Source organism: Ambystoma mexicanum, chromosome 4q (assembly GCF_040938575.1).
Source record: "Ambystoma mexicanum isolate Mex_15411 chromosome 4q, UKY_AmexF1_1, whole genome shotgun sequence".
NCBI lineage: Eukaryota > Metazoa > Chordata > Amphibia > Caudata > Ambystomatidae > Ambystoma > Ambystoma mexicanum.
In genome coordinates, this window is record NC_090928.1 from 1,214,976,464 (window position 1) to 1,215,120,642 (window position 144,179).

A 144,179-nucleotide genomic window follows, 5' to 3' on the forward strand; every position below is an offset into this window, starting at 1 on the left:
TCTGGGATCCAACTACAATGTACTCAAAGCATCGAATGCAATTCTGCATCTAATGTTGCAACCACTAGCTCTGCATCCTTTGTTCTGGGATGCAACTACAATGTATTCAAAGCATAGAATGCAATTCCGCATCTAATGATGCAACCTCTAGCTCTGCATCCTTTGTTCTGTATCCAACTACAATGTATTCAAAGCATCAAATGCAATTCCGCATCTAATGATGCAACCACTAGCTCTGCATCCTTTGTTCTGGATCCAACTACAATGTATTCAAAGTATCGAATGCAATTCTGCATCTAATGATGCAACCACTAGCTCTGCATCCTTTGTTCTGGATCCAACTACAATGTATTCAAAGCATTGAATGCAATTCCGCATCTAATGATGCCACCGCTATCCTTTGTTCTGGGATCCAACTACAATGTATTCAAAGCATCGAATGCAATTCCGCATCTAATGTTGCAACCACAAGCTCTGCATCCTTTGTTCTGGGATGCAACTACAATGTATTCAAAGCATTGAATGCAATTCCGCATCTAATGATGCAACCACTAGCTCCGCATCCTTTGTTCTGGATCCAACCACAATGTATTCAAAGCATCAAATGCAATTCCGCATCTAATGATGCAACCACTAGCTCCGCATCCTTTGTTCTGGATCCAACTACAATGTATTCAAAGCATCAAATGCAATTCCGCATCTAATGATGCAACCACTAGCTCTGCATCCTTTGTTCTGGATCCAACTACAATGTATTCAAAGTATCGAATACAATTCCGCATCTAATGATGCAACCACTAGCTCTGCATCCTTTGTTCTGGATCCAACTACAATGTATTCAAAGCATTGAATGCAATTCCGCATCTAATGATGCCACCGCTATCCTTTCTTCTGGGATCCAACTACAATGTATTCAAAGTATCGAATGCAATTCAGCATCTAATGATGCAACCACTAGCTCTGCATCCTTTGTTCTGGATCCAACTACAATGTATTCAAAGCATTGAATGCAATTCCGCATCTAATGATGCAACCACTAGCTCTGCATCCTTTGTTCTGGATCCAACTACAATGTATTCAAAGCATTGAATGCAATTCCGCATCTAATGATGCAACCACTATCCTTTGTTCTGGATCCAACTACAATGTATTCAAAGCATTGAATGCAATTCTGCATCTAATGATGCAACCACTAGCTCTGCATCCTTTGTTCTGGATCCAACTACAATGTATTCAAAGCATTGAATGCAATTCCGCATCTAATGATGCCACCGCTATCCTTTGTTCTGGGATCCAACTACAATGTACTCAAAGCATCTAATGCAATTCCGCATCTAATGTTGCAACCACTAGCTCTGCATCCTTTGTTCTGGATCCAACTACAATGTATTCAAAGCATCGAATGCAATTCCGCATCTAATGATGCAACCACTAGCTCTGCATCCTTTGTTCTGGATCCAACTACAATGTATTCAAAGTATCGAATGCAATTCTGCATCTAATAATGCAACCACTAGCTCTGCATCCTTTGTTCTGGATCCAACTACAATGTATTCAAAGCATTGAATGCAATTCCGCATCTAATGATGCCACCGCTATCCTTTGTTCTGGGATCCAACTACAATGTATTCAAAGCATCGAATGCAATTCCGCATCTAATGTTGCAACCACTAGCTCTGCATCCTTTGTTCTGGGATGCAACTACAATGTATTCAAAGCATTGAATGCAATTCCGCATCTAATGATGCAACCACTAGCTCCGCATCCTTTGTTCTGGATCCAACTACAATGTATTCAAAGCATCGAATGCAATTCCGCATCTAATGATGCAACCACTAGCTCTGCATCCTTTGTTCTGGATCCAACTACAATGTATTCAAAGCATTGAATGCAATTCCGCATCTAATTATGCCACCGCTATCCTTTGTTCTGGATCCAACTACAATGTATTCAAAGCATTGAATGCAATTCCGCATCTAATGATGCAACCACTAGCTCTGCATCATTTGTTCTGGATCCAACTACAATGTATTCAAAGCATTGAATGCAATTCCGCATTTAATGATGCCACCGCTATTCTTTGTTCTGGGATCCAACTACAATGTACTCAAAGCATTGAATGCAATTACGCATCTAATGATGCAACCACTAGCTCTGCATCCTTTGTTCTGGATCCAACTACAATGTATTCAAAGTATCGAATGCAATTCCGCATCTAATGATGCAACCACTAGCTCTGCATCCTTTGTTCTGGATCCAACTACAATGTATTCAAAGCATTGAATGCAATTCCGCATCTAATGATGCCACCGCTATCCTTTGTTCTGGGATCCAACTACAATGTACTCAAAGCATCGAATGCAATTCCGCATCTAATGTTGCAACCACTAGCTCTGCATCCTTTGTTCTGGATCCAACTACAATGTATTCAAAGCATCGAATGCAATTCCGCATCTAATGATGCAACCACTAGCTCTGCATCCTTTGTTCTGGATCCAACTACAATGTATTCAAAGTATCGAATGCAATTCTGCATCTAATGATGCAACCACTAGCTCTGCATCCTTTGTTCTGGATCCAACTACAATGTATTCAAAGCATTGAATGCAATTCCGCATCTAATGATGCCACCGCTATCCTTTGTTCTGGGATCCAACTACAATGTATTCAAAGCATCGAATGCAATTCTGCATCTAATGTTGCAACCACTAGCTCTGCATCCTGTGTTCTGGGATGCAACTACAATGTATTCAAAGCATTGAATGCAATTCCGCATCTAATGATGCAACCACTAGCTCCGCATCCTTTGTTCTGGATCCAACTACAATGTATTCAAAGCATCAAATGCAATTCCGCATCTAATGATGCAACCACTAGCTCTGCATCCTTTGTTCTGGATCCAACTACAATGTATTCAAAGTATCAAATGCAATTCCGCATCTAATGATGCAACCACTAGCTCTGCATCCTTTGTTCTGGATCCAACTACAATGTATTCAAAGCATTGAATGCAATTCCGCATCTAATGATGCCACCGCTATCCTTTGTTCTGGGATCCAACTACAATGTATTCAAAGCATCGAATGCAATTCCGCATCTAATGATGCAACCACTAGCTCTGCATCCTTTGTTCTGGATCCAACTACAATGTATTCAAAGCATTGAATGCAATTCCGCATCTAATGATGCAACCACTAGCTCTGCATCCTTTGTTCTGGATCCAACTACAATGTATTCAAAGCATTGAATGCAATTCCGCATCTAATGATGCCACCGCTATTCTTTGTTCTGGGATCCAACTACAATGTACTCAAAGCATTGAATGCAATTCTGCATCTATTGATGCAACCACTAGCTCTGCATCCTTTGTTCTGGATCCAACTACAATGTATTCAAAGTATCGAATGCAATTCCGCATCTAATGATGCAACCACTAGCTCTGCATCCTTTTTTCTGGATCCAACTACAATGTATTCAAAGCATTGAATGCAATTCCGCATCTAATGATGCCACCGCTATCCTTTGTTCTGGGATCCAGCTACAATGTATTCAAAGCATCGAATGCAATTCCGCATCTAATGATGCAACCACTAGCTCCGCATCCTTTGTTTTGGATCCAACTACAATGTATTCAAAGCATCAAATGCAATTCCGCATCTAATGATGCAACCACTAGCTCTGCATCCTTTGTTCTGGATCCAACTACAATGTATTCAAAGTATCGAATGCAATTCCGCATCTAATGATGCAACCACTAGCTCTGCATCCTTTGTTCTGGATCCAACTACAATGTATTCAAAGCATTGAATGCAATTCCACATCTAATGATGCCACCGCTATCCTTTGTTCTGGGATCCAACTATAATGTATTCAAAGCATCGAATGCAATTCCGCATCTAATGATGCAACCACTAGCTCTGCATCCTTTGTTCTGGATCCAACTACAATGTATTCAAAGCATTGAATGCAATTCCGCATCTAATGATGCAACCACTAGCTCTGCATCCTTTGTTCTGGATCCAACTACAATGTATTCAAAGTATCGAATGCAATTCCGCATCTAATGATGCAACCACTAGCTCTGCATCCTTTATGGATCCAACTACAATGTATTCAAAGCATTGAATGCAATTCCGCATCTAATGATGCCACCGCTATCCTTTGTTCTCGGATCCAACTACAATGTATTCAAAGCATCGAATGGAATTCCGCATCTAATGATGCAACCACTAGCTCTGCATCCTTTGTTCTGGATCCAACTACAATGTATTCAAAGCATTGAATGCAAATCCGCATCTAATGATGCAACCACTAGCTCTGCATCCTTTGTTCTGGATCCAACTACAATGTATTCAAAGCATCAAATGCAATTCCGCATCTAATGATGCAACCACTAGCTCTGCATCCTGTTTTTTCCGGGATCCCACTACCAGGTGAAAAAAGCATCTTTTGTTAAGATGAGTTCACCTTCCATGTATGACCAGTACCTCTAGAACAGCTTAGCAACAACTTTGTAATCCCATGCTGCAAATATCGCACAGAATTGTTTGGGGTCAGCATTCATGCTGTGGCAACATTACTGGAATAAAGGCCAGATTAGGAAGAGTTTGAACCACTTATATAGTGGAACCTGTTGAGTGATGACAACTGTAATGTACCTTTCAATGCAAAAGCCAAAGAAAGATGCGTGTCAAGTGAGACCGCCCACTTGTATCCAATCATCTGATTTCAGAGAATGATTGTGCATTTGTCTTGTAATCTATTTGTCAGATGCAAAGGTGGCCGATCGTACACCGTACAATCATTGTCAATGTTTCCAGTGAATTGCACAAGCCAATTTAATTTATTGGAAAGCTAACTAGTGCCCTGCAAGGGAACAGAATACTGAATAATTACCAGGAACCAATACTAGGCAGTCCCCTGGAATATTCTTTACTACCAAAGTTGCACGGTGTTCACAACTTGTGCTCACATGATTCAGATGGCACACAGGGGTGGACAAAAGGAGCTGCCGGATGCGGTGTGATATCCTTGTGGTAAAGTATCTTCAAGGGAACTGCCTAACAGCCAGTGCCCACTCCGACCACCAGACAATAGATCAAGGCAGGAGTTATCTCACTGGTTGACCAAGCGGGCACCGAATCAAGCAACTCCAATAGTTGAAGAATGCAACTAAAGAATCAACCCTGAAGAAGAGCATTGTTTCGAAACACGTTTTGGCTGAGCTTATATTCATGACAGCTGTTCATTTATTTCAAGTTGTAAATTTAGTTCTATTGGGTACATTTGTTCAGTGACACCACATTCATGCCTGAAGCAATATCATTTACTAAGTCTACTACAGGTTTAATACCACCAACGAACTTCCAATGTATTTTTCATTTGCGAAGCACTTCAGTTCACCATTTGAAGGAAGACACAGTAGTTTGCACAATCCTCAGAAAAGATCTGATACCAAAGGATCCTACAAGAAACTAGAAGAAATGCATGTACATGGCCAGTTTCCCTGGGGACCAACTCTTTCGAGTTGATAGACCCCTGGCCTGTGCTGCTGACATTCCAATCTACAACTGAATTCAGAGCTGAACCAGAGATTGTCCAGCCATTCCAAGCATCCATGTGATCCAACCACCAACAGAGCTGTGTCCCTCCCCCAGGCCAGTGGAACTACTGCAGCATAAAACTGGGGCCACCACTGGTGCCAGATGTTCAATATCTCGAGAGCCCTGTACTGAAGGGAACCAATAAAGGGTATGCAGTAATAAAATCGTGGCAAAAATGCAGTGGTTTGACCTAGTAAAGGTGTACCCCGTTATACCATTCAAGGGGAGCAGGGGTTGCGGTGGTATCTCCCGCTCCCCTTAAATGGTATAATGGGTCTAGGGGACTGCAGGGGTGTCCTTTTCATGGATTGCGGCAGCAAAACCACAGCATTTCTGCCGCAATTGTTTGTGTTTAATAGCAATTTTTGCCGCGATTTTAACACATGGAACCCAATAAAGATAGCCAGAATAGGATAAGACAACAGTCCAGAACGGTCAGTGCTTAGAAACCTCTGGGTATTAAGCGCATTATAAATAACCTATCATATCATATCTTCACCAATTCACACTGAGAAATCAATCGCTCTAGACCACAGAGCAGATCTCCAACTTGATAGATCACTCTAATGAGGTCAGAAGATCCAGTGACATTGGTACAGTATCTAGTGAAACCCTGCTCTTGCTGCCGGATTGACACTTTCATTCTCCACCGTCGGGGATCCCTGCAATACCAAATTCATGTTGTTCAAAATGATTCGAATTCTCTCTCCCTGATCTCTCAGTGCTGTGACCACTGGACAAAGAGGGATGCTGAGGCACCACAGAGTGGACGCGAGACCAAACAAAATGCATTTGAACTCCCAGGCAAGACCTCCTCAATAAAACGGTATTAAAGGATAGTTCCGGGACTTTTTTTTTATTGTTCCTACGGTTCGGCCATGTGTTTTTAAGCATAAATCGGTAGATCGTAGAAAACTTTCCTATGGACCTTACCCGACTTTTCGTCCATTAACGCACTCGAAATCAGCCGCCATTTTGTGATAATCCTATCATTTCCCCCCATCGACCTGGCTCACCTGCGTTTGCGGCACTAAATCATATCCCCCGCCCCTGAGCCTGACATCAGCAGACGCATACCGCCCATTTCCCAACGCCAAAGCACGTTTCGTGTCAACAATCGCTGCGCCTCAGCTAATGAAGTGTCGCCATGGAAATGGCAGGACGCCTCTTTCCTCAATAAGTATAAACACACGGTTTCACAACACACAGCAGCAGATTTTCAATTCCATTACTCTCTCTGTGTTACTTTGAGTATTCTGTGACTCGTTTCTGTGCTCTGGTCAGCTACCTTCGCCGCTTCTAGGCCTTGTGAACACCTGTACCATCTCTGTAAATTATTTTACTTTCTTTACCACACAATGGCTACAATAATGCCGTATATGTACGAGCCCGAGTACACCGAGGAGGAACTACTGGAAAGGCAAGCATGCGAAAACGATGGGGATTCGGACGGCAGTTGGGAGGACCAGTCAACGGATGAAGAGCCTGGACCATGTCGCATGGACGGCGTCTCCAACTGGTGCACGTGCAATCGGTGCGAGCTAATGCCAACTGAGGAGGAGAACTGCTGCTGCCGTGAAAATTCCGGGTGCTTGGCCTACATTTCGGAAGGCGAGCCAAGTTCGCAATGCATCACCCAGCTGCCAGAGTTCAGGGAAGCCTGCCTCTCACGGACCGTGTTGAGGATGATGATGGTGCTTATGCACGAACTTCGGGGCACTGTTCGTCCGCTTAATCTGAGTAACGAGTAAGTATACTCTGGTTGTGATGTCAGTGATGCCACTACTATTTCATGGTCGTCGCCCACATATAAAATTACATCTACATATCATTCGAACGCATGTAAATTGGTTCCATATTGTGCATTTTCTAGATAGAATTTTTTTCAAAGCAGAATGACATTTTTTACCTTCATCGACATTGATAAGAAAGTTTTGTCATTTTAATACCATTTGCATCTTTCTTTTTCACCGGTGGTACAGGCTGGTGGCCTATCGTTGCTTCACTTGGTGGCTTCACGGGAGGCTCGGACACCGCGTTCGGAGAGTAATACCTGCCTTTGCGGTACTTGCCATTAGACAACATTTCCCCAGCGACAGTGGACAATACCGCGGATTTTCCCTGGATATGCTGCAACCGGAACTTTACAATGTGTAATGTTTATTATTTATGTTCAATTGAAATTAAGATCTAAAATAAAACCCAACATATATTTTAACAATGGTTGTTTTGATTTTTTAAATGAATCTAGTGTGGTCTCCATTGAATAGTCTTCCTGTGCCTTGTCTTGTCACACCACATGTCTCCGGCCAGCATCCTCCCTCACGCTGGCCGCCCACCTTCAATCCACATAACCGTTGAACCCATATGCAGCAGACATACATATGTTATTTTGCGGGTTGGCATCAAGCCTCCCGGCCTTGCCTCCTCCCCCAAAAATACTTACCACACCACTTTGTTCAAGCGTTGGCAATAAAAGGCCGTTGGATTTTATTGATACAAAACATGGTTATAGGTAAATAATCAATATGGTTGATCATAATAAATCATCCTTTTGGGCACCGGGTACAGAGATGACCCCCTCTGGCCCGTGCCGCCTTGCCACCACAGGCCAGCCTGCTGCTGACTAACTGCCTAGGCATCCAGGGTCTCCAGGGTGAACTGCACCCATATATTCTCCTGGGAGGGTGAGGTATTTATAAACTCACCCCCCTGCCTTCCATGTACTAGATCCTGCAGCCTGCCTCTTACATGCAGTTAGATGGCCTCTCCTTGGTGAGGCCCTGCGGCAAACGAGTCTTGTCTGCACAACCACTGCCCCAATCCACCCCCCGCCCTATCAAAGGCAGTTCGCACCGGGGTACTTGCGCTGGCAAGTGGAGCTGTCAGGGAGCGATAAAGGCCAAGAGGTGCCAAAGACCATGTACACTTCAAAGTGGTCTATAGAGCATGGGTTGTTGTTCCCATGTCTACCTCCAGACCCCGTGTCTCCTGCCAAGCATCCCCCCTCACGCTGGACGCCCCCCTGCAAACCGCATAATGCCACGACATATTCACGTCATTCATTCACAAACACACCCCTGTTTCGAATTCTTTATAACCCATTTCATATTTCTAATGAGAACTTCTTTGCGCTTTGCTAGTCAACCCGTGAAGGTGCTGGTTATCTGCTCTTCGTCTCTGTGAACTTCCGTGACCACTTCGAGCAAACTCGTCAGTTTGCAACCTGTGAACTGCTCCCTGTTCTACTACAAGAAACTACTCTGATCCCTGCATCTAACTGTTTGTTCGTCAAGGTAAGGCCATGTACCATAATCATTTTGCATCCAATTTTTTAATTTATATCTATTTGCTAGTAGTCATCAAATTACATCCATGTTTTCTTTTCGTTCAAGACAGTACATGCAAGGAACTAGTCACATGTTCTGAGTTTAGTCAAATTATTTTTCTATTTTTTTAAAGTTATTCAAATACTTATCCGCATGTGAATAACGTGTATAGTTCCAAGAACCAAAACGAACCTTGCATTGAACCTTTTATGTGTCATTTAATTTTTTAACACATTGGTATTCATAGAGAATTGTTGATCTTTACTTTTCAGAACTTTCCACAATGCCTGCCTGTTCCATTGGCGGTTGCCCTTCGAAGACCCATAATAAATCTGAAGGTACTATAATGCATGTTTTCCCTAAGACAATAGATCAGATAAGAGAATGGGTCCGATATTGCGGATATCCACCGTCTGAGCTTGAAAGTAGAGTCCTAGAAGTCTTTGTGGACAAGAGGGGTGATCGATACCGCATCTGCAGCAGGCACTTTAGCTCAGACATGTACTCCACATCATTGCTAATAAAGAAGAACACACCGTGAGCGAAGCGAAAATTGCTCTCAACCGCTATTCCCACTCTATTCGTCCACATCCCTCCACTGGTGAGTCAAGTTTACGGATTTAGCTCTCGGCCTTGCGGTAGTGTGTAGCATTAGCTAACAATAATTTCCCCATTTATGTATCCACTCAATATGAAGGCGGAAGATTCTCCATCCGTGTCGTTATTGCAGTCATCAGCCACTTCAAGCGCCTATCGGGTAATCTTACTTAGCTATTCTGCCACTGACTTGTTTTAGGCATGTAAATCAATAGTTTTAATTTATCGTGTAATTATTTTACCTAATGGTACACCCTAGTACTCGTCCTCTAGTCTTTGTTTTCAGTTATAATTATTGTTATCCAAAATAATGCAAGTACTGTCTTTCAGGGAGATCCTGAGGAGTCCAACGCATTGACGACAACCGTTGATGTCACTCAGATGCTCGAGGTACGTTTCCGGACAGTTCCATCGATGGAGATCATCAGATCTTGCATTCTTGTAGCGTGATTGTTACACACAATGTTTCTTTCGTTTTTAGCCATTGATATGTCCTTCTGTCGTCGCCCTCCTATGTGTCTTCTTTTTTCAATATTGTGTTCATTACTAATGAAAGTCCTATGTTTCAGGGAGTCGATGGAGCATTAGTCCAAGAAGAAGGGGGAGCATGCAGTTACGGGTCGGCGCAATGTTCTACAAGAACATCACCCCTAGTAGTTGATGCAGATCTCTGGGTGGTGACACTTCCAACGATCGAGCAAATCGAATCATATTTAGATATCCATTACTTATTTTAGACAACTGATCATTTGTGCAGGTCTATTTAGATGAGCCGTTGACGCCTGCACAAAGTTTATGGTATTTTTAACAAAATAGAAAACCATACTAATGCAATTACTGTGTTTCAGGGAGTTGCTGAAGCGTCATCTTCAATAATATCATCAATGGAAGTCTATGCGGAGCCCGAGGTATGGATCTTGACAGTTCCATCTAACTAGATCAACAATGCGTGAATAATTGTCGTTTGAATGTTCTACACAATGCGTTCATTCGTGTTTTGCTATTGAGATGTACGTGGGTATTGGTCCCCAAGTACATTTTGTGTTTTCAATATTATTATACATACTAATGAAAGTTCTATGTTTCAGGGAGTCGATGGAGCGTCAGTGCGTGATGGATGTGCTTATCATGAAAATATAGTCGTTGCAGCGCAAGAGGAAGTGGAGACATGCACACACGAGTCGGAGCAACAGCGTCCTGATGTTGAAGTTCGAGGCAAGAAAGTTTCAAAGAAAAGAAAGCAAAAGAAGGTTAGTGTCCTGGTCACTATATTATGTTGTTTTTCACTGTTAATAGTTCAATACTGTAAGTTGTGTTTAAACTGAACATCCCTTTTCCAATCTGTCCTCTAGTTGCGAGTGGGTGTACGAACTAGATCTACACAGACAGTAAAGCGAACGAGAGATGTTGCTTGTCAAACCTTTTGGCAGGGACTTGAGACTGGAGATGCATCGTGCCAATGGGAAGAATATGAAGTGATTGACAACGGAGCTATACCACCACCAGCCATTGATAGTGAATGTCCTCCTGGTAGTTCGGATGCAGTCGGAGATCAATTCACAGAATCCACACCCGCAAAAACTAAGACCGCGAGAAAGTTGAAGAAATTGTTTTATTCACCCATCGCCGGAGAAGGAACGGATGTTGCAATGGAAGAGAATGAAGTGGACGACAATGAAACACCATCAATATCACTGAACATAGCAGAAGACGATATCAGAGATTCTACCTTTCATGTGAGTGACATGTCCTCAACGTTACAGGCCGAACCAGCTGGGATGCAGAGTGACAGTATAAGGAAAGAGGCCAAATTCATTGTATTCGATAGTTGTTTGATTGATATTATTATTCGGATGAAATGTGGGCATTCGGTTGGTGGGGAAGTATGTGGGGAGCCATTGATTAATGTGACTCGTGCAATTCGAGGCACTTACCTTAAAATACATGCCACCTGTACAAAATATCATCCTTTCTCATGGTCTGCACAACCCATGCTGGGGCAACTGCCAGCAGGCAATCTACTTTGTGCAGCGGCCGCACTTTTTAGTGGTTCAAGTTTAAAAAAGTTAGAGTATTTCTTTCAGTTTGTGGGAATCCATTTCATTGCGAAAACTCAGTTCTACAAATACCAAATCGATTATCTATTTCCAGCCATTAGCGAAGCTTGGAGAATGGAAAAAATGTCTATTGATAGTACTTTCGCGGGCAAACGGTTCTGGCTAGCCGGTGATGGACAGTGCGACAGCCCAGGATTTTCAGCCAAGTACTGCACCTACCACTTTCAGGACATGGAAAGTAAGAAAATTGTGAGTTCGGTGGTCGTGCAGGTGTCACAAAGTACATCCTCAGTGGCCATGGAGAAAGTTGGCTTTGTAGCATCATTGCAAGAACTACAATCGCGGGGAATGGTGATCGACCTGATAGCCACGGACAGACAAGTTTCAATTGCCAAGACAATGAGAGAAGAGTACAAAAATATAAATCACCAATTTGACGTATGGCATCTTGCAAAAACAATCAATAAAAAAATGTCGGCTGCAGGTAAAAAAAAAGATATGCAAGGTATTTCACAGTGGTCCAAGTCAATCAGCAACCATCTTTGGTGGAGCTCAAAAACATGTGGAGGGTCGTTGGAAATTCTACTGGAAAAATGGCGGTCAGTAATGCTACACTGTAGCAACGTTCACCGCTGGACCACAAACCAACATTTCCACAATTGTGAACATGGCCATTTGTCCACAGAGGAGGCACGGAAGAAGAAGTGGTTGATTCCTTCATCACCCACTCACAAAGCCATTGAAAAGATTCTATTTGATAAAACTATAACAAGAGATTTGAGGGGACTCACGGAATTCTGCCACACAGGAGATTTGGAGGTGTTCCACAATATGTGCCTAAAGTACAGGCCAAAACGATTGCATTTTGGCATGGAGGGCATGATAAATCGGACTCTTCTAGCGGTCTTGGCACATAACCATAATGTTGGCCGTCAACAAAGTAGGACGACCGGAACTTTAGGGACGCTTCGCTACAATAAGGCCTTCACTAAAAGAAGTAAACAATGGGTGATCAAACCAGTGTTTCAGGATATGCAATATGAGTTTATTGAGAGACTTATTGTTGATGTCCTAGATAGGCACATACATGGAGTTGTGAACGAACCTGTGCAGGGGACAACTGCATTGCCACCCAACATTGCCTCTGTTCCATGTCCACCTAAAGCAGAGCTCATTGAGAAATACACATCACGGTTTAAATGATTGTAATTTGATTGTCTGTTCTCTCGAGTCTCCTCATGTTGCAGGCCCATTGAATATGTGTATCTATGTAATGTGTAAATAAAAGTGATTGCTCAGTGTACATGCAATGTGTCTCTCCACCGTTGCCCCTCCCTTCACCGTGCAGTTGTGCGAACCACCCGGGTGTCACCTGTGACTTTGCTCTGGAGTCTCCTCATGTCGCAGGCCCATTGAATATGTGTAGCTATGTATTGTGTAAATAAAAGTGATTGCTCAATGTACATGCAATGTGTCTATCCAACCTTGTTCATTTGCGCATTAAATTAAACCAAACAGTAATATAAATCATTTTTCAAAAAATATAGAATGTCTCCGTATTTATGGTTCTCTGGGGCTGCAAATGCACGCAGACAAAATGCAACGATGGAGTGTAAATTTCAAGTCCAGTGCGATGGCCTTACACTGAATGTAGCTAACTAGGAATGTGTGCTCGTTCAAAGTGAAGGTCAGCTGCTTTGATTTTTTGCTCGGGTGCCGGAATGGCCCACGACTCAGTATAAGGTTCTATTGTTATTTGACCTTGACAGCCCGGGACCATCCCGAAAGACTTCTTTTTGGGGGTGTGGTGCAATAACGTAAACGATAATGAATATAATTTCAGAAACGAAAGCCATTTAATGTTCGTTCATTAGAAGAAATAACGTCGGCATAGAAGGAGTGGTATTTCGGGGCTGCCCTACGCACAGACACAATGGAAAATGCAAATATAATGTAAGTAACTCTTTAGATGAGTTTATACCGCAATTTAATTACTATACAGTAGCTTTAAAGACGGGTTAAGTTGTACTTGTTCGTTCTATGTGGCATATTGTTTTGTACCGCGCACTATCTTGAGGAGAACCATCTCCTTTTACGGAAGCACCTCAAAACCTTCCTCTTTGCTTCTGCTTTCTCTCTCCTTCTCCCCTGCTACAACTGGTCCACTGTCTGCGACCTCGGTCCTGGGCCCTTCCACTCTCCACCTGCACTGCCTCCCTGTCAACCCCTGCACTGGGGGACTGTCTCAGTATCCTACAGCCCCCCCTTCCCAGCACTTGTACTGCACTCGCCACCAGCTGGCCCTATGTATTTATTATTTTATGCTACTTACCTTGTACTCCACTTCCCCCCTCCCCTTCCCCTTGCACTTTTACCTTCCCCCTACCCCTGCACTTGCGCGATCTGAATGACACCTGGCCTAGTAGGATCGTTGTCTGTCTTCTCCTTGTTCCCCCCGCCTCCATGCCTCTCCACGCCTTGAAACACTTGTGTATAGGCGCGTTGCAAATGCCATATTATATCATATCAGTGACGAAGTGGTCCACTGGCGCTCAGGCGGCTCTGAAAAAGGCGGAGGAGAGGGGGTGGGTTACTGGAAATGACGTATAATACCCAGTTGCACTGTCCTAGCTATGAAATAATTTCCCGACCTAATATATAAAATGAATAATTTTAATAAAGATCTGATGGTGAGACTAATTTCATTTTTTATGTTTTTAAAACAGGTACATCCTTCATTATTGTATGTGTCACGAGTACCAGACACCGGCGGATGGCTTTTACAACCGCTAGTTGCTTCTCCGCGTGAACAACGTTACCACCCTGACCATTTTATGGGACGATCGCCAAGTACAAGTATGCCCTAACGCAGTACTAATGGCTAGATGCAACATACAGACCGTTGTGGTGGCCTAGTGCCTCGTTGTTGGAACAGCCATGCGATTATCAGTGCGACCGAAGAGCTTATTTTATCGTAAACCAACACCCTGTGTACTGCACACGAACATCGCTTGCCTCAAGACGAACTATTTTGGATCGAGAGCAAAGAAAAATGCAAATCGCTGAATATTCTCTAAACATTTGATGTCAAATAAATGTACTTTACCAAATTTACAATCTTGCGGTTTGATTTAAAAGTACAGTTTCATATTCCGAATTGTGGCGCGCTGTGTTGTGAGCTGATCTGTGTTGGTTTCCGGGTTCTGTGTGGAGTCGCGTAGAAGATGCCTGGGCGCGTTTGCCTACGCAGCACAGTCACGTCACGGATAGAGGCGGGGAATATGAATGTTTTGATAAAGTCTGTTTCAGGGGCGGGGGATTTGATTTATTGCCGCAAAAGCAGGTGAGCCAGGTCGATGGGGGGAAATGATAGGATTATCACAAAATGGCGGCTGATTTCGAGTGCGTTAATGGACAAAAAGTCGGGTAAGGTCCATAGGAAAGTTTTCTACGATCTACCGATTTATGCTTAAAAACACATGGCCAAACCATAGGAACAATAAAAAAAAAGTCCCGGAACTATCCTTTAACTGCCTATGAGGAGGTTCAACACACACCTTGAAATAGGTCAGTTAAATTGTATCTTGCCAACCAGTCTTCAGCCAGCAGTACATTGCGGAGGAGGTGGTTGCCCTTCATCTCTGTAGATGAATTGATGAACTGCTACACATTTTTCTGCCCCTGCATCAGCAAGCAATTGCTTTGGATCCCATTTGAACAGTTCCACAGATTTTATATTGGAGTGACTCTCCACTTTTTTGTCAATCAGTTCTATGAAGTTACTGTGAAACCTGCACTGAGGATGGTGGTTTTGGCTGGATGGCTATCTTGAAAATGTTTAAGGAGAACTCCTGAGAGATCTAAAAAAAACAGGTATCCTTGGATACCACTTATCAATTGTCTACAAACTGCACACCCTCCCTTGTATTGACGAGTCGCTATCCTCCGTTCACAACAGAGAGTTGTGTGCGGATGATAGCACATAGGCAATGTGCTGGTCTTGGAAGCAAGACCACGCTGCGCAACAGAGGTTCAAATCCCAGATCCGCTCTTAGAAACCAAACTCTGGTATTAAGCGTGTTATAAAAAAAATACAATAAAATAAATCAATTGGCAGCAGTACAAGAGGTAATGATACGTTCTCTCGCAGTGGACCTCCAACGATGATCAATATCCCTCACAACCTCTGGAGGGAAAGACTGCTTCTGCCTACCTATTGCCCAAATACCAGAAACCCCCAAATCCAACTTATAACTTTTCACTATGATGGAAACAGATGGTTGAGTGCCCACTACCTTACCTGGACCGTACAAAAACTTTGGAGGAAATATCATCTTGACTGAGCTATTTTGGGGGGGGTGGTGAAGGTTACAAAGAATCTGCCCACCTCTTTAATGAAGGGAACCCTGAAAAGAAGGCCTTTTGCAAGGGAACAGCCCTTTGGGGATTCCAATGTTTCCAATTTCATGTCAGTTTACAAATGGAGATTTCAACAACTTTTGACATGTATCCTGCAGTTATCTATAACCTTCCCTCTCCTACCTGCTCCGTCTTTGCATACTCTGCCCTCTCCCAGTGCTTCCCATTGGTTTCCTTCTGTCTGCTCCGAAGAGGGCCTTTCTGCATATGCCACAGTTTATAGCACTGCACAATTTATCGCGTAGGCCTCTAACGCCTAGACCAATTCATGGACAATTGGAATTTGGTGTTAGTTCCAGGTTAACCGAGGCTCTATCTGAAGGAGGTTGAAAAAGAACTAAGCTGGAAGTTGCGTATCTTATTAATCAAGCGCAACCCACACCGGAGGGTACCCGAAATAAGATCTTTAAAAAAAGAAGGAAATTATGCAAGATACAAGCAAAGATGCCTCGAAAAGGACACCCTCCTAACCTAACAGATAAACAGAGGCACTTTGTAGTGCACGTTTATGACCGCTCTAATGACACCCCGATATTAGGATTAGATCAAAACTCAAATAAAGGAGAACAGAGCATTGCTGCTTAATAAACAATGCACAATTAGCTCAATTATCCAAATGAAATTCTCCTGTGCCGCGTTCCCTGATGGATTGTGTGCAGATGTCATGAGAGCAAACCCTTAGGTGAGGCCCTGCTACTTTATCAGGTTCCCTTAAAGTGTGGAATAACTTTGATGCTCCCGAGTCATGAGGTGGTAGCATCCAAGCCCCCTTTTCAAAAAGCGGTATCGATTAGACCAGGGTTGTCCAACTCCAGGCTTCAAGGACCAGAATCCGGATGGGTTTTCAGGATATCCCTCTTAAATATTCATGGTGAAAAATTTGCATAAATTTACATTCATTGTATACAAATTTGGCTCATGAATATTGATGAGGGGTATCCTGAAAACCTCGCATGGATCCAGCCCTCGAAGTCTGGAGTTGGGCAACCCTGGATTATACCCAGCAAATTGTAGATCAGTAGCTCTTTTTGATGTTGGGGGGAGGCGTTCTACCAGACCTTGCTTCAAGGGTTAAAGACAGGCCTTGTAAAAGCTTGCTCCCCCCTAGACCACTCCATAGAGCTAGATAATTTAGAAAAGCCGGGAGTCAAATGCAAAAATAATTCTATTGCTTGCCTTATTAGTTGATTTTCTTAACATGTTCGACAGCATCGATCAAGCCGAGCTATGGGTGATATTGGACATGCGGGATGTACGAAGTATCTATGGCTTATCATTGCCCTACATATGTTAATTTGGACACTGGTTGCATTGGTCAAGAAGATGAATGCATCGCAAAAATCTCTACCAGTAAGGAACTAAAACAGGGATATTGGATATTGGACATACGGGACGTATGAAGTATCTATGGCTTATCATTGCCCTACATATGTTAATTTGGACACTGGTTGCATTGGTCAAGAAGATGAACGCATCGCAAAAATCTCTGCCAGTAAGGAACTAAAACAGGGATACGTTTTAGCACACCTTTTATTCAACCAGTGCCTACTAGACCTGGCATCACTAAGCAACATGGCTAGATGCTCGGCCAAGTACTTGCGGCACACACTTCACACACTTCCTATGCTGATGGTTTTGTCATATTAAACTGGAACCCATCGGTTTGCATTGATCCCTCGAAAGCCAGTGTTCAGTCAGCAAATAGAGTGATCTAATGAATACAAATAAAATAAAGCAATGGTCGTCTCTCTTAAAGTAAAATAAAATGAACAAGCATGTGTTATTGATAGTTGCAGACTCGAACACAGGCAATTGTTCACATATTAGATGGACTGTTGGTGGTAGGAAATGCACCACACTTGGATGGATTGTTGGGGTAGGAAACACACCACACTTACATGGATTGTTGTGGGTTAGAAAATGCACCAGAGTTAGGTGGATTGTTGGGGGTGGGAAATGCAGCACACTTAGATGGAGTTTTGGGGTAGGAAATGCACCACAATTAGATGGATTGTTGGTGGTAGGAAGCACACCACACTTACATGGATTGTTGTGGGGTAGGGAATGCACCAGGGTTAGATGGATTGTTGGGGGCGGGAAATGCACCAGAGTTAGATGGATTGTTGGTGGTAGGAAATGCACCACAATTAGATGGATTTTTGGTGGTAGGAAGCACACCACACTTACATGGATTGTTGGAGGGAGACAATAGACCAGACTTAAAAGAACTGTTGGGGTTAGGAAATGCACCACCCTTAGATAGATTGTTGGGGATAAGAAACAAACCACACTTACATGGATTGTAGGGGGCAGGAAATGCACCACAATTAGATGGAGTGTTGGGGTAGGAAATGCACCACACTTACATGGATTGTTGGGAGGTAGAAAATGTACCAGATTTAGATGGATTGTTGGGGGCAGGAAATGCACCACATTTAGATGGAAGGTTGGAAACACTAATGTGTCACACTTAGATGGATAGTTGGGGGTAGGAAATGCACCACAATTAGATGGATTGTTGGGGTAGGAAATGCACCACACTTACATGGATTGCTGGGAACACTAATGGGTCACACTTAGATGGAAGGTTGGGATGACTGATGTGTCACAGTTAGATGGAAGGTTGGGAACACTAATGTGTCACACTTAGATGGATAGTTGGGGTAGGATATGCACCACACTTAGATGGAAGGCTGGGAACACTAATGTGTCACACTTAGATGGATAGTTGGGGGTAGGAAATGCACCACAATTAGATGGATTGTTGGGGTAGGAAATGCACCACACTTACATGGATTGCTGGGAACACTAATGGGTCACACTTAGATGGAAGGTTGGGATCACTGATGTGTCACAGTTAGATGGAAGGTTGGGAACACTAATGTGTCACACTTAGATGGATAGTTGGGGTAGGATATGCACCACACTTAGATGGAAGGCTGGGAACACTGATGTATCACACTTAGATTAATTGTTGGGGGTAGGAAATGCACCGAAATTAGATGGATTGTTGGGATAGGAAATGAACTACACTTACATGGATTGCTGGGAACACTAATGTGTCACACTTAGATGAAAGGCTGGGAACACTAATGGGTCGCACTTAGATGGATTGCTGGGAAAACTAATGTGTTACACTTGGATGGATTGCTGGGAACAGTAATGGGTCACACTTAGATGGAGGGCCAGGAACACTAATGGGTCACACTTAGATGGAAGGCTGGGATCACTAATGGGTCACGCTTAGATGGAAGGCTAGGAACACTAATGTGTCACACTTAGATGGAAGGCTGGAAACACTAATGGGTCACACTAAGATGGATGGTTGGGGTAGGATATGCACCACACTTTAATGGAAGGCTGGGAACACTAATGTGTCACACTTGGATGGATTGCTGGGAACACTAATGGATCACACTTAGATGGACTGCTGGGAACACTAATGTGTTAGACTTGGATGGATTGCTGGGAACAGTAATGTGTTACACTTGGATGGATTGCTGGGAACAGTAATGGGTCACACTTAGATGGAAGGCTGGGAACACTGATGGGTCACACTTAGATGGAAAGCTGGGAACACTAATGGGTCACACTTTGATGGATTGCTCGACCACTAATGGGTCACACTTAGATGAAAGGCTGGGAACAGTAATGGGTCACACTTAGATGGAAGTCTGGTAAACACTAATAGGTCACACTAAGATGGAAGGCTGGGAACACTAATGGGTCACACTTAGATGGATTGCTGGACCACTAATGGGCCACACTTAGATGGAAGGCTGGGAACACTAATGTGTCATACATAGATGGATTGCTGGGAACACTGATGTGTTACACTTGGATGGATTGCTGGGAACAGTAATGGGTCACACTTAGATGGAAGGCCAGGAACACTAATGGGTCACACTTAGATGGATTGCTGGGAAAACGAATGTGTTACACTTGGATGGATTGCTGGGAACAGTAATGGGTCACACTTAGATGGAAGGCCAGGAACACTAATGGGTCACACTTAGATGGAAGGCTGGGATCACTAATGGGTCACACTTAGATGGAAGGCTAGGAACACTAATGTGTCACACTTAGACGGAAGGCTGGGAACACTAATAGGTCACACTAAGATGGATGGTTGGGGTAGGATATGCACCACACTTTAATGGAAGGGTGGGAACACTAATGTGTCACACTTGGATGGATTGCTGGGAACACTAATGGGTCACACTTGGATGGATTGCTGGGAACAGTAATGGGTCACACTTAGATGGAAGGCTGGAAACACTAATGGGTCACACTTAGATGGAAATCTGGGAACACTAATGGGTCACACTTTGATGGATTGCTCGACGACTAATGGGTCACACTTAGATGGAAGGCTGGGAACAGCAATGGGTCACACTTAGATGGAAGGCTGGGAACACTAATGGGTCACACTTTGATGGATTGCTGGACCATTAATGGGTCACACTTAGATGGAAGTCTGGGAACACTAATGGGTCATACTTAGATGGATTGCTGGGAAAACGGATGTGTTACACTTGGATGGATTGCTGGGAACGGTAATGGGTCACACCTAGATGGAAGGCTGGGGACACTAATGGGTCACACATAGATGGAAGGCTGGGAACACTAATGGGTCACACTTAGATGGAAGGCTGGGAACACTAATGGGTGACACTTCTGATGGATTGCTGGGAACACTAATGGGTCACACATAGATGGGAGGCTGGGAACACTAATGGGTCACACTTAGGTGGAAGGCTGGGAACACTAATGGGTCACACTTTGATGGATTGCTGGGAACACTAATGGGTCAAACTTTGATGGATTGCTGGGAACACTAATGGGTCACACTTAGGTGGAAGGCTGGGAACACTAATGTATCACACTTAGATCGAAGGCTGTGGACACTAATGAGTCACACTTTGATGGATTGCTGGGAACACTAATGGGTCACACTTTGATGGATTGCTGGGAACACTAATGGGTCACACTTAGGTGGAAGGCTGGGAACACTAATGGGTCACACTTAGATGGAAGGCTGTGGACTCTAATGAGTCACACTTAGATGGAAGGCTGGAATCCCATTTAGATGGATTCCAGTAGAGACTGAATAGGCAACATCACCTAAGCCAGGAGTCTGAAAACCAGGGGCTCTCCCAATGCATTGGACGGCAACTCCAATGATCCCTCCCCATTGACTATGCTGGCCAGGAAAAATGAGAGTGGTAATCCAGCACATCTGGAGAGCCAAAGGTACAGACCTCTGACATAAGTTTAGCAAGGGGCAACAGTAAAGGAGGGTTCATAGTACTTCGATCAGAGCCGAGGTATCCTTTTTCCATAGATTAACGCAGCGGAACATTAAACCTCTCTAATGATTGGCTGGTTGTGAAATACAGAGCACCCAAACCTAATTTAATTGAGAAATATTAGAGGGTATTCTATGTAAATTATTCCTAGCCCTTCCAAAGAGCTTCCCAGCTCGGAAGGTGGTGTGTTTCTGATTTGCTACGCTTACAAGCTAACGGAAACAGGTACCTGAATGCTACAACCGCTAATGCTGGAGACCTTGTTGTTCCCACCCATTGGCAGAGAATTGACACCCTAATTGTGGAACCTAAAAAAACTTGCTAAAAACCACCAAGACTCTTTGGAGTAGCAATTCTAACATAACACATTTAGACTCCCCATATACTTCAGTCATATTGGGTGCCTTGGGATGGGGGTCAGCCCCACAGCGCTACTTGTGCCTGACCCCAGTATTATCGTATATTGGAGCGGAAAATGAAATTTCCAAAAGATTGACGACCTTATCAATTGTGCGGCTAGGTCCACGAGTATACAATTCATGTACTGTTCGTATGCTACACTCTATTGTATATTGTAGAGTATTGTATTGGAGAAGGCACCCTCCAATCAGGTGCCGAGGAACGCGGTCTGAATCCGATGATGCCCAGCCAATCAGGTGCCAAGGAACGCGGTCTGAATCCGGTGATCCACGCCACTGTTCTACCCTTTGTGTGTCACCTTCTTCTCCACCCTGCAATGCCACAGTGCTGTGGCGGCTTCCCTTACCACCCACTACCTCCGCAATCTTCCCTGCTTCCTTCAACATCCCCCTCCACTCGCCTTCTCAGGTGGCCTCCACTCGCCTTCTCAGGTGGCCTCCACTCACCGCTTCCTCAGCGTCTGCTGCGGCAGGTGATATTACTGTAAAAGATCTTAGAGGACAGGAATTATGCCCTTCAGTCAGAGAACAACGTGTTACACATGCATGAAATGCCTTTCATCTTGTCTTGGTGGGAAATCAAACAAGATGTGCTCTAAAATGGTTACTTACCTCCATAATGTTAAGTCCCTTGCTTCAAAAATAGAGAGTTTCCGGAAAAAGTGAAACAATGAAGTAAGTTTAGTACCAACTAAATGCCTTTGTCAAAGCCAACAATCTCCTAGACTCCACACAATCAGGTTTCAGAGGCCAACACGGAACTGAAACCACCCTAACCTCAATCTGGGATGACCTTAAAATCACGGCAGACTCTGCGGGGTGCGCCGCATTAATCCTTCTTGACCAAACCGCCGCCTTCGACACAATCAATCACTCAATCCTCCTTGACTGCCTCCAATCCCTAGGAATTCGTGGAGCCGCTCTCAAATGGATAGCTTTGTTCCTCAAAGATAGGTACCAAACAACGCTACTCCCCACCTATTCCTCCCAAGCCCGACCAGTCGACACGGGAGTTCCACAAGGAGCATGCCTATCTGCCCTCCTGTTCAATCTCTACTTGGTCACCCTCCCACCAATGATTCGTTCACACAACATCCTTGTTACAACTACGCTGATGACACTCAACTAATTCTAAAACTCCTGAACTAAAAAACCAACTGCCAAACCTGACCTCGCTTCCTGCCTACTCGACATAGAGCTCTGGATGACCAGAAACCACCTCTTGCTAAACCCCTCCAAAACCGAAATTATAGTATGTGGCAACTTCTTCCACACCCACTACCCTGGCCATCTGCCATGGGCAACTCAACGACTCTGTCTAATTCAGTAAAAAAACCTTCGATGCACCCTTGACTCTGACCTAACACTCTTCCGCCAAGTCAACAACGTCTCACATACCTCTCCTTTCCCAACAGACTCTCCGCGGTCCAATCAATTGTTATAGCAAGACTGGACTACGCTAACCCCATCTGCCCTGGAGTCCATGCTTACCAACTGAATAAACTACAAAGAGCACAAAACACCACAGCCTAACTGCTACTAGCGCTCGGCCCGAGAGACCACATCTCCCCAGCCCTTAAAACTCTGCACTGGCTTCCGGTGGCCCGAAGGGTGACCTTCAAAACCTTATGCATTTCTCACCGAGCACCGCATAAAACCGGACCTCAATATCTTCAAGACAAGCTAAAACCCTATCACCCTCCACGTACTCTAAGATCAAGCGCAGCCGGCCTCCTAGTCATACCAAAAACAAACTCAGTTAGGTTAGGCGGATCATCATTCTCAGCCTTGGCCCCCAAGCTGTGGAACGCACTCCCACCCCACATCCGCCTAACTGAAGATCTAATGTCTTTCTGCAAATTACTGAAAACTTGGCTCTTCCCCTAAAACCAACCCCGTACTCAAACTAACTCAAACTGAATAACAGCATCTTAATGACACCAACTCAACAAACTACTACATCTTGAATAACAATAAAGACAAATAACAATACAACATCAAGATCCAAGTGAGAAATAGACAACTAATAATCGCTAATGTAAACTAAAAGACCAAACAGAATAGAATAAGTAAAGTAGATCAAAGCAGTGAAGTGGATAAAAAGAATAAATTGTACGCAAAACAGTAATGCGGTTTAAATTAATGAAATGGATGTAATGATTGCAATGGACAAAATGAACAAAATGGACAAAATGAATAAAGAGAAGAGGATGGAAAGATGAATACAGGAGACTGATGAGTACACAGAAAGATGGCATGGAATGTATGAGTGCATGGCATAAATGGAAAGTACAGAATAGACGATTCAAATACATGAGACGGGTGTAGTGCATGAAACAGATAGAGAGTGCGGAACGGATCCAGTGCGTATGGCAAGTGACATGACCTGAACCGATAATGCATGATGAATGAACGAAGTGAGTGGAGAAGATGAAATCGGTGGAATGGATGAAGCGTGTCGAACGGATGAGTGCGCTGAGCGGATGAATGCGTGGAGCAGATGAGTGTGTAGATTGGATAAGTGTGTAGAGCGGATGAGTGTGTAGAACGGAAGAGTTTGTAAAGCGGATGGGTGTGTAGAGCGGATGGGTATGTAGAGCGGATGAGTGTGTAGAGCGGACGAATGCGTAGAGCATAGAGTGGAAGGGTGCTTAGAGTGGATGAATGCATAGAACGGACGAGTGTGTAGAGCGGACGAGTGTGTAGAGCGGATGAGCGTGTGGAGCGGATGAGTGCCTAAGAGCGGAGGAGTGTGTGGAGCACAGGAGTGCATAGAGCAGATGAATGTGTAGAGCGGATGAGTGTATAGAGCGGATGACTGTATAGAGTGGATGAGTGTATAGAGCAGATGAGCGTATAGAGCGGATGAGTGTATAGAGCGGATAAGTGTGTAAGAGCGAAGGATTGTGTAGAGAAGATGAGTGCATATAGCAGATGAGTGCGTGGAAGGACAAATGCATAGAGCGGATGGGTGCGTGGAGCGGATGGGTGTGTGGAGTTGATGAGTGCGTGGAGCGGAGGGGTGTGTGGAGCGGATGGGTGCTTATAGCAGATGGGTGCGTAGAGCGGAGGTGTGAGTAGAGTGGATGAGTGCGTTGAGAGGATGAATGCGTTTAGCAGACAGGTGTGTGTAGAGCGGATGAGTGCGCAGAGCGAAAGGGTGCTTAGAGTGGACGAGTGTGTAGAGCGGACGAGTAGATAGAGCGGACGAGTTTGTAGGACGGACGAGTGTGTAGAGCGGATGAGTGTGTAGAGCGTACGAATGTATAGAGCAGACAAGTGTGTAGAGCGGACGAGTGTATAGAGCGGATGAGTGCCCAGAGCGGATGGGTACGCAGAGGGGAAGAGTGCGCAGAGCGGATTAGTGCACAGAGCGGAAGAGTGCACAGATCGGGAGAGTGCGCAGAGCAGAAGAGTGCCTAAAGCGAACGAGTGCCTAGAGCGGATGAGTGCCTAGAGTGGACAAGAGCATAGAGCGGATGAGCGCTTAGAGCGGATGAGCAAGTAGAGCGGATGAGCGCGTAGAGCGGATGAGTGCATAGAGTGGATGAGTGCATAGAGCGGATGAGTGCGTAGTACGGATGAGTGCGTAGTACGGATGAGTGCGTAGAGCGGATGAGTGCGTAGAGCAAATGAGTGTGTTGAGCGGATCAGTGTAGAGCAGATGAGTGCGGATGTGGATGGAACGGGTGACGTATGTGGATGAAACGGGTGATGTATGTGGATGGAACGGGTGACGTATGTGGATGGAACGAGTGATGTATGTGGATGGAACGGATGAAGTATGTGGAAGGTACTGGTGTAATATGTGAAAGGTACGGGTGAAATATGTGGAAGGTACGGATGAAATATGTGGATGGAGTGCATAAAACAACTTAGAATACACTAAACGGATCAGAGTACATGGAACAGATTAGAGTGCATGGAATGGATTTGAGTGCATGGAGCGGACTGGAGTGCATGAAACGGATTGGAGTGCATGAAACGGATTGGAGTGCATGAAACGGTTGGAGTGCGTGGAACGGATTACAGTGCGTGAAACGGATTGGAGTGCATGAAACGGATTGGAATTCGTGGAACGGATTGGAGAGCGTGGAACGGATTGGAGAGCATGGAACGGATTGGAGAGCATGGAGCGGATTGGAGTGCATGGAGCGGATTGGAACGCATAGAATTGCGCGACATACATGGAATGGTTTGGAGTGCATGGAACGTTTGAAAGAGCATGTAAACCATCATATCACATCACCACTCTTACTCTCTTCTTTACACCACCATTCAACTAGAACACAGCGATACTATGACACCATTCGGTATAGCTGTTCTCATACAAACATCTGCCTCATACTACCCATCACTCTAACTAAACACTGCTGGTTACACACCCCCCAGCCAGGCATTCTCCTCAGGCCTAACGCTGCCAGAATCGGTCTGGATAAAACCTGCCAGAATGAACACATACTATTGACCTCTCAACCACCACACCTACCGCTAAGAAGCACCTATTACATCAATACCACACCAGCTGAACACATATCCGGTGCTCACACGCACCTTTGACCCCCTCTAATCTCTCTACTGACTAACTTTGGTTCCCGAGGGCGTTCAACCTAGCAGCACCTTGAGACCATACCAATGGTACATAAGGCGCAATATAAATGCAAAGTAACATAACATAACATGAGTAATCATTTCAGTACACACTGAGAACTCGTCAGACTTAATGTATACAGCATTGAGTGAGACAGTACATCCTGCCCCGGTCCTAACTTAAACCCAGAGAGGGTGATGAGAGTTACAAAGAACCTACTATGAATGACTATGTGTTATTACTATTAGGGAACTGTGTAAATCTGAGTAAGCTGTTGTAGAATTAAATCAAGTAATAGCTCACAAACAGCTCACCTTGGCAATCGATGACTCCAACTGGGAGGGTTGAAGCAGCTGTGAAGATTTCCCAGTGACAGCCCTGGCCACTCAGCCCAGGGTAATGTAACCCAGGAGAGCGGGCAGGACTCCCAGGGAAACCCTCAATGGGAAGAAAACCCTGGACGAAATCCCAGCTCGTGTAGATCAGGTTTTATGATGGAAGGTTGGACGTCTCTGACAGGAACCCCCGGGAATCACACAAGACACCGTGTCTGCAGGAATGAGAAGTGAAGAAATAGGGAGCAGGTTAGAGGAGGGTGCATAGAAGGGAAAGGAAAGAAATATCAATGGGAACACTCTCACCCAAAAAGGACTGGGGGAAAATTCGGATCTGGAACCTGGCTGAAAAGGACAGCTCCGGGCGAGTCGGGAGAGTCTGGAAGATGAGGACCTGGTAGAATATTCAAGGGAATCCTAGAGAAAGGGAACTTACTCAGATGGGGATCTGACCGGAATGGGAGACAAATAAGATGGATTTGCGAAGCCGGTGGAGAAGGAAACCAGCAAAGGCTGAGAGGAGGATCTGACAAGAGAAAGTAACACAGGGTAAGTAGGAACCGCAATCAACAGAGAGAAATGAGAGCATGAAGAGAAAGGTTTCAGAAGCGAACTCACGGAGCGTCAAAGGCAGAAGCGACGCGAAGCACTGGTCGCTTCGTTTCCGGATAAAGAATCACGTGATCGGTCGTCCGCACGTCAAGGGAGCGTGCAACCACTAGACCGCTGCCAGCTGGTCGGGAAAATTCACCAGCTTCCATCTTAGAAATGTTAGGAATCAGGACGCCGCACAAGCGGGTCCGTGCCCATAAAGACCACTTGCCGCGATGTGTAACAGTATGCCCTCTCCTCCGGGAGGGCACCCCTGGTTTACCCGGATGAAGCAGGAAAAAACGCCTCACGAGACGGGGTGCATGAACCCCAGAAGCTGGCTCCCAAGTTCTTTCAGCAGGAGAATAACCCTTCCAGTCAATCAGAAACTGCAATCGACCACGATGGAATCGTGAGTCACAAATAGCAGCTACCTCAAATTCAGGACCACTGTCAGTGAGAATCGGAGGAGGAAGAGAATCACTAATGCGAGAAAAACGATCCCGCACCACTGGCTTAATCTGAGACAGGTGGAAAACCGGGTGAATCCGAGATCGGGAAGCAGGTAAGGCAAGTCGGACAGCGGCTGCCCCAATCTCTGAGAGAACTAGAAAGGGACCAAAGTATCTGGGAGATAGCTTAGATGGGACCAAATGACGAGGAAGAAATCTGGAAGTCAACCAGACCGAATCCCCGATGGTCAGTTCCTTAAAGTCTCGACGATGACGATCAGCATACTTCTTTGCTCGATCCTGAGCTTTCTGCAAGGACTGCTTAGCCAGTCTCTATCCCTCATGGATATCCGCAATCAGAGAACCCACTCCCGGACAGCCAGAATCGGAGGGAGACACACTCGGCGCAAAGGAAGGGTGATAACCATAGGTACAAAAGAAGGGAGTGGACTGGAGAGCAGAATGTAAAGAATTGTTGTACGCAAATTCTGCTAGTGGGAGCAGTTCCACCCAATTGTCTTGAGCCGCTGAAATAAAGCACCGTAAATATCCCTCGAGGGTTTGGTTCAATCGCTCAGTTTGGCCGTTCGTCTGAGGATGATATCCAGAAGAGAGGGCACGTTTAATACCCAGAATGCGACAGGCCTGTTGCCAAAAGAGAGAGGTGTACTGGGGACCTCTGTCCGACACAATTGTGTCTGGTAGACCATGGCGAGAAAATACCTCAGAGAGAAAAATGTTGGCCATGGAAGGAGCATTTGGTAATCTTCGCAGAGGGGTAAAGTGTGCTAACTTGGTGAAGTAATCGATCGTTACCATGATAGTAGTCATATTCGCTGATGGCGGTAGGTCAGATATGAAATCAGAGGAAATGATTTGCCAAGGACGGTCTGGTATGGGCATTCTTGCTAATAACCCTAATGGTGGTGAGCGAGATGACTTAGCAATAGCACAGATCTTACAGGCGGCAACATAGTGCCGGACATCAGATCTCATGGAAGGCCACCAGAAATGTCGTTGGATGAGGTCCAATGTAGGAAGTACTCCCCTATGTCCTGCAGCTCGTGAGTCATGGCAGATTTTTAACACCTCCAGTTGTAAAGAAGGAACGGGAATCAAAACTTGAGTACCATGAAAGTAGTATTCTGTTTCCTTGGAGAGAAGATAAGTAGATGCCAGGTCTTCACAAAAATTCTTATTACGAGCGGTGGCTGTTCGTACCTCGTGCAGGAAATCAGTGAGTACAGCAATAAACCGAGCATTTGGGGACATCTTTTCTGGGCAAAACAAGGAATTTGGAGGATCCTTACGGGATAAAGCATCTGCTCTTAAATTCTGTCTGCCAGGCCAGTATATAAATTCTATCCGAAAAGGTAAAAAGAAGTAAGCCCAACGTGCTTGTCTGCTGTTAGTGGTATAAGCATTTTGGAGAACCTTGAGATTTTGGTGATCAGTACGCACCAAGACAGGAAAGGGTGAGCCCAAAAGCAAATGTCTCCATTCCTCGAAGGCGCGTTTGATAGCCATCAGTTCCTTCTCAAGTACTGAATAATTTATCTCAGCAGAATTAAAGGTCTTGGATAAGTATGCCACCGGTCTTTCTTCACCTTGTTCTGATGACTGTAACAACACAGCTCCTAACGCATTCTGAGAAGCGTCTGTCTCGACAATGAATTGTTTGGATTGGTCAGGGTTGATCAAAATTGTTGAGGAAGTAAACATTTCCTTCAAAATATCGAATGCTTTCTGAGCTGATTCATTCCAAATAAATGATACCCCTTTCTTAAGAAGTCGAGTCAAGGGGAGTATGATTTCTGAGAAGGAAGGAATAAATTTACGATAAAAATTTGCGAACCCCAAAAACCTCTGTATGTCCTTTATTCCTGTTGGAATAGGCCAATCCACAACTGCGGATATCTTCTTAGGGTCCATGGAAATGCACCGGGAGGATAGGACAAATCCTAGGTAGGTAACTTGTCTCTGATGGAATTCACATTTGGATGCTTTGCAGTAGAGATGGTTGGATTGCAGGCGTTCTAGTACAGTGTTAACATGATGAATATGTTCCTCTTGGTTGTTGGAGTAAACAAGGATATCGGCGAGATAGATGATGACGAACCGGAATAATATGTCGGCAAATAGATGGTCCATGAATCTCTGAAATATCGCAGGAGCATTAACTAAGCCGAATGGCATAACATGATATTCATAATGTCCAAAAGGAGTCCGAAATGCAGTCTTCCATTCGTCTCCGGGTGCAATATGAATAAGATGGTATGCACCACGAAGGTCCAACTTGGTATACCAAGACGCCCCTCGAACCGCTTCAACAATGTCCGTGATGAGAGGCATGGGATATTTGTCAGTAGTGGTTATCTTGTTGAGACCCCGATAATCAATACAGGGACGGAGCTCATCAGAGTCCTTTTTGGGGATAAAGAATAATGATGCTCCTGCAGGAGACACCGACTCAGAAATGAGACCATTCCGTAAATGGGTTTGAAGGTATTCTTTTAATGCCGATTTTTCTCTTTGCGAAAGAACGTACATGCGGCCAAAGGGAATGGGCTGATCGGGAAGCAGGTCTATGTGACAGTCATCTCTTCGATGAGGAGGGAGATTAGGAAATTCAGGGTTTTCAAACACTGATCGGTAAGGCTCATGACTCTCAGGAATCTCAAGTTGACTGATGGAAGATACAGTCGGTTTGAGTGTCTCATCTGAAGGTATACGGATCCCCACTGATTCTTGAGAAAGACAATGACGGACACAATATTCTGACCCTAGAAAAAGGGTTCCAGCAGCCCAGTTTATGAATGGGTTATGTAATCTTAGCCAAGGGAGTCCTAGGATAATTGGATAATGGGCAGTTCTGATTACATCAAAAACCAGGGTTTCTTTATGGCTAGATATTTTACAAGTGAGCGGAATGGTTTGCTCTTTAATGGGGCCCGAACTCAGAGGTGTACCATCTACTCCCTGAATAGGAGTAACCAAAGTCTTTGGTACCTGAGAGATACCGTGTAATTTTGCCCACTCCACATCCACAAAGTTACTAGCCGCTCCACAGTCTATTAAGGCCGGAATACCTGGGATGACATTTTCTGGTGGCAGGATGGAAAGAGAAACTACCACCATGACCTGGTTGCTGAGAGAGTTGTCAAGTGACATACTGGTCTGATACAGGGAAGAATGGTGCTGGGCACTTACCGGTCTTCCCCCAACGGTAAGGCTTTGAAGTTTCCCGACTTGGGAATCGGAGAGCGACGAGGAGGAACTAAGTGACAGTCTTTCAAAACATGAGTAGAGGACCCACAGTACATACATAGTTTCAAAGATCTTCTCCTATCCCTTTCAGTAGCTGAAATCGGTCCTCTAATGGTCCCAACTTGCATGGGTTCTTCAGTAGGAGACAGAGGTTTCTGAGGGGTTGAGGAATGATCCCACTGTGGTCGTGTTCCTTTCCCCTTTTTCTTTTCGCATGTCCTTTCATGCATTCGGTAATCAATCTGCATGGTTAAAGTGATCATATCAGCTAGATTAGCGGGACGAGGGACTTTAGGGACCTCGTCTTTTAGTTCATCTGTGAGACCTCTCCGAAAAAGAGTGAGGAGACCTTCATCTGGCCAGCCTAGTTCAGAGGATAGTTGTTTAAACTGAGATATATACCAAAGTAATTCCTTGTTTCCTTGTTTTAAATCGAGAAGTCTCTCTTGTGTGGCAACCGAAATCTCCTTTCTTCCAAACATGGTTTTTAGGCTGTTAGTGAAGGCGGTGTAAGAATCGAGAATAACATTGTTGGAGGTTACTAAAGGAGTCGCCCAAGCTAACGCAGGCCCAGAAAGGTGGAAAATAATATAGCCTACCTTATCTTTATCGGTAGGGAAGAAGCGAGGTTTAAATGTAAATTGGACGGTACAACTGTCAAGGAATTCTTTTAGTCTGTAGGGATCACCGTCGTACATAATGGAATGTAAGGACGACGGGGGAGAGTCTGAAAAAGCTCTAGCTACGTGATGTCGTAGTTGAGCATTATCCTGTTTCAAGGACTGTACCTCTAATGACATGGCCTGCATGGCCGTCATTAGCTGCTGCATTTGCTGTTCCATTTGGAATTACGATTGCCAATATTCTTTCGGGCGTCGCTTACTGTTATTACTATTAGGGAACTGTGTAAATCTGAGTAAGCTGTTGTAGAATTAAATCAAGTAATAGCTCACAAACAGCTCACCTTGGCAATCGATGACTCCAACTGGGAGGGTTGAAGCAGCTGTGAAGATTTCCCAGTGACAGCCCTGGCCACTCAGCCCAGGGTAATGTAACCCAGGAGAGCGGGCAGGACTCCCAGGGAAACCCTCAATGGGAAGAAAACCCTGGACGAAATCCCAGCTCGTGTAGATCAGGTTTTATGATGGAAGGTTGGACGTCTCTGACAGGAACCCCCGGGAATCACACAAGACACCGTGTCTGCAGGAATGAGAAGTGAAGAAATAGGGAGCAGGTTAGAGGAGGGTGCATAGAAGGGAAAGGAAAGAAATATCAATGGGAACACTCTCACCCAAAAAGGACTGGGGGAAAATTCGGATCTGGAACCTGGCTGAAAAGGACAGCTCCGGGTGAGTCGGGAGAGTCTGGAAGGATAACAGGAGATGAGGACCTGGTAGAATATTCAAGGGAATCCTAGAGAAAGGGAACTTACTCAGATGGGGATCTGACCGAAATAGGAGACAAATAAGATGGATTTGCGAAGCCGGTGGAGAAGGAAACTAGCAAAGGCTGAGAGGAGGATCTGACAAGAGAACGTAACACAGGGTAAGTAGGAGCCGCAATCAACAGAGAGAAATGAGAGCATGAAGAGAAAGGTTTCAGAAGCGAACTCACGGAGCGTCAAAGGCAGAAGCGACGCGAAGCACTGGTCGCTTCGTTTCCGGATAAAGGATCACGTGATCGGTCGTCCGCACGTCAAGAGAGCGTGCAACCACTAGACCGCTGCCAGCAGGTCAGGAAAATTCACCAGCTTCCATCTTAGAAATGTTAGGAATCAGGACGCCGCACAAGCGGGTCCGTGCCCATAAAGACCACTTGCCGCGATGTGTAACACTATGACTTACTCCTGACTTACTCCTTACTAACAAACCACTAGTAACTCAGACTTACTCATAGTGGTTTCTTTGTGAATCAAATGGCCCTCTCTACAGGGAAGTGACGGGTAAGCCTGGGTAACTTCTTTGTGAATCGAATGGCCCTTTATATGGCGAAGTGACGGATAAGCCAGGGTAACTTCTCTGTGAATCGAATGGCCCTTTATCTGGCGAAGTGACGTGTAAGCCAGGGTAACTTCTCTGTGAATCGAATGGCCCTTTATACGGCGAAGTGATGGGTAAGCCAGGGTAACTTCTCTGTCAATCGAATGGCCCTTTATATGGCGAAGTGATGGGTAAGCCTGGGTAACTTCTCTGTGAATCGAATGGCCCTTTATACGGCGAAGTGATGGGTAAGCCAGGGTAACTTCTTTGTGAATTGAATGGCCCTCTCTAGGGGTAAGTAAAGAGTTTATATTGTGTAATGGTGAACACAATAAGAGATTTAATCAATGCAATGAACCAAAATTGTTTATGCAGGCTGACCTATGTGTTTCTGAGTTAGAGGGAAAACTAGGTACTAAAAAATGGTATTACTTCTGATCAATACGATACCCTGGCCACAGTTGTGGCAGTGCTTGTCTTGACTGTGTATGTTAAGCAATTATATATTTTTATGCGTTTTTTTACTATGTTTTGTACTAAAAGGAATATGTTAAGGATCTATGATTAAAATGATTTTAAACTACTGGAAGTAGCCCCCCTTTCAGTGCTCTTTTGTTCCTAACCTTTCAGACAGACCTCTATCTTTTTGAGTTTTGTGTAAGTGATGGGTACACCATGGTGACTTCTTTGTGAATCGAATGGCCCTCTCTGGGGAGAAGTGAAGGGTACGCCATGGTCACTTCTTTTTTAACTGAATGGCCCTCTATAGGGGTAAGTGAAGGGTATGCCATGGTAACATCTTTGTGAATCGAATGGCCCTCTGTACGAAGAAGTGAAGGGTATGCCATGGTAACATCTTTGTGAATCGAATGGCCCTCTGTACGGAGAAGTGAAGGGTATGCCATGGTAACATCTTTGTGAATCGAATGGCCCTCTGTAGGGAGAAGTGAAGGGTATGCCATGGTAACATCTTTGTGAATCGAATGGCCCTCTATAGGGGTAAGTGAAGGGTATGCCATGGTAACATCTTTGTGAATCGAATGGCCCTCTATAGGGGTAAGTGAAGGGTATGCCATGGTAACATCTTTGTGAATCGAATGGCCCTCTGTACGAAGAAGTGAAGGGTATGCCATGGTAACATCTTTGTGAATCGAATGGCCCTCTGTAGGGAGAAGTGAAGGGTAAACCATGGTCACTTCTTTTGAAGCGGCCACCCAATAGTGTTGAACCACGTGGGTATTTTCGTATTTCATCGATTATCAAAAATAATTGCCATTAAAAATAGATTTTAATGTAAGAATTACATAATGTGCTTTATTTCTTTTTTAAAACAGGTACAGAAAACACACTTTGTCATTCTTGGGCTATGAGGAGTCATATATACATTTAGAAGATGCATGTTTGTTAGGGGGGAGTAATCATGATTGTGTCATTGTGGAATTATTTATTGGTGTAGCACACATGCGTTTTATTAATCTAGTAAAATATCAGATGTATGGATGTGTTTGGAGAGGCAGAGAAGGCCACCAGATATTGGTTATGCTTGATGGGGATGATGAGGGACAGGATGGCAAGTATATGCGGTCTATTTGAGAGTGGAGTGGAAGTATGTGTGTTTGAGAGTGGAGTGCAATAGTGGAGTGGAGGTATGTGTGTTTGAGAGTGGAGTGGAAGAGTGGAGTGGAGGTATGTGTGTTAGAGAATGCAGTGGAAGTGTGGAGTGGAGGTATGTGTGTTTGAGAGTAGAGTGGGGGTGTGTGTGTTTGAGAGTGGAGTGGAAGAATGGAGTGGAGGTATGTGTGTTTGAGAGTGGAGTGTAGGTATGTGTGTTTGAGAGTGGAATGCAATAGTGGAGGTATGTGTGTTTGAGAGTGGAGTGGAAGAGTGGAGTGGAGGTATGTGTGTTAGAGAATGCAGTGGAAGTGTGGAGTGGAGGTATGTGTGTTTGAGAGTGGTGTGGAGGTGTGTGTGTTTGAGAGTGGAGTGGAAGAGTGGAGTGGAGGTATGTGTGTTTGAGAGTGGAATGGAGGTATGTGTGTTTGAGAGTGGAGTGGAGGTATGTGTGTATGAGAGTGAAGTGCAATAGTGGAGTGGAGGTATGTTTGAGAGTGGAGTAGTAGTGTGGAGTGGAGGTATGTGTGTATGAGAGTAGAGTAGAGGTATGTGTGTTTGAGAGTGGAGTGGAAGCGTGGAGTGGAGGTATGTGTGTTTGAGAGTGGAATAGAGGTATGTGTGTTTGAAAGTGGAGTGGAGGTATGTGTGTTTGAGAGTGGAGTAGAAGTGTGGAGTGGAGGTATGTGTGTTTGAGAGTGGAGTTGAAGGCCGGAGTGGAGGTCTGTGTGTTTGAGAGTGGAATAGAGGTATGTGTGTTTGAGAGTGGTGTGGAGGTATGCGTGTTTGAAAGTGGAGTGGAAGAGTGGATTGGAGGTATGTGTGTTTGAGAGTGGAAAGGAAGAGTGGCGTGGAGGTACGTCTATTTGAGAGTGGAGTGGAGGTATGTGTGTTTGAGAGTGGAGTGCAAGAGTGGAGTGGAGGTATGTGTGTTTAATAGTGGAGTGGAGTTAGGGCACGAAGCATGCGATATGTTTGGGGAAAAGTGGTAGAGCCGCTGGGTTGATGTATGTGTGTGCGCGTGTGTGTGTTGGTACAAATAGGTCAGAATACCTGCAGGGATAAGGTGAAATGTGTGCTTCTTTAAGGTGTGTGGCACAGGCCAGGAAATATTGGGTCTGATTATGAGTTTGGTAGTGAATTGGTAGAAAATATGCCAATTTACTGCCAAAATCATGCATTGCTACTGTCACTTGGGTTTGTAAAATTACCAAGGGATATTATGACTGGTATTATGCCATTGTAAATCCCCATTTTTGTAGTCCATAAGGGATATTCGGGGGATTTACTACAAGTGTTAATTACACGTGGGGAATCTGCTAATTATTGGAGGTAAAGTGGGGGTGCTATCTTTCACTTTTTTGATAGAGTTAAATTTGCCACTTTACCTCCACACGCAGGAAACCACTGTTCTGTGTTATGTTATGTTGACTTATACTGTGCACCGCTACCACCCACGGGCAGTCTCCAGGCACTCATGTGGCTCTGCAAGAAAGAGGATGGGTTGGTTAGTGAGGATAGAGGGATAGGATAGGTCCACAACCAGGAGAAACTGGCGTCTGTGTGTGTTGGGTTGCAGATGGGTTTGGATTCGTGCACTGGCTTGTTGTACAGTTAGGGGTGAGGCCCAATGACTAGGTTGTTTGTTGTATGAGAATGTGTGTTATGTTGGGTGTGTGTCTGTGTGTGTTATGTGTAGATTGGTTGGTATTTAAGGTTGTGGTTGAGCGCTCTGGCTTTTTTTGTCCGTAGGGTTAAGGTCCAGTGCATAGGGTTGTTGTATGTGACTGTTAGTTATGTTTGGTGTGTGTTTGTGTGTAGTTTTGCTAGCCCTCGGGCATGTATTATACATGGGGGGTGTGTAAGAGGGGAACAGGAGCGGGGTGGTTAGTACATTGGGTACTCTCAAAGTTCTTTTAGCTTGCTAATCTTCACAAATGTATCTAAGTTTGACGCATGGCTAATCCTCATAAATCTATCTAAATGTGACGCAAGCCTAATCTTCACAAATCTATCTAAATGTGACGCAAGCCTAATCTTCACAAATCTATCTAAATGTGACGCAAGCCTAATCTTCACAAATCTGTCTAAGGGGGTCATTACAAATTGGGCAGTATTCGGGCAGTAAATCTGCTGGAATACTGCCCAATTCAATTAGCGTTATTGCCATTTCGTCCGGCCGGATTACAAGTGGTGATGGTGGTGTGAGCCCACATTTATTTTTGGACTCAATGGGCTAGATGTGAGGTATGGCTGACTAACACAAATAGGCTAAATGCGAAGTATGGCTGACTAACACAAATGGGCTAGATGCAAAGTATGGCTGACTAACACAAATGGGCTGAATGCGAAGTATGGTTGGCTAAAACAAATGGCCTAAAAGGGAAGTACGGCTAACACAAATGATCTATGTTCTAGTAGGAAATAAGAGTGGTGGGGGTTTACTGGAGTACAGTAAGTACTGCACTCACCGCCCAGACCACACTTATCTTATCACTCACTGCTGGTTGACTGTGGCAGGCTTCCCAGGCGAGCACAAGCAAACATGGACTGGAACTGCTTCTTCGGAAGCTGCCCTTTGCCTTGTGGCCCTTAGCCAGGGGCTGCCCGGATAGGTCTCCTTAAATGGGATATGCTGTCCAATCAGCGGTCAGGGGAGGGCAGGGGCTCGGAGGGCAAACGGAGGCAGAGCAGGCGGGTGGGGCACTAACACAGAGGAGGAAAAATTCAATTTAAAATGCACCGCACTTACACCTTAAATGGAGCTGAAGCTCCAATGCGGGCACCATGGGCTGTAAGCACTCACCTGCTCATGCTGAAGCTAAGGATGCCTGGCAGGTTGTGTGCCTGAGGACAAGGCCCTAGAGGTGTTTCACAAAGGGCCCCAGTCCCAATTTCTCAGGTCAGTGGTGCTCAGGGTAGGGCTGGGGGTCGAGGCAAAGACAAGGGGCAAAGACCACGTAAGTGCTAAGGACGAGTATGCTCATCCTTTTTGCATAGACTTTATTTATTTATTTTATTTTTGCATTTGTAAAGCTCCTAATCTTAGACTTGATGACAGCTCATAAAGCTCAGCAGTTAAGGGGTTAAGGTCTGAAATACAAGGGTTGTTCTAAATATTATGATTGGCAGAAGTGCCGCAAAATTTGACACTTTTTTAAAAATATTGATAAAGACAAATTAATCGGATTAAATATTTTTATAAGACTTATTTCTTGTTAAAACACTTGTTTGAGACTGCACTGTGCCGTTTGGATTGGATTAAACCAGCACCAGTACTGAATACAATAATGTGCAATACTGGCACCTAAGGCGGAATACTATTGAAAGTAGTAAGAGTACATTTTACGGGGTTCGATAATAATAATAATCCTGGCAAGTTTTCGCTAGTACTGCTTTGACAACCATGGTGGCCTGAAAGTCAGGGTCCTTGAATAGGATGTATTGCTGGTAACGCAGCGGGCACCATACAAATGAATTAATAAATATAGAACCTGCGTGTGTGGAGCAGTGCTAGGGTTTTTTTTTTAGCCTAGTGGGAATGAGTTTCTGCATACCACTCAAAAAATAGAAAAACGCCAGGTCGCCCCCATATCTGGAAAAGACCACAGAGAGCGAGACATATTTGCTCTGGAGCGAATCAGGACAGACCGACTTTTAAACCAGTGCATGGTTTGAAATGTTTTTGTATACAATTAAAAGAAGGTGCTTTACATTGTTGCAGGGCTGAACCAACAGTAGCCAAAATATGAATTGGTTTTTATTGGGCGCTTGTCGTCAAGGTTTTACAGCTTCGAAGGTCTGGGAGCAAAAGGCTGCTATGATTTCTCAGGTCAGTGGTGCTCTTTGATCAAACCGAAGACGATGAAATGTGTTATGAGGCGGTAAAGTGTCAGTAACGGAATTACCACCACTTTATCACCATTTTTACCGTACTGCTGAACTCATAATGTGGGCCTTTTTCTGTGTTTGGTGGAGTTGGGGATGCAGGATGGCAGGTGTGCAGCGGTGTGTGGAAACTAGTGCGGAAGGCGGGTGTGATGGAGGAAGTAGTTGCGCAAATTACAGAGGTTTGGTTTATTTTTATTTTTATAATGCAAAGATGCAAAGTAGTATATTTCCATTAGTGAAAGTGCAAAAAATGCAGCAAAACCGAAATAATGTGCTTCTAAATCTCCTTTCCTAAACTGTAAATTAAAAATAAATTGAGAATGGGGTTACTCTATTATCATAAGGCGAGTTAAGGAAACAGCCACTTCAGAACAGAATGGAGGAGTGGGGAATTCCTTAAGGAACCTCTAGTGTAAGAGGGGATAGCCTTCGGTCTCTGGAGGTGTGATTTAATGAGCCATTCACAGTTTCACTGACATTACTTGAGTTGCAGAGAGAACTTCCTGGCTGTGGCAACCACAAGGCATCCGTGCAGCATGTCAGGATCCCAGAAGCAAGGACAGCCAGCTCCAGCCGCACCACACCACGATGGAGAGTCTCACAGATCTCTAGGGGTATAGGTGCCCCACTTTACTGTCAGCTGCTTCATACTGCCCAGGTCAACTCTGCAACATGATGCAGTAAGAGGCATCTCCAGGAGACACAAGCATGTTCAAAGCCCTGATCTTGTGAATGTCAATGCCGTGATGTTCACAGTCCTAAAGGTGGCTCGGCATTGCTGAGCCTCAATCAGAGCCACCCTGCGCCAGTCTAATGCTCCATCATTGGGGTAAAGCGCCCTCCTTACTGGTATCCCGGTGTCATGCCTGGCACCACTTTTGGCCACGCATCACGCTGCGGCACAACTCATAACGTGAAAAGACACATTGGACCACATTTCATGCACCCTACGGGAGCTGCACTGGATTCACATCCCAGCTAGAATACTCATTAAGACTGCCTGCACCATCTATGAGGCAACCCGTGCTTGCAAACCTGACTGTCCAATTGCAAAACTCTGCAGCTCAGGAGGACTGTGCACCTTCAGGAGCCAGGGATCACTAGGGTCGAGAGAAAACTACTTTGCAATGGAAACGCCAGGTAACAGATCTTCTCTTGATATGCTCCTGCTTAATGGAACACCATCATAGTGGCAATCCCAAACACGCCAAAGCTCATGCAGTTCAGGAAGGAACTCAAGACCGTACTCTTCAATCAATACCTAGGTGCCACCTAGTCTCCTTGTGTTCCTGTACTACATCCCATCAACATGGGCAGAAAATCCCATTGGAGGCCTTGGTGCAGCCTCCAATGGGTGGGGTATCGCTATCATGTGATGCTTTCTCACCCAATGCAATCTTTTCTTCCCCGGGGCCATCCTCATCTCTGTGTCTGTGCTGCACACCCCAAGCCCTTGCACAGTCCTTGATTTCCCCATCCCCTTTTCTGCAACCACTTCCAACCCCATGCCCCCTCCGTATCCCAGAATTCCACTGACCTGCTCTGCTAATTACCTTGTTCTGGCCCTAGTGTGTGATGCACTATCCCCACTTGTCACTCTTCTTGCCATTTCACCTTCTTCCCTTGGCAACGTGTCATGGGTGGTCTCTTTTAGCGGTGGCCCAGGAGACACAGTCATAAGATGTGACACATATTATAAACCCCTTCTTTACCTTATACGTTGGCCTAAAACACGTGCACAGCGCTCAGTTGCTTCCTAGCTATGTCCATGCTATATCAAATCCAAATTCAAATCCAAAATACTCATGCATAAATACAATCAAGAGTAGCCCTCGGCAGGTGGAGAGGCACATCCTCTGTGCGTGTTGCTGAAAGAGAAGATAAAAGAGGGGAAGAGCCTGTGCAGATACCGGTATGAGGGCCCACAGCGGATGCCCTGTCCGGATCAGATCACTTTGCACCCCGTAGTCCTGAGGACAAAAATACCGAATCTGAAAACAGAGGCGCCCGGTGATCACATAGATCACACTGTCCCACATTCCCCTTACCCACAACCCCTCTGTCCCTACTTACCTTTTCTCTGCTGACCTTCCTTCACTCCGGAGCCTCGTCTCCCTGCAACAGACGTTTCCTATCCCTAAAAAGGGCAGGGACCTCCGTTGCAGGGTCCTATTTTCTATAATTTTTTTCCTTCTCTGCTTTCCTTTCTATGCCTGTGGGGGACACCCCTGCAGCCCGTGCTCCCCCTGTTTGGTATATTAGGATTCAGCATTTTCGTCACTGCCGAATGCACATTCAGCATTTTTTGTTGTTGTGTCAGTATCACTATATATTATACCCACCAAAAATATCACTGTATATATGGTCATCTGGAACGGCCATAGGTGATAGTTTTGGGGGTGGGGGTAATTTTTGGGGTTATTGGGAGGAGGGGACTCAGGGATGTCCCCCATCCTTGAAAAATAATGCAGGGGTTGCGTGAGAGGTTCCATGCCTTAATATCGCTGCAACAATATGGCAATATTTTTGTATGCCAATATTTTGGCGGGGATATTAACACATGGAACCGTTGTGTCAACGGGTGCTGTCCCCGGAAATATGATCCACAACATCTGCCTGTGCCAGCGGTAGTGGATGGATCCTCACAAACTTCCAACCAAGCCCTCTACCCTACGCCTCAAGCCCATAGTGCACGGTCCCACCAAGGTGCTGAGAGCGAAGCTCAGATGCCCACCTTGGCAACCGGACCAGGAGGTTAAAGGCACGACTGCCCGTATAGGCTCCCTCTCAGCTGCTTGCGTTGCGAAACCCTACCAAGGAATCCATGATGGCATCTATGGATCTTCAACATGAGGCCGGGCCTTCGTAAATAGTAATGGGGAGACGGTTGCCGTGGCAAAGAGACCAGTACTAAACAGGATTCCAACACAAAAGACTGAACCAAGGCCGCCAGGCATCTCAGAAATGCTTGCATTGGCCAAGCACTGTTGGTGGAAACACCCGATGAAGGTCTCCGATGATAAGGCACTCACCTTCTCCACCTGCACGGTGCCAGCTCTACCCTTATCATCTCTTGAGTGGCCACTGCGCTAGATGCTCGTGCCATGCTTCACGCAGACTGGTATGTTGGCAGGACTTCCCCTGTGCTTCAGAGCCCAAACTTTGTACTTGCCAAGCCTTTCACGTCACGCGGGCTCCTCATGGGCCACCAAGGAAGGCGACCACTGGAATCTGGAAGCAGAAGAGAGGGGGAAAAAATGCAAAATAGCTAGCATACTTCTCACAGGCATGCCAGCCTATGGCACGCCCCCGCGCCGCTGGTGGATTACGCAAGGAGGCCGTTTTATTGGCCCAAGTGTCTCGTTCTTGACGTTATCTCGTCTGGACGGCCCCTTGCCAGGTGCGAGGACTTGGTTTATCTGGGCGGGGAAGCATCGCGGTGCTTGTCTCAGTCTGTCCCTGCTTTGCCCAGGTGCCAAGAGACTGCAAACAACCTGCTGGTGCCAAGAGGCTGCACGGGATCTGTGTTACAGCATGTACAGCGCTGCAAACCTAGAGGTTCACGAACTGACTGGAATGCTATGATCCTGTGCGTGTTGAGCTCCTGCCACCCGTAGCTGAAAAATTGCCTTTAATTGACAGCAGAAGGACGGGGGCGACTTGGCAATCACAAAGGCCAGGCGAGCGGGCTTTGGGCGCGCTTCTTGGTAGCTTCTGCATTAGACCCGGCTTGCCATTAAAAGGCTGGATGACAGGAGAACACACATCTCATCTAACAGAGGGGACTGAGGAAAAGTCAGCAAGAGCCAAGGGTATTGAGGAGTGGGGGAAACGGGGTCAGGACACCTCCACAGTCTCCCACACAGTTATCTTTCCTGACTTTTTGGGATATAAATATTTATAGAGCAAGTTGACGGCACTGTGCGGAGAATCGTGTTTCTGGTTCCACGCGAGGAGGGCAGTTTGTCAAGGAGGCCCCGCCCATTCCGTTGCTCATAATTGCACATCTTTGCTTTTCGATGGCACCGTTTAAGTCAAAATAAAAGTGTTAAATGTGGGATGATCTTGCTGGGAGGTTCAGCATGGGGAGGAGATCAGAAATGACCGCTATTTGCGGGATACAATGTGCTGCACTATCTACGGGTGTTCTACTTGCGTGTGCGGCTGCGCATCATTCGGATTCCGTAGTGGAACAGCGGCAGAGAGTGCGCATCTGCGCAGCCAGTCTCTTTCATGAGATTCAGGCCGTTCTCCACACATGCCCTGAAGTCTATCACCATATAGCCAGCCCCTGGCATACTTGCCCTTCAATGCATGCAGTGTGATACCCGCATTTGTGCATGCGCATGCTGGATTTCAGGGACAACTGACGCGATTACGAATATTGCGGATGTCTTTCCCATTCATTTGCGCAGGATTGCCACTTCTTCACCGTACGCTCAAATGAAGCTATTTCCTACCAGTTGGACATGCAATTTGTGCCGCCATAGGATGACCAGCATGGTGGCAGGAATCATGTGCAAGAATCCCAGTGTGGGGTTCTTGAACAGGGTACTTGCATGGACATCTCTGGCAGCCAAAGATCAGGATGGGCTGCATGCAGCATGTGAGCAGGAACCATGTGCAAGAATCCCAGTGTGGGGTTCTTGCACAGGGTACTTGCATGGACATCCCTGTCAGCCAAAGATCAGGATGGGCTGCATGCAGCATGTGAGCAGGAACCGAGTGCAAGAATCCCAGTGTTGAGTTCTTGCACAGGGTACTTGCATGGACATCTCTGGCAGCCAAAGATCAGGATGGGCTGCATGCAGCATGTTAGCAGGAACCGAGTGCAAGAATCCCAGTGTGGGGTTCTTGCACAGGGTGCTTGCATGGACATCTCTGGCAGCCAAAGATCAGGATGGGCTGCATGCAGCATGTGAGCAGGAACCGAGTGTAAGAATCCCAGGGTGGGGATCTTGCACAGTGTGCTTGCATGGACATCTCTGGCAGACAAAGATCAGGATGGGCTGCATGCAGCATGTGAGCAGGAACCGAGTGCAAGAATTCCAGTGTTGAGTTCTTGCAGAGGGTACTTGCATGGACATCTCTGGCAGCCAAAGATCAGGATGGGCTGCATGCAGCATGTGAGCAGGAACCGAGTGCAAGAATCCCAGTGTTGAGTTCTTGCACAGGGTACTTGCATGGATATCTCTGGCAGCCAAAGATCAGGATGGGCTGCATGCAGCATGTGAGCAGGAACCGAGTGCCAGAACAGAGTTCTTGCACAGGGTACTTGCATGGACATCTCTGTCAGACAAATATCAGGATGGGCTGCATGCAACATGTGAGCAGGAACCGAGTGCAAGAATCCCAGTGTTGTCATGCATGCTGGACGTGGTCCTACCTCCTACGCTCGTAGAACAGCTAGACCGTTCTATTCCAAATGGCGGTTGTTCGATACGTTGCCGGGAAAACGACGTTTGCACTTTTCACGTCGCTAACTTCACGTGTATTCTGCTTCGTCACGTGAACTACGGCATTACGTATATAAGCAGCGTGGAAACTTAACTCGCTGCTTCTGATCGAATGATTTTGGCGTTGCGTAGCTGGACCTCCGATCTGCATCCTTGCAGGTTACTACAGCTACTTTTTGGGCCTTCTATAGCGTGTTTTCCGCCACACGCTGATTCCTGGAGCTGTTTGGTTGCGTGTAAATCCACACGCGCACGTTGTCTTCATACGCGGCTGGCCTGGGCTGCGTGAATCCTGTTCGCGTGCAAATCCACATGGGCACGCTATCTTCAAGCACGGCTGGCGTGGACTGCGTGAATCCTGCTCACGTGTAAATCCACACGCGCACGCTATCTTCAAGCACGGCTGGCCTGGACTGCGTGAATCCTGCTCGCGTGTAAGTCCACACGCGCACGTTGTCTTCAAACGCGGCTGGCCTGGACTGCGTGAATCCTGCTCGCGTGTCAGTCCACACGCGCACGTTATCTTCAAACGCGGCTGTCCTGGGCTGCGTGAATCCTGTTCGCGTGTAAATCCACACGCATACTTTGTCTTCAAGCGCTGCTGGCATGGACTGCGTGAATCCTGCTCGCGTGTAAAATCCACACGCGCACGTTGTCTTCAAACGCGGCTGTCCTGGGCTGCGTGAATCCTGTTCGCGTGTAAAATCCACACGCGCACGTTGTCTTCAAACACGGCTGTCCTGGGCTGCGTGAATCCTGTTCGCGTGTAAATCCACACGCATATGTTGTCTTCAAGCGCTGCTGGCCTGGACTGCGTGAATCCTGCTCGCGTGTAAATCCACATGCACTCTTTGTCTTCAAGCACTGCTGGCCTGGACTGCGTGAATCCTGCTCGCGTGTAAATCCACACGCACACGCTATTTTCTTCACGGTTGTACAGAACCGCGTGTACTTTGTTTATACCATAAAAAGGGCGCTATTTCCAACTCCTGCACCTGTGATATTAACAGGGGGATTGATTCATTTCTATACTTTACTCTACGTGGGAAGGAAGCTTTTCAAGGATTATTGGAAGGTGACAGTGAACAGTACTTTGGATGCTATCCTGTGGTGCATCAACCCGGTATCTAGCGTGAGCCTCGTTCCGTTCGGGATAAGTCTCCCTTAGTAATCTTCCCTTCCTTGTCGTTTGTTCTACCTTGGATTTCCTCAAGAGACTCTGCTGGATTCTTCTGCCTTAGACTTAAGGTCAGTGTGTGCATTCATGTCCTTTTCTGTTCCATCATACTCAGGTTGAGGGCAGTTATTTATGATACTTTATTCTGTTCTAGGCTGACTTCCTATACCTTACCCAAGCCCTTTCCAGTGATCCATCGCTCTGCCTGTTTTACCAGTCAGAGAGTTGTATCATTTGGAAGGTCTTAACTTGACTTCACAACTATCAAATCGTGTGAACAGGGATCCAGAAGACCCTACCACCTGTATCCTTTTGAGTACCGTATCCTTTTCAGTTAATACTTTGGTGCTCTCTGACAGAATCAGAAGCCATGGAGGGTACGGATCCTTTAGCTGTTTTGACTCAGTTGATCAGCGATTTGAGAAATGAAATGGTTACGGCACAGGACATGTTACGGCACCGTATGGACGTTATGCAAGACGCCATGCACGGTAGTCCTCAGGGAGCACAGGTTCCAATGGCCACTGCATCTGGATTCGGGACTATGACACCCCCACAGGAAACTATTAATGTGGTTATGCCCACTCAGTTTCCCTTGGCCCCTCCGGAACGGTTCACTGGTGATCCCAAAACCTATAGAACCTTCGTTAATCAGTGCCGACTCCATTTTCTTTGCCGTCCTACATCTTTTCCTGACCTAACCACAAAAGCAGCATTCGTGCTTTCCCATTTAGGGGGCACTGCTGCTGCTTGGGCTAACCCTTTGTTGGAAACAAATAGCCCTTTGTTGTACGACTGTGACGATCTCTTGGCTGCTGTGAGTAAAGTCTTTGACATGCGTTATGCAACTCAAGCCATGGATCTGGAGTTACTTAATCTACAACAAGGCAATCAACCTCTTTTGCCTTACATTGCCCGGTTCAATCAACTAACAGCCGAAACTCAATGGCCTGACGGCAAGAAAACGGCTGTTTTCTACAAGGGTCTTTCAGAAGAACTGAAAGATGCCTTATCTACAGTTCCGGTGGTTCCTACGGGATTCACAGAGTTGCTCGATTTGGTTCTACAAATCGATGCCCGAAGGAATGCTCGGAAAGGAGAGAAAAAGCCCTTCATACAAGCCTCGGTGCGTTCAGAGACACCGGCAGTCCTCTCGAACGATCCCGAACCCATGCAGATTGGCGCCGTGAGAGGCCGGTTGCCCAATGCAGAAAGAGAGAACCGAAGAAAGAACCATTTATGTATGTATTGCGGTTCATCCGAGCATTTATTGGCGACATGTCCTAAAAAACCCATCAAGCGTTCGGGAAACGCCAAAACTCGACAATAGCAGGAGTCCCTATGTCGAGTGTTTCATCGGACTCCAGTACCATTCCTAATCACGCACCCGTAATTGTTGAGGTGGCGTTACGTTGTGATGAACGAGAATTGGTTTCCAAGGCCATGGTTGATTCCGGAGCCACCAACAATTACATAGACATCACATATGCCAAGAACTGTTCCATACCCCTTGTAAACAAAAACAAACCTGAAACCGCTTAATACCGTGGACGGATCTGTTTTGACTTCTGGTATGGTAACCCAGGAGACGGTATCTGTTCAGATGACATTATCGAATAATCATTCGGAAGAAATCGTCTTCAATGTCATAGCTGCTCCGCAGTACGAAATCATACTTGGTCTTGCATGGTTAACCCTTCATAATCCCGCCGTTGACTGGGTTTCGGGATTGCTCCAGTATCCTTCGATTCATTGCAATGAACATTGCTTTACCAGTCAGGAGGTGTCAAACAAGCAACACATATTGGCCTCTATGGGGGGAGCTTCAACTATCAGCGTGATACATCAAAGCAACACTACCATACCATGCGAATACGCTGAGTACGCTGATGTCTTTGATAAAGGCCAGGCAGAACAATTGCCTCCCCATCGACAGTACGACTGTCCTATTGAATTGATTCCTGGTGCCAAAATCCCTACAGGTCGTTTATATTCACTGACCCCAAAAGAAGACGTTGTGTTGAAAGAATACATTGACAAAGCTTTAGCGATGGGTTTCATACGGCCATCACAATCACCTGCTGCGTCTCCTCTATTCTTTGTTCCGAAGAAAGAGGGGGATCTAAGGCCTTGCATTGATTACAGGGCACTTAACGACATCACCATAAAAAACCAATATCCTTTACCACTGATAAACGTTCTATTGGATCAATTAGGTACTTCCAGTTACTTCACCAAATTGGACTTGCGAGGAGCATACAATTTAGTTCGCATTCGTGAAGGCGACGAATGGAAGACCGCTTTCAAGACACGGTATGGTCTTTACGAGTATTTGGTGATTCCTTTTGGTCTGTGCAACGCTCCCGCCACTTTTCAATTCTTCATGAATGATATATTCCGGGACATAATGGACCAGTTTGTGGTGATTTATCTGGATGACATTCTGATCTATTCATCATCTTTTTCGGAACACGTCAAACACGTTTCTACAGTCCTACAACGACTCAGGGAGAACCTTCTTTATGTGAAAGCCGAGAAATGCGTCTTTCATTCACAGGAAGTGGAATTCCTGGGTTATGACATTACCAATCTAGGTGCTCGAATGAGCCGTTCCAAGGTGAAGGCCATATTGAATTGGCCTATTCCGCACAATGTCAAGTCATTACAGTCTTTCTTAGGCTTTGCAAATTTTTATCGCAGATTTATTCATTCCTTCTCCAAAACAGTGGCTCCTTTGACGGCTTTAACTAGTTCCAAAGTTCCTTTCTGTTGGAACCAAAATGCCCAAGCATCATTCGAAAAGTTGAAGGAAGCGTTTACCACTGCACCCGTGCTTCAACATCCAGATCCAGATCACCAGTTTATCGTTGAAGCGGATGCATCCAGTGTTGCTACTGGAGCTGTACTCTCACAAGTTTGCACAGAAACCAAGGAGGAGCACCCAGTGGCTTTCTTCTCTCGCAAACTTACCCCATATGAACGAAATTACACCGTCACTGAGCGGGAATTGCTGGCTATCAAGAATGCCTTCCGAGAATGGCGTCATCATCTTCTTGGGGCCAAACATCTGGTGTTGGTGTACTCTGACCATAGAAATCTTCAAGCATTCAAATCTATGAAATGCCTTACGGCCCGACAGGCCAGATGGCATGTCTTTTTTGCCCAATACGATTTCCGGGTCACATATCGTCCTGCCCGAGAACACGGTAAGTCGGACGCGTTGTCTCGTATGGGTGAAGAGGCGAAGGAAGAAGCACAAGTACAAAAGCAGTTGTTGGCAGATCATGTAATATGTAGTTGTTCTGTTCAACCATCCTTAAAAACCGAAGTACAAGAGTGGGTGAAAAAACATCCACAAGTTATCCAGGATATGAATCTGGACGTACATAACGGTTTACCATTCACACAAGGAGTGCTCTACCTACCGACGTCTTCAACGCGGAATAAAGCCCTCAAGTGGAATCATGATTCCTTGATCGCAGCCCATCCTGGACGGAAGAAAACACTAGAGCTGCTCAAAAGATGGTGCTGGTGGCCATCCATGTCAAAAGATGTCATAGATCATGTATCAACTTGTTCTGTATGCATCCAATGTAAAAACACTCCTGGTAAACCAGTGGGCTTACTCCAGTCCCTACCTGTCCCTAACAAACCATGGGACATGATATCTATGGACTTTGTGGTAGAACTCCCACCAAACCAGGAGTACGATACCATATGGGTTGTAGTGGATTATTTCACTAAATTGGCTCTTTATATTCCCTGTATTGGTTTACCAACCGCTGCTGTTCTGGCTGACCTATTCATCCAACATATATTTCGTTTCTTTGGTCTACCATCAGTAATCATTAAGGACAGGGGCTCGCAGTTTGCGTCACGCTTTTGGAGAGCACTAACATCTGCATTACTGATTGATGATAGAATGTCCAGTGCTTATCACCCTCAAACTGATGGACAGACCGAAAGAGTCAACTGCACTATGGAACAATATCTGCGGTGTCTGTGTCTGCAGTACCAATCGGATTGGCTCACGGTCCTGCCGGCAGCAGAATTCGCCTATAACAACTCCTATCATAGTGCCATAGGCACTTCACCGTTCTATGCTCTTTATGGACAACACCCCCGATCAATACCTTTGGATTCCACCTTGTCTTTGGATACTCCTGCCGCAGGCCGTACTTTTCGTGATCTGAAGAAATTACAGAGGAAAGTGAAGCAGCAATTGGAGCAGGCTAAAAGACGCAACAAGTTCTATGCCGATGCTCATAGAGTACCCGCACCTGTCTACAAGGCGGGTATGAAAGTATGGATGTCCACTAAGAACTTGAGGATTCCAGGCAAAAAGAAATTATTGCCTAAATACATTGGTCCGTATGTAGTGCTCCAAGTAATTAATCCGGCTGCTGTCCGTCTGGCTTTGCCACAACGATGGCGAGTGCATCCCGTATTCCACGTGTCACTCATTAAGCCATGTTCTGAAGCTACTAGATTGCCTGTACGGCCTGTTGCTATTTCTGTGCGGGGTTCAGATGAATACGAGGTACAGGACATACTGGATATGAGACTACGTTCTGGTAGGCCGTTTTATCTGGTGGACTGGAAGGGCTATGGTCCCGAAGATAGGTCCTGGGAACCTCTTTCTAATATTCATGCTCCTGCTTTATTGAAGCGTTTTCACACGAGAAGGGGAGAGGTTGCCCCTTTGGGGGATGGCACTGTCATGCATGCTGGACGTGAGTGCGCATCTGCGCAGCCAGTCTCTTTCATGAGATTCAGGCCGTTCTCCACACATGCCCTGAAGTCTATCACCATATAGCCAGCCCCTGGCATACTTGCCCTTCAATGCATGCAGTGTGATACCCGCATTTGTGCATGCGCATGCTGGATTTCAGGGACAACTGACGCGATTACGAATATTGCGGATGTCTTTCCCATTCATTTGCGCAGGATTGCCACTTCTTCACCGTACGCTCAAATGAAGCTATTTCCTACCAGTTGGACATGCAATTTGTGCCGCCATAGGATGACCAGCATGGTGGCAGGAATCATGTGCAAGAATCCCAGTGTGGGGTTCTTGAACAGGGTACTTGCATGGACATCTCTGGCAGCCAAAGATCAGGATGGGCTGCATGCAGCATGTGAGCAGGAACCATGTGCAAGAATCCCAGTGTGGGGTCCTTGCACAGGGTACTTGCATGGACATCCCTGTCAGCCAAAGATCAGGATGGGCTGCATGCAGCATGTGAGCAGGAACTGAGTGTAAGAATCCCAGGGTGGGGATCTTGCACAGTGTGCTTGCATGGACATCTCTGGCAGACAAAGATCAGGATGGGCTGCATGCAGCATGTGAGCAGGAACCGAGTGCAAGAATCCCAGTGTTGAGTTCTTGCAGAGGGTACTTGCATGGACATCTCTGGCAGCCAAAGATCAGGATGGGCTGCATGCAGCATGTGAGCAGGAACCGAGTGCAAGAATCCCAGTGTTGAGTTCTTGCACAGGGTACTTGCATGGACATCTCTGGCAGCCAAAGATCAGGATGGGCTGCATGCAGCATGTGAGCAGGAACCGAGTGCCAGAACAGAGTTCTTGCACAGGGTACTTGCATGGACATCTCTGTCAGACAAATATCAGGATGGGCTGCATGCAACATGTGAGCAGGAACCGAGTGCAAGAATCCCAGTGTTGTCATGCATGCTGGACGTGGTCCTACCTCCTACGCTCGTAGAACAGCTAGACCGTTCTATTCCAAATGGCGGTTGTTCGATACGTTGCCGGGAAAACGACGTTTGCACTTTTCACGTCGCTAACTTCACGTGTATTCTGCTTCGTCACGTGAACTACGGCATTACGTATATAAGCAGCGTGGAAACTTAACTCGCTGCTTCTGATCGAATCATTTGGCGTTGTGTAGCTGGACCTCCGATCTGCATCCTTGCAGGTTACTACAGCTACTTTTTGGGCCTTCTATAGCGTGTTTTCCGCCACACGCTGATTCCTGGAGCTGTTTGGTTGCGTGGAAATCCACACGGGCACGCTATCTTCAAGCACGGCTGGCGTGGACTGCGTGAATCCTGCTCGCGGGTAAATCCACAAGCGCATGTTGTCTTCAAACGCGGCTGGCCTGGACTGCGTGAATCCTGCTCGCGTGTCAATCCACACGCGCACGTTATCTTCAAACGCGGCTGTCCTGGGCTGCGTGAATCCTCTTCGCGTGTAAATCCACACGCATACTTTGTCTTCAAGCGCTGCTGGCCTGGACTGCGTGAATCCTGCTCGCGTGTAAAATCCACACGCGCACGTTGTCTTCAAACGCGGCTGTCCTGGGCTGTGTGAATCCTGTTCACGTGTAAAATCCACACGCGCACGTTGTCTTCAAACACGGCTGTCCTGGGCTGCGTGAATCCTGTTCGCGTGTAAATCCACACGCATATGTTGTCTTCAAGCGCTGCTGGCCTGGACTGCGTGAATCCTGCTCGCGTGTAAATCCACACGCACTCTTTGTCTTCAAGCGCTGCTGGCCTGGACTGCGTGAATCCTGCTCGCGTGTAAATCCACACGCACACGCTATTTTCTTCGCGGTTGTACAGAACCGCGTGTACTTTGTTTATACCATAAAAAGGGCGCTATTTCCAACTCCTGCACCTGTGATATTAACAGGGGGATTGATTCATTTCTATACTTTACTCTACGTGGGAAGGAAGCTTTTCAAGGATTATTGGAAGGTGACAGTGAACAGTACTTTGGACGCTATCCTGTGGTGCATCAACCCGGTATCTAGCGTGAGCCTCGTTCCGTTCGGGATAAGTCTCCCTTACTAATCTTCCCTTCCTTGTCGTTTGTTCTACCTTGGATTTCCTCAAGAGACTCTGCTGGATTCTTCTGCCTTAGACTTAAGGTCAGTGTGTGCATTCATGTCCTTTTCTGTTCCATCATACTCAGGTTGAGGGCAGTTATTTATGATACTTTATTCTGTTCTAGGCTGACTTCCTATACCTTACCCACGCCCTTTCCAGTGATCCATCGCTCTGCCTGTTTTACCAGTCAGAGAGTTGTATCATTTGGAAGGTCGTAACTTGACTTCACAACTATCAAATCGTGTGAACAGGGATCCGGAAGACCCTACCACCTGTATCCTTTTGAGTACCGTATCCTTTTCAGTTAATACTTTGGTGCTCTCTGACAAGTGTTGAGGTCTTGAACAGGGTACTTGCATGGACATCTCTGTCAGACAAATATCAGGATGGGCTGCATGCAGCATGTGAGCAGGAACCGAGTGCAAGAATCTCAGTGTTGAGTTCTTGCACAGGGTACTTGCATGGACATCTCTGTCAGACAAATATCAGGATGGGCTGCATGCAGCATGTGAGCAGGAACCGAGTGCAAGAATCCCAGTGTTGAGTTCTTGCACAGGGTACTTGCATGGACATCTCTGGCAGCCAAAGATCAGGATGGGCTGCATGCAGCATCTGAGCAGGAACCGAGTGCAAGAACAGAGTTCTTGCACAGGGTACTTGCATGGACATTTCTGTCAGACAAATATCAGGATGGGCTGCATGCAGCATGTGAGCAGGAACCGAGTGCAAGAATCCCAGTGTTGAGTTCTTGCACAGGGTACTTGCATGGACATCTCTGTCAGACAAATATCAGGATGGGCTGCATGCAGCATGTGAGCAGGAACCGAGTGCAAGAATCCCAGTGTTGGGTTCTTGCACAGGGTACTTGCATGGACATCTCTGGCAGCCAAAGATCAGGATGGGCTGCATGCAGCATGTGAGCAGGAACCAAGTGCAAGAATCCCAGTGTTGAGTTCTTGCACAGGGTACTTGCATGGACATCTCTGGCAGCCAAAGATCAGGATGGGCTGCATGCAGCATGTGAGCAGGAACCGAGTGCAAGGATCCCAGTGTTGAGTTCTTCCACAGGGTACTTGCATGGACATCTCTGGCAGCCAAAGATCAGGATGGGCTGCATGCAGCATGTGAGCAGGAACCGAGTGCAAGAATCCCAGTGTGGGGTTCTTGCACAGGGTACTTGTATGGACATCTCTGTCAGACAAATTTCAGGATGGGCTGCATGCAGCATGTGAGCAGGAACCAATTGCAAGAATCCCAGTGTGGGGTTCTTGCACAGTGTACTTGCATGGAGTTCTCTTGCAGACAAAGATCAGGATGGGCTGTATGCATGTCTGCAGAAACTGAGTGCAAGAATCCAATTGTGGGGTTCTTGCACAGGGTACTTACATTGACATCTCTGTCAGCCAAAGATCAGGATGGGCTGCATGCAGGAACCGAGTGCAAGAATCCCGGTGTTGTGATCTTGCACAGTGTACTTGCCTGGAGTTCTCTGGCAGCCAAGGATCAGGATGGGCTGCATGCATGGCTGCAGAAACTCAGTGCAAGAATACCAGTGTGGGATTCTTGCAGGGTACTTGCATGGACATCTCTGGCAGCTAAAGATCAGGCTGGGCTGCATGCAGTATGTGAGCAGGAACCAAGTGCAGGAATTCCAGTATGGGGTTCTTGCACAGGGTACTTGCATGGAGTTCTCTGGCAGCCAAGGATCAGGATGGACTGCACACAGCACGGGTGCAGGAACCATATGTAAGAATCCCAGTGTGGGGTTCTTGAACAGGTTGCTTGCATGGACATCTCTGGCAGCCAAATATCAGGATGGACTTCATTCATGGCTGCAGAAAACAAGTGCAAGAATCCCAGTGTGGGGATCTTGCACAGGGTACTTGTCTGAAGTTCTCTAGCAGCCAAAGATCAGGATGGGCTGCATGCATGGCTGCAGAAACTGAGTGCAAGAATCCCAGTGTGGGGTTCTTACACAGGGCGCTTGCATGGAGTTCTCTGGCAGCCAAGGATAAGGATGGGCTGCATGCAGCATGGGTCCAGGAACCGAGTGTAAGAATCCCAGGGTGGTGATCTTGCACAGTGTGCTTGCATGGACATCTCTGTCAGACAAATATCAGGATGGGCTGCATGCATCATGTGAGCAGGAACCGAGTGCAAGAATCCCAGTGTTGAGTTCTTGCACAGGGTACTTGCATGGACATCTCTGGCAGCCAAAGATCAGGATGGGCTGCATGCAGCATGTGACATCTCTGGCAGCCTCCCCTTTACCTGCCACCAATTTCCCAGCAACACGTGCTAAAAAATCAAAACGCAAGAAGCGAAAAACCAAGAAAAATGCTAAGAAAGGAATGGGGACCCTAACAAGCTGGATCATCCCGGATATATCACAGGAAATCACCAGCACCATGATAGAGGACCCAAACTCTGACCTCTCTACTAGCTTAGCTGAAGAGGACACTCTATGTTCGCACCAAGATGGGCAACATAACGTGGACAACAAGGGACCTCCTAATCCATTGGAAACAACAGAAATCGACATTCCTAATACAAGTAAAATATGTATCATTAAAAACTTAAATCAAAAGAAGAGGGATAAGTGGCTGACAAGAACGGAGGTCTTGAATAAACTGCATTTGATCCCACAATTGCGGGTAATCCGCTCGGAGGACTTCTCTTTTGTGGAACCACTTACCGTATGCAATCCCAATGTTACAGCCCTCCATTGCTGTGTCCTGGCATCTGCTCAATTGATTCGATCTCATGAACAAAGTCTTTTACAAGTGGGGGTGGAAGTAGACGCCTGTAAAGAGAAGGAAGACCCCTTACTCCCAAGCGCTGAGCCAACGGCAGCCCCAAACAAGAGTGGTATACCCACTCAAAAAACGGGAAAGAACGTACAGATGTCAGATATCCAAAATACATTGAAATGGCTGGCAGATTCGCTGCCTCTAGTTTTACAACAAACATGAGATCAAACCCTGCTAAATTGGAATACTCATGGTCATCAGCATTTTCTTACCAACAAGGGCTCTCTATCAATGATAAGTAAATATCCCATTTTTCTTTTGCAAGAAACTTGGCTGCTGCAGCAGACAGCCATGGACGGGTATATTATTTATCACACCCTTGCGAAGAAAGGCATACGTGGACGACCTTATGGGGGCTTAGCTATAGGGATATCCAATACGTTGAAAAGTAGAATGATTCCAGTGGATAGTGACTATCTGTGTGCTGCGGCTTTGACCCTTAGGATTAAAGCAAGATGGGAAGAAATATTATTAATAAATATATATAATCCCCCGGGCGCAAAGCATAGAGAAAGTATACAAGATACCCTGCATAATCTCTTAAGTGATTGGAATTTAACAACCGCAGAGATTTTGTAATTCTGGCCGGGGATCTAAACTGTAGAATCAACAGTGGCGGTGGTACAAGTAATAATCAGCTTCTAACAAGCAACAGTATATGGAATCAGGCTTTACGGATATAGAGGGGAAGTGCTGGAGGGGCTTCTTTGAATGCTGGGACCTTGAAATAATTAATGGTCGTACTAGAAACGACAGCCCTGGTAAATTCACTTGGAAGAATGGGAGTAGTGAGAGCACCTTAGACTATATCTATACTAGTGTAGAGATTGCACTCATTGTTAAAGATATGAAGGTGAGCGAATACAAATGGAGTGATCACGATCCGCTGATATTATCACTGGGACTCAGCCACCCTAATGCTGCATTTGCAAATTTGGGAGACCTCGTAATCAACCATTCCCTAAATCGTATTACCTGGTCAGCGAATAATATCCTAAAGGCCACAAGGGCGGCAGATGAGTGGGGTATCGAACAATTAAATATGTTTATGCAAAAGTCACCGGAACAAATAGAAAACTGGATAAGTAAATTCTCTGAGTTACACGGTTCTCGTAAAATAGGCCTGATGGTGGGAAAGGCTTCAAACGAATTAAAATACGACCGTGCGATCAGAGATAGGAAACGCAAGCTTAGAGGAGACATGAGGTATATAAGAAATGGCCCTGACCCCAAAAAGGTGATTGCTCTCAAAATAAGAAAGCTGAAGACCACTTACCAAGTATGGTTAAAAATACATAAAAACACAAGGAAGGTAGAGAGGTGGCAACATACAGTCAGAACATTATGTGGTAAGAACACTCGTAAAATTTGGTCCATACTGGGGAAGGCGAAAGGGAAAACCCTATCCAGTATGGTAAATCCTATAGGGAGTGATAAATGGATCTCCTTTTTGGAAATGAGAAACACGGGGAGCTGCTGTGGGACTTGTATTCCCACGGCTAGCAAACCCCCTATCCCCCCTTTCTCTGTCTCTGTGGAGGATCTACAAATAAGAATTAAGGCATTAAATACCTCACGAGCCCCAGGGCCAAATGGCCTTTCTAATATGGTGCTGAGGAGTAATCCCCTTTTTTGGGCAAACCTTTTGAAAATATTGTTTGACAAGGTTCTGCATGAAGGTAGTATACCGACATCTTGGCAGGCAGCCATCATCATACCTGTCTTCAAGAAAGGTAGCAGGTCTGATCCTATGAACTACCGGCTCTTATCTATGCTGGATTGTTCTGGGAAACTGTTTGCAGCACTTATTTTGAAAGAATTGCTAACATGGGTAGAGAAAGCTGGGATATTAGATCAATTCCAAAGCGGCTTTAGAGCAGGATACTCTACTTCCAACAATATATTTATTATGAATACTCTGAGAAATAAGGCTCTGTCTCGTTCAAATCCCCCCCTATACGCACTATGGGCCTCATTACGACTCAGGCGGTAAGGGTTTTACGGCGGCGTAAACAGCGCCGACCCTTACCGCCTGAGTACGAGGTCCCTTAGCGCCATGGCGGACTTAACACCTGCTTTTAGCAGGTGTTAAAATCCATGGCGCTAAGGGACCATGGAGTTAATTACGCCACCGTAATTTACGGTGGCGTAATTAACGCCTTCCCCACTCCCATTATGCCCTATGGGGCAAAAATGGGAATGGGGAAGGGTAAATGGGGATTGGGGACTTACCGCCCCGCCAAGGTCGGAATGGGGCGGTAAGTCCGCCAACCACCATGGCGTAAACTTAGTTTACGCCATGGTGGTAAAGTCACGGCCCAGGCGGTAACTTACCGCCTGGGTCGTAATGAGGCCCTATATATAGATTTTAAGGCGGCTTTTGATTCGGTCAACCGCTCCCTCTTATGGAACAAATTGAGGAATTTGGGCTGTCCTGAACCTCTATTGTATTACTTGGAGCTATTACATTCAAATAATACTGTTCAAGTTAGGCTGGACAACCTGGGCTCGGTGACTAAACCCATCCCCCAGTGTCGAGAAGTAAAGCAAGGATGTGTTACTGCCCCAACATTGTACAACTTGTTTATTTCAGATATACCCAAATGTCTCTTAGGGATTAATAACTGTCCCCCTAAAATAGGTTCTTGCCACTGCCCCCTTCTAGCTTACGAAGACGACTTGGTGATCATGGATCACACTTTCAGTGGTATCCTGAGATCAGCCAAACAGCTATGGCGCTATGCAGAAAGCAATGAACTAGTCATTAACAATAGTAAAACTAAGCTGCTGTTATACACTGCTGGTAGAGTGGCTAGACCGAGAATGATGATGGGATCGATCGAAATTGAATATACGTATATGTATAGATATTTGGGGGTAGAATTTGATAGCAAAGGAAACTATTTCACTTGCATTCAGGAGCGCAAAACAAAAGTTGCTCAACTCACAGCTTTAGTCTATAAATTCTCACGAGAACAATGTGGATTCTCGATTTGGGCAGCACGTCAGTTATATATTCAATGTTTGGCTCCTATGTGACGTATGGTTTAGACCCACTGATAAATATGAACCTAGGGTGGCTACAACTGATAGAGGGTAAGTTCTGGAGAAAAATACTCGGCCTTCCACAGTGTATCCCCATGGCAATTATTAGACTTGAGCTAGGAATCTTCTCCCTTAGAGCCATGGTATTAAGGAAGAGGATGGAATTCCATATCAGACTTAATAATAAACCAACAAACAATCTACTTTTGACTATCAAGGAAGATTGTGCGGCTGGTAGACAGGCTAAATTTGAAAGCCAGATTCGGTCTTTGACTGAAGAAATCAGCTGGTCACCAGAATGGGGCCGGGAAAATGAAGTTCTGATTACCAGCATGCGCAATCACCTCAACCTGTGGGATTAGCAGAATAATTTTAATCATCTTAACAGCCTGAAAAGCTATAGCTTCATTCTATTTGTGCTATATACCTATGGAAAGGCTCAACTCTATCTAAATCAGTGCCCATCAGAACATCTGAGGCGGTTTATTCTATGAATGCGCCTCAATCACCTACCGATTCTGTCTACCCAGGGCCCTGAATTGGGGCTAAGCGTAGCAGAAAGACATTGCAGGATCTGTGATCTCCCTACCAAACCTGAGACGGCTCGACACGTGTTGACGAGCTGCTGCAGGATGAGAACAGCGTACATTAAGTATCTTGGCGAATTTGTACATAATATAGACTATTTGGGCCAAGCAGATTTTTGGAAGCAGTGTGTTAACACCAATAATCCTAAATTGCATTTAGCACTCTTCCAGGTCTGGCGAGTGGCAGCTGCTCTCATGAACTTAAACCTAAGGGGATCCTTCCCCGATAAGTAATGACATTCCCGCTGTGCAAGTGTGAAATGTTTTATTTTAATTATGAATTTGAACAGGATGTTTCTCTCTTCTCTCAGACCTTGACCTGAATCCATACACAAATTAATTATCTAGAAATCGTATTAAGGAATTTATTAAGATTTGGAATGTTATTGTATTCTTGCATTTAAGATATCTGATGTAATTATATGTGTAAAGTTTTTTACATTTGTTTAAAACTGTATCACATTAATAAATAATAAATCTCTGGCAGCCAAAGATCAGGATGGGCTGCATGGAGCATGGCTGCAGAAACCGAGAGCAAGAATCCCAGTGTAAGGATCTTGCACAGGGTACTTGCCTGGAGTTCTCTGGCAGCCAAAGATCAGGATGGGCTGCATGCATGGCTGCGTAAACCGAGTGCAAGAATCCCAGTGTAAAGATCTTTCACAGGGTACTTGCACAGAGTTCTCTGGCAGCCAAGGATCAGGATGGGCTGCACACAGCATGGGAGCAGAAACTTAGTGTAAGAATCACAGCGTGGGGATTTTGCACAGGGTACTTGCATGGAGTTCTCTGGCATACAAGGATCAGGATGGGCTGCACGAAGCATGGGAGCAGGAACCGAGTGTAAGAATCCCAGTGTCGGGATCTTGCACAGGGTACTTGCATGGACATCTCTGGCAACCAAAGATCAGGATGGGCTGCATGCAGCATTGGAGCAGGAACCATGTGCAAGAATCCCAGTGTGGGGTTCTTGCCCAGGGTACTTGCCTGGAGTTCTCTGGCAGCCAAGGATCAGGGTTAGCAACATGGGGGCAGGAACCGGGTGCAAGAATACCAGTGTGGGGTTCTTGCACAGGGTACTTGCATGGAGTTCTCTGGCAGTCAAAGATTAGGATGGGCTGCACGCAAATATTCACAGATTTTTCCTTCACCACCATTATCAACATGATGGCCAGTGTGTGGGTGATATGTACAGGGAATGTAATGTTTGTGAAATCTGGGCACACACTTTGTTTACAGGGCCTGATAGCTGACTGGTGGAATCCTAATGTGCTGCAATAGAGACCATTTTCCCCCAGGTTAAAATTGGGGCATATAGTTAATCAGGAACCTATAGATTCATATTTAAAATGTATATTTCCCCAGAAAAGACACCTGGGAAGAATATGGTTCTATGTCTTAATCCGCCCAATAGAGAATGCTCCTAAAAAAGACATCCCTTTTAGGCCATTCTGGAGCAGCCTACATAGGCCAAGATAGTCGGCCCCTCTGGGGTTTAACCCCTGAATCAAGGACATCATTTCACCAAAATGCCAGGAGTAGCGGAAGTGACTTCACACGACGCTTGAACTCTGATGACATCAAATGATGTAATTTCACTCCACCCCAAGTGACATCATGGGAAGTGATGGCTCAAGACCTTTCTGCCCTTGACAAAACAGGAAGTGGCATCACATAGCATCGTTCCTCAGTACACTAAGAAATATATGGTTACAATACAACTGTAATATGATATACATTTCATAGAAGAATGGATCACCATATGTAGCATTTATATCAGTGTGTATAGGACCATATTACCAAAGGACTGTGAATGTAAGCAGACTTCTAACACAACAACCTGGACTATTGTATATCACTCGGGTTAAACTGTGAATTTAGCATGTTGAAGAGGCCTAAACCCCAAAGCGCAGACATCCAGCACCTCAGACTGGAAACAGCAACTGACCAATACAAGTCCAACCAGAAGACAATCAGAGGCTGTACCAGTTCATGCTTTTACACTTGGACTATGCATGCAGGGATTTTCTTGTCAATAGTGTACTTTAAACCTTTGCACAGTAACACACTCCCGCCAGGCACCCAGAGACTGAGTATCCCCAACCATTTTAACCACAGGCACCCCACCATCCACTGCGAGTTGCTAAGGGCCCTCTGTCAACAGCTTTAAATGTCTGCCAACCTCTCCCGACCTCCAATACCTTACACCACCAATGCCTTGCTCCAACACATCACATTCATGTTTACACAGTGCCACCCTCCAGCAACTTAAATCTCCAGCATTCTCCAACACCATCAACCTTAAGCAAACTAGCAACGTAAGTCTCCAGTACCTTCCCTCAACACCCTGCAGAGGAAGAGCCAATTACCCCTACCAGAAGCTCCTCCCCCATGTTGCCCATATGTTGGGAACCGGAAATTGCAACATGCTCAGTACCAGTGAGGATGCCTATACCGCAAAGAATCCTCGAGGCAAGGAATCCATTCAAAAAACCCTATACGCATTCACAAAGAAGTAATGGTCTTCTAGAATAAGTCCGGGAAAAAGTATGAAAATGAATGAGAAAGAAGACTGGTGACGTCATACGAAGCAGAACTGGCTCATATAGAAAAGCCACAAATGAATAAGGAATATAGACAGTCTATAGGATCTAAGTAAGAGGTATCAAAGAAAAAGCAAACTTTTGGGATCGAAATGAAGATTGCCTGTGCGAAGAAACACTTAAAGGATAGTTCCGGGACTTTTTTTTTATTGTCCCTACGGGTCGGCCATGTGTTTGTAAGCATAAATCGGTAGATCGTAGGAAACTTTCCTATGGACCTTACCCGACTTTTCGCCCATTATCGCACTCGAAATCAGCCTCCATTTTGTGATAATCCTATCATTCCGCCGCATCGACCTGGCTCACCTGCCTTTGCGGCACTAAATCAAATCCCCCGCCCCTGAAACAGACTTTATCAAAACATTCATATTCCCCGCCTCTATCCGTGACGTGACTGTGCTGCGTAGGCAAACGCGCCCAGGCGTCTTCTACGCGACTCCACACAGACCCCGGAAATCAACACAGATCAGCTCACAATACAGCGCACCACAATTCGGAATATGAAACTGTACTTTGAAATCAAACCGCAAGATTGTAAATGTGGTAAAGTACATTTATTTGACATCAAATGTTTAGAGAATATTCAGCGATTTGCATTTTTATTTGCTCATGTTCCAAAAAGTTCGTATTGAGGAACGCGATGGTCCTTTGCTGTACACAGGGTCTTAGAGCATCTCACAATACAGCACCACAATTCGGAATGTGAAACCGTGGTTTAAAAGCAAACGGCAAGATTGTACATTTGGCAAAGTACGTTTATTGGACATCAAATGTTTAGAGAATATTCAGCGATTTGCATTTTTATTTGCTCATGTTCCAAAAAGTTCGTATTGAGGAACGCGATGGTCCTTTGCTGTACACAGGGTCTTAGAGCATCTCACAATACAGCACCACAATTCGGAATGTGAAACCGTGGTTTAAAAGCAAACGGCAAGATTGTACATTTGGCAAAGTACGTTTATTGGACATCAAATGTTTAGAGAATATTCAGCGATTTGCATTTTTCTTTGCTCTCGATCCAAATTAGTTCGTCTTGAGGGAAGCGATGTTCGTGTGCAGTACACAGGGTGTTGGTTTACGATAAAAATAAGCTCTTCTGTCGAACTGATAATCGCATGGCTGTTCCAACAACGAGGCACTAGGCCACCACAACGGTAGGTATGTTGCATCTAACCGTTAGTACCGCGTAAGGGCATACTTGTACTTGGCGATCGTCCCATAAAATGGTCAGGGTGGTAACGTTGTTCACGCGGAGAAGCAACTGGCGGCTGTAGAAGCCGTCCGCCGGTGTCTGGTACTCGTGACACAGACAGTAGTGAATGATGTACCTAAAAACATAAAAAATGAAATTAGTCTCACCATCAGATCCTTATTAAAATTATTCATTTCATAGCGAGGACAGCGCTACTGGGTGTACACAAGTGTTTAAAGGCGTGGCGAGGCATGGAGGGGGGGGGAGTGGAGTACAAGGTAAGTAGCATAAAATAATAAATAAATAGGGCCAGCTGGTGGCAAGTGCAAGGTAAGTGCAGAACAAGTGCTGGGAAGGGGGGGCTGTAGGATACTGAGACAGTCCCCCAGTGCAGGGGTTGACAGGGAGGCAGTGCAGGTGGAGAGTGGAAGGGCCCAGGACCGAGGTCGCAGACAGTGGACCAGTTGTAGCAGGGGAGAGGGAGAGAGAAAGCAGAAGCAAAGAGGAAGGTTTTGAGGTGCTTCAGTAAAAGAAGATGGTTCTCCTCCAGATAGTGCGCGGTAGAAAACACTATGCCACATAGAACGAACAAGTACAACTGAACCCGTCTTTAAAGCCACTGTATAGTAATGAAATTGCGGTATAAACTCATCAAAAGTTACTTACATTATATTTGCATTTTCCATTGTGTCTCTGTGTAGGGCAGACCCGAAACACCACTCCTTCTTTGCCGACGTTACTTCTTCTAATGAACGTGGCTCATCGTTTCGTTTCTGAAATTTTATTCATTATCTTTTCTTAGTCTTTCAGGATGGTCCCGGCCTGTCAAGGTCAAATCACAATAGAACCTTATATTGGGTCGTGGGCCGTTCCGCCACCCGAGCAAAACATCAAAGCAGCTGACCTTCACTTTGAGCGAGCACACATTTCTAGTTAGCTCCAGTTAGTGTAAGGGCATCTTGTCTGCGTGCCTTTTTTTTTATTGTCCCTATGGGTCGGCCATGTGTTTGTAATACGGAAACATTCTATAATTTTTGTAAAAATGATTTATATTACTGTTTGGTTTAATTGCAATGGGCCTGCAACATGAGGAGACTCGAGAGAACAGACAATCGAATTACAATCATTTAAACCGTGATGTGTATTTCTCAATGAGCTCTGCTTTTGGTGGACATGGAACAGAGGCAATGTTGGGTGGCAATGCAGTTGTCCCCTGCATAGGTTCGTTCACCACTCCATGTATGTGCCTATCGAGGACATCTACGATAAGTCTCTCAATAAACTCATATTGCATATCCTCAAACACTGGTTTGATCACCCATTGTTTACTTCTTTTAGTGAAGGCCTTATTGTAGCGAAGCGTCCCTAAAGTTCCGGTCGTCCTACTTTGTTGACGGCCAACATTATGGTTATGTGCCAAGACCGCTAGAAGAGTCCGATTTATCATGCCTTCCATGCCAAAATGCAATCTTTTGGGCCTGTACTTTAGGCACATATTGTGGAACACCTCCAAATCTCCTGTGTGGCAGAATTCCGTGAGTCCCCTCAAATCTCTTGTTATAGTTTTATCAAATACAATCTTTTCAATGGCCTTGTGAGTGGGTGATGAAGGAATCAACCACTTCTTCTTCCGTGCCTCCTCTGTGGACAAATGGCCATGTTCACATTTGTGGAAATGCTCATTTGTCGACCATTGATGTACGTTGCTACAGTGCAACATTACTGACCGCCATTTTTCCAGTAGAATTTCCAACGACCCTTCACATGTTTTTGAGCTCCACCAAAGATGGTTGCTGATTGACTTGGACCACTGTGAAATACCTTGCATATCTTTTTTTTTTCCTGCAGCCGACAATTTTTTATTGATTGTTTTTGCAAGATGCCATACGTCAAATTGGTGATTTATATTTTTGTACTGTTCTCTCATTGTCTTGGCAATTGAAACGTGTCTGTCCGTGGCTATCAGGTCGATCACCATTCCCCGCGATTGTAGTTCTTGCAATGATGTCACAAAGCCAACTTTCTCCATGGCCACTGAGGATGTACTTTGTGACACCTGCACGACCACCGAACTCACAATTTTCTTACTTTCCATGTCCTGAAAGTGGTAGGTGCAGTACTTGGCTGAAAATCCTGGACTGTCGCATTGTCCATCACCGGCTAGCCTGAAGCGTTTGCCCGCGAATGTACTTTCCATTGACATTTTTTCCATTCTCCAAGCTTCGCTGATGGCTGGAAATAGATAATCGGTTTGGTATTTGTAGAACTGACTTTTCGCAATGAAATGGATTCCCACAAACTGAAAGAAATACTGTAACTTTTTAAAACTTGAACCACTAAAAAGTGCGGCCGCTGCACAAAGTAGATTGCCTGCTGGCAGTTGCCCCAGCATGGGTTGTGCAGACCATGCGAACGGATGATATTGTGTACAGGTGGCATGTATTTTAAGGTTAGTGCCTCGAATTGCACGAGTCACATTAATCAATGGCTCCCCACATACTTCCCCACCAACCCAATGCCCACATTTCATCATCATAATAATATCCATCAAACAGCTATCGAATACAATGAATTTGGCCTCTTTCCTTATACTGTCACTCTGCATCCCAGCTGGTTCGGCCTGTAACGTTGAGGACATGTCACTCGCATGAAAGGTACAATCTCTGATATCGTCTTCCGCTATGCTGAGTGATATTGATGGTGTTTCATTGCCGTCCACTTCATTCTCTTCCATTGCAACATCTGTTCCTTGTCCGGAGATGGGAGAAAAAAACAATGTCTTCAACTTTCGCGTGCTCTTATTTTTTGCGGGTGTGGATTCTGTGAATTGATCTACGACTGCATCCAAACTACCAGGAGGACATTCACTATCAATGGCTGGTGGTGGTATAGCTCCGTTGTCAATCACTTCATATTCTTCCCATTGGCACGATGCATCTCCAGTCTCAAGTCCCTGCCAAAAGGTTTGACAAGCAACATCTCTCGTTCGCTTCACTGTCTGTGTAGATCTAGTTCTTACACCCACTCGCAACTAGAGGACAGATTAGAAAAGGGATGTTCAGTTTAAACACAACTTACAGTATTGAACTATTGACAGTGAAAGACAACATAATATAGTGAACAGGACACTAACCTTCTTTTGCTTTCTTTTCTTTGAAACTTTCTTTCCTCGAACTTCAACATCTGGACGCTGTTGCTCCGACTCGTGTGTGCATGTCTCCACTTCCTCTCGCGCTGCAACGACTATACTTTCATGATAAGCACATCCATCACTCACTGAGGCTCCATCGACTCGCTGAAACATAGAACTTTCATTAGTATGTATAATAATATTGAAAACACAAAATGTACTTGGGGACCAATACCCATACGTACATCTCAATAGCAAAACACGAATGAACGCATTGTGTAGAACATTCAAACGACAATAGTTCACGCATTGTTGATCTAGTTAGATTGAACTGTCAAGATCCATACCTCGGGCTCCGCATAGACTTCCATTGATGATATTATTGAAGATGACGCTTCAGCAACTCCCTGAAACACAGTAATTGCATTAGTATGGTTTTCTATTTTGTTTAAAAGAACATAAACTTTCTGCAGGCGTCAACGGCTCATCTAAATAGACCTGCACAAATGATCAGTTGTCTAAAATAAATAATGGATATCTAAATATGATTCGATTTGCTCCATCGTTGGAAGTGTCACCACCCAGAGATCTGCATCAACTACTAGGGGTGATGTTCTTGTTGAAGAAGCTCCGTCAGCTCCCTGAAACATAGTACTTGCGTTAATAAAGAAGGAAGTATAGCGGATGTAATCACGTCATTTGATCTCGCATGATTGATCTGTCAGTATCCATACCTCGAAATGCATAAGAACATCAAGGGACGCTGTAACTGCGGTGCACACTTCTGCAAGCTGTTGCGCCGACCCGTAACTGCATGCTCCCCCTTCCTCTTGGACTAATGCTCCATCGACTCCCTGAAACATAGGACTTTCATTAGTAATGAACACAATATTGAAAAAAGAAGACACATAGGAGGGCGACGACAGAAGGACATACCAATGGCTAAAAACGAAAGAAACATTGTGTGTAACAATCACGCTACAAGAATGCAAGATCTGATGATCTCCATCGATGGAACTGTCTGGAAACGTACCTCGAGCATCTGAGTGACATCTACGGTTGTCGTCAATGCGTTGGACTCCTCAGCATCTCCCTGAAAGACAGTACTTGCATTATTTTGGATAACAATAATTATAACTGAAAACAAAGACTAGAGGACGAGTACTGTGGTGTACCATTAGGTAAAATAATTACACGATCAATTAAAACTATTGATTTACATGCCTAAAACAAGTCAGTGTCAGAATAGCTAAGTAAGATTACCCGATAGGCGCTTGAAGTGGCTGATGACTGCAATAACGACACGGATGGAGAATCTTCAGCCTTCATATTGAGTGGATACATAAATGGGGAAATTATTGTTAGCTAATGCTACACACTACCGCAATGCCGAGAGATAAATACGTAAACTTGACTCACCAGTGGAGGGATGTGGACGAATAGAGTGGGAATAGCGGTTGAGAGCAATTTTCGCCTCGCTCGCGGTGTTTTCGTCCTTATTAGCAATGATGTGGAGTACATGTCTGGGCTAAAGTGCCTGCTGCAGATGCGGTATCGATCACCCCTCTTGTCCGCAAAGACTTCTAGGACTCTACTTTCTATCTCAGAGGCTGGATATCCGCAATATCGGACCCATTCTCTTATCTGATCTATTGTCTTAGGGAAAACATGCATTATAGTACCTTCAGATTTGTTATGGGTCTTCGAAGGGCAACCGCCAATGGAACAGGCAGGCATTATGGAAAGTTCTGAAAAGTAAAGATCAACAATTCTCTATGAATACCAATGTGTTAAAACATTAAATGACACATAAAAGGTTCAATGCAAGGTCCGTTTTGGTTCTTGGAACTATACATGTTATTCACATGCGGATAAGTATTTCAATAACTTTCAAAAAATAGAAAAAGTAATTTGACTAAACTCAGAACATGTGACTAGTTCCTTGCATGTACTGTCGTGAACGAAAAGAAAACATGGATGCAATTTGATGACTACTAGCAAATAGATATAAATTAAAAAATTGGACGCAAAATGATTATGGTACATGGACTTACCTTGACGAACAAACAGTTAGATGCAGGGATCAGAGTAGTTTCTTGTCGTAGAACAGGGAGCAGTTCACAGGTTGCAAACTGACGAGTTTGCTCAAAGTGGTCACGGAAGTTCACAGAGACGAAGAGCAGATAACCAGCACCTTCACGGGTTGACTAGCAAAGCGCAAAGAAGTTCTCATTAGAAATATGAAGTGGGTTATAAAGAATTCGAAACAGGGGTGTGTTTGTGAATGAATGACGTGTATATGTCGTGGCATTATGCGGTCTGCAGGGGGCCGTCCAGCGTGAGGGGGGATGCTTGGCAGGAGACACGGGGTCTGGAGGTAGACATGGGAACAACAACCCATGCTCTATAGACCACTTTGAAGTGTACATGGTCTTTGGCACCTCTTGGCCTTTATCGCTCCCTGACAGCTCCACTTGCCAGCACAAGTACCCCGGTGCGAACTGCCTTTGATAGGGCGGGGGTGGATCGGGGCGGTGGTCGTGCAGACAAGACACAGGAAGACTCGTGAATGGAGACACACTTATGTGGATTGCAGGGGGCCGTCCAGCGTGAGGGGGGATGCTTGGCAGGAGACACGGGGTCTGGAGGTAGACATGGGAACAACAACCCATGCTCTATAGACCACTTTGAAGTGTACATGGTCTTTGGCACCTCTTGGCCTTTATCGCTCCCTGACAGCTCCACTTGCCAGCACAAGTACCCCGGTGCGAACTGCCTTTGATAGGGCGGGGGGTGGATCGGGGCGGTGGTCGTGCAGACAAGACACAGGAAGACTCGTGAATGGAGACACACTTATGTGGATTGCAGGGGGCCGTCCAGCGTGAGGGGGGATGCTTGGCAGGAGACACGGGGTCTGGAGGTAGACATGGGAACAACAACCCATGCTCTATAGACCACTTTGAAGTGTACATGGTCTTTGGCACCTCTTGGCCTTTATCGCTCCCTGACAGCTCCACTTGCCAGCACAAGTACCCCGGTGCGAACTGCCTTTGATAGGGCGGGGGGGTGGATCGGGGCGGTGGTCGTGCAGACAAGACCCGTTTGCCGCAGGGCCTCACCAAGGAGAGGCCATCTAACTGAATGTAAGAGGATGGCTGCAGGATCTACTACATGGAATGCAGGGGGGTGAGTTTATAAATACCTCACCCTCCCAGGAGAATATACACTAGATTCATTTAAAAAATCAAAACAACCATTGTTAAAATATATGTTGGGCTTTATTTTAGATTTTAATTAAACATAAATAATAAACATTACACATTGTAAAGTTGAGGTTGCAGCACATCGAGGGAAAATCCGCGGTATTGTCCACTGTCACTGGGGAAATGTTGTCTAATGGCAAGTACCGCACAGGCAGGTATTACTCTCCGAACGCGGTGTCCGAGCCTCCCGTGAAGCCACCAAGTGAAGCAACGATAGGCCACCAGCCTGTACCACCTGTGAAAAAAAAAGATGCAAACTGTATTAAACTGACCAAACTTTCTTATCAATGTCGATTCAGGTAACACATGTCATTTTTCTTAGAAAAAAATTATATCTAGAAAATGCACTATATGGAACAAATTTACATGCGTTCGAATGATATGTAAATGTAATTTTATATGTGGGAGACGACCATGAAATAGTGGTGGCATCACTGACATCACAAACAGAGTATACTTACTCGTTACTCGGATTACGCGGACGAACAGTGCCGCGAAGTTCGTGCATAAGCACCATCATCATCCTCAACACGGTCCGTGAGAGGCAGGCTTCCCTGAACTCTGGCAGCTCGGTGATGCATTGCGGACTTTGCTCGCCTTCCTGCAGACTTTGCTCGCTTTCCGAAATGTAGGCCAAGCACCCGGAATTTTCACGGCAGCAGCAGTTCTCCTCCTCAGTTGGCATTAGCTCGCACCGATTGCACGTGCACCAGGTGGAGACGCCGTCCATGCGACATGGTCCAGGCTCTTCATCCGTTGACTGGTCCTCCCAACTGCCGTCCGAATCCCCATCGTTTTCGCGTGCTTGACTTTCCAGTAGTTCTTCCTCGGTGTACTCGGGCTCGTACATATACGGCATTATTGTGGCCATTGTGCGGTAAAGATAGTAAAATAATTTACAGAGATGGTACAGGTGTTCACACGGGCTACAAGCGGCGAAGGTAGCTGACCAGAGCACTGAAACGAGTCACAGAATACTCAAAGTAACACAGAGAGAGGAATGGAATCGAAAATCTGCTGCTGTGTGTTGTGAAACGGTCTGTTTATACTTATTGGGGAAAGAGGCGTCCTGCCATTTCCATGGCAACACGTCAATAGCTGAGGCGCAGCGATTGATGACACGAGACGTGCTTGAAATGGGCAGTACGCGTCTGCTGATGTCAGGCTCAGGGGCGGGGGATTTGATTTAGTGCCGCAAAGGCAGGTGAGCCAGGTCGATGCGGCGGAATGATAGGATTATCACAAAATGGAGGCTGATTTCGAGTGCGATAATGGGCGAAAAGTCGGGTAAGGTCCATAGGAAAGTTTCCTACGATCTACCGATTTATGCTTACAAACACATGGCCGACCCGTAGGGACAATAAAAAAAAAGTCCCGGAACTATCCTTTAAGAAAATGCAAAGTAATTTTACAAATGTACAGATGCTGTAACGCAAGTAGACAAAGTTATCCTGAGCCTGGCTACGTAGTGAATAGATAGCGGCTATGCACCAATGTATATACATAGGAATGTATAGAATCTGGATGTTCCACAATGCACTTTAGCAAACTTGAACCCCCGTGAATGAAAAGGGCTTGAAGTGTGGCGCAGTTGAAAATAGCTGCTGGCGAAGGAGAATTCAAGAAAGGCTGGCTGGCCCAGCACCAAGAGTCAGGGCGACCGTGAGCCTGGTTGTCTGTCAAGAAGCTACATGAATGTGAGAAAGAAGCAAACTTCTGTTAGCGGTGTAATGGAAAAACACTAAAAGTGCCAAGAGTTCCTAATTTAATAGTATTTTATGCAACGAGAAGCTCGAAAACGTGGTCTCCAGTCACATGGTGAAATGGAAATAGACTTTGGATCGAGCTACACCAAAACCATGCCACGCTCCCTTCTATTCTCAGGCACAGTGAGCCTCTGCAAGGCCGAGTTCAAAGTCTAATTGAATGGCAAAACGCAGGAGTGATGATAGATGTTGGGTTAATTAGGGGGGTAGGCATGACCAAGCCAAACCTCCCAGCACCTGGGGTAACCAGCTTGCATGCTGCTAGCAAGTGAAATATTCCAGAAGGGTACAAGTGTGTCAATCAGTTACAGAGGGCCACGGGGGGCGCTGTTGTGTGCCGAAAAAGATGGCCGCCTGAAACGTGAGCTCCGTGGCAGGCAGATCGCTCGATCCTGATCTTGGGCATTTACGATCTACAGCTTGTACCAGACTGCTATGAGTCGCTAGCTGCTGGACCAGGGACCAACTGGTCCAAATCCTGAAGAAAATCGGCGGCGGTAACCTGGTAATCGGGAACTGCCACGACCATCCCCCATCGCCCGCGAATCTGCATGCCAAAATCCGGCACTCAGGGAGAGTCAGACGGTCCAGGCCCTTGGTACCGTAACACCCCACCACCCCTGTGGAGGCCCGTGTGGCGGTGGAACACCTCTGAGTTGACGACCGGGAGCGAACCACGAGATTGCTTGGGACGTACGGCGCCGGCGCGGAGCACCGCAGATACTAGAACTGTAACCACTCGCGTTCTGGACCCGCGCCCAAGCTGGGCGGCTTCTACTCAGGCCCTCATCGACTCCTATATCGGCCTTGATCCTGCTATCTCACTCGCTGGGTTCCCCCCCCCTTCAACGAGATTCCAGTGCCCAGGGTAGAGCTGCGGCACACCAACGGACGCCGGGTGCTGCGCTCCCCCGCTGTCGTGGACTGGGTTTCTGGGCCCTTAGCGCCCGTAAGGTACGTGGGGTTGGGGATGCTGCTAACCCCTGGCCGCCCTGAAGCGGAGAGGGGGACAAATTGATGCGTTGCCCTGCGGGGGTCACCAACTATCCGCACCCGATGGAGGACGACCTACTCCCGCCGAGCGACGTGCTGTGACCCTCTCGCAGACCGCACTAGATTCTTGTCTGCACTTGGAGGGGCCCAGACCCCTGGCGGCCTGGCCGTGGCCTGCTAGGATACCCCGTGGTCCACATAATCCGGCCCCACTGCCCCGCGCCAGACACCTTGCGACACCCGAAGATTTGCCTTGCCCCCGCTTCTTCTCCTTCCAGAGTGCCTGACTTCGGGCTCCCCGGAGCTGCTTGGGTTGTACCCTGCCAGTCTCTGCCGTTGAGGCCTGGATCCCCTGGGGGCTGTACCCTGTTGATCCTGTCCGTGGAGGCGAGGGACACCATCGGCTCTGCCTCTTCTCTCCTGAGTCACATCACCGCCACAATGACTAAAGGGACTGGGAAAAAACAGAGCTCCGTAAACATGATTACGAAGACTCCGGTCGGCCCTGCTGAAGAGGTCTCCGAGCAGGCCCCTGCCACTACCTCATCCCTTGCTGTTTCGGAATCTCAGAACATGATGGACTTTATCAGTAAGGGTTTTACCACGCTCCACTCGAAGTTAGATGACATGAATGGCACTATCTCCTCTATCAAGGCCCACATTGAGAGGACTGACTGTCGAGTGTTGGAGGTCGAAACCAGGGTGAGCTCCGCCGAGGACGGTCTGGGGGCGCTGCGTTCGGAGGTCACGGCTCTATCCAACCGCGTCCTTGAGGTGGAGAAGAAAAATGAGGACTTGAAATCTTGCTCGAGGCGTAACAACCTCGGTATCATTGGGGTCCCTGAGAGTGGCATCGGAGAGCCGATGGGAGACTTTGTGGAACGCACATTACTGTCGCTTCTGGATTCACCGAAGCTCTCTCCGCAGTTTGCTATATAGCAGGCACACCGGACCCTGACTCCTAAACCCAAGCCGGGTGCACCCCCGCGACCCATTATAGCTTGTGTCCTTAATTTCCGAGACCGCGATGCCCTCCTTAGAGCCGCAAGACTCAAAGGTGAACTTCTACTGGATGGATCAAGGATACACCTATAGCCTGACTTCTCGGTGGCTGTCCAGCGGGAGCGCAAGACTTTCTTGGCTGTGAAAAGAAGGCTTAGGGATCACGGAGTGAAATACTCCATGTTATACCCTGCTAAGCTACGAGTGGAGCACAACAATCAGGTATCATTCTTCACGATTCCGGAGGAGGCTTCCAGGTTTATCGACGATCATTTCCCAGGTTGACCTTCCTCCCCAGCCATTCCTCTGCAACTACTCGGCGTGCCCGCTGGGGAGGCGCCGACACCGGCTTTCCCCCGACGCCAAGAATATACCACACTTGTACCTCTCAACAATTGCCAGTTGGATTACTCTGCATGACTGTGCCAAGGTAAATTGTGCCAATTATAGTTGTCAAGTCACGTCCAAAGCATTATTGTAGGCACCATGTTCTCTCTGGATCTGCCACAGGCCCGGAGCGGCATCATCAGTCCGGCCCACAGGCCCCCTGGCGTTGATGCCACTGGTTTGGATTTGGTTAAGGGGTTTCGGGTTGTCATTCCTCTTGTTGGGGGAGGGATGTGGGTGGAGGTGGGTTGTGATGGGTGTTTTGTTAAAAAAAAGTTTGGCGTTGGCAGCGAGGTCGGACCGCAGGGTAATGCAGTGTTAATGAGGCTACAGGGCCGCTACATCGGCCCACTGGACATTATTATCCCAGCGATATGAGCGTCACCGCTCCTCTGACGGAGAACAATCTAACCTTCATGAGCTGGAATGTGATTGGACTGGGCAATTTTAAAAAAATGAGACAGATACAGCTGTAAGTGGAGCGGCATGGATCCAAGATCCTTTTCTTACAAGAGACACATGCGCGTTCTGGACATTGCTTGAGATTTGCCAGATCCTGGGGCCCCACAGATACTTCACCAACTTTTCTACTCAAAGTCGTGGGGTTATGACTATTATTCACCTCACATCCCTCCTAGATGGTTTCCCTTTGGTTCCTATCCTCTGGGGTGGGGACTTCAACACCATTTTTGATACAGACCTTGACAGATCTGGGTCCAGGCCCCGCCAATTTACCAGGGCAGCCTATGCTACACTGTCGTCCCTCCCCCGCCTTGCGGTTGTAGATGCACGGAGACTACTCTACCCTGATTCCCGTGTCTATTCCTTTTACTCTTCAGTCCATGATTCCTATTCCCAAATTGATAGGTGGGTAATCTCTGATGTATTGATAAAAAATGTGGTACAATTAACGATCCTCCCTAGGACCTTATCTGACCACTCCCCGGTGACCATCACCATGGGTTGGGGACTGGACGGTGACCACACCAGACGCTGGAGGATGAAACCCCATTCTCTCCTTGACCCTCTGTTCAGATCGGAGCTCGAGGTAGCCATTGAGGAGTATTTCGAAATAAACAAGGACTCGGTGTCCTCCCAGGCCACCCTATGGGAGGCCTTCAAGGCATATATAAGGGGCATAGCACTGTCCAAAGAGAGTGGTATACTTAGAACAATCCGAAGGGATATCGCTGTCAGCAAAACCAAACTGTCCACCCTGGAGGCCCAGTGCTCGCGGTCCTCAACCCCTGCGACCCTTGCAGCTATAGGAGTGGAGCTGGACGTTTTTCGCTCCCTGGCAGAACGGGAACAAAAATTCCTAGATAGCCCGGCCTGGCGAGGAGATACGGAGAGGGCGAGCGCCCTGGCCGCTTCCTTGCTAGACTCGTCCGTCATGAGCTGGGTGCTCCACATATACCTGGGATTGTTTGTTCGGATGGCTCCTTAGCCACCACGTCATAGGCCATCAACTCGGAGTTCTTCGACTTTTACGAAGCCCTATACTCCAATTCGGACGAGGCCACGGAGGCGGAGGTGGACTCCTATCTTATGGCTCTCCCCCTAATGGTCCTCTCTCCCGAGACCGCTGGTTCCCTTTATTCTCCACTCACCCCGGAAGAGTTTACGGAGGCCATAGACTCTCTCTCCTCGGGGAAGGCCTCCCGCTCTGATGGCATCCCGGTTGAATTCTATAAATGTTATAAGACTCTCTTACTCCCTCACCTAATAGCTCTCTGGGGGGAATCGGTAGAGGCAGGTACACTCCCCTCATCACTCCGCGAAGCCACAATTACGATACTGCTTAAACCTGGTAAACCTGCCACCCAGTGCAGCTCATATCGCCCACTTTCCCTCATAAACTGTGACACAAAAATGTTTGCCAAAATGTTAGCGACCAGGCTTTCCCCCTGTATGCCATCCATCATACACCCGGACCAGGCGGGGTTCATTCCAGGCCGCTCCACCACTCTGAACATTAGACGGCTCTTTAATATAATTAACAGGTTCAGCCCCAATGTGCAGGCGGTCGCCGCAACCCTCGACATGCAGAAGGCGTTCGATTCAGTTTCTTGGAGATACCTCTGGCGGGTGTTCGAACAATGCAAATTTGGGCCAGCTTTTCGCTCCTGGGTCAAGGTACTTTACTCGGGGCCTGTGGCCTGTGTCCGCACGGAAGACAGATGCTCCCCATTCTTTAATATTGCCAGTAATCTCCTCTGATCTTCGCTTTAGCGATAGAACCTTTTGCCGACATGCTTCGACAACTTCACTCGCACAGAGGGCTTCGCTCGGCGGGTCAAGCCGATATTGTATCCCTCTACGCTGATGATGCACTCCTTCTTGTGCGGTCCCCCTCCACTAATTTACCTCCAATATTGAAAGATGTTATCCACTTCGGGTACGTCTCAGGCCTCAAGATGAACTGCACAAAATCTACGCTCTTTCCGCTCACGGAATGCACCCTTCCCCCCCCTGACACCATGGGGTTCTTGTGGGCGCAGTCGAAGTTCACATATCTGGGGAATGAAATAACACATCAGTTTGAGACAACCCTCGAGGAGAACTACCAAAACTACCTTGCGCATCTGGCGACTAAGACTTTGGCATGAAGCAAATTGCCGATCTCCCTGGTGGGTAGAATAGGGTTATTAAAAATGATAGTATTACCCCAACTACTATACAAGTTCACCAACGTCCCCCTGTGGCCGGGCGAGGGTTTCTTCCAAGCAGTGACACGGAGCATCAACTCTTTTCTGTGGCATTCGGGCGCGGTCAGGCTCAAGCTCGGGACCTTGTCCACCCCGATGGCTGATGGCGGCTTTGGGGCCCCCGATATTCTTAAATACTGGTTGGTCTCTCAAATCCAATACACATCCTACTGGTTTAACAGAACAGACTCTCCTCCACATGTTAGACTTGAAATGCTGGCGGTCAGCGACCGGTACATCCGCTCCCTGGTGATACAGCCCATTCCTTTTACACAGGATACACTGAATCCGGTGGCTTGCACCTCCCTCGCGCTAACAAAAACGTGGAAATTGCTAGATACTCCTCATCCATTTCATGGCAATCTCCCACTGTCGAACTTTGTCCCCGGGATCCCACGAGTACCGCCGTCGACTGCACGCAGATGGGCTGAGGCGGGATACGAGTTTCTCCGTGACGTATTCGAGCAGGGTAGCTTCGTTGAGTGGCCTGACCTGCCGCTGCCCTTGAGGGGTGGTCCGAGTGCATGGCTTCAGTATTCAGCTCTACGTAAAACCCTTAAAAGAAACTACCCCATGTTTCCAGCAATGCCACCGGATGATCCCGCTATAGAGGAACTGAATTCCCCCACACCTACCAGAGGGAAAATATCTAGGCTATACACAATGATGCAATCCAGAACCACTCTGAAATTCACTGGGCTGAGGCGGGCGTGGGAGGAGGACCTCGGGGTGGAGGTGAAGGACGAGCGCTGGACTCACATGTGCGCCGTATACACCAGGTATCTTTCAATTCCCGTTTTAAATTGATTCAACTAAAGGTGTTGCATAGGTTTCATTATACCCCGAGCAGGTTGCATCGTATGCTTAGTGATCACTCCCCAAGATGCCCCAGGTGTGGGCAGGATGACGCCGACTATATGCACATGATCTGGGACTGCCCCTGCCTCTCCCAATTTTGGGAGACGGTGTTCACAACTGTATCTGCTATACTTCATCAATCTATCGACCCCTCCCCAATGAAGGGCCTATTTCATGACTTTCCAGAGCTACCCCGAAATTCCAAGAAACTGGCCGGCCTTTGCATGCTCCTTGCGGTACGAGCCATTCTGCTTTCCTGGCTTCGCCCCGCACCCCCCACGCATGCGCAATGGCTCAGGGCTCTCACATGGGCCTCAGACACTGAGGAAGCGTGGACCTGTCTACAACCAGCCCACTCGAGGCCTAGGGATGTCTGGATCCAGTTTCGCTCTTATATGTCAGATTTAAATGCAACACCTGTTACAACTTCCCCAACTACTACACCCACTTCTGCGGGTGATCCATCCTGAGCCAAGGGCTCTCTTATACTGCGTTTACACTGTATGCATCCTTGATGGAAAATGTTAATGCTAGATGCACTGTCTGTATGCCTGTACTGGTTTAACTGTTCCTACCTTGTGCTTACCCTGTGTATTGTTCGCCTGTGTTCTGCTGCCAAGCTGTTTAATAAAAAAAGTTTTCAAAAAAATAAAAAAAATTACAGAGGGCCACATACTAAAGAGCCCTATAGTTTGTGTAACCAAAAGGGTGTTGAGTATTACTATGACACAGAAGATGACTTGCACTTGAGATGGGCGTAGGTGCCCACCTGATCCTAGAGACCCAATCATAACCCCCATCACTATGGAACGAACGTATACATAGATGTTCCCTTTAAGCCTATCACATTCCCTAGTAGGTTTTTTTTTAGTTTGCCACGTAGGGTGATGTAAGTAGTGACAAATCTTTAGTATAAGAATGTTGTTTTTTCATGTGAATCTGTGAGAGAAATCAAGCAAACGTCCGTTGATGTCCGTTGTAACTCCTTGTTTTAGATAATCGTTAATAAAACAGTACAACGTTTTGTCAACTTCCTGAGTCAGTTTAATTATTGATGTATGAGTAAGTTCTGCATCCCCATCTATCTCTAAGTATTGCTACCTCGTCTTAAAGGGCCCCAGGTCCACCCTCCTCAAACATCTTATATCTGCATTCAATGTATTTCAACTCTCTTACATCACATTAAGTCTCAAACACTTGCTCCCAACATCTATAAGTCACTAGTACAACATCTTAAGTCGCCAGTGCCGGTCTCCATGACATTGCGCCTCAAGCACACACCGCAAACCCAGAGCTGTGCCAGTGGTAATGAATGATTTGAAACCTTCCAGCCATCACCTTTCTGTCTCGCTTATTTGGTAAGTAACCCACAGAGAGGGAGATAGATGAAAATAATGTGTTGCAGGCTACATTATGTGTAGGTTTGCTTTTATTTTAAACTGTAAACAGCAGCAGCAGCTCCATGACATCACCCCTAGAAAAGGCCAATTTTATTATTTTCTTTGGTCCTTTATATGCAGCTTAATGCCACCTTCCTCAATTTTCTAAGCACTGGAACAGGAACTGAACCATGTTTCACTGCATCCTCTTGTTCCCAAAGCAAGTGCGTTCCCCCGGAGATATCCTTCCAAGAAAATAATTATTTTTTGCTTGAGGAAGCAACACATGGTTTACTTTAAAGGCAGAGGGCAACTTCATGTAAATTAATTATTTCGCCTTGCGTCTATCTACAGTGTGCCTGTCACACAGTGCCCAGGCAGGATTGATGGCAGAAGCCACTGGGGCCCCACCCCTCTCATCACAGGTCCAGTGGCTCACTGGATGTGCAAAGCAGACAGCGAGAAACACTGATGGGATTTGTGTTCATGCTTTGCTGTCACTGAGTACTACAGGCTGCCCTTATCCATTCCCAGCTAGCTAGGCCCAGCCCCCATACCCTTCCTGTTGCTACAGTACTGGCTATGAGCCGCCCAGACAGCCCCACCTCTGAACCCAACCATTCAGGCCTTCTTCACTAATGGACTGCCAACCTGTTAGTGATGGCGGCTTCATGTTCTTTCCTGCGTCCCTGTTATTTCTCCAGCTAATGAGCTCGAGATTCCAGGTGAAAAAAGCGGTGGCACATTTAGCTGCATTTACAACTGCCATTTTCAGGTGCAACACAGATATCTGCTCTTGGCACTGCCTCTTTGCTCAGTGGCTGCAATATATATATATATAACACAGACTGTAGGTATGAGGATGGGAAGAAACTTACTCCATTTAACATAATTTTAGAATGTTTTCTAAATTTTTAAATTCTATATTTTTCAAGGAAAAGAAAATGCTTAATGTGCACTTGTTGCAGTAGTGAGATGGGGGCAGCAATCCACCAAATGGGCCATAATTTAAGTATAACAGTCCTATGTTTTAATATTATTATTATTATTATTATTATTATTATAATTATTGTATTTATTGAGCGTGGACATGGCTTCGAGAAGCAATGGAGCGCTTTACAGAGGTAACAACAGAACAGATATACAGTAGGATACAGAGGGGCACAGAGGAGGGGCACAGCTGTACCGGGTGGGGGGTTGGGGAGGGAATGTCGGCATCTAGCGAGTCAAGTGATGCAGGGTGTTGAGGAGAAACTCCTTGAAGAGGTGGGTCTTGAGTTCTTTTCCGAATTGTAGGCGCGCGGGGACGAGTCTGATGATATGATGGTTATTTATAACGCGCTTAATACCTAGAGGTTTCTAAACGCGTGTTGCACCACGTTGTCTTGTTTCCAAGGTGAGCACATTGCCCCTGAGCTATCCTCCCGAGACAGGATGCTGACTGGGAGGAGGTTCCATAGTCTTGAGGCATAGGCAGAGAAGGCTTCTCCTTTCCTTTTTGCAGCAGTGGATTTCAAGTCTGCATATGTCCTGGTTGGTTGAAGAGGGCACTTTCTACATTTCCCAGTAGGTCATTTGGGAGAGTCTAAGGAGGTTTGTGTGTTTGTGCCTTTTTTGTCAGAGATTCAGTGATAAGACCTATTATTTGTGACATAATTACTTATTTGTACTCGCGGCTGCATTGCAAAGCTTTTCCCTTGGATGTCAATTAGAACAGCATCGATTACATGTGATCTACTCGATGACATAAAGCATTCAGCAACTGTTGGTAGAGGTGACTTTGCACTGCTCGTAAAATCATGGCACTGCACCGGCTTCCTCTGGAATTGGCACATTCCCAGAACTGCTAGATTTGTTCTCGGGAACTTCTCACATTCAATGATGCCAGGGTTTCAACATACGCTGGAATTCTTGAGTCGGACTGTGCCTGCCCTGTCCTCACTTTGTTCTCCACCTGAATTCAACTTGTGTACAGTCTGTCCTTGATTTGGCTCCATGGCAAGCTCAGTGCTGCTATTCAGAGGCTGCCCAGTGGGCAATATTTCAAGGTAGCCCAGGCAAAATTGCACCCCGCTTTAAGGGTTCTCTTAAGCACATCGCAAGCCTATCACACACACCCTGCATTTTCTTGAAATAACATAAATAGCGGCTACAATTTTTTAAGATGACATGTGAGTGACTGACAAAGCAGGCCCTTACCATCAGCGAAACACACCAATGAGACATGACACCTTAAAAGTGTGATTCGGGGAAGTTCTAAATTTGCATACAAGTCAATTAGCATACAATAAGATAAGTAGCGAGTGAAGACGAAGAAACAGCACCGGAAGTTCATATTTCAGGCCACCAACAGTGGTGCCCCCAATATCAGTGAAGTACAACGTTTCTGAAGGACACTGTAACACTGAGTATGAGAACTGCGCAATTCACCTGAGTAAAATTAGATAACATAACATAAATAGTGCAAAAACTTTGTAAGTTGAATTTTTAGAAGTTCAAATGTAGTCCCTGATTATCAGCAAAGAATATTGACATCTTGAAAGTGATTCTGTGAAGTTTGAAATTTGCAATAGCAACTGAGGAGCCTAACAACATTAACACATACAATTCTAGAAGATGACATTATAGAGTTCCAAAAAGTAACCCCTCACAAGCAAATATACCAAAGCCGAATCACACCATGAAAGTGTTTACAAAATATATTTATTTATTTATTTATTTAGTCATGTATATAGCGCACAACGCCGATGGGCGTTGTGCGCTATTTACATGACAGCATAAAATAAATAAATAAATGCATAATTTCTATGTGCTTTTACAGGTGGTTACAGTCAGACAAAGACGGGTACAGCACAAATGGTGGCAGAATACAGGATACAGTATGAAATTCATATTAAAAGCTGAGTAACATAATATAATGCAAGGTACCAATCGCTACCAGCAAGCAATACGAAGGAGGAATTACACCTTTATAGGGTGCTTCAGGCAGTTCCAAATTTGCATTCAGAGCTGAATAATAATTCTTCGTAGTGAATCCTGTCATTAGAATTGGAGTGCAGATGTCCTGGCTCTGCTGAGGTACTCCAACGAGAATGGATGAAAGGCTGGAGGGTGTGTATATGGAGCCCGGTCAAATGGGCCAGAAAAACAGACGCAACCAGAAAACACTGATTCCATAGCCAGAAACGGACAGGAGCAGAAAAGACAGCTGGTCCAGCAAGAGGCTCAGAGGTATCCCCAACTTGGTAGCCCTTCCCTCTTGGAGAAAGACCTCATCCACATCTTTCTGGAAATAAGCACTGATCAGTGGCGTAGCACAAAATTTGGGGGCACCCCTGCAAGCCTTGCTGTGGGACCCCCATCCTCAGCAACAAATCACGGTTTGCATCATACTCTGGGCTGGCCTAGACTACAACCCCAACCCCCAAAATCAGCTCCTCTGCCCAGAATTAACTCCACGTCCATATTCCTCGTCCCAGTACTTACCTATGACACAGTTTGCCTCATAGGTAAATACTTTGATGAGGAAGAGTGGGATTAGGAGTAATGAACATTACAGCTAACTAAGCCAGGTATTACATCCACGTCCCTCTACTTCATCCCAGTACTTGTTTATGAGGCAACAGGCCTCACACACAAGTACCTGGATGTAGGGGTAGCAGTAATGAAGATTATCAATAAGTAACCGAGGCATTAAACACAAGCACACGCCAGTACCTCCACGTCCCTCTTCCTCGTCCCATTACAGTATGAGGCAGCTTAACTCATATGTAAGTACTGGGATGAGGAAGAGGGGATTAGGAGTAATGAAGACTACAGGTACCCAAGCCAGGCATTATATCCATGTCCCTCTACCTCGTCCCAGTACTTGTGTATGAGGGAACGTGCCTCATACACAAGTACTGTGACAAGGAAGAGTAGCACTAGGAGTAATGAAGCTTACCAGTACATAATCAGAGCATTCACCATACACTGAAACACACACACCCAGCCATCCATACATTTACATGTGCATATTTTCACCATACAGATGCACACCCAGGCAGCCAGCCATACATCATGCACTCATTCACTCATTCACATATACGCACACACATTTACACAAAATACATTTTCTTACCTTTGAATCTGTTGATACAGGACAGGGAACAAGACCTCCAGTGCAGCAGGAATGCGTGTTCTTGTCGTGGAGCTGGAGACCTCCAAGTCACGCTTTGCGGGGGGACCCCTATGACTTCTGAAAGAAATAGTTAATTTTTAAAGTCACATAGAGACACTATTTCCATTACAGGAACAATTACCATAATGGAAATAATTTCTTTATGAAGGCAAAAGGACTTCAAAAAGAAACTATTTATTTTTGAAGTTAATGTTAATGTTAAAGGTATTTATATAGCGCACTGTCACCAACGGAGTTGGTCTCCAGGCGCTCAGGCGGATCTGTAATCAAAAGGTGGACGGGGTGGGTTAGTGGGTGAAGAGGGTCGTAGGAAAGTGAGAGGTGGTGTACTGTTGGCAGCTTCAGTACCTCTGAGCTTGGGTGTGGAAATAGGATCGAAGTGGGTCCTTGCGTGCTGTTGTCACAATCTATGTGTTGGTTGTTTGTTGTTGCAGTGTGGTGAAGTCCGTGCAGTTTTGCTGTGAGAGAGGTGGTTGTGTGGGTTTTGTGCGAATGAAGTAAGCAGAAATTGGAGGTTTTGGTTAGTGGGTTGTATGTCGCATAATCCCTGTAGTTTAGTTTATGTATCGGTAGTAAAAATGGGTTGGTATATCTCTCTGTAGGTTTACTCAGTATCTAGTTTCTGAGGCTTTACTGCGGCTGGTTCAATAGATTAATTGGCATATTACACCAGGTTCGGTGAGCATAGTCCTTAGATCGATAGTGGTGTTTTATTATCATTACCCAGCTACTTTCTCTCTATTTACTGTCGGTAGTCTATTGGGTGGTATAAGCTTCTCTTCCCTTTCCTGACTGTCTAGTATCTAGGCGGGGGATGAGGTTAGCCTCCAGCTAACTTATTGAGCTTGGTACACCCAAGGGCCGGCATAATCCTGCTTAGGTAGTGGAGATATGTTATCTTTACCCGTTTTTCCTATGTATTACTGTCTATGGTCCATTGCTGCCTGTGCCACGTGCCATTGCTGGGTAATACCTTGTTCTCCCTTCCGATTGATCTGTGGGTGTTCTTGTTATGATAGGTGAGGTTTGTTTTTAATTAATGGTGGATATGTTACATGTCCGTATATCCTTATATTAATAAGGGTTGATAATTTAGGGAGTCAGGGTGGCTCTTCTCCCGTCCTAGTTCCTCTGTGTATGTCCTTATGGCCATTATTTCTGGTTATGGAGTGGAGAGCCATGATTTGAAGAGTTTCCTGAATTGTAGGTGATCTCCTGTGTTCCGTATGTTCTTTGGTAGTTCGTTCCAGGTTTTTGGCCCATTTGGCCAGGTATGTCTTTTCTCCTACTTGTACACTTGTTGTGGGTAGCTACACTTCCAGGATTGCATAAGCACACTTCAGCTATCCTATGAGAAAGCTGGACTTTGTGTGCCTGATTCTGAATCCCTTTAAGTAGCTGCCCAGTTACACTACTTGGTCTCATGTTTCCAAGCAGGCACGCAAGATCATAGACCCAAGTGAATAGCGACAGTGATTGCACCTGTCAAGCTGTTTAATGTGCCACCAGCGCTGGTGATTGGGCCGGCTCCCACAGGATCCGAGATCCGGCACCAGATGTGTAGCCATACCTCAGGATCCATCCAGAGTCAGCCGCCCCAAACCCGCGCCGTTACCGCACGGTGCTGGAATACTTAAAAAAAGAAAGCGCCCGCAATGGCATGCAGTAGGGGGGCGGAGCAGCACATTGCCGCCATGAGTGCTCTTCTGGCTCTGCCCCCCTATGGGTACACAGCAGGCTAAAGGCCTTCTTAAGGATGGCTGGTCCTGTTCGTGCTCACCCTATCTGCCGTGCAGTGAATGTACACATCTGACCGGATCTTGTTTGTATACTGTGTGGATACTTGTTTTGCCCTCACCGTTTACAATGAACAATAGAGATCCAGCCGGCCGGCCACGCGCCCTTGCTCAAACCTGCAGGACAGACTTGGTTGCGTTCTCTGGCACTTGTTCCCAACAGTGCATGGGTATTCCCAGCCTTTCATTAACTTCACAGCCTTTTCTACTCAATCACCCCTGAAGGGCAATCATGCATGGTAAAGGCTGGGCCATAGGGTAATGCACGGTTAAGCAGACCACATCGCTTATAGACATTTTGCGCTTGCAACAAAAAAGAGAAAAAGGTGTCTTTTTTAAATGTGCCGCAAAAATTCTGAAATGCTGCTGAAACGCCCCCAAAGGTCACAAAGCATAGTATTTAACAATCTGCCATTTGTAATAATGAGGCTTATCAACACATCGTGTGAATTTCTGCTTGTCTTCACACCTCATCAGATGGGACCCCAAGCAGTTTTCAAGTGGTAATGATGTCATATTTTGGGTGCACCGGTGCCATGGAAGTGGTCCAAAGTGGAACCGATACACAGCCCGGAAAAGAAGCAGCACGAAAGTAATAGCACCGCCCCAAACCATCCCTCTGGACACTCCCCCCGATTGGAGGTCAGCTCTGGCCCCTCCAAACCGAAACCCCCTCGGACACCGCCCCCACAAACCCCACCCCCTTCCCAGCCCCCGCGGGACGCCCCACCAATCCATCTCCACCTCCACCACCGTGACCCACTTTTGAACAGTGCAGGTTCTATTTTGTAGTCTCCTAACACTGTCTGTTGTCAAGTCATAGGGATCCCCCCACCCCGTGACATGGAGGCCTCCAGCCCGGAAGTCTCTATGTCATGGTGGGGGATTTGTGGTGGGGCCTATGACCTAAAAAAAAACTAGTTTCTTTGTGAAGCCCTTCTGCCTTCATAAGGACATAGGGGGTCATTCCGACCCTGGCGGCAGGGGGTTAACGGCACCGGTAAGGATGCCGGTGCTGTTAACCCCTTACCACCGCATTCCGAGATCCCTTAGCGGGTCCCACTAAGGCCGGCTGGTTTTGCCAGCCGCCCTTAGAGGGAGCCGATAAGGGACCAGAGAGCTAATAAAGGGCCCGCAATTTGCGGCCCGTTATTAGCTCCTTCCCCATTCCCATTGAGCCCTATGGGGGCTTGAATGGGAATGGGGAATGGTTTTCAGAATGGGGAGTTACCGGGTTCTCCAAGGTTGGAAAGACCTGGTAAGTCCCTATTCCGACAAGCCGGACCAGGACACGAGTTTTGAGGCAGCCATGGCGCTAATAGCACCATGGCTGCCTCCAAACTCGTAATGAGGTCAGAGTGACTTAAAAACACACGGGGCCTCATTATGACCTCGGCGGTAGCCATGCCGCTATTGGCGGCATGGCTGCCGCCGAAATCGCGTCCGAGTCCGGGTCCACAGAAAGAGGAATTACCGGGCCATTCCGAGTTCGGAAGGCCCGGTAATTCCTCCCTCCAAGGACCCGGACCCGGTCCTTCCCCATTCCCATTTCAGCCCCCATAGGGCTGAATGGGAATGGGAGAGGGAGCAAACAACGGGCCATTGGAGTTGGCCCGTTGTTTGCTCCCTCTTCCCCTCGTGGGACCCGGTAAGCACACCTGGTTTGACCAGGCGTTACTTCCTGGGTCCAGCGAGGGGGCCACATAATGAGGCAGTACGGGGTAAACGGCGCCGGCACCTTTTACGGCGCCGTTAACCCCGTACCGCCAGGGTCGTAATGAGGCCCACAGTTTCTTTTTTAAGTCCGAAGGCCCCCGCGAAACCCAACGGCAGGACATATGACAGCTACCCCCCTGCACCACTTGGTGTGATGTGTGGCCCATTTAAGTGTGGGCCTGTTGCCTTTTTAAGGAAAAGGACGTGAAGGTCAGTGCAGCAGAGCCCCAGGAAGTGGCAACTCGTGTCTGTGTCCGGTTATGGCCCTTTGTCTGCCGTGTGTACACGGCCTGGTCCTGAGCTCGGCCTGGGTGCCCCTAGAGCTGAGGCTGCCACGTGCTGGGTAACCCCAGCTGTTGTGAGCCGTCCGGTGATTGGGACTGTGCAGGGTGATCCCTGCAGCCTGTACGCTGCGTGTATGCAGCATTGGCCCCGGAGTCGGGTGATCCCGACACCTGGTGTGGCCTGCCCCGGTGACCGGAGGCGGGCCACTACACTTGGGCTGCAGGGTCCTCTGCTACGCCATTGGCTCTGATAAGAATAGTGTCTTGTAGTGGAACACAATCTCCTTTTCCACACTTTATCAGAAAGCCAAGCTTTGAAGTGCTTGGGGCCCTCTGGACGAATTATTCTTCAGTGCCACCACTAGGTAGTAGCCCTTTCAGAATCCCTTCCATGTGAAGAGTCACAACTTAAGTGGTGGCAGTGTTTGATTCTGGTGGCAGGAGACTGTGTTTAACTCTCACTCTCATCTGTGCCTTTTTCCATTTTCTTTTTGAAATATGTATTTGGTGTTTTTGTTTTGATGTCTTCAAGCAATGAAAATACAAAAAAACACACACAGTACTGCATGCTGCACAGGCACACCTAGACCAGCATTTATCCCGCAGGTAAATTGCCATAGGGGCTCCGTGGACGGATTTACTAACTGGAGATAATCTCTCCATGTGTCGAGACGCAGAAGGACGGTCTCAAATAATCCCTATAGTGATCAAATAGCACAGGTCCAAACTCCTTCAAAACCAGCATTGTTTCTGGATACGACATTTTGCTCCATTCTGCCTCTGTTCGCAGCTTAACATGGGAAACACCACCGCAGGGGAGAGTTCACTGTCAGGTGTGCACGGGTGGGGGAGGAGAGGTGAAAGAGGGGAGGGCAGCTTGAGGCCCGAAAGAAATGGAAATAAAACAGCCATAGCAGGACACGGCTCATAAAATGTTTGTTTGAATGGACGAGAAAGGGCAGCGTTGATCACGATGTGGCGTGATGGAATTAAGTGTGCACACTTTACACAGACCACCAGTGTACTGCATTGCCAATAGCACATTCATAATATTAAGAGGTGGAGTAAATGTCTGTTCCTATTTCTATGGTTTGCGGATATGCTTTGACTTGACTGAATTAAATCAAATTAAAAAGCAAAAATATAACTACTATTGGATGGCAAGGAGATTTGAAATGGGGCAATAAACTTGGAACGGAAATTGTTAGCCCCCGCTCAAATGTCCCCCTGTGTCGTACACATTTGCCAATCCAATGCCGTGAGAGTGAAGCCTGCAGAGTGTAATAACCTTTAGCACCCCAGTTGGGGGAGCCCACAGATCAGGTTGTTTGGATCGCGGGTTGAATCCCACAATCTTAGCCTGTGTTGCACGCCTAACAGCTGCTTCCCCGCCATGCCATTTTCCCCCCATCCCCCTGGTCACTGTTTCGCCCCCCTACTGCACTCACCTGATTCTTTTGGCGGCGGCACAGTCACTGCCGCTACTGCAGCCTCTGTCCTGGGCTTCTGTGCAAATGGAAGAGTGACTCTGCATGGAACCCCGCTTTCTGTCTCCACGGCGGCCATCTTAAGTCAGTAATTTCTTTGAATAAAAAGGACGCTGTGAGACGTCCCGTTCATTAAAAGAAAATACATTGCTATTAGCATCCTGGGTTTCCGGATTGGATAGCTGGGTTGCAAACAGCAATAACACCCAATCCGGCCCACCGGATAAGGGTGTTAATGGCATCAGGGCCCATCACTAACTCCCTCACTGCACTCAGGCCTACGAATTGGGCCGCGGGCCGTTACCACTGATCCGGCCCACCAGATCGGGAGTTATTGCCATATTAACCCATCCCTTTAGTTCACCATGTTCTCGGCTCACATACAAACGTGCACATACACAACACGGTTTCGATCTAATTCCACACCGTGGAGCGTGAAGAGGTGTAGTTACATTTTCTTTAGGGAAAGTAGCTGATGGGGAAAAAAGAAATAAATCAAGCAGAGATTACTTGATGTGGCAAGGTGTTTTGTTGACCGGCAAAGGGGACATTTTGCGTCGTCCCATATTACAACCGTCGACGACAGGTTAGGTAATAGCACAATCAGCATGAGCAGTGGCAAGCAGAAAGAACCTGCCGGAGGGAATACTTCAATGCATGCTGGTGCAGTAGCATCCCTTGCATGTGTTCCAAAGTTAAAGGTCAATGGATCGCAGGCCTTGCAGCCGAGTAGGCGCGCACCCAGCATGTCCCGCAGGGATCTCTGATTTTGAACCAGACTCCCCGACAACCAACCCAAGAACAGTCTAGGGGTGTATTTCAATGTGCAGCATACCCACAATCTCTGATGCCCAACAGAGAGTCAAAGCACAGCTGTGTATCAGATTGCAGTATTGCAGTCCAGTGGAGTACCTTCGATGAAAATGTTGGGGGGGACAGGACATCTAAAGGGAAGATGCCCTGCCAAATGAGGGGGACAACAGTGGAGGGCAACATGGTGTGCCACGAAAGTTTGGGGGGAAAACACCCTTGTTACCCCCTAAAATTACGCCCATGTTGCCTTCGATATACAAAACCTGCCAGTAACAGGAAAAAAAACAGTATGAATGCTCAAAGAAGGCATTGTTTATGCCAAGACATAGGGATGGGCAGTAGACACCTCCCAGCGGGATATGGACAAGAACATCAAAATAACCTTCTAGTAGTGACATGAGATGGGCTTCACCTTATGTTGAAAGAACTGGACAAGGAGAAGGCATGATGGGGTGATAGCGACATTGCACTGGTTATAGGTTGGCTGCTCGCTAGATGGACGATGTGGGCAGTGGTTCCGAAGAGTCATGGCGCACTGGGCGAGCGGTCAATAGAAAAGGCTCACATCAGAGTAAACAGTTGAGCGGATATTAGAAGAGGTTCTCACTGCTGGAAATAAGTACTCTGATAAACAGGAAAAGCTCTACCAGCCAACGCGTGCAAGCTGATGGGTGTCAAGGACCACACACACACAGTTTCGCAGTTCCTCTGCCACTGCTGCACGCCAGGGACATTCATGGCCAAAAGGCAAGACCCCCACATTCAGCACATAATGGAGGGTGTTGTTTCCAGCCATCAGGTCGCCTCTCGCTGTGAGGAGCACTGTAAAATATATTAAATGCATGTTACTTGAGCTATTAATAAGTTATTCTTGCATTCAAAGATAACTCGATTTCCTCCTTCGGGTCCTAATTACAGTAGCTAATGTGGTTGGCCGTGCTTTGAGAAAGTCAATGGGCTAATCACATCTCTAGGCCCGGAGGAGTCAAAAATACGGCCAGAAGCGGGTGCTAATCCCGGCTAATGATGACAGGCAGTGGGCTGAGATTAGATTACACCCGCCCCTTGTTTCCTTCCCCAATGCAATTAGGCAGGAACATGAAATGACATTCCTTAATGCTGACTCTGAATCACTCGAGTTTAATATGATTCGGATCCTGTTCCCCCATCTCGCACCTGTAGATCAGGCCAGGGCGACTGACCAATCGCATGGCTCATTCGGCCTGCCACCGCCCCTCTCATCTGCCTCCTCTCTTGTGAGTGCAACCATTCATACATTTATAAGGCCCCAGTTTCCTGCACCCCACTATCCATTCCTCCCACAAAATGTTTGTAAAAAGTAAAGAATAATTACAAAATGTGTTCTAATACATAGCATTACTAATTACCTGGGATTTAGTGCGAAGGTAAACAAGCATTACACATTAGGCCAAAGGACGCATCCATTTTTTCCTGCTCACGAGGGTGTAGTAAATTTCACTCTCAGGGCAGCCACAAGAGAAAAACCGGAAGTCCAAGTGAAATACTACACGGCACGGCTCCTCTCTATCATCCTTCTGACCAGGAAGTAATTGTTTTGTGAGGAATCATTTCAGCAAACAGTGTTTCATGTGAACCTTTCTCTGCATCCACTTTTTTGGTTCGGCATGTAATGCATTTTCGGAATTTGTTTTCCTGTTTTAGTGGTTTGTGGAAGGGGGAAAAACCACAGCACTTCTACAGCACCATTCATTGCACTAATAATTGCATAAGCACTCTTTATTCCCAAGCCTGATGTGTGAGCATTTAATGGTGTCGCTGAAGAATTTCACATCTTCGTGAAGTTTTGTGGTACACTACTCGAAAAGTGAAAAGTCAAAGTCCTGTAACTTTGCATAACCCTAAACTGTAGGGTGCGCTAGATACTGGCTGGTTCAGGGGTATCTCATGGGGTGTGAAGTAGGTGCTAAAGGGAAGGTTGTGGTTTCTCTTTCCAACTGCATGAGGGTGGGTGAAAGTCTGATGTGGATGAGTATTAAGTTCCATAGTCCTGGCGTGTAGACAGAGATTCCTCGTGTCCTCGCCCATTCATATCATTTCAGACAGTTTGAGCAAACTGTGTGCAAAAGCACAAATGTAAAAGGTGAGATATTTGGTCCGGCGCTCACTGTACATTATTTTTGTGAATTTAAAAATGTGGCAAGTGCGTGGCTATTGGCACCTTGGTGTTAAATGCATGCACTGGAGTGCTCATATGACGTCTTCCTAATTATCATACAGCGATTTATATGGTTTTTTATAGTAGTTAGGAGGACACAGATGCTGGGACTGCTGCATGGGATTTTAAAAAGAAATTCTGGTACTTTATTGTGTCTCAGTGTTTACACCATTTTTATATGTAAAAATCGATCAGAGATATCGTTGGGTTTAAAGCCAGGCCCAGGAACAAATTAACTCCCTCTAGCCAAGTTGGGTCTAATAGTGCAGAAATCATTTTTGTCATTGGGGCCGACAGTCAAAAGGCAGTATTTCACTTGTAACTGCCACACATCAAAATGCTGGTCACATTGAAAATGGGCCCTGCATTGGATTCGCAAAGCCCTAAACTAAAGGCCTACTTTTGAATACAAGTGACTGAGGCCCCAAGTACAATTTTCCCAAAAGAATGATGCCATGGAGAAAATGTGGGCATTCTGCAGCCTGAAAGGAAAGTAACTGTTTACCAGTGAAACTCCCGGCCTGAACCATTCAAATGTATTTTATGAAGTAAAGGTGGACTGTAATGAGACAATGCCATAATTCTTATGCTTGTTTTTCACATGTAAAGAAAATGCAACAGATAAAAGGCCTCATCTGTAAAAGAAACTAACATTTAAAAGCATCCGTTTCTGGTCAGGAGAAATGTCATCAGTTTCTGTTCAGGAGAAATGGCTTCACTTCTGTTCAGAACACTCAAACAGCGACCATCCCCCTATCTTCTATCTATCTAAAACATATTTTTGAAGCCACTGCAGTGACCAAGAAGTATCTATGGTGGGTTGATGCCTGTGGTCAAAGATATGTAACAGATGTTCCATTAGCCCTGGGAGAAACAGTGCTAATGGAATGATTGCAGGCAAAAACCAACAAAGAAATCAGATGGTCGAGATCTCATGTTAGGAGGGAAAGCACAGCTTAATGTGCAATTGAAGTCAAAATATGCAGATATGGTTAGAGATTGCCATAAATTAGATGGACCATCATACTTTGTTCATTTTCTCAGGAATCATAAGTCGCACAGCAATGGTTCGAGTGTCATTTTAAGCTTACAGAAGGCCCCATCCAATGATCTAACTCTCATACCTTAGGAGTTAAAGTTATAATCTGAAATGTGATGGTAGCTTCCCAGAAAATGTCATAAGGCAGTCATTTTGAAATATAATAGCTTAAGGAAATAAAGAGCTGTGCGTAAAATGTTGTGATACTGGCTTTTAGCATTTTTGTGGAATTCCTGAAAACCCAGTATTTGAACCTGCAACATTGTGCAGAGACAAGACATGTTTCATTAGATCCACCAATGGCAGACCAATTGAGGTATATATATATTATAGTGGTTAAATATAAATTACAAAATGCCGCCAATGTTGTGCAACCATTGCAACAATTTAAATGTTTAGAAAAAATTATTTCAAGTGGGAGGACTTGCCCCTCCCGAATTCGAGCTTGTTAAAGGGAAGGGACCAATCAAAGGAGAGGGGCTAGCCCTTGAATAAGTGTCAAGAGAGAAATTATATTGTGCCTCCTATTGCAATAAATATATGTATATTGGCCTATGCCAAGCTGCTCGTAAGTCGCTTGCGAAGGAATCCGTGTTGCAAGGTCCTGACCTTAAAATCAATGTAAGCTGCCATTTTAGGTAATCCGCCATTTTAGGTTTGCTTTGTAAGTTCACCCTGTGAGTTAAAATGGTTGACGATCTCATTCCAAAATACAACATGGCCGCCTTGACCTCTGTACGTAGCTAATATGTAACTTGCCTTCAGGCTACTTGTTGAGGTCATGAACTGAGACCTTGTCCTTCGTTGACCTGTGTGTAAAGGATTACTCGTGCAATGAAACTAATCCATGAGTATACGATAAAGACAATGTATTCAAATACTGAACGTAGAACACTTGTTTAACTACATTGTATCAATGTTTAAGAAGACCTACATGGAAAATCCCAGAATACACAGTTGCCGTATAGGCTTGTTGATATATGTATTAAAAGCAAACCAGTTATATGCGGATGTGTGAGACTTAGCATGAACCCTAGATCGGTGATGTATTAGTGGAATATTAACCCAAAGTGGGGCTGGACATCATGCTCACAAAAAGTATAAAAAGCCAATGCATTCTAATGTACAGAGTCTCTCACTGAACACATTGAACCACGCTGGAGTTCATTGTGTTGTACTGAGGGCCGATAGCTATCTGATTTTTGCTTTGTTCTTAGTGACTGGATTCAGTATAAAATAAAGTACTTTGTATGTTCCTTTGTAACCCGTGTTCGGTGTGTTTCCTTTTGGGGTACTCAGGCTCGATATATTGATTTTGTTTTCACAGTTAGCGCCCGAATAGGGACCCTCAAGATTGATGCCGGATTGTTGAAGGTTGACTCAGGCTATCGGACCGGGACCGGACGGTGTGACAGAAGGGGGCCCCCACTGAACGAGATGCGACACCTCAGCAGCCCTGCACGACCCAATCCCTGCACGATTATCTTATGGTCCGAGACGGCATCTTGACGAGGGTCCACTTATCGAGGCGGGCAGATTTGCTGAAATCACCATACACGAGGTAAAATTAGTTAGGTAAGATTCTTTGAAATCCAATCGGACCTCCTTAGGTTTGTTCAGTGAGTCATGACCCGACTCTTAATTCAACCCTGATCATTTGAATTTGGCGCATTGTATCTGCAGACACAATTATTGACCAGGTAACTCCAATAATTTGATATGCCTGGGAAATTGTCTACCTGCTTCAGGGCGTTGTTCCGCAGCGATAGACAATCTTTGAAATTTAGCCGTCCCGCACCACAGGAGGGGTCGCCGCCATGTACTGTGTACTGTAAGCATGGCATTGGAAGTATAGTATTTAATGACATTTGGCACAGACAAACCAGACATGCCTCCGAACTTCAGTGGCCAATCAATGGTAGTTTTGAAATCCCTCGTATTGAGTATTTAGAGTCAATTCTATTAAAGAAAAAGGCTAGACTTGCAGCATTTGATGTTTTGCAGAATTAGAAAAAAGAAGCGTTGCAGCAACTTAAAAGTAGAGAAAAACATGCGCGCCGTCATAAAACGAACGCCGAAAAAGCATTATTGTATAAACATTCTAAATCGACTAGGATTATGTATAGGGCTTTCTCACTTGGAATTCAGAAAATGTATCCTTCCAAAGACCTCCATGGTTCCGATGAATTTATAGACAAATTGTTAAATGAACGAAGGCCTGGTGCCTCAACGCCACCTCCGTATGTTCCTCTTCCTGTAGCTTTGCCTCTTCCTCCTGCTATTCCTGCTATACCTGCTGTTGTTCCCGTTGTTCCTGCTCCTCCTAATGTTCCCCTTCCTCCGGCTACTCCACCACTTCTTATCGCACCAGTTACAGTACCTCCATTGAATTTGCCTGCTCCCTATCTTCCAAGTGGTTCTGAACCACTTGTAGTCGATCGAGGTGCAGGGTCAAAGGTTGTCACTCACAATACTGTATCACCAGAGAAGAAACGTGATTTGATTGCATGGGCTAAGCATTGTATGGAGAAGGATGATCAAGCTAATGTTTTTGGCACACTTTGTAATATGAATAATTTTCCTGAGAAAAATGTTTATATTGAAGGTTTATGGATTCATTTATGTGTAATGTGGGGAAAATTAAATAATACAGATCTCCCGCGAGGGTTAAGGGATCTAAATACTTTAGCATTTTCTAGAGACACTGTGGAGAAAGTAAATGAGCATGTCGAGAGGTTATTTGGGTATAGAAAGAAGTTAGAAAAGTTGCAGAGTGAGGAAGACGAGGAGGAAAGTATGTATGTACAGAAAAAGTTCCTTCTTTGTCGTAAAACAATATCTGAGCAAGTACGAATTTGTACGAAGGACGCGCTTAGATGGATTTCGGATATGTTGATAACTCCAGTTTAAGTATATGACACATATAGTCAGTATACGCCAGAAATGCAGAGGAAAGTGATAAGGGTAATGATAGAGTACCTACAGGTTGATTGTGTAAAAAGAAAGATTAGTTGTCCCACAGAGTTATTGAGTATTTACAAGAGAGCTTTTTCACTTGACACTTCTTTGACTGCTTTAGTGCTCGATTTAGCTCTGTTGCCTAGTAAGTGTTCGGAGGCACCTACTTCTCAGTTGCCTATGAGAGAGGTTCCTCCGACATTTGTCCCGAAGGTTGAGATTGCGGCCGATGTTGCACGAAATATAGTCGCTGTGGACATTCCTGCACATTATGTATCGCAGTTTGTTCACGTCCCGTTCTCAAGACAGGAAGTGAATACTATTAGGCAATCAATTCCTGATACTAGGAAAAATTCAACAGGATTCTATAAAGAAATAGAGTCCGTCTTGCAATCCTCAGTGTTCACCTTAGGCGATATCGATTTGTTATTCCCTGTACTCCTGCCCGTAGATTTGTGGAAACAAGTTAGAATTATAGACGACGTGCCAGGGTTGGGAGATACATGGGTGAATATAACTAGACTCGATGGAGAAAGGCCAGCTGGTGAAAGACCGCCTCAGGTGATATTAACTTCGCCTGATAGAATCATTGCAAAATTGAAAACCATAATTCCAGAGAAAAGAATTATTTGGGCCAAACTTACGGCCTGTGTCCAAGGAAAGTCTGCGGGTGCCACCGAGTTCTTTAATCGGTTCGAACAGGTATTCTCGGATTTCAGTGGACAAGACATAGGCACAGAGTCTGGGAAAAGATTATTTGTGGACAAATTTGTGCGTGGATTGCTGCCAGACATCCAGTCACAAATGATGTCTTCTGAGAGCGCTTGGCAGGCGAATTCGCAATCAGAAGTACTGCACATGGCTCAGTACTACGAGAACCGTGCCAATAATGAAAAAGATAGAGTTGAAAAACGAGAAGGTGATTTGAAAACTAAAGTGCTATTGCAGCAAATTGTTAGAGGCCCCAGAGGGGGTAGTTCTCAGATTAGAGGTAAGTATGTCCCGCAAGGGAATGTGCCCTTCGGTCCTGTGAACATTAACCAGTGCGCCTATTGTCGTCAAGAGGGTCATTGGTGTGCACAATGCCCAGTCCTTCAACAAAGGAAGAATAACACATCCCGGAATATGGGTAGACGATCCAGAGGTCACCCGGGTGTAAGGGGCCCTGGTAGAGGTCAGTTTACACAGGATCCTCAGCAACCTTTCTCGCAGGACAATCAGATCTTGAGTGTGGACACCAGGAACATATTTGATCATCCTTCCGCTGCATATTTATCCGCAGAGCTTCCTTTCGATGACATTCTGTTTCGTTAGGATTGTCCGAAGCAGGGTTTGTAACCTACACCTATTCCCGTCAATCAGAAAGGTCCCTACGTTGAAATGATGGTGGGAAATAGGAAACATCAGTTTTTGATAGACACTGGAGCACAGAAGTGTTCCATTGATAATTTGCGGGTTCCAAACATTCCACTGTCAGGGCAAACCAATGTCCCTGTAGGGTTTTCTGGCACATCAGTTGGTTGTCCGGTTTCTTCGCCGGTACCCATTTCTTTGGGTCCCTTTACGGACCACTGTCAATTTCTGTTGACTTCGAATTGTGGAGAGAACTTGCTGGGGTTGAATCTGTTAAAAGAATTAAATGCAGTGATTTATTGTTCTTCTGATAGAGTGCGCTTGACGGTATCACCACAGCAATTTTCTGTCTCGCAATTCTTGACTAGACCTTTGCCGCCAGAATTCATTAATGTACCAGAGAGCTTGTGGGCTGTTGACGACAATGATGTCAGTGTTTTACAGATTGAACCTGTTAAGATAGTTTTGAAACACGGAATTGAGCTGCCACGCATTCCCCAGTATAAGATTTCAGTTGAGGGCGAGCGAGCTTTGAAATGCATTGTTTCTGATTTTGTGCATCGCGGGGTGATTGAAGAAATTTCGGGAAGTTTGTGTAATAGTCCGATTTTACCCGTGTGCAAGAAAGGCGATAATGCAATTCCATTCCGTTTCATAATTGATTTATGTGCCATAATAAAGTCGTCACTCCACAATTTCCAATTGTGCCTGATGTAACGACAATCCTAACCATGATTCCAGCTACAGCTACTTACTTTAGTGTGGTGGATCTAAAGAATGCTTTCTTTAGTATTCCTATATGATTCCAGCTACAGCTACTTACTTTAGTGTGGTGGATCTAAAGAATGCTTTCTTTAGTATTCCTATACACAAGGATAGTAGATACTTGTTCCCGTTCACCTTAGGGGGACGCTCGTCTCATTTACTCGTGCACCTCAAGGGTACACAGAGAGTCCTAGCATTTATAGTAGGGCTTTGAAAGAACAACTTGATACCCTTGAATTGCCCTCTACTTGTACATTGCTTCAGTATGTTGATGACGTGCTCTTAGCTGCTGACTCTGAGAGCGCCTGTAAGGAGGGCACTGTGCTATTGCTTATCCATCTAGCTAAGCATGGTCACAAAGCTTCACTTAAAAAATGTCAATATTGTTGCCAGGAGGTCGCCTATTTAGGCTATCTCCTGTCAAAGGAGGGAAGAAGATTGACACCTGAAAGAATAAAACACATTTCTGACATGTCTATCCCAAATACACAGAAGGAAGTTAGAGCCTTGATAGGTATGGCTTCATACTGTAGGTTGTGGATCCCACATTTTTCACTAGTGATCAAACCGATGTTGGCTTTGAAAAAGAAGGGCATTTCTCCGCCATTGCCGTGGAACGCGGAACACCAGCAATCGTTTGGCTTGCTTAAGACTGCATTATGCTCTGCACCAGTTTTGGGCACACCAAACTAAGAAAAGGCCTTTGTGTTGTTTGTGCATGAATGTGATGGATGTGCTTTGGCTGTATTAACGCAGGAACATGGAGGGAAGAATAGGCCGTGCGGTTACTTTTCTTCCGCCCTTGATCCTGTAGCATGTGCTTTGCCAAGATGTTTGAGAGCTGTTGCTACTGCTGCTGCGTCTGTAAAACAGAGTGAGGGAATGGTCCTGGGCCATGATCTAACCCTGATGGTGCCTCACTCTGTAGATGTTCTACTGAACCGAACCCAAACGCAACACCTCACTTCTGCACGGTTGACAAGATATGAATTGATCTTGTTTGCTGCTCACATTCAAATTAAGAGGTGTTGTGTTCTTAATCCGGCTGAACTCCTACCTTTCCCGCAAGATACTACTTGTGGCGATGAAGAGTCACATGACTGTCTGTATACTACCGAACAAGAGACAAAGGGTAGAATTGATTTGACAGGCACTCCTTTGGATAATCTGCAAGGAGAGCTGTTCTGTGATGGCTCTTGCTTCAAACTTCCGGATGGTACATGCACAGCTGCTTATGCAATCACCACATTAAGCACGGTCATGGAAACTAAGAGAATCACGCATAATTCTGCGCAGGCCGCCGAAATTATAGCATTGACTCGAGCTTGTGAACTTTCCGTAGGGCTTGTAGTAAATATATACTGATAGTCAGTATGCCTTTGGGGTGGTTCACAACTTTGGGAGACTTTGGTCAGGGAGAGGGTTCCTAACTTCACACGGCACTAAAATCCAACATGGCTCCCCAATAGTACAACTACTCTCAGCGCTTCCGCTCCCTACTCAGTTAGCAGTTATGAAAGGTGCAGCACATCGAAAGATTACAGATGATATAGGGAAAGGGAATGCTTTTGCTGATCGAATAGCTAGACGAACTGTTACTGATCCCCTAACGGAGATGTATGTTTCAAGGGAGACTGTAAATGCTTATGCAATGGATGAGGGTGTTGGGTCTGTACGGGATATCCAAGCGGATGCCACGTTAGAAGAATCCAAGAGGTGGGCTGAAGGCTTGGGGAAACTTGATGATGATGGGTGTTGGGAGGATATAGCGGAAGGGAAATGGCTACTCCCTGACACGTATATAATGATGATGGTCATCATGGCCCATGGTCCTATGCATGTATGTGCCCAGAAGATGACAAAAATGTTAGAGAAAGTTTGGGTAAATTACAAAATTTGGAAAATTGCCCAGCGCTACGTCCAAGATTGCATGATTTGCCGACAACACAATGTGAGAAAGGGGACAGTAACTCCAAGGGGAAGTTTTGGGCCACCCTCTGTCCCCATTGAAGTTATCCACTTTGACTTTATTGAAATGGAACGATGTGACAATAAGAAATATGTACTGGTGGTCATCTGTGCTTTTAGTAAATGGGTTGAGGCTTTCCCTGTTAAGGATGCTACAGCCATGACTACTGCAAAAACCATGTTAAGGGAATACTTACCGCGGTTCGGGCTACCAAGAGTTATCTGGTCAGACAATGGTCCACATTTCGTCGCTGCTGTAATTCTGCCGATATGTGCGGCATTACAAATTGACAAACGGTTCCATTCGGCCAGACATGCTCAGAGTGCCGGACTAGTAGAAAGACACAAAGGTATCATCAGGAACAAGCTCGCTAAGACGTGTGCCGGCACCAAACTAAAATGGCCAGACACATTACCGATCGTGTTATTATTTATGCCTACAACCCCTCAAACTAAGACTGGGCTCTCTCCATTTGAGGTGGTAATGGGGAGACCTGCCAATATTTGGAACCTTCCTAAATGCAATTCATTGAGAAATGTTGAAAATGTATTACTTTCAGATTATTGCAGCCAGTTGACTAAATACCTGTATTTGATTTATCACCAGGTACAAAAAGCTTTACCTGTGCGATACGAGGGCCCAGGCCACAGTATACGGCCTGGGAGTTGGGCGCTCATCAAGGCATTTGAGCGCTCTTCATGCCTTGCGCCTCGCTGGCGTGGGCCGTTCCAGGTCCTGTTGGTCACCCAAACAGCGGTGCGGGTCTCTGGAAGAAAGAACTGGATCCAAGCGTCCCACGTCAATAAACTTCCTCACCCAGTGCCACACTTTACAGAAGAAACAGAACCCCTTGCTAATGCTGCAACCAATGATCCCAAAGCAGTAAGTAGCACTGAGAGTGTGTTGGAGAAACTCTCTGAGCCCGTGAGGCTTGGGGAAGCCGCCATTTTGTCTCCACACTCTCCAAAAGTTTTGCATCCGGAAACTGCTGTTTCAAATTTGGCATCTTCACTTGTCTGTGACACGTTGCTTCCAACAGGAAGTGACGACATATTGTTTCCGGATCAATCAGTACCGGGAAAGCAAGGTACAATCTGCGTCCAAGAAATTAGACTTACGGCACGGTTTGGCTGTGCATTCGAAGAAGAAAAGGATCATCGAGGGCTTGTTTTTGCCCAAATTTGAGAAATGAGATTCTGTTGGCTAGGGTTGTGGAAGGACTAAGAAGTCGCGCGACTGGGAGGTCGCCAGCAACGAACATTGGGGGTATCCGTTGAAGACTACAATGCCTGCCACCACTAACGCTCGTATGGGACTTGTAAATAAGGGGGTGACCAACCGGGACAATGGACAAAACGCCTGGGCCCCGAAAACGTATTGCTGTTTATAATGATATTTGGGTTTATAATAGTCACTATCTTAGGATTGTGGTACCTTGAGGAAATGCATCCTTTAGAATCCTTGTTGCCCACTGAAAGTATACCTGCTGTTCCTACTTCCTTTGTACATTTGCATACTCTGTCCCCTAGGGACTCTCAGCGTAGACAAAGGTACCACAATAATACTTTACTACTTATCATGAATTCTACGCATGCCATTTTTAATAAGTCTAACTTTTGGGGCTGCTCACATTTACCGCAACACGGGGATAAGGGGTTAGGTTGGTATATTCCTCCTTTACCTCTGACAACTGCTTGCTATGCCTCTCTTAGAGCATTGTTCTTTGGCCGTTGGAATGATAGCATCTTAGGGAACTTTAGTGGCACCAATTTAAATAGTTTTGAGAAACGTGTTTTGACTCCCCTGGGATGCTTGCTTTTCGCAAACAGGAGTAAACCTAACGTTGCTTCTATTAGGCCTTCTGATAAACTGTCTCGTCCTTTCCAATCTTTGATTTCCTTTAAGATGGCTCCAATAGGCAATAAGGATGCCATGCTTCCTTCTTACACTGTTAATCATAGCCCCGATTCAGTTTCTTTTTGCATACAGAGGAATGGAACTCAGTCAATGGGAGATTTTCTAGGTTGTGCCAACGTTGCAAATTTGACTGGGGAAAACAGACCTTTGTATGTAGGCGAACCTGTCTACTTTGTCTGCGGTAATTTAGCATTCCCAGCGTTGACCAGGGTTTGGCAGGGAACCTGTTATTTAGGGATCCTGTTACCTGGGGTGTTTATAGCTAGTACAAAAGAAGTTTCAAAGGCACGTCCATGGCAGGACGAGAATGGTGACACCCCAGCACAAATCTCGCGAGATATAGCAAAATCAGTTGTGCCATTTTGGGGGTAGATAGCGAATTCAGAGGATATCAAAAAACTAGCGAGAGTACTGGAGAGAACCATCAACTAGACCATGGACATACTCTATAATATGACGTTAGAACAGAAGGCGATAAGACTAGTAGCACTTCAAAACCGGATGGCAATAGATGTCATTCTGGCTGAACGTGGTGGTGTGTGTAAATTAGTGGGGTCCGCTTGCTGTGTTTTCGTGCCAGATTCCTCCCCAACCATCTTCAAGGCAATACAGAATCTGTACATCCTTAGTTCAGAAGTGCATGTTCCCGAGGGAAACTGGGATCTTAGTTCTTGGTTCTGGGACTTCTTGCGATCTTGGGGTTGGAAGGTACTTTCGGTCTTGCTGATTATTTTGGGAATCCTGTTGTTTCTTTGTTGCTGTAGTCAGTGTCTACCTGGTATACGCTCGATGCTAGGGGGATGTTGCGCACAAGCGATAGGTTCGATAGGACATAAAGTGTATGCCCCAGATAAAACTTCCAAAGAATATGTGTTGAAAGAAATTTTTGCGAATTACCTAATGGCAATAGATATTTCCGACAGCGATTCAGGGTGCATGGACGATGATGCATGGAGTTATTTGCAAGGAGATCCAAAGTAATTTTAGCACTTGGCATAGGCCAAAAGGAGGGTTTGTCAAAAGAGAAATTATATCGTGCCTCCTATTGCAATAAATATATGTATATTGCCTATGCCAAGCTGCTCGTAAGTCGCTTGCGAAGGAATCCGTGTTGCAAGGTCCTGACCTTAAAATCAATGTAAGCCGCCATTTTAGGTCAATCCGCCATTTTAGGTTCGCTTTGTAAAGTCACCCTGTGAGTTAAAATGGTGGACGATGTCATTCCAAAATACAACATGGCCGTCTTGATCTGTGTGTGAAGGATTTGTGTGCATTGAAACTAATTCACGAGTATACGATAAAGACAATGGGCCTCATTACAACCTGCCAGTCCGGGACCGTGCAAAATCCGTGACGGCGGTAAAAACGTTTCCGTGTCCGCAAGGTTGCGGAAAAACCGTCCGATTACACGCTGTCGGTCGCGCGCACCACACGGACTCGGAAACGTTGTTACCGCCGTCACGGAAAACCCCACGGAAATGGAAATAACGAAGCCACAAGTGGCGCTAAACCCGTTTCCGCCTCCGCCACCACGGACACGGAACCGGAAATACCATGATCGCCAAAACAGGAAACAGAGAGGCGGCCATCATATAAAAGCACAATCCATTGCCATCCAGAGCCAGCACAAGCACAATCCTAACTCTGAGAAGCCAAAAGGGACCACCAGCATGTCTGCCAGGATTCCTGCTCAGAGGCAGCGCAAACAGCGCTTCAGCGAGGCGGAGCTAACCGTCTTGGTGGAGCACATTGTGGACAATGCTGAGATGCTGTTCAGCGCCGACCAACGGCGTGCCACACAGCAGCGGAGGAAGGAGGTGTGGGCCGAAGCTGCACGCAAGTGCACCGCCGTGGGCGTGGCAGTGAGGAGCGTGAAGGACTGCCACAAGCGTTGGGACGACCTGAGGCTGAGGGTACGCAACCTCATTTCCACGCACCGCCAACGCAGCAGTGGGACAGGCGGAGGACCCCCTTCCCCACTGAGGCTGCAAGCATGGGAGGAGCGTTGCAGCAGCGTCCTCCACCTAGAGGGAATCCATGGGATTGGGCAGGCTGAGGCAGGAGTGAGCCCACCTGCAGATGCCGGTAAGTGCCCAAACATGAATGCCACATGTAAATATGCAGTTGTGAGTACTGGGCCAAAGGACCCATTAACAACCCCCCCCCCCCCAGGCAGTGCATGTGTGGGCCAAAGGACCCATTAACAACCCCCCCCAGGCAGTGCATGTGTGGGCCAAAGGACCCATTAACAACCCCCCCCCCCCCCCAGGCAGTGCATGTGTGGGCCAAAGGACCCATCATGATCCGTATGGCAACCAATATCACTGAATGCAGACACCAGCAATCAGATGGATGTGACTAACACTATTCAATGTACAATCTTAATGACGCATGTGATGCACCCATCTGCCACCACAACAACACTAATTGCATGCCCTTTGTGTCCCCACAGCCGTTTCAAGTGACAGTGATACTGCACAACAGGCCAGCCAATCTGCATCGGCAAGTACACTAGCCACTGCCACCACACAGGAGGATGCTGCCGGCAGTTCTGCACCTCTGGCCACATTACCAGCCACTACAGATGTGCGGCACACCACCACCCCCGACATCCCCACCGTCTCCACACTGGCTGAGTCTAGACAGGTGCCACGGGAACCTATCATGGACACCCAACACAACACCGAAGGCAGCAGCACTGCAGAGGGGGCGGCCTGCAGTGATAACAGTGCCCCGCAAGAGCACTCGGAAACGGGGCCACAGGGGGAGATGCCCACATTGGAAGACCTGGGCTCCTTCCATGAGCTGGGGTTCAGCCCCACTTCACTGGGGAGTCCCATGAGGTCGCCCACCCCATCCATGGCCGAACTGAATGCCCGCATGCAGCGGATGGAGGACCAGCAGGCTACCCTCACCCAGCTGGTGGAGAGGCAGCTAGAGGAATCCAGGCTGCAGAGGGAGAGCTACAGCGCCTCAGTGCGTCGCCTGTCGAGGTCCATTGGACGCTTTGCGAGCACCATAGTGACCCTTGCACGCCATGTGCGGGAGGGCAACGACCACACCTCCAGGCTTGTAGAGGCCATGTTGGTTGGCCAACAGGCAAATCTGGCACGGATGCCCTCAATCCCAGATTCTGGCCCATCAAACACTACCACCCCATCCAGCTCCACCACTGCCAGTCCAAGGAGGCGCTCGAGTAGGCTAACGGGTCCTTCGGGCAAGGTTGCACAGGCACAGAAGCGCACGCGGAAGTGATGGCATGTGTGTGGGGCAGTGCAGGACACATGTGGACTACAAGGGTGTGAGAGGGGTGGGCACGTTTGGGTGGTGGGGTAGGTAGTTTTGGGGGTTTGGACAATGGGCTCTGGGTGGGGGTGGGCACGTTTGGGTGGTGGGTCGCCCCGGGTGTACAGCTTCCCTAACCAATGCACCTTCTTCCCTGTTGTTATCACATCAATACATCACCATTTCAAATCAAGACATACATGTGTGGACATTGATCATTTATTTGGCAGTGCAACTATTAATTCATTGTCGTCACCATGTTTGTGCATTTCTGTGAATGTGCTGTGACTCAAAAGTAAATGCGAATCAGGGCATCCCGTGCTCTCTGGCCATCATGTGGACCCCCAGGGGGAGGCGGTGCCATCCCATCCCCATCTCCATCCCCATCCCCATCCCCATCCCCATCCCCATCCCCATCTCCATCCCCATCCCCATCTTCCTCATCTGCGTCTGGTGGCATTGGGATGTTCCTGCGCAGGCATATATTGTGCAGCATGGCACATACGAGCGTGATTTTGCCCGTCTTCACTGGGCTGAACAGCAGTGATCCGCCAGATCTGCTCAGACAGCGGAAACGGGCCTTCAGCAGTCCAAATGTCCTCTCAATCATTCCACGTGTGCGGATATGTGCCCTATTGTATGCCTCTTCATGCCTGTTCCTTGGTCTCCGTACAGGTGTCATCATCCATGGCGTGAGTGCATATCCCGCATCACCTACATGGGATGTAGATGGGGGAACATGTCAGTGTTTGTGGCATCATGTCCTCATCTGCTGCTGTGCATTCTTGTATCATCATTCATTCATGCATATGTACCATGCAGTGTCTGGAGGTATGTTTCGGCCATCACGAGGTATGTCGCTGACTGCATATGGGCCTACACATTAACTTGCATGTTTACTGCGCCCTGCGGGTGAAATTTGATTGTGTGCATGTCATGGTGCAGTGCTGTCCACACATGGCAGAGTGACTCCACTGTACGGAAGTAGTAAATACACGTCGTCTCATTTACACGCCTCCCGTGCTTTTTGGGGCAGTGTTTCAATTGAGGGTGGGTGTCTGCAGTGGCACAGGGTTAATGGGACAGTGACGGGATTGGCTGTGGCAGCGTGTTCACGGGCACATTGTGGTGCCCTGTCATGTCTTCCTTCATGATGTTTGGCATCCGCTGTGTATTTGGTAGATGGAAGGGGGGTGATGCATGTGCGGTCACAGCGGCACACTCACAATGCTCATTGGCCTGGACACACACACACCACTCCGACAGGGTTGTAGCATCGTCAGCTGTACTCACCCAATAGCCATGTGCTTTGTCCGGCATAGCGTTCCATGTACCGCAGTACCATTGAGTCATGTGATGAGCCTGGGAAACGTGCACAGCAGTGTGTAATCAGTTGCATGGCATCACAAACCATCTGGACATTCAAAGAGTGATACTGTTTTCTATTGCGGAACACCGCCTCAATTGCATGTGGTACTGTCAGCTCGACGTGGGTGCAGTCAACTGCGCCTATGCAATTTGGCATGCCTGCTATGGCATGGAAGGCCAACTTGGTGGCAATGACCTCGGGGAGGGTGCGGGGTAGGGCTATGTGTTCCGACACATGGCGCAACAGGGCATCCAGTACCTGTACCAGGATTTTTGAGAAACACGGTTGTGATATGCCGTGCAGCTCACCAACCGTGTGTTGATAGGTGCCAGTGCCAAGGAAATGCAGAACTGAGACAACCTTCAAGAGGGGGGGGATGGCGGTGGGGGTGTCAATTAGGCTGCTGATGTTGTCCTCAATCATGGCGGTGATGTGCAGGATTGTTGGACGGTCCAGCCGGTATAGGGTGTGGATCTGTCCTGGGGTGAGGTTCCAGGGTGAGGCCCTGATGCGTGGTATTGGTGGCTGGCGGCGGGGTCGGGCTGGCTGGGCAATGGGGTTTGCCATAGCTGCAGGGTTGGCTGGTTGCCGCCTGCGCCTCCTCCGCCTACGCCTCCTCCTCTGCGCCATTACTGCCACCATGTGCAGCACTGCCTGTTGGTTGAGTAGGCCCAGTCCCAGTGCTACTAGACCTGCTGCCTGCATGGTTCTGTGTTGTGTTGGGCTGGGTGTGGCCCTTTTGTAGGCTCCCAGTGGCCTGCTAGGTCCAGCTGGGCTGATTTGGTGCACCTGTGCCCTGATTCAGTTCAGCAGGCAGTGTATAACGCCATGTTCGCGGTGGCGGCGTTTCCGCCACCGTGATCACGGTATTTTCGCCATTTTTTTCCCGGTATTTCCGTGTCCGCGCTAGTTGTGATGCTCACGGTGTTTAGTGTTGCCGGTAACGGAGGGGTTTCCGTGCAGACGGACTTAAGGGGAACCCTATTTCCGCGGTGGCGGTTTAGGGTGGTGCTATTACCGGGGCCGCGGGTCATGATTGCGCGGACATGGAAACGGTGCCGGTATGGTTTTACCGGCAGTGTTAATTCCGGACCGGAGTACTTGTAATGAGGCCCAATGTATTCAAATACTGAACGTAGAACACTTGTTTAACTACATTGTATCAATGTTTAAGAAGACCTACATGGAAAATCCCAGAATACACAGTTGCCGTATAGGCTTGTTGATATATGTATTAAAAGCAAACCAGTTATATGCGGATGTGCAAGACTTGGCATGAACCCTAGATCGGTGATATATTAGTGGAATATTAACCCAAAGTGGGACTGGACATCGTGCTCACAAAAAGTATAAAAAGCCAATGCATTCTAATGTACAGCGTCTCTCACTGAACACATTGAACCACGCTGGAGTTCGTTGTGTTGTACTGAGGGCCAATAGCTATCTGATTTTTGCTCTGTTCTTAGTGACTGGATTCAGTATAAAATAAAGTACTTTGTATGTTCCTTTGTAACCCATGTTCGGTGTGTTTCCTTTTGGGCTACTCAGCTTGGATATTTTGATTTTGTTTTCACATAAGGGATGGGATATAGTTGTCCAATCAAAACTAATGACTGATGAGCTGGCAACTAATCTTTAGTCAATTTTGGGGGTATGGGTATGGGTTTATAAGGTGTCACCCAACTGGAATCTTGGGAATGCATGAAAAATGAATGAGAGGGAGATTGCCTGAAATTACCTGGGTTGGAACTATGCACTTATTATTCAGTCCTTCCACTGGGTGATCTTATCCCACAATTCTGCCTGGATGCCCTCCTGTCAAGCCACTCTGATTCACCCCACCCCGCCTTAGACCAGCGTACTTTGTAGTGCTTACTGCACCTGCACAACACTATCAGAACTACTATCTAGCGTCTTCTACTATCTGAATACCTCTATACCTTTTGTGTCAGCACTCGTCACTATGTATTGGCATCACATACATAACAATACTAACCGCCTCACACCTTCATTCATTCTTAAGTTATTATACCTGACATGGTCACTTACTTTATACCTTAGTGCCCGTCCGTCTGAACCACCACTTACCACTACCCATACTCTCCCATTGCTCCCCTGCATTACACACCTTTGGCACATCATGCCTTCCAACCTGAATTAACAACGGCACATCTTTGCCATCCCTACCATCATGCAGAACCACCCTTTCTCAGCACTGGACTCATTACCATCCACAGCCAACCCCTACCTTAATTCACCAGCCCTCTGGCTCGAACACCTTGCTACCAAACCTACTCCTAACCAACCATGCTCACTATATCTAAGGAACCTTAGACTCGGCTCCAAATTCCTGCATGCTCCTCACTGCCACACCAGCAATACCAAGCATTCCAACCTTGTAGTTCACATTCCAGGAGCTGTCACCTCTACACTACCCACCATATCCACAACTACCAAACTTAATTCAAGCACCCCTTCTCCACAGAAGACCGCCTTCAAGGGGGCACTGATTAATGCCAGGTCCCTTACTGCTCACGCACTTGACTTGGCTGACTTAATCACAACACATGACCTTGACTTCATCGCCATTACAGAAACCTGGCTCCATGCCCCCTCAGGACCACTTCTATCTCTGGCTATCCCCACAGGATATACCATCATCAGAAACAATCGCAACACCAGCCAAACTAAAGGAGGTGGCACTGCCTTCATTCTCAAAAACTCGATCACTCTCCCTATCTCCCCCACTCAACAGACTCCATCAGCAGAGCAACTGTCTGTGAAACTTGCCACATCACCTAACCAAACCATCACAATTCACCTCATCTATAGGCCTCCCGGTCGTATATCTACATTTGCCGAAGATATATCCTACATCCTTGCTGACAACACCAAAACCAAATCGCAAGTTATCAACCTTGATTTCCAAGATCCTATTGATGCCACAGCAGTCGATATCACTAACATACTATCTAACTTAGGCTTTGCACAACGCATCACCGAACCTACACACATCAAGGGCAGAACCCTTGACTGGTTAGCAGACTTAGACTGTAATATCAATATTGAGACTAACCAACCATGTGCCTGGACTGACCACCACTTAATCACCTTAAGCATCCCTGTAAAAACATTGTCTCAAGTTCTCCTGCTACACAGGACATAGCTCCCGCAATATGCACAAGAAATAAGAGAGTCATAACATGTGAAAAACTGCTCCCACTTCTCCTCCCAACTCTCAACGAACACTCCTCCTTTTGCACTGATCCTACTGTCCTAGCAGACACATTCAATCAGACCATGCTAAAAGCCCTTGACATCATTGCACCCATTAAATCTAGGAAACCTAAACCACATGCTCAACTCAACTCCTGGTTCACACCTCAGCTGAGAGTTTTTCGGAAAGAAAAACAAAACTTAGAAGCCTGCTGGAAAAGCAATCCCTCTCAAATGAACAAAGCGAGCCTCGCCTTAGCCACCCGGAACTACAAAGAGGCCATCCTCCAGGCCAAAAAGACACGTATAATAAGCGAATCCTACAAGCCAAATCCAACACTAAAGAGTTATTTAAGATCCTAAAAGAATTGGAAACCCTGGTTACCCCACCTGATATGTGTACCAAAGATAGCACCTGGTGTGCCAACATTCAGAAGGCTACACTTCAAACCAAAATGAACGACAAAAAAATCTCCCTCCAGATGGACTCCCAAAACAAGTCCCAGTATGACAGATCTAAACCTAGTCCTCACACTCATAAGCCATTCAGGTTCTCACCCCTCTCTACTACTCAAGTTGAAAATATCATCAATAATCGCAAACCCTCGAACTGACAGGGTGATCTATGCCCTGCTTATTAAGGAGGCCTCACATAGCTTAGCCCGATTCATCACTGCCTTTATAAATTCATCATTTAGCACTGGTATTGTCCCAGAAAACATGAAGGATGCTTGGGTCATCCCATTGCTTAAAAAACCTACATTAGATGCTAGCATACCCACAAATTACAGGCCTATCACCACTGTGCCTTTCCTGTTAAAAATCTTGGATCAGGCATCCTACCTGCAAATCCAAGACTATCTGGAAAATAACAAACTTCTTGGCCTTAGACAATCTGGCTTCCGTACCCGTCACGGTACAGAAACTGCTCTTATTGGCCTCAAAACCCAGATTGAAGACCTAAAATATAAAGGCAAGTTGGCCCTTCTGCTCCTCCATCTATCAGCAGTGTTCGGCTTGGTAAACAACCAAATCCTCTGTCACCACCTCAAATCAGCCTCCCACTTCTCAGACAAAGCCACTGCTTGGATCAGTTAATTCCTGAATAACAGATCAATGAGGGGCTTCTCCCCTACTGCAGCTGCTGAACCATCACCAGTACCATGTGGGGTACCGCAAGGATCGTGTGTTTCTCCTACACTCTACAACGTGTTTACGAAATAACTGTTCAATGTCTTGGATTATCTCTGTGTCACCTAAACAAAATATGCGGATGACACCCAGATACTTATTCCCATTACCTGCGACCGCAGAGCTGACACATTAGCCGTAAACACTATCTACCTAGTCATCCAAGCCTGTATGGCTCAACATGAACTTTGTCTGAATGATGAAAAAACAAAGCTTCTCTTCTTCGGCTCCCAACAGAGACTTAACAAATTAGACCCGTCCTTCAAATCTTTCATCATTGATGGTAACATCATTGAAGTTACAAATAACACCAAAACATTAGGTATATATCTAGACTCCACACTATCTCTTTCTAGACAAACCAACGCAGTATCCTCGCTGCAGTCTACACTTGTAAACTCATCACTGCCTGCCGACCTTTATTCACACCAGCCAACTGTACTACTTTAGCCAGGACCCTGGTTATGTCTAAAATCGATTACTGCAACACCCTCTATTTGGGCACAAACCAATGTAATCTCAACAAATTACAGATTATCCAAAATAATGCCATCAGAGCCGCATTAAACATCCCTAGGAACCATCACATCTCTGACACTACGAGGAGCCTTCACTGGCTTCCAGTATCACAAAGAGTTTCACTCAAAACACTTGCCCTCATGCATGAATGCCTCGCTAACCAAGCACCCAACTACCTGGCCTGCAGATTTGCTTACCACACCTCCAACAGATGCCTCAGATCTGCCCAATCCAATTACCTGTCCATTCCTTGCTTTAAGCTACAAGGATCAGGCGGGATCAGCTTCCCAGTCCTTGCAGCGAAACTATGGAACTCTCTCCCCAACCCTCTTAGAGATGAACCTTCATTCCCTGCCTTCAAGAGCAAGGCTAAAGCATGGCAGTCTGCCCAAGACCTCGCCCTAACATGCACATAGCCACCACCTGTGCTTGCTGTTTCAGTGTATAAAGCTGCTTGTGTACATATCCTGCCAACTCGCTTGCCTCATCCTAACTTGTACATACCTGGTGTTTGCGATAGGCTCTGCTTGTCTCCTCCTTTACGGCTGTACATTTTCCTTATACTTGCATTTAATGTATATTACCCCATATTTTATTACTTGCTAATCTGCCAGTTAACCTATATATTATGTTTATGTTCATCTGCCATGTAACCGAAGAGATACGCCCGGATGCCCTCGGGCCAGGTGCGCTATACAAAATAAATGAAATACACAAACTGCTGATGAAATTATTTGAGGAAACCATGAGAGGCAAAATAGAGGGATTGAGCCTGGAGAATATCCATGACTGTTGTTGGATTATGATGGTGCCTGTCCTGTACCTGAAAGATGACCTGAGCCTTGATGTCTTTTTTCCTGAGCGCAAACCCAGAGATATTGATCTAGATCTAGTGCACTTGCGCCCACGAGAATAATGGTGGTCCCTTTTGTACTGCCAGATGCCCACAAACAAGACATCTAAATCCTTCACAATGTGACTGATTAGTGTGGTCTCCAAGAGGCCCCAGAGGATCTCCCAGGAGGGGCTGCCGATAAGCAGTGAGTAAGGAGCGAAACATCCTGTGATTTGTACCCAGAGGAGCAAGAGGGAAGGTAAAAAAATGCAGCCCTGCGACAAGTAGGCTTTACTAGGGCGACCGTATGTCTGGGATCAAGAGAAGCTCTTATTTCTTCTCAAGGGTCAGTTTGACCTCAAAAGTGTTAGTTGAGCTCATGTTAGCCACCAGGTGCATGCCATGTGACTAGGCCCATGGGAAGGATAACGTTTCACGTAAACTGCCAATAAGGTAGCGGGGAACCAACGTGATGGCATAAAAGACTACGTGTTAGATGGCAGGGGTAGCCAAAGATGTGACCAATCGGTCAAGAGACTATAGGAGACAGGAAGTATATATATAGGTGGTAGCCAATGAGGGTGGTGGGATAACACTGTATACTATTTGCGTCACGAGTGACGATGATTTGCTGTTTAACTACTTGCATTCTTTCAACTAACCCAGAGAGCGGGCTCCGTGTCATTTGGGTTCTACCGCACCCTGTTTCACTGCTTTCCTTTTTGTTTACAAAATACATCTTGTTTTCCTTGCAAAAAGATGCACCAAGCTTTTTTCCTTAGAGGATTGCTTTTTATCTGGTTGGTTGTCTGGAAGTTTACCTTACACTGTCCCAGCATACAAGAACCCTGGTATTCCGTTGGTCATTTGCAACCTCTCTGGTTTAAGGCATGGTAAAGCGAAATGGGAAGTAGTAGGGAATTTTGTTTTTAATACACCCCTCCCTTTAGGGAATTCATGGGGTTGGCAAAAATAAATAAGAGTACCCAATTACTTTACAGACTATATTTGTTTCCACTCTGGAAGCAATGTTGTTAATTTCGAATTTCAACAAAATCACCCCTTGTAATTTGGCTATGTAAGAATTCATTTATCATTATTTGGTAAGACAATGCTTGGGGTCTACTTTGTCAGCCCACCCAATCAATAATGGAAAACTATTCAATCAAACAGAATCCCACAATCACAAAGTGCATTTTAAGTGTGATGCACTGCCCACCCTCCAAGCCAATACGAGTGCAATGCCTGGCCTGCTGCCAGGATTCGTTCCAGGTGCAAGTTGCTGGAGTGACTATCCTCTGAATATCTTTTTAGTCCACCTATTTCCATGCTCTTCACAAATATATAATTATCCAACTATTTGCAATTTACATTAGCGCAGGACCCTCGGTTGGGTAATAGAGCAAGCCACCACAATATATGAGGTCCAGAACCCCACAGGGAACGACCTGGCTGACCAGCTGGCTAAAACCAGAGCTCTGCAGTAGGATTTCATAAATACGTAATCCCTGCTGGGTGAAATCGAAGTCACTGCTTTCACCAGGTCTCAAACTTGTGCCAACAGTGAACTCTCAACTGCTTAGTGGAGTAAAGATTTGATCACTGCACCAAAAGAGGACCCTTTTATTGCAAAATTCTACCAACACATTGAAGACCCCATGATTTTTCCTCTAACAGAATCAGATTATGCTGGTAAAGAGGATCTCTGGTTGTTGATGACAGTTTCCAAAATGTTTTGAATGCAAGATGTTTTGTTGGTACGGAGATCTGTATCTGGATGTGACCATTGGGTGGTGTCTACCTCATTCCGGAGCCTGCTGCTGAATCACACCTAATACATGGGCACTGCTGGTCAGAGGGGTTTTCACAAGACTTTGGAAATCTTGCGTGATATTGCATACTGGTCACACATGGGCCAGAACCTCATCATATATCTGAAGGGGTTTCGTATGTGTACACAATTTCAGCCAAATTCCCCCACACACAGAGCTCCCCTGCAAAAAAAGGGAATGACACTGCCATGGTCAGATTTGCAAATCGATTTCATTGGGCCAGTGATTCGCTCCTCTAGAGGAAACAAGTACAGTTTGACTGTAACATATTTGTTTACAAAGTGGGCAGAATGTCTTCCTGCCCCAAATTGTAAGGCAGAGACAGCTACCGCACTAATGATCAACAACATCTTCTCTCATTTTAGCCTCCCGCAAAGGATTGTGTCAGAGCAAGGAAGCCATTTTACTAGTGAAGTGATGGCCAATATGTGGGAGATTCTAGGGATCAAAAGAAAACTGAACATCGGCTACCGTCTATCATCGAGCAGAGGGGTTGAGAGATACAATAAGACAATTGTAAGCATATTGAAGAAGTTTGTGGCAGACTGTAGACCCAGTTAGGACATTCGATTACCGCTTGTCCTGATGGCTATTAGGTCTACACCATCTTCTGCATCTAAAATGTCTCCATTTGAGCTTATGACAGGACAAAAAATGTTGTTACCTCAGAATCTGCTCTTCAGAACTCAGGAGCAGATGCTGATCAACACGTCCACTACTCATGAGTACACTGAGAATATAAGGAAGCACATCCAGCACGCTTTTCCTTATGACTGGCGCAACTTGGAGAAGTTGGCTGAAGGAATGAAATCGTACTATGATTTGAAGACATGAAAAAGGAGTATGAGGTAAGTGACAAGGTTTACCTGTACAATTTCCAGAGAAACCAGACCAAGGAACGGAAAAGTCTTCAGTCTTGGCGTGGTAGTTTTGAAATTGTGGACAAAATATCACCTGTTTTCCGCATCCCAAAAAGGAAAACAGATGGAAGAGAAACGGGTCCATATCAATCAGTTAAAAAGCTCTCAACCCAGACTAACTTTAAGAGTACTTGAGGAGCCAACTAAAGTCAGAGCAAAGGAGCCATCTGAGGAAGTGAGGTAAGATCAAAACCCTAGATGGAAACAAAAATATATTTAACAGGTGAGTAATTAATTGAAATGTTCATCAAAATTGTTTGATTGAAAAGGAAAGTGTGAATTATTGCATTGAACTATAAATACAATTAATGTCTTTCAATATATGTAATATTATCCAGTGAATGAAAGTGTCTACAAAAATACTTAATACCTCTTTTTTACTCCTCTCCTTAAAAACATTAATGCTTTCCCTTCCAGCCTGGGGAACAGGAGAGGAGGAGTCCAGGAAGGATCCTGTAAACTAGGAAGGAAAGGGCCAAGAGGAGAGAAAGGAGGAAGAAGTCCCATTCCATGTCAACGAAAATCCACAGATGGAGGGAAGCCACAGCAAAACCGCTAGACCATCTGCGGAATTGACAACAACTTAATCCCCACTCTTCCCTGCTCTTTCCCAGGAGTAAACATGACAAAGAGCTGGGGGGAGGGCTTGTGAGGTTTAAAGTCAACCCCAGGATCAAATTAACTGCCTCTAGCCACGTTGGGCCTAAGAGTCCAGAAATCATTTTTTGTTATTGGAAAACACACTGGTGGCTGACAGACAAAAAGGCAATATTTCACTCATATCTGCCACACATCAAAACGCGGGTAACATTAAAAATGAAGAGTACAAAATGGGCCCTGCATGTGATTGACAAAGCCCAAAACAAAAGGCCTACTTTTGAATACAAGTGACAGAGGTCCCAAAGTGCACTTTTCCCCAAAGAAAGATGCCATGGAGACAATGTGGGCATTCTACAACCTAAAAGTAATGGAATTGTTTAGCGGTGAACCTCCCTGGCCTGAAACATTCAAATGTATATTATGAAGTAAAGATGGACTGTGATGACACAATGCCATAATTCATATGCTTCTTTTCACATGTAAAGAAAATGCAACAGATAAAATACCTCATGGGTAAAAGAAGCTGTAACATTTAAAAACATCAGTTTCTGTTCAGGAGAATTGGCATCAGTTTCTGTTCAGGATAAAATGCTTCAATTTCTGTTCAGACAAATCAAACAGTGACCAGCACCCTATCTTCCATCTATCTAAAACATCATTTTGAAACCACTATAGTGACCAAGAAGGAATTTGTGATGGCTTGAGGCCTGTGCTCAAAGATAAGAAACAGATGTTCCATTAGACCTGGGAGAAACAATGCTAATGGATTGATTGCAGGCAAAAACCAACAAAGAAGACAGATGGTCCAGATCCCATGTTAGGAGGGGAAACAAAACTCAAAGTGCAATTGAAGATAAAATATACATATATGTTTAGAGATTGCCATAAATTAGATGGACAATCATACTTTGTTCATTTTCTCAGGAACCATAAGTTGCACATTGAAGGTTCAAGTATCATTTAAAAGCTTAGGGAATGCTCCATCCAATGATGTAATTCTCAGAAAAATCATCTGACCTTGCGTTATAATCTGAAATGTGATGGTAGTTTCCCAAAAAATGTGACGAAGCAGACATGTTAGAATATAGTAGCTTATGAAAGTACTGTGAGTAAAATGTTGTGATTCTGACTTTTATCATTTATGCAGAAATCCTGAAAAAAAGTAATTTGTACTTGCAACATCTTGCCGAGACGAGACATGTTTCATTAGATCCGGCATAGGCAGACCGTTTCAGGCATATATATATATATATATACATATATATATATATATATATATATATGTATATATATATATATATATTATGCTTAACTGTAAATTACAAAATGTTGCCACATTGTGACTTTTAAGTGCAAACATGGACATGTGTAGAAAAGTTAATTTCAAGTGGGATGACATGCCCCTCTCGAATTTGAGCTTGGTAAACTGAAGGGCCCAATCAAAGGAGAGGGGCTTGCCATTGAATAAGGGGATGAAAAATCATTTTTCAATCAAAACTAATGACCAATGAGCTGGCACCTGATAATGTAGACATTTTTGGGGGTGATTATGGGTTTATAAGGTGTTGCCCAATGGAAATCTGGGGACTGCCTGGAAAATGATTGAGAGGGAGACTGCCTGAAATTACCTGGTTGAAACTGCTTTTCCTGAGCACACACCCAGAGATATGTATGTAAGTTAACTTGTCCATAAAAACCAAGTCTTGTGGGCGATCTGTTTGATACAATAGTTTCCCATTATTGATTGGGTGGGCAGACCTCTCGAAACGTGTTGGGACTTATCCCCTCCCCCATTTGATGATTGATCATGTTTATTTACTTTATTAAAAATCACTTTTGTATTGACCAATTTGGAGGAATGTATGGACATTTCTGCTTCACTCTTAATAGTGTTACTCACTTCCTTAAAACTTATTATGTTTATCATTGAAGACAGACACCATTCATTGGAATAAAACAATATTATTCTTTTGGGGACTAGCCCACAATAGTGTCCAGGGAACTCACACTACTATTTATATATGAATCCCGGACAGGACTACATTGAACCAAAAAAGGAAAATTTGTGTGGCGCTTTTGATTGCGGAAAGGAAAGAATTCCCTGCATCAATTGTTGCCCCATAAATATCCCCAACATTAGGGGAGGGAATAATGGATGGAAAACACTTGTAATTACTGAGAAATCAAAGTAACAACGCTGGAAACTAATCTTTAATTGCATCAGAGAATAAAATCAATTAGTTTCACTTTTTTCAACAATCGCGTTTTGCAAAAACATTACTACATTAAAATAAAATATGTGTTGTTGCTGTGCAAATGATCACACCATAAATTATGGACGGAGCAATGCAGCAAACCAAAGTTTTTAATGTAAAAATAAACAACGTGAACACTATTTCCTGTCAATTACTGCTCCTGTCCATCATGCCACGTCATAGACAATCCAAGGGCTCCTTGCAGTGTGCAGCACAGACCGCCAGTGCGTCAAATAGAGCTCATCTTTACTCAATGCGGCCCCAGTGCCACACTTCTTGTGTTGTGCTGACCACTGAGCTTTTGCCACTCTGATTTTTAAAAACACTGATCAAATCCTGGTGAACTTGATAAATGCAAGTGGATAACCCAGTCCTCTCTTTTCACATGGGAAATGGAGAGACACTGTGTCTCACCAAATAGCATCCACTTACTGTGGGGGATCTCCTGTCAACATCTTGAGTCACTATTCCTCACACAAACCCAGTAACAACATAACTAAAGTACACAACTCCAAAAGATGACATTTTAGAGGCCCCAAACCACTCCCCTCACTCTCGGCTAAGTATCATGATGGCACCTTCAACGTTTGATTTGGAGAAGTTTACAGTGTGCATAAAAGTTATGTTATGTTGATATAACATAACATAAATAGCACATAGTACTTTATAAGAGTAAATTTTACAGATCAAAATGTATTCCCAAAATATTAGTGAAGTATATGACACCTTAAAAGTGCGATTTGGGGAAGTTCAACATTTGGAGAAATAATGAGCTAACTACATTCTTATAGGAAACTAAGTGATATACCCGGTGTTGCCCGGGATTTTATTTTCTCATAAATACTATTTGTTAGAAATACCTTAAGGTATCTTTACACTTTTTCGGAAAAAGCTCCATAATAAAGACAAAAAGAAAAATTCACTGCATTTTTTAATATCTTAAATTGTTTTTCAGATAACGGCTATACAACACAATTTTTTGTTCTTCTTCAAACTTATTCTGAAACGTATAACTGTACGTGAGAACAACATGGAGATTCGTGAGCAGCATGATGGGTGACATGATGCAGACGGTGCCGACAACTGTGGACCTAAAGTTCAATATTAGGAAAGTACATGTTTGTTGTAAGGCTTGTTTATAATGAACATGTGTTGTTTTCCAGTTGGAACAAAAATATACAGCTGATACGGGGAACCCACTCTAGAACATACCACATAAAACTGCCCGTGGGAGAATCATGGAGATTTCAAGTTGATACCAGTGCACTTGATTGACTGGCTCTCAGCCTTGTTGATTGTGATACCGAATGGCAGCCTGACTGGGAACTGTAGCAATTTTTTAATGCACACATGCCGCACCTCTTAATATATCATCAATTTGGAGACGTCTGGAATGCTATTTGCCTTCACCTTTGCCTCTCAGGTCCATTCGTCTCCCAAACACCTCACTTAAGCCTCCCTTACGCCTTCGCCTTTCGCCTCCCATACACCTTTGCGTCCCATACGCCAACGCTTTGCCAAGCCACAAACCCACAAACTCACAAACAATTTTTTACTTTTATATATATAGATAGATAGATAGATAGATAGATAGATAGATAGATAGATAGATAGATAGATAGATTTATCTGAGTCCTAAATGCAAAGCAAATACATTGAACAATGAAGGGGGGCAAAGGTAAATCACATGACCGGTTTTCGGCTAACATCGGGGTGCCCAAAAAGCTAGCAGAAGGTCAAAATCTCAACGTGTCACACATGTTTGCATGAACCAAGTCTAGCAGTGTTAATTGAGACATAGTTCAAGACCTATGAGCTTCCCAGAAATAGTCATTTTTCTATGCACGTGGTCATGCAGGTTTTGCACTCTGAAGACTGGTCCACACTTCCTCTTCTGTGTCCACCGCACTCACCATTCACAAGGTCATCTCTGGGCTCTGCCCCTCCTGACATCTGGCTCAGCCGTACCACATTCTTCTGTCTGGGCTCTGATAGGTTAACGTAGCAACTAACGAACAAACAACTCTGAATGCTTCAAGGGCAGGCTGGAGCACAACTCAAGCCCATCGTGCAACCACATACTGACAATTGTCGGTACTCCTTTAGAGTACCAGAAATTGCCATCGCAGGTTATATGGTCATTCTCTGGAACATTAAGTTCGTCCCTTTCCAGAGAAGCGGCACGTTATGATCACTCTTCACTGACACTAGAGACATTGAAACTATCACAATCTCCACCCCTACCTTCCATCCTCTCTCTTATCTGTACATATCTTCCAGGCGTATTTAACTCTGCTCCTCTTTACGCTCTTCTGGTGGACTTTGCTGCTCCTCCGCAGACTATTCAATGTTTGCACCTGGCGGGTAGACTATACACCACTTTCTGGACAAACCTCTCAGCTGTTAGACCACTAGAGTGATGAGTGACAAAACATATAAAAACATGAGAATAACATATCATAACAATGTAGGCTTTGGTAGCCTGTATATATTTGCCACATGGTAATTCACAGACATTTCATGCTGGTTGGTGCAGAGTGCTTTTGCTTCATTGACTACGCGTCAAAGCATTGAGGGAGAACGGATGAACGGGGGAGAGGACATGAGAGAAACGCAGAGCCACTACAAAGGATAGTGAATGGAATGTGTTGGTATGCTATGTTACTTGCCTGTATATTGGCTCATTAAAGATTTTATCCATGATACCCCTAGGATCACATGGCTATGAAGTCCCCCTCGCTGATAAGACTTACTGCAGGGATTACTATGAAGTCCTACTCTTTGATTCCAGCTGTGGGATCAGAGATAAGGCCGTATGGCAGGTGGTCTATGAGTTCCAAATCTCTTATTCGAGTGTTGGGACCAGACATAAGGCGTAATGCCAGGTTCATATGAATTCCCAGGGCCAGATTCTCAAAAATGTGTGCAAATGGAACCAGCACAGAGGATGCACTTTTTTCATTTGTGCTCATTGCACAAGTGCGCAGGTCGCCTTATTCTCAAAAGTTAGCTGCGCATTTCATGAAGGGTCGGAGAGCGGCTCAAAGCTGCACTGCCCAGCCCCCCTGCATACATTATAAACTGCGCGCTCTCTCAAATCTAATGAATGACAGGCTCCCAGGCACCTGCGTGGTTGCTGGGAGCACATTTCACAGGGACATCAATACGAGAGACCCCTCATAGGCCCTTCTTCTTTGACCTGATTCCCCTTCTCTTTGCGTTTCCTTGTGCCCGCTCAGCATCATGTTTTTCACTGCCCCCTCTCTGTGCACTGACCCCAGTCTGTGTCCTTCATACACCATACTCTGCGTCATGTTCAAATGCCGCTGTCTTCTTTCCAGCCGCATTCTGCCCTTGTGTGCCCTGTTCCGCTATAATCCCAGATTGCCCCCAAACTCAATTTTTCCATATGTATAGGTACATTGTAGCAGACTCTTTCCTACGGAGGCAGAGTGCTTCCTGGCTGCTTTCTGAAGCTTTGTGGACACTATGGGGGTAATTCATAGAATTCGGCACACAAGTGGCGCACGCGGCTGGCGCACAGAGTGCACGTACGGCAGTCTGCGCCAGCCGCGTGCGCCAAAACCCATTTCGGCACACAGCGTATTCATGGATTTATACATCCATAAGCAGCCGTGGCGCAGAGTGGCGCAGCGACCTTGCAGCAGTGACAGTTACGCCTCCAACCCCGCCCCATGCGCCAAAAACATTGCACAAATCGAGTACATGGCACAAAGGCCAGTGGGCCAGCAAACAGCCCCCCCAAACATGAAAATGTGTGTAAAACTCCCCGCGCACCCCTTGGAATACACGTACCCCGCTCGCGTCAGGCCAATCGCATGTAAAACTCCCCACACACCCCTCAGAATATATGGAAAAAGTCCCCCCTGTGGTGTGGGGTATGCCCAGGGTGGATGGGCTGCCTGCGGGGCATGGGGAGGGTGAATGGGCTGCCTGCAGGGCATGGGGAGGGTGGATGGGCTGCCTGTGAGTATTCCGGGGGTGCACAGGGAGTTTGACACGCGATTGGTCTGCTGCAAGCGGGGTACGTGTATTTCAGGGGTGCATGGGGAGTTTTACACGCAATTTGGCATTGTGGGCCCTCCTGGGTGTGCCCTTTCCTCCCACCCCATGCCCTGCAGGCAGCCCACACCACAGGGGACAACCCACACCCCTGAACATGCCCTGTAGGCATCCCACATGGCACCTGTGAGCCCCGACTCATGTCCCCCACCCACTCACCATTGACGGGCACCTGCCAGCAAGCCCCGACTCATGTCCCCACCCACCAACCAACCCACCATTGACGGGCACCTACCACCAGGCCCCGACTCATCTTCCCCAGCCACCCACCTACCATTGACGGGCACCTGCCAGCAGGCCCCGACTCATGTCCCCCACCCACCATCGACGGGCACTGCCAGCAGGCCCTGACTCATGTCCCCCACCCAGTATTGACGGGCACCTACCAGCAGGCCCCGACTAATGTCCAACCCACCCATCCACCCACCCACCATTGACGGGCACCTACCAGCAGGCCCCGGCACATGTCCACCACCCACCATTGACAGGCCACTGCCAGCAGGCCCCGACTCATGTCCCCCACCCACCATTGATGGACACATGCCAGCAGGCCCTGACTCATGTCAAAAAACCCATCCACCCACCCACCATTGACGGGCACCTGCCAGCAAGCCCCGACTCATGTCCCCCACCCACCATTGACGGGCACCTGCCAGGAGGCCCCGACAAATGTCCCGCACCCACCCACCTACCATTGACCGGCACCTGAATCAGGCCCGACTCATGTCCCCCACCCACCAATGACGGGCACCTGCCAGCAGGCCCCGACTCATTTCCCCCATCCACCCACCCACCATTGACGAGTACCTGCCAGCAGGCCCCGACTCATGTCCCCCACCCACCATTGACAGGCACCTGCCAGCAGGCCCCGACTCATGTCCGACCCACCATTGACAGGCACCTGCCAGCAGGCCCCGTCTCATGTCCTCCAATTGACGGGCACCGCCCAGCAGGCCCGACTCATGTCCCCCACCCACCATTGATGGGCACCTGCCAGCAGGCTCCGACTCATGTCCCCCACCCACCATTTATTTTATATTTATTTTATTTTATTTTATTTGCATTTTTAAAGCGCACAGCTGCCCTCGGGCATCATGGCACTGTTACAAGAAAGTTTACTTGGCATGGTGAAATACAGCGAGAACACAAATGTAGACATGGTTACAGGCATGGCTACAGTTCCGAAGTTACATGGGAACAGTGAGCGTGGTACAGTTGTAATTTACAGACATTGTTGCAGGCAGTAGTATTATAAGTGGGATTCACTTAAATAGGGAGGTTTTCAGAGCTTTTCTAAAAGCTATGAGGGATGTTTCAGCTCTTAGCTTAGGCGGTAGGGAGTTCCAGGCTTTTGGCGCCAGGACTTCGAAACGCGAGCCACCCGGCCCCGACTCATATCCCCCACCCGCCCACCCACCCACCATTGACAGCCACTTGCCAGCAGGTCCTGACTCATGTCCCCCACCCAACATTGATGGGCACCTGCCAGCAGGCCCCGCCTCATGTCCCCACCCACCATTGACGGGCACCTGCCAGCAGGCCCCGAGTTATGTCCTCCAATTGACAGGCACTGGCCAGCAGGCCCGACTCATGTCCCCCAACCACCATTGACGGGCACCTGCCAGCAGGCCCCGACTCATGTCCCCCACCAACCATTTATTTTTTATTTATTTTATTTTATTTTATTTGCATTTTTAAAGTGCACAGCTGCCCTCGGGCATCATGGCGCTGTTACAAGAAAGTTTACTTGACATGCTGAAATACAGCGAGAACACAAATGGAGACATAGCTACAGGCATGGCTACAGTTCCGAGGTTACATGGGAACAGTGAGCGTGGTACAGTTGTAATTTACAGACATTGTTGCAGGCAGTAGTATTATAAGTGGGATTCACTTAAATAGGAAGGTTTTTAGAGCTTTTCTAAAAGCTATGAGGGATGTTTCAGCTCTTAGCTTAGGCGGTAGGGAGTTCCAGGCTTTTGGCGCTAGGACTTCGAAACTCGAGCCGCCCGGCCCCGACTCATGTGAATACACCAACACACCAACCGTTGACATTCACTTGCCAGCAGGCCCTGACTCATGTCCCCCACCCAACATTGACGGGCACCTGCCAGCAGGCCCTGACTCATGTCACACCATTGACGGGCACCTGCCAGCAGGCCCTGACTCATGTCCCCTAAACAAGCACCCACCCACCGTTAACGGGCACCTGCCAGCAGGCCCCGACTCATGTCCCCCACCCACCATTGATGGGCACCTGCCAGCAGGCCCCGACTCATTTCCCCCATCCAGCTGCCCACCCACCCACCATTGACGGGTACCTGCCAGCAGGCCCCGACTCATGCCCTCCACCCACCGACCCACCCACCATTGACGGGCACCTGCCAGCAGGCCCCGACTCATGTCTCCCACCCACCATTGACGGGCACCTGCCAGTAGGCTCCGACTCATGTCCCCCACCCGTTGACGGCACCTGCCAGCAGGCTCCGACTCATGTCCCCCCACCCGACACGTCATCACACTCCAGACCCATGGCCCTTATGGCCACCCAAATCCCACCCCACGCCACCCCAGTCCAAACACCCAACCAAACATTCCATCCACCCACATTGAATTCCCAATGTCATGATAGAAAATAAATAACCAGCATGCCCATCAATACATGTCCCTCAGATCCACACAATGGCGACACATGACAAACGAGAGATGATCACACAAGTAAAGTATAGAAAAAAAGTGTATTGAAGAATAAACCAAATGAATAAACCAAAATCACACAATAATAAAACAAATATTCCAAGTCCAGAAGTCCAAAAAGAAAAAAAGAAAAATGAATGCTGTAACCAATCAAATCCAAAGTAAAATGGCTCCAATGGGCCCGTCCATCAAAAAAAAATCAGAGTTTAAAAAAAGAAAAGTATTACACCATGGGTCCAAGAAAATGAAATCTAGGTCCAAAACTATTTACAAATGAACATCCAAGGGTCCATGAGCCCAACAATCCAAAGGAAACCTAACCTAAATCCTACCTAATTAATAACTATATACAAAAAAAAATGAAAGGAAACTTACACCTACAGAACTATTTACAAAGTGGCGGGCAAGTCCAACGGCTCACTTGTTTATGTTCCGGGCCAGGGCATCATTGAACTCCTCTTCAAAGTCCCGGGATGCAGCCATGGCCTCCTCCAACTCCATGCGAGTTGCCTCGAGGCACTCAGCCCGCCTCAACGCCCCACGCATGGGGTTCTCCGCCCTAACCATAGTGAGCCGTGCCTTTTCCATCCGCTGCTGCACCGCATCTATTTGCCGGCCCAACCGCTGCCACACGTAAGACACTCCCAATCCAGGGTCCTCCTGCCCTCCAGCCGATGCCTGCCCCTCTGATGTTGATGGCCCCGAGCCATCATTTCTCCCACCTTGAGCCTGCTGCTGCCGTGCATATGGCCTGCCTGTTGATGCCTGCACATCCTCCTCCTGCTGGGGTCCAGTTGTTGTGGTGGCCACCCCTGCTGGACCTCCGACTCCCGACTGCGGCAGGGATGTGTCCTCCACCAGCCTGGCTGCTGTATCAGGGGCATCTCCACAGGGTGCCCAGGTGATACTTGGGCAGGAAGATGGCACGGAGGACGACTGGCGCATAGGGGGTTCAGTTGAGGTGAGAGTCGGTAGAAGGTCCAGCACACGGAGGAACCCAGCACTGGTGACCCGTCCTAGTAGGTCAACGCGGTCAACGAGCATCCAAAATAACGTGCAATGTCCTCACGAGAACCCTGCATGTCATCCCGAATGCCACGTTGACGCAACGCCACCCCAGCCAGAACAGGCTCAACACGGTCATGGATTGCTACGTCCGCAGGGAGAGGAAGGCCAGTTGTTGTGTGCGCATCCCCTCCCTGAAAACGGGTCTGGACGAAGGCATCCCTGCTGGTGCGGGATGATGCAGTCACAGGATCGGGGACAGGATTACACACAGGCACCTCCGCGCCGCCTGTGCTTCCTCCTGTCTCTGCCTCTAGACTGCATCACTAGCACCAGTGGAATCCCCCCTCCAGACCGTGTGTGTGGGCCTTCCACGGCCTCCTCCTCAACCAAACCCCCCACCAACCTGGATGAATCTGTGCCATCTTCCTCCATAGGCCCCTGTGGGGTCTCAGCTGCCCCTTCTGCTGCCAAGGAGTCCACCTCCAACCTCTGCCTCTTGGACCTACCCTCAGCAGCTGTGTCCACGGATGCGGCACCATATCCTCACTCCATACGAGATGACAACAGCGTCTACGGCTGGCGGTGGGATCCCTGCCGCTGTGCTCCACAGCACCGTCTCCGCCCTCTTCATCAGTTGACGCTGCAGAGAGGGAGAGACAGAACACAGGCATCAGAGCACTGTACAATGGTCTGATACACAATTGACAGTTGCACATGAGTGGCAGTATCAAACTTCACACATGGCATCACTTTCCCCAACACACATATCATTTGAACCCACACACATGTGCAAATTAACAGGAATGTTGCAGCAGGCAGCACCATCCATACACATACAACAGCATTAGCATCCGAAGGTTAGCCTGATGTCACATGCAGCATGGGGAGTGCCGAACCCATGCACACACGCCACCAGACATACATGCATCTGTACATCTCCACCACCTGTCGCAGTGAAATCATCGGCATCCATGTCACATCTGCCAATCAGCCTCCTACATGTCGGTGTCACATGCATCCATGGTGTATCACAGTGGCACACATGTCAAATACACACACACGCACATGTACATTGTGCACATACATGAAGGTGGAACCGGCATCCATGTGTCACACCACAACCATGCCACAGTACATACACAGAAATGTAAACATGTGTGCACCCACACATGCATTTGGGCATCATGCCTTTGAACATATACACCATTGATTTGCCTCACACATGACTGGACTCACATGCGGCAGGCTCATGTCCCTGTACATACACATCCATACATGGGCCTTTCAAGACATATGTCCAACCTGCACACTCCTGGCACACCTCAACATGCACTGCATCCAGTACGCATGGACACTTACCGCTCGACTCCGGATGGGTCTGCCTCTGAAGGACCTGGTGGTCGAGCGCTGGGCATATACATTCCAGGACCCACATCTGGATGTCGGTTAGGCGGACCCAGCACCCCTCAAGAGGCGCTGGGCCTTGCTGAGGATCCTGGACCTAAAGTCCTCCCAGCGATTCTGGACGTGTTGCATGTCACGGGCTGCCACCCCCTCCACATTGATGGCAGCCACAATGTCCTTCCAGATCCTCTTCTGTCCTTCTTTGTCAGCGCGTGAACTTCCAAAGAGGGCATCATAATGCACCAGGACTTGCTCCTCCAGGATACCAACTTCTGTGGAACTGAAGCTGGTAGCCCTCTGCCTCTCTGAGGCAGGTGTGGGTGGGCACCGCCTTCTGGGCAGGAGCGTGGTCTTCCGTGTGTCGTCGCGTGGCCAGCTTGATATGGAGTGAATTGGCACGTGAAAAAATAGCATGTCAGTGCTTCTGTGACGTAACGCACACAGGCGTTTCCCTCATGACGGGTGCATAGTGAATCATGAAAAAACAACACATCCGCATGTCAATGCGTGTAATTTGAGGAAAGGGCCTAATCGCGTATGTGAAGTGATCTGCGTAGGTGTATCCCTCAGCATGGGTTAAAGGTGAGCAGGGCCAGCAGTTTGCTGTACGTGCCTTTCGTGGAGACCGACGTGTGTGTTGCTACTTCGTGTTGTTTCGCGTGCCATCACAACTTCACAGCGGATCAAGGATGTATCACTTCTTTTGGCTGGGGTATTGGCTACGCGTGTTTTTCATTATCACGCTAGTCTGATGGTGAGTGGCGCATGCTATTTTTCCAACTGCGGCTGCCCCTGTGTATCGCGTACCCATTTGCAAGGTCATAGTAGCCTGCGTGTCCCACGCGTATGTGTTTTTCGTGTCCCTGGGTGCCAACGCATACTGCGGGAGGTCAATTCCACACATGTGGGCTACCGGGGGTTGAGTGCATGGTTTTACTGCAGTTTTGGGGTGCCTGAGCGTTGCGTGACCCGTCACTTTATCACGGTGTCATATACAGCCTTGCAGGTGCAAGGGGTGCTATTAATATCTTGTATCCCACCCTCTTCACCCCAATTGCCCAGAACAATACTCCATCTGTGCCGGCACTACTCCATCTGTGCCATGGCTGTGAGGCCACGAAAGGTGAGGGGTGCCTCAGCTGGGCATACTCCACGTGGCGGGTGGGGTCAGGGACATGGCCTGGATGACCAGGGAGTAGGGGGACTCCAGGGCGTCCAGGGTGGCCGCAGAGGGGGAAGAGGCAGGGGTGCGACAGTTTGGCATGATGTTGTGCCACATGTTGGTGCAGTCATGCCACCACCCCCTGTGGTTACGGGGGATGCAGCTCTTGCATCTGGCGCCCATGTGACCCGGCAGTCCGTTTCATCGACTGCCACGGGCCCAAGGGTAGTGGTAGCTGCAGGTGCAGCTGTGGACACCACCACCCAGGCTCAGGGTGGGCCAGCGCATGCTGCGTTGGCACCGGAAGAGTCCCTGGATGATTTCCAGGAGTTCAGGAGGCACAGGGTATGTGCAGGCAGGGCTGCCCTGACCGAGGCACATGTCCCTGGGGCAGTATTGTCATCTGCTGCCCCGAGCAGCGGGGTGTTGGCAAGTGCATGGGCAGATGCAGCCGACACCACCCTGGCTGTGAGTCTACCATCCAGGACAATCCCGGTCAGTGATCTTAGCACAGCAGATGTTTCTGCGCAGGGTCAAGTCAGGGGCACCCAGCAGCCACCGACGGAAGTCAGGGCTTCCATCATTGTTCCACCTGCCACTCCCTTGGTTCAATCCACCATTGCCACTGCCCATACTGATCAGGGCGGCATTTGCCAGTCAGGGTCCAGACCACTGTCCAAGAGGAGGAAGGTTGCACCTGCAGCAGAGTCTGGGACCCCAGACAAAGCTCCGGCCTCTGGCACGTCGAGGAAGAAGCCTTTATGCATGCAGGAACTGGACGTCCTTGTGGACTACGTGCGGGTCCCCAACCGTGGTATGCTAGTGGGGCCGAATTGTCACACTTAGGCTGCCCATCGTATGTCCCACTGGAAACAAGTTGCGGATTGTGTGAGTGCATTCGGACATGAGGTGCGCACAGCTCAAGAGTGCAAAAAGCGTTGGGATGATGCAATACTAAGGCGAAGCATGCCTCCAATTATGCCGTGACTGAGTTGACTGGCGGTGGATCACCAGCTCAGGAGGAAGACCTCACTTCGCACGAGTCAGTCGTTGCGGCGTTCAATACCAGCAGAATTGGTCGAAGGAGTGGGAGAGATGCAGGACTTAGATGCCCCGTCCAGTGAGTGTTGTCGCGTGTTTGTCCAGACCATTTGTGTTTTGCTTGTGTGATGTGTTGTGCTTGACTGCCACTACATGTCATGTGTACATGGTTCTCTGATGCGTGGCTGCTGTGCAGCATGCTGGACATGTAGAGCAGACGGGGACTGTCCTCATCACCACACTTGCACCCTACTCACATGCTAGTCATCCGGCTGCCCCTCCGGTCCATGTTCCAGCTCACTGGCCCTTCTGCATTTAGCCTGTGGTGTCTTTCCTCTCGGCACTGGGACTATGTCATTGCATGACTGACGTGCATGTGTGTTCTGCCTGCATGTGGCTACTCCACGTAGGCATGCTCCCTTGCCCCTCCACCCCCCTGCGCCCCAATGTCACCATGGCACTTTTGTGTATCATGTTGGAGTACTGCAATGGCCTGTTCAAGGCTCCTGTGTACATGCACACTTCCCCCAGCCATCCTGCCAGACACATGCAGTGGGGTACATCCTCTGCCCTTCATGCAGGGTGTCTCACTGGACTGTGCAGATGGCAGATGCTCCGCAGGGACATGAGTGCCCATTCATGCTCCATGTGCATTCCATGCATGCCCCTATGTGTCCTTGAATGGATGATCATTGTAGTACGTGTCCAGGATGACCTTCATTTCATGGCACTTGATCATCCATTCCATGCCCACTCTGGCTCAGTCCTGCATCACGCACATGTTTAGGGTGTCACATGTTCAGGGTGTCACAGTCTGTGTGGGGGACAGGCCTCCCCCTGTTTCAGACCCCCTGACTCTGTTCAACTGGTGTAGTGGCTTCTGCACACATGGGTGTACTACTGAGGGTTCATCATGTGTCCTGCTTACTGTCCCATTATCATCTGCTGTGTTGACAGTTGAGTCAGATGATGCAATTGACGCTAGTCAACACTATCTGCCAATACACAGGTCTCCGGTCACCCTTTTCCTGCCATGCAACGCATCCCTGCATTTTCACTTAGGGGGGGGTTGCTTGTAGCCATGCCACCCATTGCGTGCACATTGCACATGATGCCTGAACTTGCCCTTACACTGCCTTCACGTTTATTGATACACATCATAATGTACTAGTTCATGTAGATAGTGGGTAATGTACACATGTTCTGCACTGCATCAACCCACTTCTGAGCCGTGTTACACCGTTCTACATGCCTACTCACTGCTGTAATGTCAATGTGACCTGGCATGTATGGTCAGATTTTCATCCCTTCTCTGTCATGAATGCCACGGGCACAGGTGCAACCTGTGACACATGTACTCAGTATTGGAACTCCCTAGTGGTTGTCTAGCAAAGTTGATTGGTCAATCTGCAGCCTATTCCAACTGGCATAGGGTGCAGATTGAATTTAGCCTGCCAATTGGGTTGTAATGACTGTGTAGCTGCCTTCACGTGTATATGTGTACACTTTCACATACATCAAAGCAAGGAGCGTTGTAGCTTCTTGCTTTGCTGTATTGGATGCTGTTCATGTTCACAATACAGATGTATGGGGAAAGGGGTGTTTTTGAACACTTTCACATGTACATATCCAAGCAGCTTCAACGTTGTGTAGTGCAACATTGCGACTACTCACTTATGTGTTTGTGATCATTTACACATGTGTCTTCCGCAGCTTGTTTCTTGACTGACTAATATGTAGTTGATTGATGTTAATGCTAGTGAGATTTCTGCATTGCGCCCGTAATGTTGAACTGGAATGATCCTGAAGGTGCACTGTTGTGCAGTATGTGTACGCCCAGGCCCACTTACTTAATATGGTGGGGCCTGGGCGTGAAGATTTTACACACGGAATGATGGAATAGGGCACATTCATAGCCCAATGTGCTCAATCAGGCCCTGAGGCGTGTTGTGGAGGCCTCATGTCCTGCAACTCAGACCATACTGGTCGTTATGGTCCCTCATGCCTGGTTGCAGGCCCTTGCTTTGCTTGGGACATTCTCTATATCTACATGGCCCATGCCACCCGGTACGGGCCGAGCTGCAGATGGATGGAGCTATATTGCTGATGATGCTTTAGTGATGCATGTCTACATGCATATTACGTGTATCATTGTGTGTTTGGATTCACTTGCAGCAGTGGTCAATTTGCAGTTCAGACATGCTTATGCTGTGTTCCATCTCTTTGTTGCCATCTGTCTTTTCTGCCTGTGACATGTGCCTGACAGATGTGGTGTCTGATGGAGTTCATATACTACATTTTGTACTTGTGTAAGCTTTGCTATTTAGATACATCCATTTCTGCTTTTGGGATGTGTTTGCATATCAAGGCCACTGGATGCATGCCAGGTTCCCATTTGTGTGTGACATGTCTGCTTCATGTGTTGGCTGTCAATGTGATGTCTATGTGTGTGTGTGGGTTATGTGCTTCTGACATGTGTACTAATTTTTTCCACTTTTTGGATGATGACGCAATGGAGCCAGAGGATGGTGTTGTCATGCCAGGCACAGGGTTGCTATCACACCAGCAACACAGCACAAGTGGGGGTCGTGGGGTGGTAGACCACGAGAACCCACTTGTGTTCCAGACCATCGTGTCTAGGGCTGGCAATGAATTTAGCCCGGATGATCACTCTGATGACAATGTTGAGTTGGATGTGTGTTGGGTCCATTACTCAACGGTGAGTGATTCTGATGTGGACGCTCCTCTGTCCGCGACACCTGTACTGAGGGGCGAGACGGTGGTGCGACCTCCGCCTGTGGTGGATCGGGACGCAGGGTCATGCTCCACACCAGTTGCTGATGTGCCAGGGGCATCACGTCAGCAGAGGAATGTAGTCCTGCAGCCGCGGGTGGTGCCAACCCAACAAGGACGGTGGCTCCTTGGGCCCCGCAGGTGTCAAGCCCAGCAACGCGGTGGCCACGCGCTACTGGGGTATACTGAGTGGGAGCAAGCCATGGTTGCCAATTCAGAACACCAGGGGGCAGCAATTGATAACATCGCTGAGAGCATGGAACGTGTGGCCCAATCCGTGCTCCCCCCTGCTAGGCAGGTGGAACTCCAGCACCGGGTGGCACAGTCCACGACCCGCTCGCTCGGCTGGGCATGGCGGCCTCAGACAGGGCACGCCAGGCTGAAATGGTGTCTTTGTGTCAAACAATTGCTGCTCACGCAGAGGCACACATGGAGGCCATGAGGGTTGACTATGAATACCTCAGATCTACTCTGGGTCAGCTCTTGATGTCCCAGAGGCAGCGGTCAGAGGAGAGGTTGGAGCAGTTTGAGAATACCATCTCGGCTGAGCTACGTGCTTGCCGGGAGGTGTACCAGTTGTCTAGCCAAGCCATGCAGGAAGAACTCTATGTTACATGTGTTACCTTGCAAGAGAAAGCACACGTATCACGCGAGGTTCTGCGTGCTGACCTACGTGTCACCGATGCACAGAACCAGGCTCACCCATCCCGCAGACTTGCTGCCGACGAGGGGCAAGCTGTGCATAGGTGTGGTCACGGTGCTGTGGTGCCACGTCAACCTTTTCAGCCAGAGGGTGATGAGGACGACGACTTCTCTCCCACGCAGGTCGGGCTGTGCAGGCGTTGAGCCAATGAAGGCATTTTTTTTGTCTCAACATCATCGTATGTGGGTGTTGAGGTGCACCCTGTACCTCCCCCCTGGGTTTTCCCTCCCCCCCACCGGGTCGTATGTGGCCATTTTTTAGTTAGTTGAATGAGTTAATATAGCTTTTTTATAGTTAGTTTAAGTAGTTAATATAGTTTAAAATTGCTTGTCTATTGTGCATGCATGTGAAGGTGTGGTGCTTTGTGGCTTTTGAAAGCATCCACTGTCTGTTCCAGCTGGGCCCTTCAAGCTTGTCTCGTGTATGTGTTTGCAGCTTGGAGTCCTGACTTACAAATGCCACTCCTGCTTCCCCTATCCATGGGCTCGCAAGGATGGTTCGGTGTTACAACCATTTACACAAGGGCATTGGACTTTCGTCATATCTGTGGCCTGTCTACTGGTGTACTACTTGTGTTAACACCCCTAGTGGGATTAAGTGAGTTTTCTCCACGGCATGTCTGCAATCAATTTTGGTGAGTACATAATTGATATGTCCATTTATTGATGTTGATTGTGATGTATGTTGTTGTTTTCTTGCCTGTATATGTGCTTGATGCCCTTCATGCTGTAGACAGTAGCCTGCACCCTTTGCATCAAAGTTACACTGATGGTGGGAGGAGTTTGGATGTAGGTCTCTAACATGGCCCAGTGACAACCAGCATGAAGACACACACACAGGGAACTTTCCATCATTATTAATATCTTTTATGCCCTTTTTGCAGGAAAATTAGCCTCCAGACTACCTTTCCCAGCAGACACAGGGCCAAGAACTACTGAAACCTGGCCACGTTGGGTGGTGCACACGTGTGCATGTGTGCGCAAGCAGAAGCACAGGACTTGTGCTCAGACGTCCGACAGAAGCAGACGTGTTTCCAGGAGCTCCAAGCAAGGTGAGCAGCACAGGGGTCCACACCCCAACCAACCTTCCACCAGGCCCCTTGCCCATGCATGCTAAGTAGCGCCAGTGCTGAGGAACTTGGCCAGGCATTGGGGAAGAAGCGCACAGTACAGCTAAGACACGTTGAGGAAAAAAATGTCAAGTAGCTTTACTAGTTGTCAGGAGCACACGCAGGGGCCGTCACCCATATCCTCGAGTCCCTCCTGCTCCAGAGAAGCTGAATTATTAGCGCAGTAGCGTTCCTAGCCAGAAACGAATACAGCACACGGGGGCACCCAGCGAGGCACAGACTCGAGTGCAGTGCATATCATTTGCATGTGCAAATTGCCACGTGCACTACCTATTGAAATCCGTCCCTGCCAGAACACGACTTGTACTGAAGTCGCACCTCGCCATATGCGTCTTGCAGCTCACCCAGGGACCATTCTATCATGTGTGATTCTTAACACATTGGTCTTCCATTTACCGCGCGGCCACGTGCGCCTGCCTTATTGCATGGACAGTGTATGAACCATCACAGGGGCAAGCTAACGTATACGAACAAAGCAGCAGACAAGAGTGTTTGTTTAAGGGAGAAGTCACTTAGTTTGAGGCAAGAATGGTGTTGTGTGTGTGTGTGAAAACACACACAGATTAGTAACTCACGCTCTCTTTGCAGCATTAAACTGCTCCTGTTACCGGACCTGAGAGTGCGCAGGCAGGAGGCCAGCACTCACCCCAGAGATAAGTCTCTCTTTGGCTTGCATTTGACTCATTTTGTACAATGTGCATGTAGAACATGGTTTCTCTGATTGAGTATGTGTTATTGTCAATAGTTGTATTTTGTATTTTGCCTACTTTCCCTTGCCAATCCAACTCCCCTCTCCTGCCCCTCTGTCCGGTTATCCTGAATACCAATGCCTGTCCAAACAACGGATCCCTGACCCTCTTTCCCCGCCGGGGTCTCGGAGGCCTGTGTAAATTTTACCTTGCAGGCGCCCAGACCACGGGGGGGTGGTTGGTTCGTGCCACTCCTGCGCCTGGAGACCGGAGCTGTGACACTACCCATCAGTTGTTGCAACCTCATTGTATATTGTGTACTGAAAATGGTACCTATCCTGTTTAACCATTGTTGAACTGTGCTACCTTAGTTGTTCTATGATTCTGCTTGGACATGTGCTTGGACATTGTCTGCAACTTCAAATCCTCTACTGGAGACTCGTCCAGGGTTTTTTGGTGGCTGCAGGCTTTTTCCCTGGTTTGGGGGTTTGGCTCCTTGGAGTTCTCTGCGATTTGGTATTTTTATCAGTCAAGGTGGCCTCTGAGGGGGCTGGACCCTATTTACACGCAAGGTGGAACATGGAGACCAAGGGGGAGGGGGATCCTGTAGCCAGGTAGACTAGAAGGAAGAAGGCTACATACCCCAGACACAGTTGTTCAGAAGGTCATGGTGATATGTAAATGAGGGAGGGCCTTTTGTTGTTGGACAGTAAGCTTGGGCTACAGTGTTTGGGCACTCTCTGACATTGTCATTGTGGGGTACTATGTATATGATGTGTTCTGCTGGTCAATGGCTGTTCCTGTGTTGTGTTTACTTTTCAGGTGTCAGGGGATTGTTGAAGTTTGACATGCTGGGGTGTACACATGGGCAATGTTTGCATGTGATGTGTACAGGACACTGAGGGTCACTTGATTTCACATGCATATATTGAGTGCATGTCCCTACTGACACACACAGTTACACAATGCTCCACCACAAGTACAACCACCCTTCCATGCCCACAGGTGCACACAGATTGCCTTCTCTGCCACTCTGCGTCCCTGCAGCGCATGATCAATTACCATTTGGGGATCGTGTGCATTTGTATTTGTATTTTGTATTTATTTATTTATAATGCGCACCAAACCCAGGGGTAACCAGGCGCAAAGGCAACAAGAGGGTTGCAAAAACTTAGTTACATACAATAGGGTGAGGTCCCGCTGCGGTTACAGTGCAGGACGTTTCACGCCGAATATGAGGGGAGGAACATATACACTTTAAGCAATACTATATACATATTTACATACACTGAGGTAAGAAGCCAGGTGGTAGTGGTGCATCCAGGCATCGGAAGGTCGTTATGAGTCGAGTGTTTTAAGCCAGTGGATAGTTCTGGCTCTGAACTGGTGGTAGGGTAGGTCCTCCCTGTAGGTAGGAGGAAGGGAGTTCCAAAATTGCGCTGCTTTAACTGGAAAGCTGTTGCCTCCAGACATAGTTCGTTTGAACCTGGGCACCAGAAGAAGGTTGGTATTGGCCGTTCTCACGGGGCGAGAGAAGGTGGGTCTAGTAAATCTGGAGATGAGGTATTGAGGGGCTGCTTGGTGGAGGCATTTATGAATCAGAGACACCGATTTAAGGAATATCTTGTCCTTGGTCGATAGCCAGTTGACGGATCTTCTGGAGTCAGAGATGTGGGCTTTCTTTGGGATACTGATGGCCGCTCTAAGGGCATTATTTTGGAGGATTTGGATTTTGTTTGAGATATATTTGTTACATCCTACATATAGAGCGTTGCAATAGTCCAACGTGGACAGGATCAGTGCCCTGGCCAAGGTGGTACAGTTGGTGGGGGAGAGGAAGGGTTTGGCTGCCCTAATGAGTTTGCAAGTGTACGCGGTGGCGGAGGACATAGCGTTCACTTGTTTGTTGAAGGTGAGGGAGGAATCTAGATAGAAGCCAAGGGTTTTAACCTCCTTAGCTACCTTGATTTTGTTATCGTCAATTATGAATGATGAGTATTTGTGGCCCAGCTTGTTGAGGTAGTGTGTTGAGCCAAGAATAAGGAGTTCCGTCTTGTCATCATTCAGGCATAGACCGTATGTGGCCATCCATGCCTGGATGATGAGGTACACTTTATTAACGAAGGCCAAATCCTTGTCATTTTCCACGACAACGGGATGAGGATCTGGGTATCATCGGCGTAATTAGTGTAGGTGATACCCAGATTGTCTAGATCATCAAAGAGAGGCTTCGTGAAGATGTTATAAAGTGTAGGGGAGACGCAAGATCCTTGAGGCACGCCGCAAGTGATGGGTGTAGGGTCGGCTGCTGCTGACAATGAGAAGACTCTCATCGTGCGGTTGTTAAGGAAGGATTGGATCCAATTGGTTGCTTCTTGAGAGAAGTGGGCAGCTTTTTGTAGGTGGTTGCACAAGATCTCATGGTCAACCAGATCGAAGGCCGCAGAGAGATCAAGGAGTAGCAATAGTGCTGTCTTACCCTGGTCTCTCAGCTCGTCTATTTGTGCTTTGAGATCTATAAGTGCAGTTTCGGTTCCATGCTTTGGCCTGAAACCAGATTGTCGGGCGCCTAGGAGGTGGAAGTGCTCAAGGTAATGTTGGATCTGTTGGTAAGCTATTTTGTCGAGGATTTTAAGAAGGAACGGTACTGTGGTGATGGGGCGGAAGTTAGTTGGAGTGGATGGGTCTAAATTTGTTTTTTTAAGCAGAGGGAGGACCCAGGACTGTTTTAAGTTATTAGGTATGGTGCCTGATGTGAAAGACGCATTTATTCATGCGTCAATAGGTTATTTTTTTGTTTGTCCTTTTCATGTGATGCTCAAGCTGTATCCCCAACACAATGGCTGCTCACTGTGCTGTGTGCTGAGCAGTGGATTGCAGGAGACACACACAGCACACGGGTTAGGGATTAGCGGATTTGGCTTGGACAATGTGCATGAAAACAGGCATTCAGTCTTTTGTTGATGCTACCACTGGTGGCAAGCATTTGTGTCTGACTTTGTATGTGTGGGAGGTTGAGGGTCAGTCATTTCATCTGATTCCATGTCAGGCGTGATTGTCTCGGGCCTCTTTCCATTTATCACATGTCACTTCTTATGTAATTGGTCATGTGTTGGGCTTTTGCTGTTGCATACCATGTCATGGTGTGGCAGACAAGGGTGATGTGGGTTGGGAGTGTTTGGGTGACATACCAGTGATTGTCATGGCCTGTTTTGCAGGGGGTGGTGTGATACACACCTTGCATGTGTTCCTTTTGGTCACACAGGATTGGTTATGTTTAAGTAGCTAGGGATGCACACAATGTAGCACTTCTATGGCAACATTCTCAGGGTGGTAAGGTTGTGACAGTTGACTGTCTCTTAGTCATCATCGATTGTCACCTGATATGTGCCAGGCCTGTGTGCACTCGGCAGGGGTGGGAGTTTAGGTGAAAAATGTGGCCACAAGCTGGGTCCGGGCTGCCTCGCCACGAGCCCTTTCCCCTCCCATGGGCAGCGCCTGTGTATGTGGTTGGCGATGTGGGGGCACCACCATGTCCACCGGTATGCACCGCCGTGTAGCAACATTGTGCAGGACACATGCTGCCACAATGATCCTGCACACTACTAGGGGTGTATATAGTAGCTGGCCGCCAGAGCGGTCAAGGGAGTGGAAGCGTGACTTGAGCACTCCGAATGTGCGCTCCACTAAGCCCCTGGTTGCAATATGGGCAGCGTTGTACCTTACCTGGGGTGGTGTGGTGGGGTTCCGGATTGTATTCATCATGTGGTTGCTCAGTGGGTAGGCACTGTCCCCTGGGGAGGTGATCATTGTTGTGATTAGTTGGGTTTGTGTATTTGTCTGTGTATGACATGCATGCATGTGCACAGGCATTTGTACTCACCTAGGAGCCATATGTCGCCATGCTTCCCACCTTCCAGGGCCCGGCTCAGGGTGGACATACTGTATATGAAACTGCCATGGGTAGAGCCAGGGTAGTTTGCATAGACAGAGGTGATGATTCCCTTGGCATCGCATACAACCTGCACGTTAATGGAATGGCAGTGATTGCGGTTACGAAAGATGTGCTCAGTGGCCCTAGGTGGAAGTAGGGCCACATGGGTGAAATCTATGGCACCGAGCACTTTGGGGAAGTGTGCCACCCTGTAAAAGTCCTGGACCATGACCTGTCTTTCTGCAGGTGTTCTGGGCATGTATATGTGCCTGTGGACTGAAGGACGCGCAGTCATGATTGCCAACACCTGATGTAGGCAGCGTGACTGCATGGCCTGTGAGACCCAACCCCCACTATGGCAGTTGTCTGCTGAAATGACCCAGTGGCCAAAAAATGCAGGACATTGAACACCTTCTCCAAGGGGCTCAATGCTTGGGAGCACAAGGTGGGTGATGTAAGGTCATCTTCCCACTTCCTGACCAGGTCTAGGATGATACGAAGTGGAAACCTATACTTGCCATAGACCTGATCGTCAGGCATCCCAAAAAGGCTGGTCCGGGGCAAATAAATGCGGGGCCTGGCTATTCTCCTCCCCCTGCGGTGTCCCACGATCATTGCTGTGACAATGGGGCATTCATCGTAGCTGTATATGCATGCTTGTTGTTTGCGTGCACTTTTATAAAGCGCACGGGGACGCTTCCGCCTGCCTTCGTGTGGCGGACGGTGTGACGCCTGTGCGCGTCTCTTAGCGTGCGCAGGTTTCCTGTATTCGATTTCATGAATACGTGTTGTTCGCGTACATGTGGGCGTTCCCTGTATTTCCCTGCAGTACTTCCCCAGTTACGCCTTCTTTTTCACGCGTTGTTCCCCATTCCGCGTGTTCCGCCTCATGTTCCGCTCCCTTTTGGGTGTGTGTGCCGACGTTGTGTGTTTTCGCTGTGCGTGTCACGCACAGCATTCGGGATGTTGCTGTGACGTGTGCGCCTGAGCGCGCCACGCTCGGATTTGCCACACATCCCGCAGTAAACACGCGCAGGCCCTTCCATGAATCTCACGCGTGCACGTGCGCTTGCTTTTTCACGCTTGCGCCAAGATTTTCGGTGCACATTTGTTACATGAATCGGCCCCTAAAACTCTCTTGGACACAGCACATTTTTTAAATTAATTTATTTTTAAGTTTTGTATTTTATTTTATTTATTTTTTATTTATTTATTTATTTGTTTATTATTTTGTAAAGTTCACCTAACCCGCCGGTATCTGGGTGCATGAGTTTTATTTATTGTATATTTTTAAGTTTGGTATTTTATTTATTGTATATTCGGTTAGCAAGTCTTAACTTTATTCACTCCGTAAATACATACAATTATAAAACATATCTTAATATACAGTTTAAGTACCACAATGAATAAAATAAGTTTTAAAATCCACAGTGAATAAAATGATCATCAAAATACACCAAACAAGATTTTACTCATGGATATGCCTCCTTGCATGTATTTCTTGCTGTATCATGTCCCATGGAAAACAGTTGGATATATTTGATGCTCTAAGAAATTAATTTAAATAAGAATTGCTATAAAGTGTCCCGTAATGTTTGTGTGATATCTAATCACAAAAATCATCTCTTAACTCTAACTCCCCACTCTGACCTCATTACACACACTCAAGTTAAATATGAGTCATTGTTCAATCATTAGATATTAACATGTATTTGTCATTAGTGGAATTAAAACAATATTTCTTATATAAAATATCCAATGCATCCTTTCATATGTAGGGTGACACATGCATTATACATTATTGTGGATGTGGAGTACCATATTCATACACTCCTGACGTGCTTCAAGTGCTGTGAATACACTCTAATACAGCTTTAGGAGGGAAATTACTCAAAATTGAGAAACTCTCCTTAAGGAAACGGATTACCGCCAGGGATTGGGCAAGATGACTGGCAAACAGGATCTGAGACCATAGAGCCTCTGAACACACAGCACTTGGAAAATGAACACATTTCTCGAAGAACCATTGTCTTTTCCCTACCAGTTTGGCGTAGCCTATGATTAGATGGCGTAGTGTTTCTTCACTAATGTTATTACAAGTTCTGCATTTTTCCTCCCTCGTGGTATGTGTTGTCTCGGCCCAAGGACTTCCAAAGGATATAGCGCATCAAATTGAAATCTTAGTAGCCACATTCTTGCCCCACAAGATGGGCATTTCTTGTCGTAAAGCAAAGGTGATTGTAAATCAGGAAAATATACCATGTACAGTTTTAAATTAATCAATGTTTCACTGTTATTTATATTGTCTTGTTTCTTCCTGTTTTCATTAGAAGGGTTGTCCATAAGGACTAGTTTGTTCAAGTACACACCTGCAATACTATGTCACAATTTGTGTCGAATTCCTGATCAGGAAGATCTCCTCTTCCTTACAATACTTTTTTTACCACCTGGAAAAGAGTGTTGGGTTCTCCTTTTAAGATCTTGCTGTATTAGCTTAGTTTACTCCTTGGTACGCTGGTGTACTACCAGGTGGTTAAGCTAACTTCCAGTCTAATCATTGACATCAGAAGTGATCTGGGCAAATTTAATACTGTTCTCCGAAAAGAAGCCTCCAGTATGTTAAGTCAATCAGGTCAGCATCATTTAACAATTCCAAGCCGCATGTAATGCTTGCAGTAACCTTCAATTTAACAAATTCTATTAAAGGAAGACGCTTGAAGGAACAATATTTCATTAGCATTACTTTAATTTGGGATTGAAACAATATAACTTTTGCCTTTATATTGTCTTCTATTACGGATAAAGTAATTTGGGATATCCGAGCAGGTGCTATTGATAAAGTTATCTGGTTCCACTTAAGTAGTATATTGATGGAATGTCTTAGTGTAATAGGGCAGTCTAGCTCCGAGATTAGTGCACTATAGGTAAATGAGTAGAAGAGCGCTCACTTTTGCCTTTGGCTTCCTTTGTTAAAAACGGACGGATATCACTTTTAGGTAAGTCATTTTTACTTAGCAGCGTCTGCCCGTTAAGTCATTAATGCTTGCATTTGTTTGTCTCTGAATAAATTTTATTAATATATGTGGGATTGGAGACCATGTCAGTGTATTTGGAGGAAGTACTATCAAGAGGACCTAGGCCCCAACAACCTAAATCAGTAACCCACCCAGAGGTGTTGCTAGATCTTGAAAAGATCTGGGGCTACCATAATGTCATTACTGTTAGGACTAGGGGCTAGATAGCCTTTTGGTTGTAGACCCTGAGCTTCTATCAGGGGCTACAACCAAAATACCTGGGCCTATAGCCCCCTATGCCCCCCTACCAACACCTCTGACCCCACCCTTAGAAATGTATATCCTCTTACTGGACATTGATTGGTTTATTGAGTGACATATCTGTTATGTCGCCTTAACTTTGGCAATAATAATAATTTCCGCCCCATTACAAGTTTGGCAGAACAGTGAAAAAGTGGCATTAACGGAATTATACTTCATGTCTTATAACTTTTGAACCATAGGACGGATTAGCACATCACTTTGCAAACAGGATGCCTGGCCGAGGCCCCCCGAAACGGAAAATTTCCATGCAAATCCGTATCACGGTTCAAAAGATATAAAGGTTAAAAACCAAGCAGTAGCAAAGCCAACAGGTTTGTCTTTTATGTGGGCATAGGAGAGATGTTTTCCAGGCACTGTCAAGATGCCACTATTCTGGTCTGTGAAATGGTGTTACCACCTGGGCATATTATGACAGTACTAGGTAAAAGACTATCTAATGCCTATACGAAAGGCGGAACTGTTGGTTTTGCCAATGTTGGTTATTAACAGGAATTCAGTGCAAGGAACACGTGCAAGGACACACATATTGATTATATATGAAGTGCCTGAAATCACACTTAGTTGAGACATGTTTACTACATCAGGCTCTGGTCTATAGTTGCAAATGAAACATTAAGTTACAGAAGCCTGCTTGGAATTAACAGAGGCTTCCCCTTACAAGTAGAGAGCTAGCTTAAAAGAGACCCTGGAGGAAGGGGGTGTTATATGGGATGAGCAGGTAGTGGTTGACAATGTTAATAGGGAGTAGCGTGGCCATGGGTGATCAATTGTCGGATAAATATCCAAACAATACCCACTGCATGTGTCCTCCCTCACACCCCTCTCTCTCCTAGCTTCATTTCTCCTGCTGATAGTTGTGACTGACAGGCAGTGATTAAAGCATCACTTTCTTGCCAACATCTGATTTCAGGGCTCTCAGGTTTCAAGTAGGCAGGCACGAGAAGGTCACACAGTCCTGTTTTTTCCCTTTGGATCCTGAGACTTGTAGTATTTTCTTTCCCTTTTAAAATGTAGGAAAACTACTCCCAGAATTCCAAGCAAAAGGAAAACTGGGTGCCTTCACACACATCACAGTAGGCCACAGGAAACCTGGTTGCTCTGTGATTCTGACCTTCCTGCCACGTTAAGAGAGTTAAACATTTGAGCTTGGACTGCAATATCAGGGAACTCCTCCATCTTCAAAGCAATGATTAGGGTAAAATACATTTCCAATTAACTGTTAAATAATCACGCATTTGGAAGTATTTACCTTTTGAAAGCAGCCATTGTGGTTAGATATAAAGAATACATTCAGTCAATAAAATGGAATGATGATGTGCAATGGGTCGATTTAAACCTGCTTAAAAGCACCCCAAATCAAAACCTGTTCCCAAAAATCACATTTAAAGGTGAGAAAGCTGCCTTATGTAATAGTCAATGGAAATCACATTACTTACCGCTTTCATATTCCCCCCGTCAATGGACGTGGTAAATAACCAAACAACACCCAAAGCTGTTTGTCCCTCCTCACATGCCATCTCTCTCCTAGCTGTACTCCAATATATTAATTGCGGCTTATAGGTGGCGCTGAAGTGCCACTTTACAGCCAAAGGTAAAAGGGTGCTTTTTTCACTTTTTCATTGGTTTTCCCATCAGGAAAATATCACATTTTTCCTCACACACTCACTCCAAGCTGCTGGACGAATGTTTGCCAAATAAGAAACAAGTTGGCCAAAAAGCAATGGAAGGAAATATTTTGCTGGTCCGATGTAAATCTCACCAGTAGTGTTTTCAAAAACTGACTGAGAGTGGCATGCTCCATGTACCGAAAAGACTTACCCATATCCCCATGATACATTGCTTGACCCAAAGATTTTCATTTCCAAAAACTGCCATTTTGAAAATAAGATTTCAAATCTAAATTCTTTTTTGTAAATGGCCCAAAATTATATGAGGGGAGCAAGTAGGGTTGTAATGGGGCTGGGGAGAATGCGGCCAGGGTACGAGATTTGTGATGGTTTGGGTACAGGGGAGGGTGTAGATTTTATTTTTTTGCGTTTTTCCGAGATTGAGACCTACCATCCAGATTCTTTCTGAATAGCAAAAGAAAAGAGTAAATATTTCACAAACATATATGAATGAAGTGTGGCAAGCATGATGAGTATTTTTAGTGAATTTAGAAAGCAATCCATGTTTTTTTTATTATAAATAAATGATCCTGGCATTGCTTCCCAAATAACCTAAAATGTGTGGGAAAGTGGTATTATGGGGATATATAGTTTGGGGGATTTTGCATTAGCTTGCAAAGCTTTCACTTGTTTATTGATGTTGAAAAAGAAGTATGCAAATGAAGCTCGAGTAGCGCTGATGCATGTTTTTAATAGCCTTTGTTTTGATTGGCCAAGCAATTCACGTGATTTAACAATGAAGGTCTCGATTTTCACGGCACGTCAACAGTGAAGATCTTTCCATGCCACCACCACCCATTTCCTCATTCTATTATCCCATTTACCCAAACCTCCCCATTCCATGTCTCAGCACCCAATTAGTAATCTCTTAAATTACCCCCACTTCCTTCTTCCCCGTCCCAGTACCCCAATAGTAATCCATTACATTACCTCCACCTCCCTATTCATCATTCCAGTTCCCCATGAGTAGCCTGCTATATTATTGCCACCTCCCTCACCCTTGTACCAGTACCCATTACCCAACCTCCCTCTTCCTCCTCCCAGTACTCCATTATCCCACCTTCGTCTTTCTCATCCCTGTACCCCAATGATAATCTGTTGCATTGCCCCCACCTCCCTCTCCCCGTCCCAGGACCACGTTATTAATCCCTTACATTCCAGCCACTTCCCTCTTCCTCGTCCCAGTATCCAATGTATAATCCAATACTTTACCCCCATATCCCTCGTTCTCATCTCAATACTCATTCACCCACACCTCTCTCTTCCTCATTCCAGGACTCCATTAACCTCACCTCCCTCCTCCTCATCCCAGTACAGCATTCATAACCTGTTGCATTGGCCCCATCTTCCTTTTCCTTGCTGCAGTACCAAATTAATAATGTGTTTCTTTATCACTACCTCCCTTTTCCTCGTACCAGTACTCCATTACCCCTTCCTTTCTCCTTGTGCCAATACTGCATTACCCCTACCTCCCTCTTTCTCGCCCCAGTACCCCATTTTTAATCCATTGCATTACCCCCATCTCCCTATTTCTCATCCCAGTACCCATTAGTAATGTCTTACATTATCACTGCCTCTTCCTCATACCAGTCCACCATTACCCCCACCTCACTCTTCCTCCTCCCAGTACCCCATTTGTAATCTCGTGCATTACCTCCACCTCCCTCTTCCTCATCCCTATACCCTATTAGTTATCTGTCATATTAACGTCACCACCCTCTTCCTCATTCCTGTACCCGAATAGTAATCCGTTGCATTACCCCAAACTCCTGTTCCTCATCACAGTACTCCATTGCCTCCAACTCCCTCCTCCTCGTCCCTGTAGTCGAATAGTAATCTGTTGCATTACCCCAAACTCCTGTTCCTCATCACAGTACTCCATTGCCTCCAACTCCCTCCTCCTCGTCCCTGTAGTCGAATAGTAATCTGTTGCATTACCCTCAACTCCCTTCTCCTTGTGCCAGTGCTCCATTACCGCCATGTCCTTCGTGAAAGTAGCTCATTAGTAATCCGTTATATTACTGTCACCACCCTATTCCTCTTCCCAGTACCTGAATAGTAATCTGTTGAATTATCCCCACCTTCCTTCTGCTTGTCCTAGTACACCATTAACAATCCATGTATTACCCCGACATGCCTCTTCCTTGTCCCAGTACCCCATTTCCCACAGCTACATCTTCCACCTCCCCGTACCTCATTAGTGATCTATTACATTATTGCCACGTTTCTTTTCCTCTCCCCAGAACTCCATTACACGGCCTGCCTCCTCCTCAGCCCCAGGCCCCAGTAGTAATTGTTATTGTGCTTGTAGCGCGCCAAAGCCCATAGGCATCCAGGCGCCGAGAGAACAGAGTATAGTGAGCAAAAGACTACCG